Genomic DNA, 144,179 nt, shown 5'->3' on the forward strand with positions numbered 1-144,179 from the left:
GTGTTCTGTGGCGTCAGACACACAAGTTGAATTTCTAACATCTGTAAAACCTGAGGAAAGTGTTCATATTTTCATGTATTATTTAATTTTGTACATTTATCTGGAGAAAAATTCCTCTGTGATTCAGAGGATTCTTGAGTCATTTCTCTTCAGCATTTATACACATAGATGGTATAACTTTGAGTTGAAAAAAATCAAGTCCTCTAAGCCAATGATGTATCCTTAAATAAAAAAATAAATTAAAATAAACTTTTTGTTATTTTTCCATATAGGCAAAGGCTTAACTTAGAATTTCAAAGCAATGACATATTGATATTAAAAGAAAATGGGCTCCAAAGATAATAGCAGAATAACAGCATGTAGCTAATAAAAATGCACAGAAGTTATAAGAAAAAATGGAATTTATCTCTGAAAATGCATATATTTATACTTTAAGCCTGCTATCCTTAGAAGATTCTAGAAACACAAGAGTACACAAGCACACACCCCATTAGATCAGCAGAAAAGCTCATTACAAGCCATGTGGCCTCTAGAAGATTCCACCACATATCTGAGAGAGAAACAATGAAAAAGGCAAAGAAATTTCTGAGTATTACTTTAAAAATAGCCTTGACCTCATGGACCTTACAAAGGTCTCAGGGAACCTCAGGGTTACCCCAGATTACACTTGAGAATAACTGTTCTAGAGTAAGACTTGCTTTGGCAAGATAGTTATCAAACTTACAAATGGAAACCATCAAAGATGACTGGGGATCAGAAGAAAGTCCACAGACTTTCTCCCCTAAGCACTTTGCTTACTTTAATTCCAAAGGATGAAAGAGAAACAGGCCAACAGACTTTCCTCCTTAAATAACTGAGCATCTCCCCAGTGCAAGCCTTGCTGGGGTGGTTGTTATACAAACCTTGCCATCTCTAGGCATCTACCCTTCTGCCCCAACCATAGCAGAGCTCAAGAAAGTAGTGGCATCATGAAGAGAGAGAGAGAGACACAGGCTCTGAGCCCAGCTGGCTGTGACTGTTGGGACATGGAGCAACTGGCGAGGAATGGAGAAGAATAACACGGACCTCCAACTTGTGCATGAGCTTCCTGGAGGAGCAGATCAGGTAAGAAGACAAAAGAGCTTGGTTTTGGACATGTTGGTTTTACGTGCCAGGGGCCAGTAAGGCTGCCTCTCCCAGGGAGCTGTGAGTCCCAGTGAACCGTTCTTACAGCATGTAAGAATTCAAACTCCATGTCAAACAGGCAGGCAGGAAAGAGAAGTATCAGGGGTTTGTCTACACCACAATAAACAGAATGTCCTCTGTTTTCAGAGAACATTACTTCCATTTCTTGGGGAAAAAAAAAAAAAACTGTAATTCAATTGTAATTTCTCTGGAGACAGCTAATTCTATTTCAAAAATATTAAAAGAAACTCTAATTTGGAATATTGAAAACCAAGAAAATAGACCTTTTTTCTGAGGATGCATCATTGGTTTCCCTTAAGCTTGTGATCCTCCCAGATCTCTAGCTCACATCATTCTCAGCCACAGAGATGGTAAATAAAAATGTATTAGGTCATGTCTCCAGCACATCCATATGAAGCTACAAGCATCCAGCTCCCAACAGATGAATGGATAAGGAAAATGTGGTATGTCCATGTGATGGAATATTATTTAGCCTCGAAAAAGGGGATCCTGTCAAATGTTACAACACAGATGAACCTGGAGGACATTACGCTGACTGAAAGAAGCTGGCCACAGAGGGCCAAATACAGTATGATCCCATCTATATGAGTGACATGAGTTATCTAGTCAAAAAGCATAGAAACAGGAAGTAGAAATTTAGTTGCCATGGGAGAAATGCAGAGGGGATACCAGTGCTTAATTAACAGGCACAGCTTTCATTTTGTAGGATAAAAAAAGTTTTAGAGATCCATTGTACAACACTGTGAATATACCTGACAGTACCGGATTGTACTCTTAAAAATGCTAAAAGGGTAAATTTTATGTAATATGATTAAAAACCATAATTTACCAAATTTTTAAAAATCCAGCCCCAAGAAATGGTCAGTGCATACATATATTACTGAGGAGCTAGAAACTTCACCCAGTGTAGATCAATGTTGCCTCAGAGACCCACGAAACCCCCAGCCAGTTCAAACACCCAAGCCCTTTTTCCCACCAATCTCCTTAAATGGTTCTTTGCTCTCTGCTTATAAACCTGCTGAAACCTAGCATTCTCATCCAGCCTTCAACCTTTCCTTCCAGTCTCAGGGGTCTCCAGAGTATTTATATTGCCCCAAACCCACATCCCCTGCCCCACCTAGCAGGCCTTCTTGATCCACACTCAGTGAAACTACTTTCACCAAAGGTCAGTCATTGCCCAGTTGACAATTTCCTGGCCCCAGGACCCTTTCCCAGGGCTGACCATGCCCATCTTCATCTCCCCTGAGTTCTCCCACCTCTCACTCTGATTTAAGGATCAATAATGCCTGGAAAATCCCATGGACGGAGGAGCCTGGTGGGCTGCAGTCCATGGGGTCGCTAAGAGTCAGACACAACTGAGCGACTTCACTTTCACTTTTCATTTTCATGCATTGGAGAAGGAAATGGCAACCCACTCCAGTGTTCTTGCCTGGAGAATCCCAGGGACGGGGGAGCCTGGTGGGCTGCCGTTTCTGGGGTCGCACAGAGTTGGACACGATTGAAGCGACTTAGCAGCAGCAGCAGCAGCAATGCTTATAACTGCTTATTTGCAAGGCAGTCTTGGCTTTATATCCTCCCATTCATGAAATCATAAAAAATTCAGATAAATAAATGTGTCTTTTTTTTTTTTTTGGCTGCACCTTGTGGCATTCTGGATCTTAGTTCTCCCATCAAGGACTGAACCCGTGCCCTCGGCAGTGGAAACGGGGATGCTTACCAACTGGACCACCAGAGAAGTCCCCAAACGTGTACTCTTCACAGTAATGATCCAACGGGAAAATCTGGCACCTCAGCTACTGAGCGCTGAGGAAGTATCTGCTCTCCTGAACTCTTATTTAAGCCTCACAGGAACTCTGAAGCTGGGATCTTTCCTCCATTTTGCAGAATGAATTGACCCGCCCAAGGTCAGGCACATAATTAATTACCAAAGGGAAAGGGGATGTAAACCAGGTCCGCTGAGTTTCAAACAAACCCTCCTGCCAGCACCCCCACTCTTCCCTGCCAAGAGAAAACATCGGGTACCTAAGAGAGGGGACAAGGAGGACGCATCCTCGTGGTGGCGAAGGGGCCACCTTCCCCGCTGCTCCCCTCCCCTGCAGCTCGGCTTCTCCTCCTCCCCGCTCCCCAGGAGAAGAGTACCTACCAGCACCCGGGGTTCAAGGCCAGACACAGCCCTCCCTCCGGCGTGAGCCGGCATACACTACCTCGCCAACCTCAAGTTTCCCCATCCTTAGAAAGGGGACACCACATGCTGACAGGATTTAATAGAAGCAATTTATAAAAGCACTTAGCGAACTGCTAAAGACTCCATCAACCAGCTGGTAAAGTCTGGACTTAACGTCGGGATGATCTGAAAGCCAGGAAGGGTCGGGAAAAAATCCTGGTGCTCTCAGCGTGAGCCATAGAGGGTCTCAGAGACAGGCTTGGCCCTGCGGAGCGGGCGCCCCGCACCTTCCCCTCAGTGCACACTGGCCTAGGAGAGGGAACCCCAAAAGACGAGGAGACAAGGGCCGCTCGCGGATCTCCAGCCTTAGCCTCCCATTTTCCTATGGAAAAGTTGTGGGGGAGGAGGGGGCTCAACCTCCAGGGAAGACTGGATAAACCAGTTTTATGAGAAAAACCGCTCCTGGCAGAGGGTGCCCTTCCGAAACTTAGGAAGGGCCAGTAGCCGCGCCAGCCGATCCCAGCAGTACCCCGACCCTCCCTTGGCCTCCCAGTTCCGCAGCGACTGCTGGGGACGCGCGATCGCCCCGGGGAGCTCTGAGTCTGCGGCGCCCGGCCTTGTCACACCTATCGAACTAGTGGGGGGCAGGGGGGTCAGGCAATCCCGCGGCGTCAGCCTCCGTTTCAAAGAGGCTCAGTTCTCAGGATCAGCCGCGAGGGAACATCCCGTCCCACCGCACTGACCTTCCGAGGCAGCCGCCCAAAGATGCTGCGCCGCTGCGGCCCTGGAGACGCACGCGGCACGGAGACAGCGCGCAGAGCAGAAAGCCCGGCCGGCCTTGGGCGCACCGCGCCTTTATCCTCTCTGCGCGCAAACCCGCCCCCAAACGCACCAATCTCCTTCTTCGGTCCTGGCAGCCTTACGTCAGCGTAGGGTCACCGCGAGGGCGGGCGCCGGTTGCCATGGTAACCGACTTCGCTGCGTGAGCCCCTCTCGCGGGTTCCGCCTCCCACCCTTCTTTGGAAGTCGCGCACTGCCAGCGGAGCTTTCGAATCCAGCGAGCGGCGTCCCGGTTGCGGCAGAGCTAGACCGCAGGTCTTCGCGTCGGACTGTGCAGGTGAGGGTAGCTCAAGAGCTTCCCACCGCAAGGAACCTCGACCCTCTGGAGCCCCCGGGCACAAGCTCATTCCGGCGATTAGCGGAGGACTAAGGCAACGCACTCCAGTGGAGAATCCCAGGGATGGGGGAGCCTGGTGGGCTGCCGTCTCTAGGGTCGCACAGAGTCGGACACGACTGGAGCGACTTAGCAGCAGCAGCAGGGCAAGAATACGGGACGCAGAAAGGACTGGCGGAGTATATACCTGGGGACCAAAGTCAGGAGATACGGAAGGAAGGACCTCGAGCGACTCATTTCATCTTGGTTTTCCACGTGGGAAACATGCGAAATTGTATGACCTCCAAGGCCGCGGGACCAGCAGACTCAGCATCACCTAGGACCTTGTTCAGTTCAGTGTGCGCATGCGCTGCTCTTCCTGCTCACGGGGTGGGAAAAGCCTTCCTGCGAAGTATGTCACTCTCTACCTCTCTCTTTTCGGATTGATCAAAGGGATTGTAACCTCACATGAGACACTTAAGTCGTCATTTATAATGTAAGCTGTACCTTTGGGATCATGTCTATCTTTTATCTCTAGTGGCACAATGCCTAGCTCAATATAATATTTGTTGAAAAAAGAAATAGTTTTCCTTTTAGAATTTGGATTAGACTTTTGCTGTTTGGGGGCTTCCCTGGTGGGTCAGTGGTAAAGATTCTGCCTGAAGTGCAGGTGACCCGGGTTCCATCCCTGGGTTGGGAAGATTCCCTGGAAAAGGAAATGACAACCCACTCTGGTATTCTTGCCTGGAGAATCCCATGGACGGAAGCCTGGCAGGCTATAGTCCATGGGGTTGCAAAGAGTCAGACACGACTGAAGCAACCTAGCACAACAACTTTGCTGTTTAGTATCTTACCTCTGATAATTTTTATTTTTAATTCAGTTTATGGACTGATACTTAGCAGCATCCACTGTGTATCATGGACTGTGCTTGTTGTTGAAGACGCAGGAGTCCTGTATAGGTTGCTGCCTAAATAGCAGGAGAACATTTCAGTTCAATGGCTCAGTCATGTCCAGCTCTTTGTGACCCCATGGACTGTAGCATGCCAGGCCTCCTTGTCCATCACCAGTTCCCAGAGTTTGCTTAAACTCATGTGCATTGAGTCAGTGATACTATCCAACCATCTCATCCTCTGTCATCCCTTCAGTCTTTCCCAGCATCAAGGTCTTTTCAAATGAGTCAATTCTTCGCATCAGGTGGCCAAAGTATTAGAGTTTCAGCTTCAGCATCAGTCCTTCCAATGAATATTCAGAACTGATTTCCTTTAGTATTAACTGGTTGGATCTCCTTGCTGCCCAGGGGACTCTCAAGAGTCTTCTCCAACACCACACTTCAAAAACATCCTTTCTTCAGCGCTCAGCTTTCTTTATGGTCCAACTCTCACATCCACACATGACTACTGGAAAAACCATAGCTTTAACTAGACGGATCTTTGTTGGCAAAATAATATCTCTGATTTTTAAAATGCTGTCTAAGCTGGTCATAACTTTTCATCCAAGGAGCAAGCGTCTTTTAATTTCATGGCTGCAATCACCATCTGCAGTGATTTTGGAGCTCAAAATAATAAAGTCTGTCACTGTTTCCACTGCTTCCCCATCTATTTGCCATGAAGTGATGGGACCAGATGCCATGATCTTAGTTTTCTGAATGTTGAGCTTTAAGCCAACTTTTTTACTGTCCTCTTTCACTTTCATCAAGAGGCTCTTTAGTTCTTCTTTGCTTTCTGCCGTAAGGGTGGTGTCATCTGCATATCTGAGGTTATTGATATTTCTCCCGGCAATGTTGATTCCAAATTGTGATTCATCCAGCCTGACATTTCTTATGATGTACTCTGCATATAGGTGGGGAAACAGTGGAAACAGTGTCAGACTTTATTTTCTGGGGCTCCAAAATCACTGCAGATGGTGACTGCAGCCATGAAATTAAAAGACACTTACTCCTTGGAAGAAAGGTTATGACCAACCTAGATAGCATGTTGAAAAGCAGAGACATTACTTTGCCAACAAAGGTCCATCTAGCCAAGGCTATGGTTTTTCCAGTGGTCATGTATGGATGTGAGAGTTGGACTGTGAAGAAAGCTGAGCACTGAAGAATTGATGCTTTTGAGCTGTGGTGCTGGAGAAGACTCTTGAGAGTCCCTTGGACTGCAAGGAGATCCAACCAGTCCATTCTAAAGAAATCCCAGCCCTGGGATTTCTTTGGAAGGAATGATGCTAAAGCTGAAACTCCAGTACTTTGGCCACTTCATGAGAAGAGTTGACTCATTGGAAAAGACTCTGATGCTGGGAGGGATTGAGGGTAGGAGGAGAAGGGGATGACAGAGGATGAGATGGCTGGATGGCATCACTGACTCGATGGACGTGAATCTGAGTGAACTCCGGGAGTTGGTGATGGACAGGGAGGCCTGGCATGCTGCGATTCATGGGGTCACAAAGAGTCGGACACGACTGAGCGACTGAACTAAACTGACTGACTCTGCATATAAGTTAAATAAGCAGGGTGACAATATACAGCCTTGATGTAGCCTTTTCCTGATTTGGAACCAGTCTGCTGTTCCATGTCCAGTTCTAACTGTTGCTTCCTGACCTTGTTAGAAATGCACATTTGAGGCTGCCTCTCAGATTTGCTGAGTCAGAACCTCTGCGTTGGGGCTCTTGGGAGAACTGTGGTTTCACAAGCTCTGTAGATGATGATGATATGTTGTAAAGTTGAGAAGCACTGATCTGGGGCACCAGTTCTCACTTTGCTGCAGATTAGAATCAGGGGGGAGTGATTGAAATAAATCAGTTACATTGTTGTGCGGAGGGGGAGGGGCGCAGGATGTCCAGGCAGGAGTGTTTTTTAAAGCTTCCTGAGTAATCCCCACGTGCTGTCAAGGTGATAACCTTGGGTGTACCCTAGAGGTATACCTCCCAGTGTGGCCCTTGGAGAAGGCAGCCCCTAGCCAGACCTACTGAATCTCAGTTTGCATTTGTAAGGGGCTTTCCGAGTAGTTTTATGCATGTGAGGGTTTTGGAAAAACATCTGTAAGGCCTCCTCCAACATTAAGAATCTGTGATTTTGTGAAGTATGTCTTTCTGTTTTACAGACTCTTAGAAGGCCCCATTTCTTCACCCTTTCCTCTTTGACATGATCTTCATTATGGGTCTTTAGTGCACTTGAATTTTGAAATTTTAATTAGACTTTGGCCTCTCAAGAGACCTAGGAGATAATCAAGGCCACTGTGCTTGTCTGTCAGAGGTGCTGCTGCTACTGCTGCTAAGTCACTTCAGTCGTGTCCGACACTGTGCGACCTCATGGACTGCAGCCTACCAGGCTCCTCCGTCCATGGGATTTTCCAGGCAAGAGTACTGGAGTGGGGTGCCATTGCCTTCTCCATGTCAGAGGTGCAGCCCCACCTAAACCGGTGAAGAAATTCCCAAGAGACCAGGGGGACCCTAAAAACTGACTCAGCCACTGGGTCACTGCCCTTTCTAATACACCGAATCATATCTTGAGGAGTTACTTTTGGTTTTCCACAAATGGTGTGGCGAGGTTGGAGATAATACTGAGCTTGCTTTGAGGGGGCTGGAGACAGGGATGTTTCAGAGTGGAGCAGCCCACTGAAGATGCTGCCAGTTTGGGAGGGGAAAGTGAGGAAGCGTACAATGAACCTTTGCTCCTGAGGACAGGACAAGAAGAAAGGGTGATTCCCAAGGGACTGAAAGGTGAGTGGTTTCTGGGGTGGATGAAAAATGTTGTCTGCCATATCAGTCAATGAAGGGTGTTGCAGTCACCAAGCCAGCAGCCACGGGCAGTTCACCCTAAGGGGACCCAAGACAGCGAAAAGCAGGATGCTGGCCCCAGATAGCTGAGGTGCAAATCAAAGGAATGATTTCAATGAACCCAGACTCTCGGATCTTCCCATACTTAGAATAGCACTAAATTCTTTAATTTGATGTTTGGCTTTTTTTTTTTTTTTTTTAAATAAACAGTAGTCTTTTGATGTTCTGACTACTGAACTTCTGTATACCCTGGCTTCTTTCTCCCGTACCTCTTTGGAGCAGCCCCTCTGAGCAATCCGAGGCTGCCTTCTGGGCTTAAGTCCTCAAAAATTCGCCAGATCAAACACGATTCTCAACTCTTAGGCTGTGCATTTCTTTTAGTCCACAGTTCTGATGACTATGAAAGGACCCAAACAGACTTCTCTCCTTCGCCTGAACTTGATAAGGACCTGGAGCTCGGTGCCAGCAGAGGCCTCTTGGGCCCATCCACCTCTTCAGAGACTCCAGAGGCATCTGGGTGAGTGTCTCCTGGTTCTTGAATCCCTTGTTATTGGCTGATGATCCTAAGTTTTATTCAGTGGTATTTAAATTCTCTGGAGGAGTCAGTTACCCTTGAAACTTAGATTCAAGAAGAGGTACCTGGGTTGTCCTCAGAGAAAGACGCTGGGAAGATTTCTGCTCAGCTTAGACACCGAGAGGCTCATCCTCAGTCGAGAGACAGGGACGGCTGCTCAACTGGAAGTCACTGGGCAGGGCTGGGCCAGGGAATGAAGTGGAAGACTGGCACCATTTGTCCTTGAATTGGTAGTTGGAATAGTTTGAATAGAGTTTGTTGAAATAAAAGTGATCTCAACAAACCAACCCTGGTATGGGAAACAAAGCTTCAAAAGAAAAAGGAACGGTAGATTCAGTTCAGTTCAGTCGCTCAGGCGTGTCTGACTCTTTGCAACCCCATGAACCGCAGCACGCCAGGCCTCCCTGTCCATCGCCAAGTCCCTGAGTTCACTCAAACTCATGTCCGTTGAGTCAGTGATACCGTCCAACCATCTCATCCTCTGTCATGCCCTTCTCCTCCTGCCTTCAATCTTTCCCAACATCAGGGTCTTTTCCAATGAGTCAGTTCTTTGCATCAGGTGGCCAAAGTATTGGAGTTTCAGCTTCAGCATCAGTCCTTCCAATGACTATTCAGGACTGATTTTGTTTAGGATGGACTGGTTGGATCTCCTTGCTGTCCAAGGGACTATCAAGAGTCTTCTCCAACACCACAGTTCAAAAGCATCCATTCTTTGGCACTCAGCTTTCTTTATAGTCCAACTCTCACATCCACACATAGAGTATCCAATCATAGAGTAGTCATCGATTATTGGGAATCCCTTTTGGGATTATCTGAGTTTTTCCCTCCACTCATTTTAGAAAATAGAATTGTTCAAGGTCATAACTAAGATTAGAACTCTGTTCCTTTCCCTCCTAATCCAGTATTCTTTCTCTTGTACTATTTGTCATATATCAAAATTTTGTACTGATATGAGTGTTGGTGTGATACTTTCATTTATTAAAACGAGTAAGATGAAAGGGCAATAGTGAAACCATGTCAGAACTTCATTCATCAGTGTTGTGACTTCTTTGCTGAATTAGGTAACAGTTTCTAAATACTGGAAAAATGATTCCTTAATTTTTTTGTGTGTGCTATTTATGGTGTAATGACTCAGACACGCATTCTTTTATTAAGAATAAGACTCTTATTAAGTCTGATTCTCTTATTAATGCAATCTCTGTCAACATCTTAACCAGAAATTGGCACACTTTTTCTGTGAAGGGCAAGAGAGTAATATGTTAGGCATGATGGGTCTCATATAGTGTGTCACGTTTTCTTCATTCGTTTCTATAACCCTTTTAAAATGTAACAACTCTTGATTTGCAGCATTGGCCCATTTCCATGGTGTAAGTATTTAAACCACGACTGATTTCAGCCTACCAGCATGATGTCCCGCTGCATTTGGGTTTGGCGAGAGATGTACTGTGCCACACGGCAATATTTCCTTAGGTAACATTTCCACCATAAAGATAAGACTACAGTAACTAATCTCAAGAGCATACACAGTAAAATAAAACATAGTAAAATACATAGGAGGTGTGAATTTGGTTATTAACTACCTTTGTGATTTCATTTATTTAATTGTTAAGTTCATGTAATTTGATTTTTAATAATGCCTGTATTTAAGAAGCAGCTGACAAAATTCCTGGAAAGTTAACAGTCAGCTTCAGCCCTGGTAAGTTGGTTCAGACTGGCTTCAGCAATGGCAGCTGATGATGTTATTCCAAGGGAGGCTTCTAGCAGATGGGTTCACACCATCATTGCTCTGTATTATAATACTCAAAATTAAGTAGATTATAATACTCAAAATGGATTAGAGTTCTGAAATGTCAAGGTAGGACAGGTTTCATGTGTTTTCTGCTTTTTTTCAAAAAAATTTAACTTGAAAGGAATTTCCAGTGTTAGAAAAATACTTTGTTGGACAGCTTCCTGGAGTTCTGAGAAAGGGCATGTTACTCTGGATCTTGAACTTAAACACAGAAGAGAGCTTTCTCATATTGCTCTAATGACTATGTAGTGATTCTATTTTGAGGTTTATTTTAAAAGAAATCTGAACAGCCTGGTTACACAATCAGCCACTTGGTGTGGTAAAGATTAATTATATGAATCCTGGCAATTTTTTTTAAACTTGTGGTGAAATATGTAAACCATAAAATTCATCATTTTAAGCATTTTAAATGTACTCATAAAATATATTCTCGCTGTTGTGCAAACATTGCCACCATCTGTCTCCAGAAGTTTATTGTCCCAAACTGAGACTCTGTACCCATTAAACAGTAAGTTCTCATCACGCACCCCCCCCCCCCCAGCACCCTGGCAACTATCATTCAGCAACTTTCCGTCTCTCTGAATTTGACCACTTTAGGTGCCTGCTCTAAGTGGAATCATACATTATTTGTCCTTTTGTGACTTACTTCGCTTAGCATGTTTTTAAGGTTTATCTGTGTGTGGCACGTCAGAATTTCCTTCCTTTCTTTAAGAATGAGTAATATTCCATTATATGTGTCTGTCATATTTTATTTATCCATTTATTGATGGAAATTACGGCTGTTTCCACCTTTTAGCTCTTGGGAATAATGCTGTATTGTGAGAAGCCCCGAGTTTAGTTAGAAAAACCCACCCGTGAACATGGATTCTGTATGGCGCCAGACAAAAATTCACTTATTGAAAGAACGTACATGGATATTTTTAGCTTAGTGAGAGCCAGTTAGATATTCTAGTAAGGCTTGGTTTGCAAACACTGTGGCATTCTTCCATGTTTGAAAATGGAGCTATTTATCTTTTTTTGTAAGATTTAAATACAATATGATCAATATTATAATGGCAGTCTAATCTCTGCCATGAGCTTCCCCAGTGGCTCAGCGATAAATAATCCACCTGCCAATGCAGGAGACACAGACATCTGTTTGGTCCCTGGGTCAGGGAGATCCCCTGAAGAAGGAAATGGTAACCCACTTCAGTATTCCTGCCTGGGAAATCTCATGGACAGAGGAGCCTGGCAGGCTACAGTCCATGGAGGCACAAAGAGTCGGACCCAACTTAGCTATTAAACAATGTTTTGGTTATGTCTTTCTAAAATAGTTTCTCCAGATGTTTGGTTACTTGAGTTTTGCTAAGGTAAATTAAATGATGGGAATTCACTGAATTATCCAAGTCAGTTCAAGTAAGATAAAATACCTGAATGTTAATCGCTGCTGCTGCTGCTGAGTCACTTCAGTCGTGTCCGACTCTGTGCGACCCCATAGACGGCAGCCCACCAGGCTCCCCCATCCCTGGGATTCTCCAGGCAAGAACACTGGAGTGGGTTGCCATTTCCTTCTCCAATGCATGAAAGTAAAAAGTAAAAGTGAAGTCGCTTAGTCGTGTCCGACTCTTAGCGACCCCATGGACTGCAGCCTACCAGGCTCCTCCATCCATGGGATTTTCCAGGCAAGAGTACTGGAAAACTTGCTGCTGCTGCTGCTGCTAAGCCGCGTCAGCCATGTCCAACTCTGTGCGACCCCATAGACGGAAGCCCACCAGGCTCCTCTGTCCCTGGGATTCTCCAGGCAAGAACACTGGAGTGGGTTGCCATTTCCTTCTCCAATGCATGAAAGTAAAAAGTAAAAGTGAAGTCGCTCAGTCGTGTCCGACTCTGAGCGACCCCATGGACTGCAGCCTACCAGGCTCCTCCGTCCATGGGATTTCCCAGGCAAGAGTACTGCAGTGGGGTGCCATTGCCTTCTCCGGGAAGACTTGCTAAACAAGTCTAAATATACTTACCTTGTCTCCTTATGAGTGTGTGTGCTAAGTTGCTTCAGTTGTGTCTGACTCTTTGCAACGCTATGGACATTAGCTTCTTAGGAAGGGGAAACTAAAGATGTGGGGGTTTATTAGACACACATCTGGTACCACACTGAAGAAAGAAATTGTTGTTGTTTCTAGAGGTTGTGGAATATTCCAATCAGGAAATGCTGGCATGGAGAAGGCTACAATTACTTGGTGCTTGGCAGTTTTTGCTAGAGATTAAGATTTTTAAGGATTAGAATTGTATATGTAATTGAAGCTACTAAAGATATTAATGGAAATATTTCTTTATGGAAAGAAAATAGAATGGCATTTTCAGCAAAATAAGGTATGAAGAATGGAAAAACATTTTGTTAAGGGTAAACAATGATTGTGCCCTAGACTTAGGTGTGTGTTTGTTTTGGAGGTGGAAAAACAAACTCATAAGGATACAGAAAGTTGTGACTGGTTCGTAGAAAGAGAGTCCTATAAAGAAGTTTTGTAAACGGTCCAGCTGAGACTAGAGTAAATTTAGTTAGATAAGTGGATTTTGTTACAAAAGTAGGCTGATACAAGACTAGATTTTTGTCCCTAAGAGAACAAAGGTTTCTTGGAATATAGCTTTTGGTAACAGATCATGAGTTTCTTTGCTTTTAAGACATTTGTATTTGCTTTTTGAAATCTTTTGTCACTTTAAGTGACTAAGTTGCTTCACAGTGACCTATGATCCTATTGGACCAAGTGTTTGAAAGCTATTTGATATTTTTTGACAAACTGCCTGCCTGAATAGCAAACTGTAACTAAAGTTCTTCTGACCTCCAGCTCACTCTGGGATGCTTCAGAGGAACCCCGAACCCCGGGGGCAACTCAGAGAGGAAAATTAAAATAATTAGGCTTATTTGATATGTTAAATTACTTGAGAAGAATTGTCAATTGATTAGAGATAAACCTTATATTGTATGGATAAATAACATTAATAGAGATATTCTAAAATTTATATGGAATTCCTAAAAATGTGATATGTACTGGTATAATGTTATCAGTCATATTCTAGTTATCTTAAAATGTTGTATGTCACAGAAATATCCAAGTTTCTTGTCAATTGGCTTGTAATCAGATCTTTCACCATGCTATTTAAGTCTTTTGTGGTCTATAGACAGTCACTGTTTTACTTTTTTTTATAAAATGAAGATCTTCAAGAAAATTCAAAGAAGACTTCTTGATAAATGTTTCTGATAACTTATGACCATACTGCTAAGCTGTGTGAGAAATTACAAAACTCTGATAGAAAACTTGACAGCTTCATCCAGATCAACAGGAATGAATTACATGGAACTGAATGAATTGATAAATATGATTTTTAATTCTACGATTTTTTTCTGAAATATACCAGCTTTTAATCTTTATTTTCCAGAAAAACCGTTACTCTTATGCTATGACTTTCTACAAGTTGATAAATTGCCCCTTGGTAAACAAAGATGAAACGTATTTTTTTTCTCTTTACCTGCTCCTTCCAGAATTTGGCTTCTGCATCTGACTTGATGGATTCTTGCAATCAGATTAGTTCTTATACTACCCATTGTTTTAATTGGCTCTTTATTTTCAGTGTGTTTATGGTTTGTCTCTCTCTCTCTACTGGCATATGACTTTATTAATGTTACCCATCTGTATTACTTACATCCTGTCTGTTTTATAAGATTGTTGTCTCTTGCATTGCCCAGTGTGTATCCAGGGCTCCAACAAAAGAGAGGTCATGATAGAGTTCATCATATATATAGCTGTACATAGAATCATTGTAATTGTGAAACTCTAGGTATGAGAAGAAGCAACAAGGGAGAACATTTCCTGAATCACAACAGACTAATAAGACAGGCAATCTAGAGAATTTTAGATTATCAGTAAGGGCTGATCCAGAAAAGATCAGCACACCAGATGGCCTAGCAATAGAGTCTTCACCTGATTAGGAATAAAACTTCTTGGCACCACAGGACAAGATTGGTCATGAAATGCCTCTCAAACGTTAGTTGAATTAATGACCAATGTGAGGCGCTGTGGGTGAAAAGTATTGCCTTCCTCATCAGTAAACAAAGGATGTTGGCAGCCACCAGCCCAGCAGCCGCAGCAGCCGCCTGGACTGTTCACCCTGCGGGGATTCAGGCTGCAGACAAGCAGGATGCTGGCCGCAGATGCTTAAGGGCCTAAGGAAGGAAAGATTTCAGAGAGGCCAGACTCTGGCACCTTATCAAACACAGCAAGCCTCTACATTCATTAACTTGAGATGTTTCCTTTTCTTTAACAGTAATCTTTGATGTTCTGACTACCTAGTTTTGGGCTTCCCTTGTGGCTCAGCTGGTAAAGAATCTGCCTGCACTGTGGGAGACCTGGGTTCAATCCCTGGCTTGGATCCCCTGGAGAAGGGAACGGCTACCCACTCCAGTATTCTGGCCTGGAGAATTCCATGGGCCGGATAGTCCATGGGGTCACAAAGAGTTGGAAATGACTGAGTGACTTTCACTTTCACTTTTAGGCTTCCCTGATAGCTCAGTTGGTACAGAATCTGCCTGCAATGCAGGAGCCCCTGGTTCAATTCCTGGGTCGGGAAGATCTGCTGGAGAAGGGATAGGCTACCCACTCCAGTATTCTTGGGCTTCTCTGGTGGCTCAGCTAGGAAAGAATCCGCCTGCAGTGTGAGAGGATTTGATCCCTGGATTAGGAAGATCCCCTGGAGAAGGGAAAGGCTACCCACTCCAGTATTCTGGCTTGGAAAATTCCTTGGAGTATATAGTTCCGAGGGGTTGCAAAGAGTCAGACATGACTGAGTGACTTTCAGTTTGCTTCACCTAGTTATTGTTGCAAACCCCCTGTATCCTGGCTCTTCCTTTAACTCTTCAGCATAGTCCTGCATACCAGTTTCCCGCTTTTAATTCTTTCCCATGACTGGCCCCTTTAAATTGTTGGAGGACAGGTACAACTTCAAGCCCAGGAGTCCTTGTGAATATGCTGCTGCCCAGAAGGCACAGTGTCAGGTCATTGTTGGGCCTATGGCTAGAAGATGCAAGGATTTCTTGATGCCCAACTCCGATTTCTTCTGCAGCCAGAGCTTTAGTGGAAGTCCTGTTTAGGGGTTGTAAATGAGGGTGGAGCCGTAAGAAACACCAAATGCCTGGGTCTCGTTTGGTCTGTTTCATCAGTGACTTTTTATCTGGAATGGGAGGGGCCTTGGTACAATATTGTGCGTCCAGAATCCTTATCTGTTTCACATATAGAGACAGCAACTTATCTTTCGATTCTGTTCTCATGGGGGTCATTACAGAGTGTTGAGAGAACTGGCCAGACGTGCTTGTCTATTAGCTGCTGTACATGTGACAGTTTGATGCTGTTCATCTCAACGTCCTAATTGATTCCTGGCCCGCTTCATTCTCCGCTGGGAATCAGAAGCTTGTTCTTCCGTTGCTCAGTCTATTGGTTCTCTCCTGAACCAATGGACGGTGTGCACTTTTAGATACACAGGATTGCTTCTGACAGTGTTCTTTCTGATTCTGACTGACTTCTCTCAGGGGGATTCTCTCTGGATTTAGTGATGTTCCTGTAGAGGGCATGCTCTCCCTCTTCTGTGCGGCTGTCACCCTCCGTCGTCTTCCTAGACGGCTTCTTTCTGCATTCATCTGTCCCTGGACGTTCCATGTGCTGCCGTGTCCTCTGTGTCGTATAGGTGGTGCTGCGTGGCCCACGTGGGTCATTTGTCTCTTTGAAAGCTGGGTTTCTGCAAATAAAGCCCTAGAGGTGGGTCTGCCTCCCAGGACCGTGTGTCTCATTTTTTCAAGTGGAGCACACAGTTCTTGTGATGGGACGACGTCTGTTTCCAGTGCCCTGCCGGTTGCAGGTGTACAGCATCTTCCCCCATCTCCACCTACCTGTCTCCCCCTCTCAGCTTTTTTTTGCTTGTGTACGTTATTCCAGAGTGCCTGGTTCACCACCCTCGCTCTGCAGGAGGTCCCTGTTGAATCCCTGATTTCTCTGTGTTAGTGCGTATGAGTTTCTCCCAGCTGTCTCCTCTATGCCTGCAGCCCCCCTTTTTCCATTGTTGACAACCATCCGTTTTGTGTTCTAAATCTGTCACTTTCACTTTTGGAACGGTCGTTGGTGGGTGTGGATGCCTCTCCATCTCACCCATCAGTGATAGTGTGCTATGTTAGCGTTCGTCTTTCTGACCTCCCTGAGGTCACTGTTGGGTGCAGGAGTTCCTGTGGGTAGCATTATGTCCTTCCTTTCCCCGCCGCAAGAGTCCCTCTTGTGTGTGCCTCACTTCTGGCTCCATTCATCTGGCCATGCCCTTCTGGTTTGCTTCCAATTTCGGGATATTATAAATACTGCTGTGGTGCCTGCTGCGGTGCACGGGTCCTCTGGAATTCTTGTTTTCAAACCATACACTCTGAAGAGGGGGACTGCCCGATCATACAGCAGCTTTTTGTCTGAATTTCTTCTAAAGGCCCCTGCATCCCGTTGTCTTCCCCACTACAACCTGGGAGGGTGCCCCCTCCCTTCACCTCTCTTAGCTTTTCTCGTCTGTTGATGTTCTGATGATGCTGTTTCAGTGGGGCCTGGTGACTCCTCCTCCCAGTTTGCTTTGAATGTCTCTAATAAGTCGCCGTCCTGAACATCATTTTAGGTGTTTTTTTTTTTTTTTTGGTTTGTTTCTTTAAATGGTGGGAGTGGCAGTTGCCTGGTGATCATTTCTTCTTCCTACTTTCCCCTGTTTGTAATTTTTTCCATGACTAATCCCTTGAAATGTTGGGAGGACAGGTATTATTTCAAGCTCAGTAGCCCCCATGAATATTAAGTTCTGAGAATCAGTAGTGTTCAGGTTGTTGTTGGGCCATGGGGCTAGAAGGCAGAAGGATTTCTTCATCCCTAGCTCTGGTTTCTAAAGCAGTCAGAGCCTCTGGAAGTCATGTTTTGGGACTGTGAAGGATGGTGTAATGTGCCAGACTGAACGCCAAATGCCTGGGTCTGGTTCCTCTGTTTTATGCCTTTTTTACCCCCCAGAGTTGGAATAACATTGGTATACAGTACTGTGGGACTCGAGTCTTTCTCAGTGTCACAGTTCAATGAGACAGCTACTCAACTACTCACCGACTCTTTTCTCATGTATGTTATTCCTGAGTGTTGTCAGAATTGGCTTCGTGTCCGTAGGTCCTGGTTGATTATCTATAGTATATGTCATAGTCCGTTTCTTCATCTCAACCAGCATAGTGGATCCCTCGGCCCCTTCATTCTCCTCTGTTAATCAGAAGTTTTTCTGTTTCTGTGTCTGTTTGTCATTTCCTGCATGTATTCACGATGTGCATTTCAGATTCATGGGATAGCTTATGATATTGTTCTTTGATTTTGACTGACTTCACTGGAAAAGGTCAGTTTTCATTCCAATCCCAAAGGCAATGCCAAAGAATGCTCAAACTACCGCACAATTGCACTCATCTCACACACTAGTAAAGTAATGCTCAAAATTCTCCAAGCCAGGCTTCAGCAATACGTGAACCATGAACTTCCAGATGTTCAGGCTGGTTTTAGAAAAGGCAGAGGAACCAGAGATCAAATTGCCAACATCCACTGGATGATCAAAAAAGCAAGAGAGTTCCAGAAAAACATCGACTTTTGCTTTATTGACTAATGCCAAAGCCTTTGACTGTGTGGATCACAACAAACTGGAAAATTCTGAAAGAGATGGGAATACCAGACCACCTGAGCTACCTCTTGAGAAATCTGTATGCAGGTCAGGAAGCAACAGTTAGAACTGGACATGGAACAACAGACTGGTTCCAAATAGAGAAAGGAGTACGTTAAGGCTGTCACCCTGCTTATTTAACTTATATGCAGAGTACATCATGAGAAATGCCAGGCTGGATGAAACACAAGCTGGAATCAAGATTGCCAGGAGAAATATCAATAACCTCAGATATGTAGATGATACCATTCTTATAGCAAAAAGTGAAGAACTAAAGAGCCTCTTGATGAAAGTGAAAGAGGAGAGTGAAAAAGTTGGCTTAAAACTCAACATTCAGAAAACTAAGATCATTTGGGTCCCATCATTTCATGGCAAATAGATGGGGAAACAGTGGAAAAAGTGGCAGACTACTTTCTTGGGCTCCAAAATCACTGCAGATGGTGACTGGAGCCATGAAATAAAAAGATGCTTACTCCTTGGAAGTAAAGTTATGACCAATGTAGATAGCATATTCAAAAGCAGGGACATTACTTTGCCAACAAAGATCCATCTAGTCAAAGCTATGGTTTTTCCAGTGGTCATGTATGGATGTGAGAGTTGGACGATAAAGAAAGCTGAGCACTGAAGAACTGATGCTTTTGAACTGTGGTGTTGGAGAAGACTCTTGAGAGTCTCTTGCACTGCAAGGAGATCCAACCAGTCCATTCTAAAGGAAGTCAGGCCTGAATATTCATTGGAAGGACTGGTGCTGAAGCTGAAAACTCCAATACTTTGGCCACCTGATGCAAAGAGCTGACTCATTTGAAAAGACCCTGATTGAAGATTGAAGGCGGGAGGAGAAGGGGCCAGCAGAGGATGAGGTGGCTGGATGGCATCACCGACTCAGTGGACATGAGTCTGGGTGAACTCCGGGAGTTGGTGATGGACGGGGAGGCCTGGCGTGCTGCAGTCCATGGGGTCGCAGAGTCGGACACGACTGAGCGACTGGACTGACTGACTGCACTCCGCATGATTAGCTGTGGGTATAGCGGTGTTCCTGCTAGCGGCATTCTCTCGTTCTTCCTCATGGCTGCGTGGTCTTCCATTGTTCACAGATCACTTCCTGCCTCTGGACTCGCCTGTCCGTGGACACTCTGAGTGCTGCCACATGCTGTTGTAAACGGTGCTGTCTGGGTTTCTCCGAGGACACTCTTTAAGAGGTGCACCTGCCCAATCACCCTGTGGCTGAAAGCTTTCACCTTTTCAGGGCCCTTCTCTACTGTTCTTCATAGTAGTTGTTACATCCCACTGCACCATAAATTAGTTCCCTTTTTCTCCACAGCCTCTCCACCATTTATTCTTTCCTGTTTTTTTTTGTATTGACTTTTTGATGATGGCTTTTCATATGGAACCAGTTTATTCCTTTTCAAATGAAATTATCCTGTGTATGGATTCATGATATTGAGCATGTTTCATGGACGTTTTAAACTGTTAAGGAAACTAGCATTTACCAGTTGTAATTAGTTTCCAAGTCTTTTCCTTTTGCAAGAAATTATTTTTGATTAGTTGTATGAAAATTGACAGCAGGTATCATTTACAGTCTAGTAGTCCTTTTCGGACACGACTGAGCGACTTCGCTTTCACTTTTCACTTTCATGCATTGGAGAAGGGGATGGCAGTCCACTCCAGTGTTCTTGCCTGGAGAATCCCAGGGACGGGGGAGCCTGGTGGGCTGCCGTCTATGGGGTCGCACAGAGTCGGACACGACTGAGGCGACTTAGCAGCAGCAGTCCTTTTGAATCAAAAGGAATAGGTTTCAGGTTCCTGTTGTTGGAAATGGCCACAAGATGGCAACATTTCTTCATGCACAACTCTGGTACTATGCTAACGAAAGCCTTAGGGTCAGTTTGACTATCTGATTCTACCTTAGGTTGAATATACCATCAGATGATGGAACCACCATCAGCTTATGTCTTATTACTACTTTTTTTTTTTTAGATTTTTCATTTATTGTAGTACATTTGATTTACTGTTGTGGAGGTTGTAGGTAAACAGGGTCTCGTTTAGTTATACACATATACATATCTGTTCAACTTTTGCCTTCTTTTCACATATAAGTTATTACATGGTATTAGGGTTACCTGCTTTCCTATATAGCTGTTGGTTCCTTGTTGACAGTGTTGTTTATCAGTGTGATACATTACTCCCAACCTCCGAATGTATCCCATCCTGCCTTTCCCTTTGGTAACCATGTCTTTCACTTTCATAGATTAGTGGATTGGAATCAATTTTTCCATTTCACATACAATTGATATATGATGTTTGTCTTTTTCTGACTTACCTCACTTAGTGCTGTATACCATATTGTTTCCCAATTCATAGGTTACTACAAATGGCATTCTTGCTTTCTTTCTCATGGCGGAACTCTGCTGTACTGTGGCAATGCGTCACTTCCTTATCCATTCATTTGTCGATGGACATTTGGTTTGCTGTGTGTTTGGGTATTGCCAGTAGTGCTATAGTGCATGCTTGGGTGCACTTGTTTTTGAATTCTTTTTTTCTCCTCTTATTCTCTTAGGAATGTGCCTGTCTGATCATATGGGAGCTCTGTTTTCACCATTTAGACACTCTTTCATAATGTTCTCTATAATGTTTGTTACCAATCACATCCCACCAGCATTATAGGAGGCTCCCCTTTTCCTAAGCTCCCCACTATACCATTCACTGTCAGTAGCCTTTTTATGGAGAAGGCACTGGCACCCCCTCCAGTGCTCTTGCCTGGAAAATCCCATGGACAGAGGAGCCTGGTGGGCTGCAGTCCATGGGGTCGCGAATAATAGGACACAACTGAGCGACTTCACTTTCACTTTTCACTTTCATGCATTGGAGAAGGAAATGGCACCCCACTCCAGTGCTCTTGCCTGGAAAATCCCATGGACGGAGGAGCCTGGTGGGCTGCAGTCCATGGGGTCGAGAATAGGACACAACTGAGCGACTTCACTTTCACTTTTCACTTTCATGCATTGGAGAAGGAAATGGCAACGCAATCCAGTGTTCTTACCTGGAGAATCCCAGGGACAGGCTGACGTCTATGGGGTCGCACAGAGTCGGACACGACTGATGCGACTTAGCAGCAGCAGCAGCCTTTTTTATAATCGCTATTTTGACTGGTGTGAGGTGATATGTGTAATTTTCATTTTGCATGTCTCTAATAATTCACCATAACTGAGTGCCTTTCATGGAATTTCTTTTCACTACATACTGAATAAATGTATTTTCAATATCTACTCCTACTTCTTAGGAGATACCTGTGAAGTTTAGGTGGAAAGGTCATGATGTCTACACATACCTGCAGATGTTTCACCAAAACAACAGTGATGGTACATACACTCTCTCACACACACACACACTCAAGGGTGTTCAAGCCTATGCTGATTTATAAAGTATTCCACCTGGGTGAACAGTATGTGGGAGATCACTGCACTATTTGCAACTTTTCTACTGATGTGAATTTTTTTCAAAACATAAAGTCCAAAAATATATGAACTGTCAAGTGTTAGTCGCTCCGTCGTGACCAACTCTTTGCGACCTCATGGACTGTAGGCCATCAGGTTCCTCTGTCTTTGGGATTCTCCAGGCAAGAATACTGGAGTGGGTTGCCATTCCCTTCTCCAGGTGATGTTCCTGACCCAGGAATCGAACCCAGGTCTCCCGCATTTCAGGCAGATTCTTTACCATCTGAGCTACCCATGTATATAGCAATTTTAATGCAGACACTGCAAAAACCTTTATAAATATTTGGGGAAAAAGTCAGCCTTTGAATGTATTCAAATTTTATTACCACTGTCTATAGATATTTAACACTAGCATTTGTGCAACAGTCCTCTTCGGCAGAGGAGGATCTTAACACACAAATCTTATACACTAAAAATAACTGTACCATGTTCAACAAGACTGTTTTTTGATTCAGTAAACCAAGCTTGACAGAGCAGCCAATTCAAGAGAAATGATTCCAGGACATAAGTGAACTTACCACTTAAAGGAACATTACAGATTATACTAAAATGTTACACAGACTTAACGAAAGTTCGTCATTTTCTCCTCGACGCAGACAGGTTCCCCATGTAGAAACCTGTACATCACAGCACTCGGAGGTTTTTGCAAAGCACACATTATAGATACGTTTTCCATACAGTGCAATTTTATTGTGTAAGACATGAGTAATAGTGCACTTAAATCCAACAGTCACATTCAAATATATCAAGAGTAAACTTCAAGTACCTGGTTATTGAAGAAATACATACTGTTATTATTTTTTTAAATGACTTGTGCAAGTACAAGATTTTCAGTGTAGATGGTAATAATGTATCTATAAGGATTCTACACAAGAGAACGCGAGGAGTATTTGTCTAGAATAATCCACCTCTCTAAAAATATGTGCATTTGGAAAACTGAAGCAAACGTCTTGGGCTGACAGACACAGGCAGTGTTACACAGCTTTTTACAATATGTATACTCACAGATGGTTAAAGAGAACTGCTCTACACGACAGTGAACTCTCATCAGGAACCATTTTCCAGGACAATGTAGCGGACTTACTGTTATCTTTCATTAATTAAACACAGACGACAGTTCTGCACTGTGGTTCAATTATAGGACATTAGTTTTTCTTTTCTTTTTTTTGAGGGGACTTAGATAACAAGTTCAGACCTTCTAAAACCCAGCGCAGAGTTTCAGAAGGTCTCCTGGGCCTCTAGTAGAAAGAAAGAAACTGCTGTGGATGGTAGACTGTCAGGACTGAGTGAGAACAGAAGTCGTTTTTATTTCAGAAACCCAAAATTGGAAAATAACCCTTCCCTATGACCTGAGCGTAAATATGAGTGCAGCAACCAGTCTTTTACAGTTTTTTGTTGAGATGGCGAATTACACAAAAATACTACTTATAATAACTTAGTGTACATGCTCTGGGGGTGGGGGTGGGTGGGTGGAGTCTGCGTCATGTTTAAGAATAAGAAATGACTCATCTATGTTGTCCTGAGGTATAGGATAACCTGGATCAGATGGACTGAATGACTTCATTCTCTGGAAAACTTCAAAGCTTCCAGAATAGAGGATTAACTATTCCAAATATTGCCCATTTGTTTTGGTCCAGGAGATACCTCTCTGATAAAGGGTGCTCGTAATAGACGTGTGTCGTTTTAATTCATAAAACCTGGACATTGGTAGGTACCAAAACTGTGTCTCAGGTGAAGGTCTGATAGTAAGTGGACCTGATGCCCTAGCTAGGACTGACCACTAAAGCAGCTACTCCTGAAACCAGAGAACTACAAGAGCTACGTCTTTAAGTGGTTTTCTCTGTAACGCAGCACAATATTCCTCTTGTTTTTCACTTCGAGTGACAATTACTGGTCAGATCTTTTCCACGATACGGATTGTTTTTCTTCTTTAACTTAAGAAGGACTAAATCAAAGACTAATATCTCACTTAATTTCATCCTTTAAAATGAAAAGCAGTGACTTGTGTATCACCTCTACAAAATCAGGCTGTGGAGTTCAAAGAAAAGTTTTAAAATAAGATACATAGGAAAGTATGTATGTATCTTAAATGATTATTGTCTTCCAAAGTTGTCCCCAAGATCACTTTAAAATCTTGCTTCAAAGGCCTAATTTTTCTTAGGTTTAAAACAAGCTATAAAATTATCTTATTTCTATCAGGTTTTATAATTTCTGCTTATTTTCTTCCCATTTAATAAAATCAAAACAAAAAAATGGAAACAATTACTGACAAGTCTTAAACCACCCAAAAAGTTTCAGCATTTTGATATAACCAAACTGTTTCTTCTGATTAAAAAAAAATTATGAATTTAAATCTAAAGATCCCTGTACTGCAGCAGTCCTTTGTATTAAAATATTCTTTGTGGGGGGCTTACTGTTTTGCACTCCAGAAATGGGAACCAGCCTTCACAGTGAATAAATACAGAAGCTCCACAATGCACATGAACTTGATTATACGTCACTTAACGCCTGTATGGGGCAGTCTGCATTCTCACTAACTGAGCCACTCTTCTCTTCATTATGAAAGTTTTTAAAGCCGCCTTTATCAAAGACAGTTCTCCAAACTTAACCTTCAGTAAGTATCTTATTAATATATCCACTGTAATTCTTTTCACCCAAGGGATGAGTAATTTAATAGTATTACTAAAAACCCTCTTCAAAGTTATATTGATAAAACACTTGTCTTTGTCAGAATTCTCAAGTTTGGGAAAACCTTAGTATTTACATTAATAGATGACCCCTTTGAAAGTGCATTGATACAAAAGTTTGCTTTTACTCCCTGTAAACAGAACTATAGTTTGGACAATCCCTAATTATAAATTAACACTAAAACACAAACTTGTCCAAACTGCGTATGATTGCTGTCTCAGTAAGAGAAAGAAAAAGAAATGGAAACACTATGTTATCATCATACTCTGGCTCACATGTGAAATGTTCATCAGGAAGACAGGTATACGCTGATGGCATACAGGTTCTCCATGACCAAGCCTAAAAAAACAAACGCCCTCTAATGTTTCCACCCACAGAAACCTCATGGCCAACGCCAACCAACATTACTACTGAGAGTGGCTTCTTTAAAAAAAAAAAAAATCACTAAAAAGTCTCTCGTTTTCCTTAGGGGTCAGTTAACTGAGAAGAAAAAGGCTCCTTCTTCAATTTTGAGATCTATTAAAAAAGCTAGAGTGTTTCCTTTTTAAAAAAAGTAACAGAGACATTTCACTCAGCACACAAATACCTATAGCAAAAAAGTACATCTTCCTTCCTTCATCAGCCTTTCTTTGAATGCCCCAAGATTCTTCACTATAATCAAGAAAACAGGCCAGGAGTAAAACTGAGCTTAGAGAAGAAAGACAAATTTACCAAAAAGAAAGCTCCAACTGTAGATTAGTTGTCTAGCCTTTTGCTCCCAGTCTGAGGAAATGGGGGAAAAGACGTCTTGGCAACTCTTTTGGAGACAGAAAGTATTTGCTGCTTTCTGCAGCTTCTGAATGTGGCCATAGATTTTGTTAGAGTTGATTTTGAAGAACTAAAATTTTAATTTGATACATAACTCTAAAGCTGGGTTCAGTTTTGGTGTGTTTTACAATGAAATGGTTATATATAGATGGGGTTGAAATGATATTAAAGATTACCCTTCAGCTGTCCTTTTAAGGGAAAACTACAATTCAAAGTATTTGTTAAAACGAGCAGTGCCACAAAGTAGAAATGTACATGGAAAGCACCTAATCACGAACTGTTAGAGTCGCAGGCAAAAACCAGCCTATGGCATAAAGTCGTCACTGCTTCTATAACACTGAAAACATTTCAAATTCGCTTCTGAAGTTTAAAGCATACCTGCATCATGTTCATAAACTTCCACTTAAATTATATTTGCCTAATGGACAAACCAGCAGAGTCGAGATAAATTTTCAAAAGGCTCAAGGGAGTAAGAAAATCTTAACCTTAGTATTAGTAAACTTAGAATATTTAAAAAGAAAACAATCAAGCACACTTCTGTACATAAACCAGTGCAGTAAGAACTTCAGACAAGGGCAGTGCATCTCTGGTTTAAGGTAACCTTATTTGTAGCTTAATTGTAACAAATGAACATCTATTTTAAAATGATGGTTTAATGTTACATCCAGCATTTGACACATTTAAAATGTATGACCAAAACCCTGAAGAACCAGTTGGACACTACTGACACCTTATCAGTAACAAATTTCTCCTTTATTTCTAAATTGCACATACTTTTAGTGTCTACGGTTAAAATAAACTTAGTTCTTCTTAATGTAAATACCAGAGAACTTTAGCTGTTGCCCTTGTAAAAATAATTTACCTTGAATAAATATTCAGCTTTTGTTTTCTTGACAAACCAGAACGAGGACACGAATTCAGCTCTTGTCAGTCCAAAACTGTTTTAAAAGAAGAAGGGCTATTTTATGTGGCAAAGATATTGTAAATAGCATGTTAAACACAAACGTCTGGGTTTACCAGCAATTTCAGGTTTGAAAAACATTTCTATATTTGGAGTGCTTAAAAAGTCTGATCCTTTTTTAAACTAACAAATGTTCTCTAAAGAGAATAGTCATATCCTTGACTGGTCTGGAGCTCTGTTTACAAAGTAGATGCAGAGAAAAGCTTACAATGAAATGGTGTATAACACAAATGGCATTAAATATATGGGTCACCTGTTTCACATAAAATGACTAGCACCTCCTTCCTGCTCCCAAAGTGAAGAGCCCCAACAGGCCACGTGTAACATGAGTAATTATAGTAAGTTTCATTCATAAAGTATTGAGGAGTCCATTACATTAGAAGGTTCTCACTTCTAAAGCCTTACGTTCAAGGCTGAACGTGTGACGGTGAACTGAGGGCAGTGGAGACAGAGGTGGGCTACCACTCTGCACGGTCCTGCAAGGGCTGCGGTGGGTAGGGTTCAGGGGCTCTCCTGCACCCCATCCTCAGTCTCCAGTTCTGCCAACTGCCTCCTAAGGAGATTTACTTTCGCTTGCAATTCCTTGTTGTATTCTATGATGTTAACCATTTCTTCATATGCTTCATCCAAATACTTGGAGGATCTGTTCCAGCGTAAAAAAATACCTATTGAATCCACGAACAGAGGGAGAAAGATGCACACCATGGGTTAGCACTATACTTGCTGTGGTTAATACATAATCCCATGTCTTATGACCCTTTTCTTTTTTCACAGTTCACATCTGTGTTTTATTATACTCTAAAATGTACAGCAATCTGAGGTACTGAAAGAGTACAGTTGAATAGTGTACAAGAAGTCACCATGTACGTGCCTGTTATTCAAAAAAATCCCATAACATTATGAAATAGATCAAAATGCAGTTCTGGTTATATTCAGGAATACAAACTAATCATTTACAATGCCATAAACGTCACAGTTTCACAATACGAATATTCTTTTTTTAAACAATTACAGAACTTTATCCAGACCTGTAAGACCTCCTATAGGTGTGAAATCATTTTCAGTGGGAAAGTGGCAGTTAGAGCAAAAGCAGGGCCACACAAATTGTTTAAAAAGCGGGAACTCCAGCACTGTCTCCCCCTCTGTTTCTTAACAGACCGTCTTCCAGTTCTGTAGGCAATTGCTTTTTCCCCCAGATAACATTAATTATCCTTTTATTATGGATAAAAAGACATTTTCTCCTGTACATACATATATGTTATTGATACCAGCTCAAAGTGATGGCTCAAACACATTCAAGTCAGGAGGTACAAATACTTCCAGACTGCAGCATGCATGTACCAGTGGCAACTAACTTACCAGTAGCTGGTACGTTCACAAAGATTTTATGAGTTATCAGAACACTTTCCATAAACCAAACTGCCATGCACCCTAGAGAGTCCCTCTGTATGTGTCCGGATACTACTTACATTCTTATCAAAGAAGGGAGATAGAAACAGAGACTAAAGGCCGACCTTGTTGACTTTTCTATTGCATGTATTTTAAAAATCCTGTTCAATACAGGAGTTACTTACTGTTAATGGTTAACTTCGGTGCAGATATAAACAGCAGAGAGACATTTAAGGCCACAGTGGTGGTGTTCTACAATCCATGTACTTACCATGAGAATATTTTTATCCAACTTAGCACTTCATCCAGTTCTAAGCTGAGGCACTAAACATACAGGGAAACCTTGTCCTTAATGGGGCAGCAGGAGCACATCCATATAAGAAATCTTCTTTTATCATTGAATCCCTGAACTTTCAATGAGGTTTTGTAAAAACCAGTTAAACTGTCCTTCAGGAGCCATCTGGCTCTCAAGTTTGCCTTTCCTCCCAAATAACTAGCTTCTCATTTCTGTTATTAAACATGACAGTGGCTTTTAGGTGAACTGTCTCAGAGTTCCTGAACAAGAAGTAGAGCTGCTGTCTCTCATTTAAGTGGTCACTCCTCCTGCACCTGTGACTGACTGCATGAGTAAGGAGAAACAGTGAGCGGAGGCTCAGAGCCCCGGGAGGCTCTAAGGTGGAGGCCACTTTCCCACAGGGCCAAACCTGGGACGCCTCGACCGGTAAGATGAGAAGCATAGGCTGAGCGGGAAGCAGGCAGCTAATGGCAGATATCCCATGCAGAACAAGCCAGGAGAGCTGACGGCCGGAGAGGTGACAGAGACAGGCTCCGTGTCAACCCCAGAAAGGAAGGCAACCCGAGCGCCCTCACACACAAAGTGGGCAGACAGTTCCCCCAAAAGACTTGCCCTTGGGAGTCTCACACAGGAGAACAAGTAAAATAACGGCTGTGGACGGTACTTGAGTTTACCAAACAGCTGCCATTCCTGTGTGAATGCCCTTGTTTAACATAAAGATGACTAAAAATGTACTTGCTGCTGCTGCTGCTAAGTCGCTTCAGTCGTGTCCGACTCTGTGCAACCCCAGAGATGGCAGCCCACCAGGCTCCCTCATCCCTGGGATTCTCCAGGCAAGAACACTGGAGTGGGTTGCCATTTCCTTCTCCAATGCATGAAAGTGAAAGTGAAGCCGCTCAGTCGTGTCCAACTCTTCGAGACCCCATGGACTGCAGCCCACCAGGCTCCTCTGTCCATGGGATTTTCCAGGCAAGAGTACTAGAGTCGGGGTGCCATTGCCTTCTCCAAAACCACCTTCAAATTGATTAAAAAGAAATTAAATGGTATGTTATACCCTTTGTGTAACGAATAGATAATACATTTTAGATAGGTTTTGGTAATTTTTTAAAAAACAAGCTTTAGTATTTAAGGTATGCGAAGAACTGACTCATCGGAAAAGACTGACGCTGGGAAAGATTGAAGGCAGGAGGAGAAGGGGCAACAGAGTTGGATGAGATGGCTGGGTGGCATCACCAACTCAATGCACATGAGTTTGAGCAAGCTCCAGGAGTTGGTGATGGACAGGGAAGCCTGGCATGCTGCAGTCCATGGGGTTGCAATGAGTCAGACACTACTGAGCGACTGAACTGACTGCATTGAGTATTTAAGGAGATAAGCTTCAGAATCTGAAAGCAAGGCAGGTAAAAACTCTTCTTTAGACATGAAAATCAGGTCGGGATTATTCCACTTAAACAAGACATCTGCATCACCACCTTGATGGATGGCATTATGTACATTTTATGGAATCTTACTAAAATGGACTAGCTCATTAACCCTTCAACAGCGTCTAACAGAAGAATCTGTCCTGAAGACTAGCTGATAGAGAGAACAGAAAGCATCTCCTCAGAGCTTACAGTTTATTCCTGTCCCAACTATCCATCACTTCCTTACACAGAAAGTAATGTACTTTCCCTTACCCCCATTAGGATGACCTATCAAAGATGGGGGGAGAAACAGGAAATAAGTATCGACGAAGATGTGAAGAAACTGTAACCCTCGTCCACTGCTGATGGGGTTGTAAAATGGTAAGAGTGTTACGGAAAACAGTATGGCTGTTCTTCAAGACATTGAACATAGAATTACTGTATGATCCAGCAATTCCAGCATCAAAAGCGGGGTCCTGAAGAGATATTTGCATGCCTGTGGGCCAAAAGGTAGAGGCAACCCAGGTGTCCTTTGACATATGAGTGAATAAGCCAAATGTATACACACAATGAAAAATTACTCAGCCTTAAAAAGGAAATCCCATCACACGCTACTACATGGATAAGCCTTGAGCACAATAATTACGTTCAGTGAAATAATGCAGTCACAAAAGGACAAATACTGTATGGATCCACTTAAATGAGGTAGCAGGAGTAAGCAGAGTGGTGGTTGCCTGGGGCTGGACAGGAACTCTGAGAAGCGGCTGTTCAATGGGTACAGAGTCGCCAAGTTACAGGAAGAAAAGTTCTGGAGACCTGTTTCACAACAACGTGATATACTTGACCATCTCTGTGTACAATTAAGTATTACATTGGTAAATTTTCTGTTTTTATCACAATAAAAAGAAGTAATGTACCTTCTTATCTTGAGAAAATATCTGATATAAACAGCAGTATCCATTTACGCTTGTACCCACAGGCAGTCAAGAGAACATCCTGGACTATCAATAAAGGGTTTGCAAAGGATGCATGACTTACCCTCCCACAGCTGAAGACTCTGTGGAGCAACAGAGGGCCAGATGACAAGGTTGTTGGCTTCAAAGAGAGGGTTGGTGAACTTACTCAGTTCACTGGGCCGGTTGACCCAGGACCACAGAGACATTGTTTTCTGCTGCAGCTTCAACTTACATCTGATCAAGAAAGAAAACTGCTGTTAAACCAATTAATGTATGACAACCACTATTAAATGCTGCTTCTATTAGGACCATTTCTTTTCTCCGTACATTGGAAGGCAGAACACAAGATTTTTTAGCAGAGGAACAAAATGCTGTCAAATTGAAATATTTGTCAGCATTTTTAACTGTCAACAATTAGCTAAATGGAAGAAACAGAAAATCTCAACAGACCTATAACGAGTAAATAAATCTGGCTCCGTATTGGATCTGTTTCTTTTACTTTAATTTTTGTATTTGATTCCTTTTGCCACAAGTTAATCACTAAAAGGATGCTGCTTATAGCTTGAGGCATACATAATGGCCCACCTCTGGGAACCCTGCCTCCATGTCTGAATGCTCAGCTAAAATATATTCGTTTTGCTCCCAGGAAACATCCTTACCAGGCTCACCAGTGAATGGCTGCAGAAAAGAAGTTAACACATCCCCTCCCAAATCTGGCTGGAACCAGGAAACATTTCAAACAAGTCACTTTTTCCAACTTTGCCTCCTTAGCTGACCCCCTTTGTTTTATAAAAGTTCCCAGCATCCACACCCAGGCAAGACACTTCTTTGGGACACTAATACACCATCTTCCTGCTCTGTTGGCTTTCCTAATAAAGTTGCTAGTCTTTGCCCTGACAACTTGTCTCAGTTTATTGGCCTGTGGTGTGACAAGCAGTATAGTAAGAGATTTCAACTTGAACAAGTTAATCCTATCTCAGCTCCATACTATCATCAAAGAAAACACTCAGAGCAAATACCCTGGGGATACAGAGCAGTATAAAATATAAACATACCAATTAGTCAAACTGATCAGGTGAATCGTGTGGCTTCAGTTAACTATCGCCAAAACACAATGAGAAAACTATGGTGACAGAATTTTCTAGAGCAAATAGTTCTAAATTTTCCCCCACAAGAATCTATAAGAAAATCTAGTATTGAAAATTTGCCAATTCAGCTTTAAAGTAAACAAGAAAGAAAAATGTATTGCTTGAATTTTAAACTGGTAAAGACTCAGTGATTCTATTCTTTTGTGAAGACCGTTAATTGTTTACATTTATTATTCAGCTACACGATGCCAGCTACCAGTCAAGAGACCAATCCTGTCTCTCACGCAGAGGAAGCCCTTAGATTGAACCCAAATGAGAAGATGACCAGTTAAGCATCTTTTAATGATCATTCTGATATGAATCTTCTAATTAAACCTATACACTTGATGGCGTCTGGGTTATGAAGCGAGACTTGCACTCTGGGCCTGAGGACAGTTTCTTGGTATGAGAGATACAATTGAGAACAGGAGCAGGAAGACCTGTACTGTGGCCATACTTCTGGTGGCCAAATGGCTGGGTGTCCCTGGACGATCATTAACTTCTCTGGATATTACCTTTTTACTCTATGAAACTGCATGGAAGGTAGAATCAGATTACATATTTAAGCTTCTTACAGGTGTCACATACTATGTTCTTATAAAAGGAAAGTAACATCTTAATGGTTGCTTAGTTTACTCCAAGCTTTTTAATCAGTGTGTGGACTTATTTTAATCTAACGGAACAAAATCTAGGATATGCCCCCATCTAGCATGTGACAGGCTCGTAATAAGCATGCAGCATCCGGACTCATACAGAAGGACTCTAAGCCATGCTGACGGTGACCACCACCATCTTTTAAATATCGATAACGGTAACGCAGAAGCGAATCCTCGTCTCTTTTAGGAAATAACCAAAACGACTGAAAATGGCCCCCACGTGAACAGTGTACCCACCTTTCACTTTCATTGTTGCCCAGAAATGTTCCAAACTGTGAGGCGTAGGCATGCTCAAAGAGCATGATGAGGAAATTCTCGTTGAATTCGAAAGAACAAGGGAACTGACGAAGTATCTGCCACACACAGTCCAAGAAGAGGAGAAACACAGGTGCCTCCCACTTCTGCTTGCTGTTGCAGTAGGCTGACTGTGCGCAGCGCTGCTGGAATGGGTGACCAGCCTACGAGGGAAGGTGGAAAGGTGGCCGTCATATCCCAGTGAGGCCACATTACGGCATGTTATTATCAGTTTCACACAGCTGCAACAAAACTGTTACACAGAACATCCTATGATTTGGGTGACAGACAGACAACCTTCAACTGAGGGGAAAGACACGATTTCCAAATACCAGGCTGACCAAAAAGTTTGGAAAAACTCGAAATTTTTGGCCATCCCAGAACTTAACAAGGCTACACAGTTAGCCATAAGAGCTGTGGTTGTTCTTGGAATATCAAACAGAATAATGGACTTCTGTAATAATAAACATAATATAAATCTTACTAGGTTGGTGAAATCTGGAGCAAAGTCAAAGAACGTTAAGTTCTGCAGGTACAAAACAAAGGTCAGCTCTCCCCTTCTATCCAGCCAGAGTGCTGTAGCCTGGAGTAAGCTCCATAAACCTCACCACTACATAAAGATAAATACGGGTTTCTCATAGACAGATTTCATCAGGTCACTCCTGATATTAAGTCGTCTTCAGAAAACTAAGATCACGGCATCTGGTCCCATCACTTCATGGCAAATAGATGGGGAAACAGTGGAAACCGTGACAGACTTTATTTTGGGGGGCTCCAAAATTACTGCAGATGGTGACTGCAGCCATGAAATTAAAAGATGCTTGCTCCTTGGAAGAAAAGTTATGACCAACCTAGACAGCATGACAAAAAGCAGAGACATTACTTTGCCAACAGAGGTCCATCTAGTCAAGGCTATGGTTTTCTCAGTAGTCACGTACGTCGAAGAATTGATGCTTCTGAACTGTGGTCTTGGAGAAGACCCTTGAGAGTCCCTTGCACTGCAAGGAGATCCAACCAATCCATCCTAAAGGAAATCAGTCCTAAATATTCATTGGAAGGACTGATGCTGAAGCTGAAACTCCAATTATTTGGCCACCTGATGTGAAGAACTGACTCATTTGAAAAGACCCTGATGCTGGGAAAGATTAAAGGCAGGAGGAGAAGGGGCCAACAGAGGATGAGATGATTGGATGGCATCACTGACTCAATGGACATGAGTTTGAGTAAACTCTGGCAGTTGGCGATGGATAGGGAGGCCTGGCATACTGCAGTCCATGGGGTCACAAAGAGTCAGACACGACTGAGTGACTGAACTGAACTGAACATATGAAAAGAAGTTACTGTCATGAAGACATCTGTAGGAATACTTTTACATTAGAGACAAAGCTCTCCTTAGTTTCCCTCTTCTCAACAGAAGAACTGAAGAGTCTGCCATCTACTGACCAAAGGGAATTTTCAAATCATTTGGCTCTCTGGCCTACCCAGAACCTGAGTACTGATGTTATCCCCGCAATCACACCCTTCTAGGTATTTCACAGACTTGTTTTATCTTTGGATCTTTAATGGCAGCCCACTCCAATATTCTTTCCTGGGAAATCCCGTAGACAGAGAAGCCTGGCAAGTGGCCTCAGTCCATGGGATCACAGAGAGTCGGACACGGATGAGCACACACAGAAATCATGCGAATTTGTCTGCTATGCTCACAAGGAATGTAGCTGTGTAAGATCACCAAATACTTAGGATGGTCTGACTTAAAGGACCGCTGTCAGGGTGGGTGGATGTGGTAAACACAACAGCATTACCACATAACAAACATGGATTGTAACTGGAAGGGCTAGAAGAGAGAGAATTCTCCTTCCAAGTTATATCTAAACATTTGCTTTCAATCACAGATATATACTAAGTGACACAGTGCACAAACATCTGAATTAATCTCTAGCTTGGAGGATTTCCATCTATTTTACAAGACCTTTATTTTAGCTGCCCTTCAGCATCTCATAGGCCAGCACTGTGCTGTGTCCAAGGAGTAAAAGCTACACTTGGCAAGGCTCTCTGAACTCAAAGACGTTACTGTACTTGAGTCTAGTTCGGGAAACAAAGCGTGACAAGAATGGATGAACTTTATCTGTGGAGGAAGTTAGGGTCCCGAAGACTCCATGAAGCGACAGTGAGCTGGGTCTCACAGGGTGAGAAGGGCTTCTGCCTGGCTGGGGGAGAAGGCAGGATGGGGCCAGGTGAGAAGACAGAAGGGATGAACTTTATCTGTGGAGGAAGTTAGGGTCCCGAAGACTCCATGAAGCGACAGTGAGCTGGGTCTCACAGGGTGAGAAGGGCTTCTGCCTGGCTGGGGGAGAAGGCAGGATGGGGCCAGACGAGAAGACAGAAGGGATCAGCTTTATCTGTGGAGGAAGTTAGGGTCCCGAAGGCTCCATGAAGCGACAGCGAGCTGGGTCTCACAGGGTGAGAAGGGCTTCTGCCTGGCTCAGGGAGAAGGTAGGATGGAGCCAGGTGAGAAGACAGAAGGGATGAAGCACACGCTTCCTGCTTACAAGTCCCCACTCCTCCTCACACGCTGGTTTGTGTCTTTTACTTCTAAATAGACTAGGCTCTGTGAGACAAGACCATGCTTTACACTCTTTGTGTTTCCCTGTAGGTAACAACAGACAACTAACAAGCGTTTGTTCGGGGAATAAAGTGCCAAACGAACAATACGAGCAAAGAGGGAGACAAAAATGGAGAGGCAGTAAAGATCCCAGACATTTACTAAGAGGGAGACAGAGGAGCTGTCCCCCAGAAGAGTGAACGTCTGAATCCATCAAAGTTTCACGTATCCATTCCCACAAACCAGGATCAAACATCATTACGAGTAGCTCCTCTGTGCACAGAACAGCTTTTCTCACCTGCAGCCACTCTCTTTCTATTAAGGCCTCAAAGCCGCGGATGGTCCTGCTTCTTGGTTCCAAGATGATCTGGGCCAGGGAGGTAACCTGAAGTGTGGAATCAGTTCCTTCCGTTCCATGGACCAGTATGGATGCTCCTTCCCTGTAAGGAAAATCCAGAGAACTAATGGGACACTCCTGTCAACTGACTGCTAATAATAAACAGTTCTTGAGAGTAACAGTTGAAAGCCTTTTGCATTCTGCTCTGTCTGGTAGGTTCAGATCCCAGTGAGGTACATGAAGAGAGCTTCCCTTGGGGAAACTATGAAAGCACGGTAAGTCCCAAATTTCACAGGGCAAGAGCTCTCTGAAACTTCTTTCCATTATTTTTCAGTTTAAGAAAATAGACACTGTTAGATTCACAACTTAAGGATTTGTATAGAAAAAAATAGGTCCCTGAGTACTTAAAAAATCTGCGTCATGGATGACATGTGTATGTACATGAACAATTAAATGCCAGACTCGTCACATAAATGTCACAGATACTGAATGGCACTGACTATCTTATAAAATAATGTGAACATAAGATGGACTTCCCTGGTGGCTCAGTGGTAAAGAATCTGCCTGCCAAGGCAGGAGATGCAGGTTCAACCCTTGGGTCGGGAAGATCCCCTGGAGAAGGAAATGGCAACCCACCCCAGTATTCTTGCCTGGGAAATCCCACGAACAGAGGACTCTGGCACGCTCCAGTCCATGGGGTTGCAAAGGATTGGACGTGACTTTAGCAGCTAAACAACTACGAACGTAAGTCACAGAACAGACACACATGGTAACCCGATACATAAACACAGGTCTGGACGGAAGCAAGCCTAGTTGGCAGGAGCTCCCCACACCAGAACCCTAATACTTACCTGTCAAGACACTGCGCAGCCAGGCAGGCAGTTGTCAGAATCTCTTTGATGTGAGTCAGCCAGTTGGAGGCCTCCAATTTACTGAGCCATCGGTCCATGTTCTGTGTTTGGTCATTACAAGATTCCACGAGTTTGATTAAGCTCTCCTGAAGAATGTGATACCTTTGAGAAATAAGAAAAAGTAAATAAGAAGAAAAAAAGATAACAGAAGACAGAACAATGAAGGAAGAAACCAAATAAAAAACTCAGCCTCCAATATATCCAAGAGCAAGAGCAGCTCAAAATACTCTAAAAATATTTACCTTGCTATGTAATAATTTATAGGGTTTAGGATTATGAAACTAGTATTTAAAATTATCTGACTGGGGAGAGCGTCAGAGCCGTGCACTTTGTGACTGGTCAGAGACAGCGCCCCTGACGTCAGCACCCCACTCCCATGGGCTCACTCTGGACACCTATCCTGTCAGCAGAGAACCCAAGGCCAGCTCAGATTGCATTATTTCACTAGTTCCAACTCCCACCCCTTCACCCTCCCAGAAGCAATGTTAAACCATTAACTGCAAGCGTAAATGAGATGATACAGGTGGAGGAAACAAGATGTGGAAGTTAAGGGGGTATGGGGAAATTAAATGTCTAAGTATTTTTGACTTAGGAAAATGTAGTTGGTCTGTAGCATCTCTTTGCAGGAGGTTTGGTGACCACTGATCTAAAGCAGAGATCTCATGTGATGAAATTTCAGAGCCAAGAGAGGAAAAAATGCTGTTCGACTAAAACTCACTTGTGAGCATCTACCACGAGTTTTCTGCTTATCTCACAGAACACAAGGGCAAGATACCCAGCCAGTTTTTGACTCAAGCTAATATGAAGGCTCCTTTGAAAACTTGTGATCTTCCAACAGCTAAGAGCTCACCCACTCTGATTAGCTTCAAATAAGAGTCCATCCTGTCTCCTGAATCTTTTACCTCTCAATGGACTTGTGAATCCGCCTCCACTGGGGATAATGAGCTTCTTGCTCAAAGCCGCCTCCTTTGGCTCTAGCCTGCTGAGCTACATTCAGAGGCCGAGTATCAATGATGTAGCCACGCTTCCCTGCCCTGAGGGTGGCATTTATCAGCTTCTCATCCTCTTTGCAGCGCCTCCCATTTGTGCCAGTGAGTGGCTGGCCGCTTCGCATAATAACCTGCAAGGATAACAGAGTCTAAAATTTAGTAGTAGCTGCTTTCAAAGTTTCTGAAAACAGAAATGAATTAAGCTAGATTAAGAATGTCTCAAAAAACAGCTGTGTGTCATTTCAGAGATGAATTTGATCCTGAAACAAAGAAATATTTCTATGTATTAACAACAGTTTAAAAACAGTAAAACAAAAATAAGACTTGGCATTCTTTTTTTTTTAAATTTATTTAATTGGAGGCTAATTACTTTACAATATTGTATTGGTTTTGCCATACACCAATACTAACGCATATATATGGAATTTAGAAAGACTTGGCATTCTTACATGATTTTTCTTCCCACTGTCTCAAAATACTTTCACATAATATAGTTCCTCTTTAAGATCAAATATTATAGTTCATTTAGTCAGTGAATTAGTCATCCAGTAGATCCAGGCCTGTAATTAAGACAATAATAATGGCCTAGACACCAGGAAACTTTTGCTTCAGCTACGTAAACTTAGGGTTGGCAGATTTTATCAAGAATTATAAAGAGAAAAGGAACCAGTGGTAAAATTAAAAAGGTTATACACTGTTAAGCTTGCTTTGGGAATCATTTTCAATGTCTTGAAAGCTACTTGTTATCTATTCTTTATTCTCCAGTGGCTCTCTTTCAATATTCCAGGACTTAACCACTCATCTCCAAAGACCAACAACTATATACTAGGTTGGTCAGAAAGCTCCTTTGGGTTTTTCCATAAGATCTTACTTATTTGATACTTTTCTCAAAAAGCAACATCTATTATACTGATCTCTTCCCTGGTGACTGGTCTGGAATTATTTTAATCTCACCCCATAATATATACTGTTATCTTAACTACTTTGAAATTTAACATAAGGAAGGTCGTCCAGAATGGCAAACTCTCTGACTGCATTTACCATGTAACTGAACAGTAAGATATTTTGAGTTGTTAAAATGCTTTATGGTGAACCCTAGTTGAAGAGAAATACTGCTCAGCAAACAAGATAGGTGACCTAATTTTAAAAAAATCTCTTTATCCTAAATATCACAATTCAGAGGAAAAAGGAAAACAGCTATAACTTATTCACTAATTTACTACTGGATGCAAAATGAGAAGCAGAGTTTACTGACTGAGAGAAAACACGAGGAGAAAAATGAATTCAGAAAATATTCAGGAAACAATTACACAATGAACACCTGCCTATTCAATGGCCGACTCCTGTATTTACTTAAGTTGTGGTTAATGATAATGTGTCGCTCGTCCCCCTTTTGAAAATAAAAATGTCTGCAGTCTGGTGAGAATAATTAAAGTATCATAGGGCCTCCCTGGTAGTCCAGTGGCTAGCACTCGGAGCGTCCACTGCACAGGGAGCAGGTTCAGTCCCTGGTTGGGAGAATGGAGACCCCACGTGCCGCAAGGCACAGCCAGGGGTGTGGAAAAAACGTGTCAGACCATTATTCCAGTCAGAGAAGTTTATTTTCTACCAGTCATTTTCAGTATCAGATAACATTAGTTCCCTTTGTCCTGAGTCCTGAAGATAAGCGTTCCTGGGCTTTTCTAAGGCTAAGCAGCATTATGGAAAGAATTCAAAGTCATATCCTGATCACAGAAAACATTCTACTCCTGATTCCCGAAAGTTTAAACAGAAGTAAAATTCCTGGCAGGAGAGACTACTCACTTCAGTGAACAGGCACACAGAAAAGGTGAACAGTTCTAAGAACCTCAAACCAAATCTTCCAGTTGACCACGGAGCAGCATTTACTGTTCACTTACCATTCCATTCTTTTTATGGTAATAGCTGAGAACTGGGAAGCGGCCTCCATGGCGGAACGTGGCTACCTTCCGAAGTGCCTCATCGTCGACGGCTTTGGGGACTATGACAGCTGGCGGGTAAGAGGGGCACACAGCAAACTCCTTATTGACATAGCTTAACCTCCATTCACTGATCTGAAAGACACAAAATACTTTAAAGCTAAGCAGGTACCTCAATCTCACAAAATAATCTAAAAACTTCTATTAAAGGAGCTTAGAGATTCATTTTCATACAATGAAGACACCATCTCACAGGAGTTTAATAGGAGGACACCTAGCCCTTCCTTAAACACTTTCAGAAAACACGAGCTCCATTCTTCAGAGCCAGCTTCTTACAGGGCTAAGTATCACTAGCTCCTAAAAAGTTCTTCCTCCTATTGAGCAACATTTATTGCTCTGTAACTTCCTCAATTTTTTTTTAACCATGATTTCCCTATTTCACAAGGCAGCCAATGGAATATATGAAAGATAGCTGATTCTGCTTTAGTTTTCTATTATCCAGATTAAATATATTAATTATATTCATGAACATCATCTCATTCATTCTTGTCTGGGTACCAATGGTACCCTTAAAGTACAGCAACAGGAACTACAGCAACTATAGCAGCAACTCCAGATAATGCTTGACCAGAGCAGAATAGTGCTACTATCTACATCAAATCCCTTGTTCATTTCTGCTGTTTAACAAAGGAGGAAAAATGAGGAAAGACTGTTAACATCATTCTTCAAGCAATAACAGCTTACTACTAAGAAAGATTATACTTATGAGTCAGTGAAATAATTTCAAACTCAGCAAGCTAAGGATCAAAAGTACACAATATAAAACGATCAAACGACAACTTATTTCTAACATGAAAAATGAAAGCCACTTAAAGACTGTAAAAAGCTTTTTGCATGAAAATTTGATCTTTTCCTGGAAGTCAGAGTCAGCCTAACATACTGGCCACGGGCCGTAGTATCAGGAGGATAAGCCAAAGCGTGTCTAATACACTGTGCTCGTGGTCCTGCTCGGTTGTGTCTGACTCTCTGCAACCCTATGGACTACTGCCCGCCAACCTCCTCTGTCCATGGAAGAGAGGAACCTGTCAAGAGTGGGGACTTCCTATTCCAGGGGCTCTTTCCAACCCTGGGATTGAACTTGAGTCTTCTATGTCTCCCGCACTGCAGGTGGATTCTTTACCGCTGAGCCACTGAGGAAGCCCCTTGATATACTGTAAATGTATTTGAAAAAACCTTTTAGAAGATGCAGTAACATTTTTAATTAAATGTTTTCACTGTTCAAACTTATGCACATTATTAATTTAAAAGATACTTTCTAAAAGAGTCAATAATTTTTCAAAAAAAAGAAATATCCCTAGTTTCTGGAAAGTTGTTCCTCATATTGAGGAAAATTTATTGCTCAGTAACTTCCTGTATTTTATTTTTTAACCATGATTTCAGTACAAGTTCCCTATTTCACACAGCAGCCTATGGAATATATGAAAGATAGCTGATTCTCCTTTAGTTTTCTATTATCCGAATTAAATATATTAATTATTCTCATTCATTCTTATCTGGGTACCATTTACTTTATTAATGGTACTCTTAAAGTATAGCAATAAGAAGACTGCAACTCCAGATAATACTTAACCAGAACAGAATAAGTCTATATAGTCTTACCTCCATCAAATCCCTTGCTCATTTCTGTTATTTAAAAAAGGAGAAAAAATGAGGAAAGCCTGTTAACAGCATTCTTAAAGCAATAACCGCTTAATACCAAGAAAGTATTCTGCTAATCTATCATCTAATTCTCCTTCCCCAGAGGAACCATTTTCAACTGGTAGATTTTTATTGATTTTGAGTGTTTTTACTGTTAGGCATTCCTTACTGGTTTCCTGCTCTAGAGAACGCCATGGTTCTTCACTGACCTGCAATACCACTTGGGTCAAACCTCCTAGTAACTTTCCACACACGGTGGGGCCTGCATCCGTCCCACTGGTCTAGCTGCAGTGAGTCTCCGGCTTTTAGAATAAGCTTGGCATTTAGTAGCCCAAGTCTCCTATATCCTCTTCCCTCCTTCTTGTTCTTCAAGAGACTCTTGGTTTCCCTTGATCCTTTGCCCCTTTAATGTAACTTTCAGAATATCAAATTCCATGTAAAATCCCACTGGGGTTTTAGTAAGATGGCACTGACTATATAGACTGATTTGGAAACAATGACATCTTTATAGTATCTAATTTCCTTGTCTATGGGCATAGTATCCTTCCACTTTTAAATCTTAATTTTTTTCAATAAAGTTATAAAATTCTCTCAATAAACATCCTGCATATCTTTTCCTAGGAATCTTATTTTTTAATGCATTTTAATTGTATGTCTTCAAATTTGTGTCTGGTGTAGAGAAACGCATACAGTTTCAAGATTCTTTCATTTTCCTATGTACAGAAACATAATCAACAACTAATAGCAATTTATTTCTTCATTTCAATCCTTATACCTTTTATTTTCCCTTCTTGACTTTCTCAGCTAGGTGTATGATGGTGAGCAAATCTTTGTCTCACTCTTGAACTTACAGGGAATAATGAAAGATTTGCTTTTTGTATGTTTTTACTTCTGTAGTTACCCTTTATTAGATTAAATAAATTCCCTTCAAATTCAACTCTGCTAAGAGCTTTTATCATGAACAAATGCTTAATTTATTCAAACTGTTTTTTCTCTTCTAATTTTGTCTCACCATATATGTGATTTGTCTTTTCTCTTTGGTTAATTTTGTGACATCTCTTTGCCTTACTGTCCAACAGCAGAAATCAGCATGTCTAAGACTTCGTTTTCATTCTCCCATGTGGTGTTTGCTGGGATGCTTTGGCCTAAGGCTTTGTGGCTTGCTGACTTTGAAGACGGCCATCTCCACTACCATCTACTTTAGTGCTGCCTTTCTTACAACTTCTCTATTATCCTCCTGAATTTCCATTTGCTAAACAGTGAGCCGCCTTCTTTTACCATCCATGCACGCATCTGCCTTCTCCATCATTTCTTCCCTCTTCCGTCTTTCTCTGGCCTGTTTGAGTATCTATATTCCAGATCACTAGATTCTCATTTCTAGTTACCTCTAATCAGCTACTTAACCTTTACATCAAGTTATTCTTTTCTCTTCTTTTAAGTCAACTTTACTGAGATTTTACTATTTTATATGAAAAATAAACTAGATCCATTTAGAGGACACGATTTTATGACTCTTGACGGCTGTACCTACCCATAAAACACCACCACAATCAAGATAAACATTTCAATCATCTTTCGCAAAAATTCCTAGTACATTTTTACAGTCTATACCTCTCCATCCACACCCAATAGTAGGAATCACCATCTGCTTTCATTCACTTTTAGTGTTATACCTAAGAAATCTTTGCCTAGTCAGGGGTCATAAAGATTTTCTCCTGTTCTTTCTTCAAGAAGTTTTAACACCTTTAGCTCTTATGTTTTGGTCTATATTTTCAGTTATTTTTTGTGAAATAAAAGTTTAGATCTATCTTTTTTACATCCAATTGTTCCAATGCCATTAGTTGAAAAAACTATCCTTTATCTAGAGAATTGTCTAAGCACCTTTGGCAAAAACTGATCGCAGAGGCAAGAGTTCTTTTTTAACCTTCTGTTCTGTTCCATGTATCACTCTATTTATCCTTATGCAATATATCACATTTTCTTGATGACTGCAGCCTGAGAGTAAGTTTTGTAAATCGTTCAGATTTCTTTTTCCCCAAAGCTGTTGTGGCCATTCTAGTAACTTTGCAGTTTCATAAAAATTTTAGGATAATTTTGACAATTTCCACAAAGACACCTACTGGAATTTTGATAGGAAGCTGCACTGAATCAATAAACCAGCTTGGAGAGAATTAGCAAACTACACTCCACAACCCAAATCCAGTCCCCTACTTGTTTTGTAAATGCAGGCATACCTTGAAGACAGTGCTCACTTGGAAGACCACTGCAATGAAATGAATAGTTCCCTAAAGCGAGTCACACATTTTTTGCTTTCCCAATGCCTGTACAAGTTATGTTTACACTATACTATAGTTTATTATGTTTGCAACAGCATTATGTCTTTAAAATTTAAAAAGTACCTATCTTAATTTTAAATATTTTATTGTTAAAAAATGCTAACCATCATCTGAGCCTTTAGTGAGTTGTAATCTTTCTGCTAGTGAAGGATTCAAAATACTGAGAATTACCAAAACACAAGAGCGATATGAAGTGACCAAAAGCTGTTGGAAAAAATGGCACTTAAAGACTTGCTCGACACAGGATTGCCACAAGCATTCAATCTGTGAACAAAATGCTATGTCTAGGAAATACAGTAAGATGAAACACAATAATTCAGGTGTTCCTATAAAACACCTTTGGAACACAGCACCACTCACTCACTGATGTATTATGTTTTCATGATACAACAGAGTGGAGTAACTGCAACAAAGACTGCATGCCCCACAAAGCCTAATATGTTCACTGCTGGGTCCCTTACATAACTCCGTCCACTATTAACCATATGGTCTCCCAGTCCATGAACATATATCCCCATTTATTTAGATATCCTTTAACTTCTCTCAGCAATGTTTTGTATTTCTCAGTGTACAGATCCTGCCCTTTTCTTAATTTTCTTACTAAGTATTCTGTAGGTTTTAAGACTGTGCTGTGCAGTGCTGAGTCGCTCAGTCATGTCACTAATTCGTTTCTGAACACTTATACCAAGAAATCTTGCTAAACTTACTAGTTCTAGTTATTTTATTGATTTCTGCTCTTATTTTTTTTATTTTTTCATTCTTTGCTCATTTTTTCCCCTAGTTTCTTAAGATGGAGCTTAAGTTGGCGAACTTATTAGACCTTTTTTCCTATTTCACGTAAGTGCTTTAACATCGTGTCTCTCTAAACACTGCTTTAGCTGTAGTCTACACATTTTGATATTATCATTCAGCTGAAAATATTTCCTAATTTCCATTCGGATTTACAGACTATTTATAAGTATTTCCTTTAATCTAGAAATACTCTGGGTATTCCTCAATACCTTGTGTGCTAGTCACTCAGTCGTGTCCGACTCTGTGACCCCATGGACTGTAGCTCGCCAGGTTTCTCAGTCCACGGACTTCTCCAGGCAAGAATACTGGAGTGGGTTGCCATTCCCTTCTCCAGGAGATCTTCCCAACCCAGGATCAAACCCGGGTCTCCTGCATTGCAGGCAGACTCTTTTATCATCTGAGCCACCAGGACTACCTGATTTCTAATATAATTCCTCTGTGGTCAGAGATTCTATTCTGTATGGTTTCAAGCCTCTGAAATTCATTTAACAGCCCAGCGTATGTTCTCTCTCGGATAACGCCATGTGCTCTCGCACACCGTGTATTCTGCAGAAGTCGGGAGCAGTACTCAGTGAACATCAGATGGTGCTGTTCAGACTCTCTTTCTGCTCATTTTGTTGTTTTATCTAGTCTAGTTGTTCTGTCACTTGCTGAGAAGGCAGTTTAAACAATCTACTGTGACCACAGAACTTCCTTTATTTTCATCAGTTTAGACTATAAAAATATATATCATTATAGTGTCCTGATCAATTTTATCATTATGGAATGATCTCTTCATTTCATCATATTCTGTGTCTTGAAGTTTTTCATTTTAGTCTGAAATTAATAAAGCAACTTCTTTTTTATACTCATTATTTTCATGGCAAGTTTTCTCCACCCATTTATTTTCAATCTGTCTCTTTATATTCTAAATGCATCTCTTCTAAAAAACTGCAGAGGGAGGAACACTCCCAGATTCATTCTACAAGGCCATCTGATACCAAAACCAGACGAAAAGAAAAAATTACAGACCAAAATCACTGATGAACAGAGATGCAAAAATCTTCAACAAAATACTAGCAAACCAAACGCAACAACACATTAAAAGGATTATACACCATGATTAAGTGGGATTTATCCTAGGGATGCAAGGATTCTTCAATATATGCCAGTCAAACAATGTGAACAGAAGAATAAAAACCACACGGTCATCCCAACAGATGCAGAAAAGTCTTTCAACAAAATTCAACACCCATTTATGATAAAAAAAAAAAAACAACTCTTCAGAAAGTGGGCATAGAGAGACCTACGTCAACATGATAAGGCCATATATGACAAACCCACAACAGATATTATCCTCAGTGGTGCGCACTGAAGGCACCTCCTCTGAGATCAGGAGCAAGACGAGAGTGTCCACTCTCGCCACTGTTTTCAACACAGTCTTGAAGTCCCAGCCACAGCAATCAGAGAAGACAAATAAAGGAATAAAAACTGGAAAAGAACAAGTAAACTGTCACTGTTTGCAGGAGACATGACACTATACATAGAAAACCCTAAAGAGGCCACCAGAAAACTACTAGAGCTAAGCAATGAGTTTAGTAAAGTTGCAGGATATAAAATTAATGCACAAAAAGCTCTTGCATTCCTATACACTAACAATAAAAGATCAGAAAGAGAAATTAAGGAAATAATCCCATTTAACATTGCAACAAAAAGAATAAAATACCTAGCAATAACCTACCTAAGGAGGCAAAACACCCATATGCAGAAAACTATAAGATATTAATGAAAGAAATCAAAGATGATACAGAGAGATATATACCATGTTCCTAGACTTCAAGAATCAATATTTTTAAAATGACTGTACTACCCAAAGCAATCTAAAGATTCATTGCAATTCCTATCAAATTACCAATAGCATTTTTCATAGAACTACAAAAAGTTTTACAATTTGTATGGAAAGACAAAAGACCCCGAACAGCCAAAGCAATCTTGAGAAAGAAAAACGGAGCTGGAGGAATCAGGCTTCCTGACATCAGTCTATACTACAAAGTTACAGTAATCAACAGGGTATGGTCCGGCACAAAACCAGAAACATAAACCAGTGGAACTCCAGGGACAGAAAGCCCAGAGATAAACCTATGTGCATCTGGTCACCTGATTTACGACAAAGGAGGCAAGAATATACAATGGGGAAAAAACAGCCTCTCAAAAAAGTGGTGCTGGGAAAACTGGACAACTATGTGAAAAGAATGAAATTAGAACACTACCTAATACCATTCCCAAAAATAAACTCAAAATGGATCAAAGACCTTAATGTAAGGCCAGACACTATAAAATTCTTCAAGGAAAATACAGGCACAACACTCTCTGACATAATTTGTAGTAGTATCTCTTTGGATTCATCTCTTACGGTAATGAAAATAAAAGTAAACAAACGGCACCTAGTGAAACTTGGAAGTTTTTGCACAGCAAAGGAAACCATGAACAAGATGAAAAGACAGCCCTCAGAGTAGGAGAAAATATTTGCAAATGCAGCTCAGTATAAAAAACAAACAAACAAACAAAAAAAACAACCCAATCAAAAAATGGGCACAAGACCTAAATAGCTCTTTCTCCAAAGAAGACATACAGATGGCCAACCAACACATGAAAAGATACTCAACATCACTAGTTATCAGAGAAATACAAATCCAAACTACAGTGAGCTATTACCTCTTACCTATCAGGATGGCCATCACCTATAAACGATGAGGAAGACGTGGAGAAAAGGAAACCCTCCCGCACTGTTGCTGGAAATAGAAACTAGTGCAGCTGCTATGGAGAACAACGTGACGGTTCCTTAAAAAACTGAAATAGACTACCATATGACCCAGAAATCCCACTGACTTCTTTCTCAGGTACTTATCCAGAGAAAACCATAATTCAAAAAGACACATGTAGGACTTCCCTGGTAGTCCAGTGGTGAAGAATCTGCTTACCAATGCAGGGGGCACAGATGTGACCCCTAGTCTGGGAAGACTCCATGTGCCACAGGGCAACTAAAGCCACGCGCCACATCTACTGAAGCCCCTGTGTCCTGGAGCCTGTGGGCCACAGCAAGAGAAGCCGCTGCAACGAGAAACCCACACGCTGCAACCAAGGAGTAGCCTCCACTCTCCACAACTAGAGAAAGCCCACATGCAGCAACAAAGACCCAGCACAGCCAGGAATAATTGATTTTTTAAAAAGACATGTGTACTTTCACTGAAGCACTATTTACAATAGCCAGGACATGGAAGCAACCTAAATGGTCATCCACAAAGGAAAGGATAAAGATGTGATATGACCCATTCCCTAGAGTAAAGGAAATAAAAATAAGCATATGGGACCTAATTAAATTTAAAAGCTTCTGCACAGCAAAAGAAACTGTAAACAATGTAAAGAGACAACCCTCAGAATGGGAGAAAGTAACTGCAAACAAAGCCACCAAAGGACATCCACCTCTAAAATATACATGCAGCTCAGTGTCAGAAAACCAACCACCCAGTCAAAAAGCAGGCCGAAGATCCAAACAAACATTCCTCTAAAGAAGACGTACAGATGGCCAACAAGCATGAAAAGATGCTCAACACTGCTCATTATTAGAGAAATGCAAATCAAAACTACAGTGAGGTTACCAACCTTGCACCAGTCAGAGTGGCCATCATCAAAAAAATCCACAAACTACAAATGCTGGAGAAGATGTGGAGAAAAGGGAACCCTCTGGCACTCTCAGTGGGAATGTCAACTGATACAACCACTACAGAGAACAGTATGGAAATTCCTTTAAAAACTAGGAGTAAAAACTACCATATGACCCAGCAATCCCACTACTGGGCATATACCCTGAGAAAACCATAATTCAGGACACGTACCCCAGTGTTCACTGCACACATTTACAGTCACCAGCCACTTAGATGTCCACTGACAGTTGAAAGGATAAAGACGCTGTGATGCATACATATATACATGTACACAATGGAATATCAGTCGTTAAAAGGAATGAATTTGAGTCAGCTGAAACAAGGTGGATGAACCGTGAGCCTGTTACATGGAAAGAGAAAACAACTGTAGTATGTTAGTGTGTATAAATGGCATCTAGAAAAATGGCACTGATGAACTAACTTGCAGGGCAGGAATAGACGGTCTTGTGGATACAGAGGAGGGAACGAGTCGAGAGAGCAGCCCTGACACATACGCACCACCACGCGCCAGAACAGCTGCTGGGGAGCTGCTCCGTAGCGCAGGGAGCCAAGCCCGGCGCTCTGTGGCACCCGCTCTGACAGCCTAGAGGGGTGGGAGGCAGGGGGAGAGAGCCTCAAGAGGGAGTGGGGGCATACCCACACTCACGCCTGATTGCTGCTGCTGTACAGCAGAAACCAACACAATAATGTAAAGCAATTATCCTCCAATTAAAAAAAAATTAAGTTTTAAAAAAAGAATGAATGTGCAAATAAATAAAACTACCAACCCAATGTGGGTTGTCTTTATAACAACAGGCTCTCTAGAGTTTATAACTCATGCAAAAGTTATCTAGTTAGGCCCTTCTGAATACAGCCTCCAAATAAAAATAGGACGAGCTAAAGAAAGAAAAACAGCGGTACATATAGACAGTGGAATATTACTCAGCTGTAAAAAGGAATGGAACTGGGTCACTGGACACCAAGAGGAGAGTGGGGGTAGGATGAACTGGGGGATTGGGGTCGACGTATACACACTACTGCTACTATGCAGAAAACATGACGAATGAGAACCTACTGTACAGCCCAGGGACCTTCCTCAGTGCTCTGCGGTGACGTAAGTGGGAAGGCTATCCAGAAAAGGGGACACGTACAAGAATGGCTGATGCACTTCGCGGTACAGCAGAGACTAACACAACATTGTAGAGAACCTATACTCCAACACAAACTATTCAAAAATAAGAACACAAACTGCATCTCCGTACACAGCATATATTTCAGTCTTACTTTTTCTTTTTTTAGCTGCATCAACGGCTTGCAGAATCTCAGTCCTCTGATCAGGGATTGAACCCAGGCCCTCAGCAGTGAAAGCCTGGAATCTTAACTACTAGGCTACCAGGCAACTCCCTTGCTTTTCCCCTTTAATTCACTCTGACAATCTCTGTGTTTTAATTGGCGTGTTAAGCTCAGTAATACTAACTATTGATATTGCTGAATTTTAGTAGAGCCTTTATTTTGTTTGCCCCTTCATTTTTTTATTGCTATTTCTTCTTTCCCACTTTCTTTTGAATTACTTTTTAGAACAGCATTTTAATATATTAACTTTAAATCATATCTCTTAACATTTTTAAGTGATTGCTCAGACCACCTTTCCTGCCTCCTGAGAAACCTATATACAGGTCAAGAAGCAACAGTTAGAACTGGACATGGAACAACAGAGTGGTTCCAAACTGGGAAAGGAATATGTCAAGGCTGTATATTGTCACCCTGTTTATTTAACTTATATGCAGAATACGCTATGCAAAACGCCAGGCTGGATGAAGCACAAGCTGGCATCAAGACTGCCGGGAGAAATATCAATAACCTCAGATATGCAGATGACACCACCCTCATGACATAAAGCAAAGAACTAAAGTGCCTCTTGATGAAAGTGAAAAGAGGAGAGTGAAAAAGCTGGCTTAAAAAACTCAACATTCAAAAAGCAAAGATCATGGCATCCAGTCCCATCACTTCATGGCAAACTGGTGGGGAAACAATGGAAAGAGTGTCAGACTTTATTTTCCTGGGCTCCAAAATCACTGCAGATGGTGACTGCCACCATGAAATTAAACGACGCTTGATCCTTGGAAGAAAAGCTATGATCAACCTAGAAAGCATATTCAAAAGCAGAGACATTACTTTGCCAACAAAGGTCCGTCTAGTCAAAGCTTTGGTTTTTCCTGTAGTCATGTATGGATGTGAGAGTTGGACCATAAAGAAAGCTGAGAACCAAAATTGATGCTCTTGAACTGTGAGAAGACTCTTGAGAGTTCATTGGACTGCAAAGAGATCGAACCGGTCAACCCTAAAGGAAACAAACCCTGAATGTTCACCGGAAGGACTGATGCTGAAGCTGAAACTCCAATACTTTGGCCACCTGATGTGAAGAGCCGACTCACTAGAAAAGACCCTGATGCTGGGAAAGACTGAAGGTAGGAGGAGAAGGGGGCGACAGAGGATGAGATGGTTGGATGGCATCACACACTTGATGGACACGAGTTTGAGCAAGCTCCAGGAGTTGGTGATGGACAGGGAAGCCTGGTGCGCTGCAGTCCATACGGTCGCATGGAGTTGGACACAACTGAGCCAATGAACTGAACTGACTCTGATTACTTTTACTGAACTGAAGTGACAAGGACAATGGTTCTCAACTAGGGGTGATTTTGCCTCGAGGGAACATTTATTAATGAGTGGAGACAATTGGGGGTTGGAGAAGACCACTGCTGACCTCTAGTGGTAGACCAGGGATACTGCCAAACACCCTACAATGCACAGGACAGCTTCTCACAACAAAGAATTATACAGCCCAAAGGTCAACAGTGCCAAGTTTGAGAAACTCTGCTCCAGGGGTTATAATATATACTGTTAACTTAAACATTAGCCCATGTTACATAGTATGTAAAAACCCTGAAACTGTATAGGTCTATATATCCATTCAGAGAGAGAAGCATACCAGATCACCTGACTTGCCTCTTGAGAAACCTATATGCAGGTCAGGAAGCAACAGTTAGAACTGGACATGGAACAACAGACTGGTTCCAAACAGGAAAAGGAGTACGTCAAGGCTGTATATTGTCACCCTGCTTATTTAACTTATATGCAGAGTACATCATGAGAAACGCTGGGCTGGAGGAAGCACAAGCTGGAATCAAGATTGCCAGGAGAAAAATATCAATAACCTCAGATATGCAGATGACACCACCCTTATGGCAGAAAATGAAGAACTAAAGAGCCTCTTAATGAAAGTGAAAGGGGAGAGTGAAAAAGTTAGCTTAAGACTGAACACTCAAAAAACTAAGATCACGGCATCCGGTCCCATCACTTCATGGGAAATAGATGGGCAAACAGTGGAAACAGTGGCTGACTTTATTTTTCTGGGCTCCAAAATCACTGCAGATGGTGATTGCAGCCATGAAATTAAAAGACATTTACTCCTTGGAAGGAAAGTTATGACCAACCTAGACAGCATATTAAAAAGCAGATACACTATTTTGCCAACAAAGGTCCGTCTAGTCCAGGCTATGGTTTTTCCAGTGATACGGATTTGAGAACTGGACTATAAATAAAGCTGAGCACCAAAGAATTGATGCTTTTGAACTGTGGTGTTGGAGAAGACTCTTGAGAGTCCTTTGGTCTGCAAGGAGATCCAACCAGTCCATCCTGGGGGAGATCAGTCCTGGGTGTTCACTGGAAGGACTGATGTTGAAGCTGAAACTCCAATACTTTGGCTACCTGATGCGAAGTGCTGACTCACTGGAAAAGACCCTGATGCTGGGAAAGAATGAGGGCAGGAGGAGAAGGGGATGACAGAGGATGAGATGGCTGGATGGCATCATCGACTTGATGGACATGAGTTTGGGTGGACTCTGGGAGTTGGCGATGGTCAGGGAGGCCTGGCGTGCTGTGGTTCATGGGGTCGCAAAGAGTCGAACACGACTGAACAACTGAACTGAACTGATCCATTCAGCCACCCCACACCCTTTTTTAATGACATAGTTTCTGTGTAACATTTCTACACACACCATAAACACCACAAAGGCAGTGCTATAGTTTTTGTTTTAAATAATCATACATATTTTAAAGACATTAAAAAGAAAAAATAGCTTGTTTATTTAATTATACCATTTCCAATATTCTTCCATTATTTTGAATATTCAGGTTTCCCTCTGGTATTATTTCCCTTTAGTCTGAATAACTTCTTTTAACATTTCTTATAGTGAAGGTCTCTTAGTGACAAGTTCTTGGTTTCTTTTTATCTGAAAATGTTGTCTCACCTTCTTCCTTGTGAGATATCTTCACCAGATACAGAATTCAGGGTTGACAGGCTTTTCACCTTTCAGCACTTTTTAATAAAAGTTTTGTTGGGACTTCCCTGGCAGTCCAGTGGTTAAGAATCTGCCCTGTGATGACGCAGGGGTCAAGGGTTTGATCCCTGGTCAGGGAAGAAGCTGCAGAGCAACTAAGCTGGACCACTGCAAGTACTTAGCCCACATGCCTTGGAGCCCACGCGCCACACCTAGAGAGCCCGTGGCCCGCAGCAAAAGGCTGCACACGACGCAATAAAGGCCCCGTGTGCCGCAGCTAACACGCGACACAGCTAAATAAACTCTTTAAAAATAAATAAAGTTTAAAACATAAAAGTTCTATCAAGTAGTCTCCATAAATTCCGATGAACAGTCCACGGTCGTCTGAATTATCTCCGTATGTATGCGTTGTTATTAACTGGCAGCTTTCAAGATCTTCATTTGACCATTGTTCTTTGACAATTTGACTACCATGTGCCTAGCGTGATTTTTCTCATACTCATCCTGTTTGGGGTTTGCTGAACTTTTTCGACTTATAAAATTGACCAAATTCTTAGCTTCTGAACATGATTTCTTAAAATATTTTTCCTACCTATTGTCTATTCTCTCCTGGATCTGTAATTACACACACGCTAGCCACACACACATTTTGCTCCACAGGTTTCTGAGGCTCTTTTTTCCATAATTTCTCATCTCCTTTATTTCACCAAATAATTTCTATTGCTCTAGCTTCAATTTCACTGATTCTGTCCTATCATCTCCTATCTGCTATTCAACCAAGTGAATATTTTATTTCAGATATATATTTTCAAAAAATGCTGAGAGGTTCATTTGACTCTTTTTAGCATTTCTATTTCTCTGTTAAGATTTCCTGTCTTGTCCCGCATTTGAAATATATTTACCTCTATGGAAAATCGAGCAATTTAAACAGCTGCTCTAAAGACCTTGAATGATCAAGCATTTCAGCATCTGGGGCGTCTTGGGACTGGTACTTGTTGACTGTCTTTCTTTCTTTTCTTGACAGTCTCTTTTTTGTGAGAATGGGTCATAATATCCTGACTCAACTTTGGATTATATCCTATATTCACTGTGAATTTTATGTTGCAGAAAATCTGCATTCCATTAAACACCTTTGAAGAGTGTTTTATGCTGGGAGCCAGCGTTGAGGAACCCCACCCGTGACAAGGTCATGCGGCAGACATCTGACAGGCAAGGCGAGTCAGATCTCAGGGTGTCCCCCTGGTATTTCCTGAGCATGTACCTACCCGCCAAACGAAAAATCTGCCAGCCTTTGTACTCAGCTTTTCCACTCTTCTGACACACTCTGGAAAAAGTCAACTCAGGGCTTTAGTCTTCTTCATTTGAAAGGGATGTTTCAGTTAAACCCCCTCTGATAACTCTCTAGCTTGCCTAACAGGTTCCCCGGACCTCTTACAGCTTGTGAATTGCTTACAGCCCCCCAACCATGAGAGGCACAAAGCTTAAAGCATCTTAAAGACACAGAGCCTCTTCTAAAGAGCTAAAAATCATAATGGTGATGGTTTTCACTGCTGACTCAATGACTGCTGCCAGGCCTCCATATTCCTTATCTTTTAGGCACCTGGGAGGATGTTAATCAATGTAAACGGGATATGGAAAAAGATATATAATAGCTTTTGATGTTAGCAACACTAGACTTTTGAGTTAATTACTTTTCTTTTGTTATAAATCACTGTACTCCTTTTACTTGTTATAAATTGCTGTATCTTTGCTATGTAAGAATGTAACTTTATTTAGTATTTTCTGAGAGTGGCACCAGACTTTGGGAAGATCAACACAAGTAAGTCTTCTGGTTGACAAACCCTTATCAGAAGAAAAGGCTGTAAAATGTTAACTGGCCCTTTTGGCCGGAAGATGATGTAAATCACCTAAAGACTTGTGTATACAACTAGGTATGCAGAGAGAAAAGCCTGGTTTTGATAAGAGTCTGGGCTGCTAACGCTGCATAATTTTGTATTACCCATTGATCTCTATGTACAATCAAAAAGGTATAAAAGGCCTTTCTAGACAATAGAGGCCGGGCCAGTCGCTGGACTGGTTTCCCCCTTGTCTCCTCTTTACTCTAATTTCAGGCTGAATTCCCATCTGGGGCGTGGAGGCTCGCCATGTCTACTTACTTGCCCTGGCTTCTATGATCTGTATGAGAGGGAGCCCAAGGTGGGGCACCCTCTGATATTCAAACGGACGCCGGTGGCCTAACGTAGATGGTGCAAACTTCTTGTTTCAAGGTTTTATTGGCTTTCCACGTAAACCAAGTTATTCAGCCTCTTTTCTCCACTTAATTTTCCTACTACACTATTTCTTCCTAATCTAATCTTATATTAATAAATAAATAAGTTTTTCCTCACCCACACCATCCCCGCTTCGAATTACCCTGGATCCACTGGGGCTGGACCCTGGCGGTTTTACAAAGAATTAGCTTGTTCAGACAAACCACAAACTTCATAACATCTGAGATGCATGGCAACTCAGATCTTAGTTCTGACTGTCCCCGGTCTGCGCCAAGCAATGGTTCAAGAGTCAGCCAGAGATTCAGGATTCCATACAGAATCAAAGTTCCCCTCATGTGGCTCTCTGGTTCCTCCCACCAGAGAGAAAGTGGGCTTTCCATTAGATTGTTAGCTGTCCGGCACCATCAATGCCATTAACTGTGCGGACTTCAGGACAAAGCCCCAAAAAAGGAGATTTACTCTGCCATTCACTTCCTCTAAGTTTCTCCTCTCCTCCCTCTAAAATACGCTGCTTTCTGTTCACTCACCAGAGCTTCAAGTTTTTCTGCTTTATTCATAGTTTGTCACTGATATCTGCAGGAGATCTTGTCAGACAGGGGCTACTCAACCATTACCTTATCATCGTCTTTTTTGTATATAATTTCTAAAGTGGTCGACTGGGGAAGTACAGATATACTGTATATGTGCGTTATATGTGCGTTTCAGCAAAGTATCTGAAATAATATTTTGTTATATCCTAGAATAAAAGTATGTTAAAAGGGGAGGAACTCTTACCGATCATTTGTCCAACACTTTGATCTTATAGACATGGAAACAAAGTCCCAGAAAGCCAAGCAGTCAACATTAATATCTGGGATGCAATGTAAATAATTTGAGAGAGAGTTTGAGTACCCTGTCTTCTCAATACCACATATCTCTTTCGGATATAACAAAGAAGTAGGGACTGGCTAATACTATTCAGGAAGTTTTTCAAATGATCAGAAAACCTTCCTTGAGGAATACTGATGGCGTGATATACGTCTACCTGATGGAGGCTTTAAGTGATACAAAGACTCATCATACCTTTGTCCTGTCCTGCACAAATGCACACACTCCTATATTTACTGACTTGACAATACCTACTGCTTGCAAACCATGTACTAAGAATGCAGCAGGGAACAAGAATGGCCTGGCTCCCAGCCTCCTAACGTTTGTATTCTAGCTCAGGAGACAATAAACAATGACAAGAAGCTTTCACACTGGTGACCCCTCCTACTTGAAACTTGCTCTTCCCTTGGCTTTTTCCTCCACTTGCCCTCACATGGTTAGTCCTTGGCCCCTACGGACAGATGTTTTCCCTCAGTAATCTCAACTTCTGCCTGCGATTCTCACAATGTACACAACGTATACACTGATGACTCTCAAATTTTTAACAGATCTCTCAAGCTCTAAACTATCTCTTATACGTATTCAATGATGTGCACCACACAGGCCCTTCGAATTTGCCATCTTCAAAACTGAACTCAACTCACTCCCTGTCATGCCCATTTCTCTTTCTGTCTTTCCCATCTCAGCAGTAAAACCTAGACGCCACTGCCTCTTGTACCTCTCACATCCAATGAGTGGGTTACCAACTCCTTTTAATTCCACTTCCTGAAACTTTCTGCACTATAACCCCTCTGTTATTGATCCAATCATTATTTCAGTAGCCTCCTAAGCAGTTTCCCAGTATTTTGCATCAGAATTGCTTTGTTCTAACATAAATCTAATAATGTCATTTCCTCTGTGCCTTCGTTAGTAATTTAATTCTGAAAGAGGCCAGTGCAACTTTGGGCTACCTTAAAGTATCAGCAATAGTTCCAATCTACACTAAATGTTATGAGGACTATCTTTTATGAGAATCAGTGACAAACTGAAGGGCTTGCCGAGAAAAGCAATCAAGACAGGGTGTGGCCCTGAGTTCAATGGTATGAGAAAAGGCTGAAGTAAATACTCATATTTAATCTATAGAAAAGAAAACTTAGTGGGGACATAACACTTCTTAATTTGAAGAACAATTCACCGTAGAGGAATAAGGCAACCTGAGTACCACAGGCCACATCAGAAACATGGGGCCTGAGTGCAGGGACGTCAGCTCAGCATCAGGAAGGTAACCACCTGGGACACTGTGTGACGCTGCAAATCCTCTTGCAGTAGAGACTGCAAGCAGAAGCTGGACAGTCACGTCATGGCTGCTGTCGGCACACAGGACTTCTGAACAGAACAGGAGACTGAGCTGAACGCTGGCTTGCTGAATGTAGACCTAGAGTGATTCGCCTATGGCACCTAACTACAAGATGAATGATTCACACTGATACTTTTTGGATAACCAGGAAAATCACCCAGACATCTCCCTTCCTGATCAAATTCGGACTGCTGTTTTCCAGCTAGGAAGTAACTACGGATTCCTCTAAGGTAGCCATCAGGTAGTAGTCAGCTGATATGAAAGAAAAGCATCGTGCATTTGAGAATGTTTACTATGTAGTTTTTAATGCTATAAAAACCTTGAAAATAAATGTAAACACGGGTAGCACAAGCTATATAAAAATACTCTATACGAAAGAATATAAAATTCCCCTTCTTTTTTCACTTTGCTGCTATGGACGTCTTTGTTCTTTAAATTTTATGGCACCTGGTCCCTACTTCTCAATCCTCTCAGGACACATTTACAGAGGTATAGTAGAAAAAGTAAAAAAAAAATTTTTTTTTTTTGTTGCAGACCTAAAGCATCTACTTATTGGACAACTCCAGGTTCTTTCTTAATGAGATACAGCCCATTTCTTTTTTGAGGTATCTGTATATTCTGGCCAGCCAAGAGTAAAGGGGAAGGCACACTCAATGCAAGACACAAATGTTTCTCTTTTGGTTCAATCAAAAAACCTTTGTAAGTAGAATCCCACTCAGGGATTGGTTCAAGATGGGACAGTAAGAGGGCACACACTCAGCTCCTCCTGAGAGAGCACTGAAATCACAATTACTGAACAACCGTCAAGAGGAGAACGCTGGAATCCACCAAAACAGATGCCCCATGTCCAAAGACAAAGAAGTACACCGGTCTTAGTAATCCAAATCATGAAATCACCGAAACTACCCCACAGAGAGAAGTCGATATACATGGTTTTCTGATGCTCTCTGGGGTACACAGTGAGTTCAACAGACTTCCGGTGGGATGGCTCAGAACCTAATTACTATATATAAAACTGCTTCTACGGAACACTTTTAAAACACCCCCAAATTAAAACAGGTCAGGACTATCTTTATGAAGATCTTAATGCTTTACCAGCAAATCTACTAGACGGAAAATTACTTAAGCTGTAGCACTGGGAACAATTATGCAAATCTTTGAATGGCAGAGGCTGCAGCGCTAATAGCTAATAGCTACTTCTTTTACCTGTCAAAGGAAGCGATCATTTTCACCAGTAAAGTGCTGCGTTATTTCTCATTACCCATTAATTCTCTCAAAAGTTACTCACAGCTGAAGAGTAGAGTTCAAACTCTTGCTCAGGGAGGAAGGAATGCCAGCCATCTTCTATCACTTCAAACATGGGCCGGTAAAAGAAAGGGTACATCAGAGTGATGGAGTCCAGGGTAGATAATGCCTAGGGGAAAAAAGAAGTAAAGAGAGAAAAAAGGAACGTGTCACAATTCCAAACATTTTCTAATTGCCAAGTTGATATTCATCAAACATGGCCTAAAATGATGGACACCTAGTGCATTTCTCTAATATTATATTTATCACTGATACAATTATACCTTATTTTCAGCCTCTAACACGGTGTCTGGCACATAACACTCAATTAGCACTTGCTGAATGAGCAAAAGAACAAAACAATGTGCACACCTATCCTAGAAGAGAAATGAAAAACACTTCTTCTTGAGTCCATGTGATAAGGCCTAATGAAAAGGTCCAAATATTTCTGGGGATTAGAGAACACGCTGCAGTTAATCAGTAAGGCCTTGGCTCAAAATCCAGTTATTAACTACATATGTAAATTACTTAAAATCAGAGTTTCTGAGCAATTGTAAAAAAAGCTTAGTAGCCAAAGAATTTGTTGGACTCAAATTCCGGATGCCAGCGCCAACAGTGGTATTACGTAACGCGGCCACTCCAAGCCTCAGCTGTCAACGGAGGAGATAAGTTCACAGGGCAACGCCTAGGGCTGCTGAGGCATTAAGAGAACGTGTGCAGCGGGGCTAGAACAGCACGTGACACGGGGCAAACTCCAATTTCAGCTACTGTGTGCTGCACGTAGCCTCCATCAGTGTGAAACTCCTCCATCCCTAGAGTGACCAGATGCCCTCACACCTTCATGCTACGCTAGCCACTCTCAAACCCGGGCAGTAACTCCGTGGTCCCACAGTGAGCCTACAGGTCATCTGAAGTACAACGCCAAGGAATCCTGACCAGATGAGGAACTGAGAGATGGAACGTCCTGTCACCTGGCAGTTTCACCCTTCTGACAGGGGAGTTTTAGAAAGCATTTCTATGGCTAGCAAAACAGAGGCACCAAAATCAATCAGCACAATTCAAACTGCTGTAATTTTGGAGACACTCAGCTGGAGGGGCGCGAGGGGCCCAACATCATGCTAACACTCCCAAGCTCTCAGAGTAAAGCTACCTCCTTCTAAGTCACAGAAAGACCAGGTCAGCAGAACCTTTATTTAATTTTTAAATTTTATTGTTCTACTACTTAAAAAATATTCTTTGCAATATTAAAAAATTTTTTTCAGCATTACTGCAGTATAAATTGATAAATAAAATGTAAAATATTTCTAACGTACAATGTGATGACTTGATACACAAACACACTGTAAAAGAGTTACCCCCTTGAGTTAATTAACACATCCATCACCTCACATATTTACCCTCTGTTGTTGCTTTCGAGAACATTTAAGTTCTACTCTCTTGGGAAATTTCAGTTACATAATATAGTGTTATCAGCTATAGTCTATGTTATACATTAGATTCTCAGGTCTTATAACTGAACATCTGTAGCTTTTACCAGCCTCTCCCTATTTCACCCACCCCTAGTCCCAGGAAACCACTTTTCTACTCCCTGTTTCTATGTGTTTCCCTCTTTTATTTTTGAGATTCCACATGTAAGTGATACCATGCAGTATCTGTCTTTCTCTGTCTGGCCTATTTCACTTAGCACAACGCACTCTAGTTTCACCCACTGTTTGTTCACACCATTGTTCATGCAGCTGTTTCAACTGGCAGGACTGCTTTCCTTTTGACGGCTGAATAATATTCCATTGTATGTGTGTACATGTGTGCACGCATTGTGTGTATAATTTTCTTTATTCATCCATCCATCAACCGACACTTAGGTTTTTATATTCTTTGAATATTATGAATAATGCTGCAATGAACATGGGAGCAGATATCTCTTTAAAACAATCATTTTGTTTCCTTCAGATATACACCGAGAAGTGGGATTGCTGGATCAATGACAGATCCTTTTTTAATTTCTTGAGGAACCTCCATACTATATCAATAGTGATTGGTACAATCATTGTTTTAAATCCATGTTCACAAACATTCCAGCAGGCAATAAGCACTCAGACTTGTCATGATTACATTTCATGTAGCTAGAGACAGAACTTTTCCTTTAAACACATTAATGCTCAAAGAAATAAAGTCATTTCAACCCTAAAAGACAACCGAAACTACACAGAAAAAATGGTTCATCAGACTTCCCACTATAATTTAGAAAACTGAGCACTTGCCAGTTATTCTTCCAGTGGGATTCTACTTAGGGTAGCAGATTTTGAGTATATGAATTTTGATAACAAAGAATAGCTCAACTATGCTTTATAAGAATTCACTTATTACTACCAAATTATAACAAGCTGTATGGAGGGACAGAGGAAAACTGGATGCCAGGAAAAGGCTAGAGGCCAAGGGCACGGTGTGCATGTCCCATGCTGGGAAAACAATCAATGGAGCATTCATTTTCTAAGGCCACGTTACAAGAGTGGCTCAGAATTCGCGGCTGCTTCTCAGCCATAAGGGCTTCTCCATAGTCAGTCAGTTTCTACAGAGTTTTACATAATATTTAATATGTATAGCCAAATAAGCAACTGATCAGTGTCAAATGCTAACGAAGCTAAGTAAATGCCATCAGAGTAGGGTAATAGGCTTTTTTGCCCTGTTTCTTCACCACAGGCCATTTCACTGACATCCACCGGCTATCTTCCAAGTTATAAAAGGGATAAGGAAAAAAAATGTGCATGGGTCAGTGAAAACCCAACCGCACAGCTGAGAAAAAAGATGACATGCTCAGCTGAAGTGGGTGAGCGGCATTACCTGGCCCAAAGAGCGAGACAGCATTTCCCTTCAACAGCCTAGAAGGTACAGTGCGATTCTCACTCATGTCAACAAATTCAGCCAAGGCGACATTCCTATGTTATTTCCAATGATGAATATGTAACACAAAGTGTTCAGCTCATCTTCTTGTTTTCATAAGAAAAATTTAGCAAAAAAGCAGAAAGAAAAATACTACATGCCATTTTCTCAGCACCATAACAGCTCCTCTATTTCTGGTCTTTTGTTTAGAAGCCAAAGGAAATCCTAGTTACAGGTTTGAGCCTTTCTGCCTCCCTTTAATAGTTAAGCCAAAGGCAGTTACTCTGCACACAAAGCCCATATTAGGCACTAAAAGACAGAAGGAAAAACACCTCAATGTGTCTCTATAATTATCCAGAAAATACTATAAAGTTAACTGCTATAATTTAGTGGTAATGATTTAAAATAAAGCAATTTTAAAAATGAGTGTATACCAAAATAGCTGGTTAAAGTGGGAAAGAAAATAGTGTGTCCCTTGGACTGCAAGGAGATCCAACCAGTCCATCCTAAAGGAGACCAGTCCTGGGTGTTCACTGGAAGGACTGATGTTAAAGCTGAAACTCTAATACTTTGGCCACCTCATGCGAAGAGCTGACTTATTTGAAAAGACACTGATGCTGGGAAAGATTGAGGGCAGGAGGAGAAAGGGACGACAGAGGATGAGATGGCTGGATGGCATCACTGACTCAATGGACATGGGTTTACGTGGACTCCGGGAGTTGGCGATGGACAGGGAGGCCTGGAGTGCTGTGGTTCCTGGGGTCACAAAGAGTCGGACACGACTGAGTGACTGAACTGAACTGATTCAATTTAAACACTAAATTATCCAAGTAAAATTTCTATTATTTGTAATCTGGACGTATGTTCACTATCATTTCTATAAATATAAAATGAACACATCCTATCTCAAGCAAACATGATATATGGAAATTCAAATTTACTAAAAACAAACAAAAGACTACAATCATTGGTGATAATTACTTGCTTTACAAAAGAAGTAAGATTTTCAAAAAGTCTCAACATTTATAAACACACAATGGAATATTATTCAGCCTTAAAAGGGAAGGAAATCCTGTCACATGCTACAACATAGATGAACCCAGAAGAATAAGTAACATTAATAACTGCTCTAAGTCAATAAAATCTTTTTACATTCCTGTAACAATGATTCAGGGTAAGGCTTTGCATCCAGTCTTCCAGATTTGAGTCACAGAACATGACTCAAATGATATTTATCTAAAAAAGAAACATAAGAGCTACAGTGAATCGGAAAATAAAGTTCCTTCTTTTATCACATTTCCAAAACACTTACCTCAATGGAACTGGCTATATTCAAACATTCTTCCATTCCAGGAATATCCAACTGAATAATTCGAAAATCCTTACATTTTATGATGATGGTACCCAGTGGTCCCACAAATCTATAAAAAAAAATCATAAATTATGCTTAAGGACATATATACTCCCAACTCAAAGTACATGATTACTTCTTCAAAAAGAGGTGGTTAGTCGTAATTACCAGCTATACAGGCAGATCTCCTTTTGTTGCACTCACTCCATTGAGCTTCCCAGATAGTGTGTGTTCCAAAGATTCAATGTTTGTTGCAACTCTGTGTCCAGCAAGTCTGTTGGCACCATTTTTCTAATAGCATTTGCTCACTTCTTCTGTGTGCATCACATTTTGGTAATTGTTACAATATTCCAAGCCTTATTATTATTGTTGCTATTTTGTTATACTTGTCACGGTGCTTTGTCATCAGTGAACTTTGATATTACTACTGTAGCTGTTTTGCGGCACCAGTAACCATGCCCATGTATGAAAGCAAATGTAACTGATAAATAAGTGCCTTCTGACTGCTTCACCAACTGGCTGTTTCCCCATCTCTCTCCCTCTCCTCAGGCCTCCCTATTTCCTTAAACACAACAATATTGAAATTAAGCCAGTTAATAACTCTATAATGCCCTCTAAGAGCTCAAATGAAAGGAAGAGTCACACATCTCACTTTTATACCAAAAGCTAAAAAAGATTAAGCTTAGTAAGGAAGCCATGTCAGTTGAAATAGGCCAAAAGTTAAGCCACTTATGCCAAATAGTTAGCAAGTTGTAAATGCAAAGGAAAGTCCTCGAAGGAAATTAAAACTGCTACTCCAGTGAAAATAAGAATGATAAGAAAACAAGAAAAGCCTAAATGCTGATAGAAAGTTTTAAGATCAATCAGCCGTAACATTCCCTTAAGTCAAAGCCTAATCCAGAGCAAGGCCCTGATTCTAATTCTCTAAAGATGGAGACAGGAAAGAAACCTATGAAAGAAAAGTCTGAAGCAAGCAGAGGCTTGTTTATGAGATTTAAGGAAAGAAGCTGTCTCCGTCACGTGAAAGGAAAGCAGCAAGTGCTGATGTAGAAGCAGCAGCAAGTTATCCAGATACAGTTAAGGTAATTCATGAAGGTGGCTGCATCAAACAACAGATTTTCAATGTAGACAAAAGAGCCTAGCGCTTTCCTAGTGGCTCAGTGGTAAAGAATCCAGCTGCCAATGCAGGACACACAGGTTCGATGCCTGGTCCAGGAAGAGCCCACATGCTGTGAAGCAGCTAAGCCTATGCACCGCAACTGCTGACCCCGTGCCCCAGAGCCCGGGAGCCACGAGTGCTGAGCTCCCGCGCCGCAACCACTGCGGCTCGTGCGCCCTAGAGCGACTACTGAAGCTCGTGCACCCACAACTGCTGACCCCGCGCCCCAGAGCCCGGGAGCCACGAGTGCTGAGCTCCCGCGCCGCAACCACTGCAGCTCGTGCGCCCTAGAGCCTGTGCCCCACAGCAAGAGAAGTCGGCGCGATGAGAAGCCCGTGCACCGCAATGAAGAGAAGCCCCTGCTCGCCGCAACCAGAGAAAAGCGCAGCCCAGCAAGGAAGACCCAGCACAGCCAAAAATAAAACTTTTTTAAAAAGCAGCCTTATACTGGAAAAAGATGGCGTCTAGGACTTCAACAGCTAGAAAGAAGTCAATGCCGGGCTTCCAAGATTTTAAGGGCAGATACACTCTCTTCTGAGGGGATAATGTGGGTGGTGAATTATAGCTGATGCCAATGCTCATCTACCATTTCCAAAGTCCAAGGGCCCTGAAAAACTGAATCTACTCTGCCTGTGCTCTATAAACGGGACGACAAAGCCTGGATGCCAGCACATCTGTTTACAACAGAGTTTACTGAATACGTTAAGCTCTCTGTTGAGATCCACTGTTCAGAAAGAAAGATTCTTTTCAAAACACTGCCACTCACTGACAAGGCACTTGCATACAATGACATACACGTTGTTTTCATGCCAGTTAACCCAGTGCCCCTTCTGGAGACTGTGGATCTGACTTGATTTTCAAATCTTATTACTTACGAAATACATTTCATTAGACTATAGCTGCCATACATAGCGATTCTTCCAATGGAACTGGGCAAAGTAAATTGAAAACCTCTGGAAAGGATTCACCATTCTAGATGCCATTAAGAATATTCGTGCTTCACGGGAAGAGATCAAAAGATTAACATTAACAGGAGTTTGGAAGGAGTTGATTCTAACCCGTGGACAGTGTTGTCAGGACTTCAGTGGAGGAAGTCACTGCAGATGCGGTGGAAACATTAAGAGAAACAGAAGCCGCCCGTGAGGATGTGAGTGAGCTGCTGTGGCCTCATGCTAAAACTCTAATGGGTAAGGAGCTGAACCAAGTGTTTTCCTGAAACAGAGTCTACCCCCGGTAAAGACTGTTGAGATGACCACAAGGAAGTCTGAATATTACATAAGCTTAGCTGATAAAGCAGCAAGAAGGTTTGAGAAGACTGATTCTAATTTTGAGGAAAGTTCTACTGTGGGGAAAAATGCTATCAAACAGCACTGCACACTTCAAAGAGATTGTTCATGAAAGGAGAGAGTCAATCAATGTGGCAAATTTCTCTCGTCTTATTTTAAGAAAGTGTCAGGGCCACCTCTACCTGCAGCACCCACCACTCTGATGAGTCAGGGTTCATCAGCATTAAGGCAAGACCCGCCACTAGCAAAAAGGTTACAACTCACTGAAGGCTCAGATGATCACTGGCATTTTGTTTAGCAATAAAGTATTTTTAAATTAAAATATAATTTTTTCAGATATAATGCTATTGCACAGTTAACAGACTACAGTACAGTGTATCACAACTTTTATATGCATTTGGAAACCAAAAAATTCACGTGATTTATTGAAGTAGTCTCCAGACCACCAAACACGCAACACCTCTGCTGCGTGGCTGCATTCAACTTTCTTCTCCCTTATTAGTTTAATGAAGGAAGAACCTCATGCCTCCATCATTAAAATTTGAGCCATGAATTACTTAAAATACATATATTAAAAAATTTTAATATATAAAGCCATTCACACTAGGCCAATTCATTTAGTGGAGATTATTAGGAGTCTTACTTCAAAGAATAAGAAAAATAAATCTGTAGTTGATGTATTGTTTGTATAGAGATATTTCTGAAGCATAGGAAAACTATTCATTTCAGATTTTACTTCCTTCCAAATTTGCAACAGTTGATTTCAAAAATAAATATTTTTTTTTCCAGTCTTTAAAACCTATTAACTTGCAATATCTATTCTAAGTCAAGGAAAACTTCAGAGTAAATGCCATGTCTAATCATTTTGTTATCAGTAAGTTTTGAACAAATTTATTTTACCTTTGCTGGGATTTTTGTCTTCCTTTTCCTGCTGTTTTCTTTTGTCTACACTTTTTGATAGTTCTGATTTTCCTTTTGCTTTGCCACCAATTGCCCCAATTCTTCCACATTAAAACTTGTGAATATTCCCTAACTATGATTTCTTATACTGATCCAGAACTGGTAATTTTATTTATACTGCGCCTAATTTAGGAAGAAAACTACAGCTACTCTTCCTGAATTCTGTAAAAACCCCCATGCCCAACATCACTGCACTGTGAATTTGGATAAGTGAAAGTTATCAACATGGGTCAAATCCTTGCAAAGAAAATTCCATCAGATACCCACAACTGATCAACACAGTGGAATGCCTCTTATAAAGTATATTTTGAAAATTCATATTCTTGTCACTTCCACTTCTGGCAAAGTTTGAATTTCAGGGACCATATTTACCGTAGTACCTGAAACAACCAAAACAAGGAGGCAAAATATAAGGAAGAACTGTTTTCAAGACGCTGAACATCAAACAACAATTTTTAAGACATCAAAGAAAGGTCTCTGGGAGATGAGAAACAAGATGAGTCTGATGATTGCCCCAATGTACTGTTTTGAGATTTTCCAAGTTATAGTGTCGGGAGAGAAGATTTGGGTGGGGCTGATAGTCTGAGAAGACCATCTATGTTAGGAAAGAAGGAAATTAATGAAGAAAATTTGGGTCTCAAATTAGTGACCTCAGATTCCACTATACTAGAAATATACCAGCAAGTTGAATCCAAAGCAGAAAATATTAAATAACAAAGACAAGAGTGGAAAAAATTGATGAAAGAGACGAGGGAAGATTGCAGGGAAAAACAAAGCAAAAATGACTGCTTCAAAAGATCATTTAAGAGTGATAATCTTCTAGCCAGGCTGATCAGGAAAAAAGAAAGTCACAATCTAACAATGTCAGAAATGAGAGAGGCTACAATCACATAGACGCCACAGACACTAAAAAATACTAAGGGACTATTAGGAACAATTTTATGCCAATAAATTCACAACGTGAATGATATGGACAAATTCCAAAGAAGACACAAACTACTTAGGATCATTCAAGAACAAATAACCTAGTTAATTCTTTATCTGATAAATAAACTGAAATTTTCATTAAACTGTTTTCCACAAAGAAAACTCCAGTCCTGGGTGGCTTCACTGATGAATTCCATAAAATATTTAAGGAAAAAATACTATCAAGTCAAGAGAAATTCTTCCAGAAAACTGAAGAAGAGACATTTACTTCTCAATTCACACCTAAACTCTGGCATTTTCCTAACACAAAAACCAAAGACACGACGAGACAACTACAGACCGACAGCCCTCATAAACTAGATGCAAAATTTGTAAACAAAACATTAGCAAGGTAAATCCAATAATACATAAAAGGATAATCATGAGTAACTGAGGTTTATTCCAGAAATGCATGGCAGTTTTAACAAAGTAAGTTACTGTATTAAACTGAAAAAGAAAAACCATATGCTCATCTCAACAGATACAGAGAATGCATGGCAAAATCCAACAGCCATTCAAGATTTTAAAATGAAACAAAACAACCCAACTCTCAGCCAACTAAGAACAGCAGTGAACTTCTTCAACCTGAAAAACAGCATTTACCAAAAGCAACTCTACCGCTAAGAGTATACTTAATGGTAAAAGGCTGAATGCTTTCTCACTAACACTGGGAATGATACTAAGATTTCACTCTCACCACTTGTATTCAACACTGTGGAACCAGGGGCTTTCATGGTGGTCCAGTGGTTAAGAGTCTTCCTGGCAATGCAGGGGACACTAGTTCAATCCCCGGTCCGGGAAGATTGCACGTGCTGTGGAACAACTAAGCCCGGGCACCACAACTAGTGAGCCACGCTCTACAGCCTGTGAGCCACGACGCGGAGCCCAAGTGTCACAGCGGCTGACGCCTGAGCGCTCCGGAGCCTCGTGCTCTGCAGCTTCGCGCACTGCAAAGAGAGAGGCCATCACGGTGAGGAGCCTGTGCACAGCACTGAAGAGTAGGCCCCTCTAGCTGCAACTAGAGAAAGCCCATGAGCAGCAACAAAGACCCAGGACAGCCAAATGTGTTTATAAGAAAAGATTTTTTAAAATAAAAACATTGTACTACCAGTTACACTCAGTGCTACAGGGCAAGAAAACAAGGTAAGTGGCATCGAGGTTGGAACGGAAGAAATAACACTGTTTTTAGTTGTAGGTAACAACTGCCTATTAGAAAATCTGAAGAAAATTATTTTTTAAAAAGCTATTCAAGTAAATGAATTTAGTAAAGCTGAAGGATACAAAAATATATAAAAATCAATAGCTTGCATATCAACAGCAGGCGAGTAAGCAAATTATTTGCTCTCTAGAATAAGCTGGCTTCCCAAGTGGCTCAGTAGTAAAGAATCGACCTGCCAAGGAGACTCAAGATCAACCTCTGGGTCAGGAAGATCCCTTGGAGAAGGAAATGGCAACTCACTGCAGTTCTCTTGCCTGGAGAATGTCATGGGCAGAGGAGCCTGGTGGGCCACAGTTCATGGGGTCGCAAGAGTGGGACACGACTAAACAACAACAAAAAACAACAACAAAAGAAATTAGCTGACCTGGAGAGTGGCAAGCCCAAGATGGCAATGCGCCGTAAAATACAGGAGGTTAGAAGCCTGACTGAGACAAATGAGGAATAGGGAGTTGGAACTGTAAAAACGCCACTTGAAATAGCATCAGAATATGAAAGACACAGGAGAATTCTAAGGAATGATGTAAAAGACCTAGAGTGAAAACTATAACACACTGCTGAAGAATATTTGAGACCTAAGCAAGACAAATGGAGTAACAGACTTGTTCATAAGTCAGAATACTCAATATGAAGATGTCAGATGTTAGTTCTCACCAAGTTCATTTGTCAACAGATTCACCACAATCTGGATCAAAATCCCAACTGGCTGGGACTTCCCTAGTGATCCAGGGGTTAAGACTCTGCCTGCCAGTGTGGGGGTGATGGGTTCAACCCTGGTCCAGGGAGATGCCTCCATGCCATGGAACAGCTAGGCCGGCGTGCCACAACTACTTAGGTGAACAGTAACTGCAGCCACGGAGCCAAAAGAGGCTTGCTTCTTGGAAGGAAAGCTATGACAGACCTAGTCAACACATCAAACAGCAGAGACATCACTTTGCTGACAAAGGAACGTATACTCAAAGCTATGGTTTTTCTGATAGTCACATACAGATGTGACAGCTAGACCATCAAGAAGGTGAGTACTAAAGAATTGGTGCTTTCAAGCTGTGGTGCTGGAGAAGACTCCTGAGAGTCCTCTGGTGAGCAAGATCAACCCAGTCAATCCTAGAGGAAACCAGTCCTGAAACTCACTGGAAGGCCTGATGCTGAAGCTGAAGCACCAATACTTTGGCCACCTGTGACGTGAACACCTGACTCATTGGAAAAGTCTCTGATGCTGGGAAAGAATGAAGGCAAAAGGAGAAGGGGGTGATAAAGGATGAGATGGTTAGATAGCATCATCGACTCGATGCACATGAATTTGAGCAAACTCTGGGAGATACTGAAGGACAGGGGAGTCTGGCATGCTGCAGTGCGTGGGGTCCCCAAGAGATGAACATGACTTAAGGACAGAACAACAGCAACACATTAAAGGATCATACACCATGCTCAAGTGAAGTTTATCCCAAGAATGCACGCATTCTTCAAAACACACCAACCAATCAACTTGACATACCATGTCAACAGATGAAAGAATAAAGATCACATGGTCGTTTCAACAGATCCAAAAAAAGCTTCTTGACAAAGTTTAACACCCATTTATGATAAAAAAAAAAACTCCACAAAATGGGCACAGAGGGAACCGACCTCAACATAACAAAGACCATATATGACAAACCCACAGCAAACACCATTCTCAATGGTGAAAAACAGGAATGAAAGCATTTTCCCTAAGATCAGGAGCAAGACAAGGATGTCCGCTCTCACCACTTATTCAACCCAGTCTTGGAAGTCCTGGCTCCAGCAATCAGAGAAGAAAAAGAAATAGAAGGAACACAAATTGGAAAAGAAGAAGTAAAACTGTCACTGTTTGCAAATGACATGTTACTATCCACAGAAAATTCTAAAGATTCCACCAGAAAACTACTGGACCTCATCAATGAGTTTGACAGTTTCAAGATACAGAAGTAATGCACAGGGCTTCTCACAGACAGATGATGAACGCACGGCAAGTGAGAGTAAGGAAGCAATCCCATTTACCATCACAACAAAGGAGTGCAATACCCACGAATAAATCTGCCTAAGGAAAGAAAAGACCGGTACTCAGAAAACCACAGAATACTGATGAAAGAAATGAAAGCGGACACAAACGGGTGAAAAAATATACCATGACTGATGCCGAAGAATTGATGCTTCTGAACTGTGATGTTGAAGACTCTGGCGAGTTCCTGCACTGCAAGGAGATCGAACCTGTCAATTCTGAAGGAAATCAGTCCTGAATATTCATTGGAAGGACTGACTGATGCTGAAGCTCCAATACTTTGGCCACCTGATGCCAAGAACTGACCCATTATAAAAGACCCTGATGCTGGGAAAGATGGAGGGCAGAGGAGAAGGGGACGACAGAAGATGAGATGGCTGGATGGCATCACCGACTCAATGGACACGAGTTTGAGCAAGCTCTGGGAGTTGGTGATGGACAGGGAAGTCTGGCGTGCTGCAGTCCATGGGGTGGCAAAGAGTTGGACTCAACTGAGCGACTGAACTGAACTGCTACTACCCAAAGCCATCTACAGATTCAATGCAATTTCTATCAAAATTAATGGCAGTCTTCAGAGAATTAGAACAAAAAAAATTTACAATTTGTAAGGAAACACAAAAGACCCCGAATAGCCAAAGCAAAGTTGAGAAAGGAAAACAAGAGGTGGAGGAATCAGGCTCTGCAATTTCAAACTACGTTACAAAGCTACAGTGATCAACAGTACAGTCCTGGCACAAAAACAGAAATATAGACCAATGGAACAAGATAGAAAGCCCAGCCAAGCTCGTGTGATCACCTGATCTATAACAAAGGAGGCAAGAATATACAATGGAGAAAAAACAGCCTCTTCAACAAGTGGTGCTGGGAAATCTGGACAGCGGGAATGATATTAGACCACTCCCTAACACCATACACAAAAATAAACTTAAAATGGATTAAAGACCTGAATGTAAGATCAGAGACTACAAAACTCTTAGATGAAAACAGAAAAAAAATCACTCTTTGACATAAATCATAGCAAGATCTTTTTTGACCCACCTTCTAGAATAATGAAAATAAAAACAAAAAATAAATAATTGAGACCTAATTAAACTTAAAAGCTTTGGCACAACAAAAGAAACCATAAACAAGAAGACAACCCTCAAAATGCGAGAAAGCTTTGCAAACAAAGCACTGACAAAGGATTAATCTCCTAATATACAAACAGCTAATGGAGCGCTCTCTCTCTATATATATATATATAAAATAATCCAATAAAAATGGGCAGAAGACCTAAACAGACATCTCTCCAAAGAAGACATACTGATAGCTAACAAACACAAGAAAAGATGCTCAACATCACTAATTATTAGAGAAATAGAAATCAAAACTACAATAAGGCATAACACCTCACGTCAGCCAAAACGGCCATCTTCAAAAAAATCTACAAACAATAAATAATGCTGGAGAAGGTGTGGAGAAAAGGAATGCCCTTACAGTGTTGGTGGGAATTGGCACAGCCACTGTGGAGAACAGTATGGAGGCTCCTTAAGAAACTAAATACAGACCTACCATATGACCCAAGAATCCCACTATTAGGCATATACCCTAAGAAGAACATAACCCAAGAAAACATGAAGTATCCCAAGGTTCGTGCAGGTGCAGCCCTGTTCACAACAGCCAGGACATGGAAGCAAACAGGATGGCCATCGAGAGATAAACGTATACAGATGGCGTGGCGCAAATAAACAAGGGAGTGTTACTCAGCCAGAAGGTGGAATGGAACTGAGTCAGTTCTGTTAAGGTGGAGGAACCTAGAGCCTGTCGCACAGAGTGACCCGAGTCAGAAACAGGAAAACACACCCTGAATATTAAAGCACATACAGGGAATCTGGAAAAATGGTACTGCTGGACTATTTGCAGGGCAGGAACAGAGGCGCAGACGGAGAATGGCCTTGTAGACACAGCCGGGCGGGGCAAAGGGGGACAAATTGAGAGAGCAGCACTGATGTATACATGCTCTCGTGTGTAAAACTAGCCAGCAGGAAGCTGCCCTGAAGCCCAGGGAGCGCAGCTCAGTGCTGCTCTGCGATGACCCTGGGCAGGCTGGGGGTGGGAGGGGACGGTAGAGGGGATAGGTGGGGTGGGGGGGAGGGGAGGGGGGAGGGAGGGTCCAACGGTGAGGGGGCACAGGTATACATATGGCTGACTCACGCTGTACAGCAGTAACTAACACAACATTGTAAAGCAATTATATTCCAGTAAACAAAAAATAAATACAAAACAAACGAGAAATAAAATTCACGTGGAGGAAGCCTCTGGTGGCCCAAGGTTAGGGTGTCGTGCTTTCACTGCAGCAAGTGCAGGCTGAAGCCCCGGCTGGGGAACTGAGATCCTACCAGCTGCACTGCGCACCCAAAAATAAGTAAGTAAATTAAAACAGATTCACGAGGAAATGCACAGGACTTCAAATAACCAAAGCAACTATGAGTAAGAACGAAACTGGATATCTAACACTGCCTAATCCAAAGATCCTTTAACATCGTGGCAGCAATGGCATCAAACAGACCAACACAACAGAGAAGAAAGTCTAGAAATATATTCACTTACATACGGACAAAGGAGTGCGAAACAATTCACTGAAGAAAGGGCAGGCTTTCCAAGAAATGGTGCCACAACACTGAGATAGCAATACGGAAAAAAGACTTTGGATCTTTATAAGAACCATACACAAAGCCAACTAAAAATGAACCATATATCCAAAACCCTAAAACTATAAAGCTTCTAAAAGAAAACATGGGAGAAAACCTTTGTGACCTTTGGTTAGGCAAAGCTTTCTTAGATTAGATATTATGAGCCCAGTCTACAAAAGAACTATAAATTGTATGTCTTTAGATGTTTGCTCTCTGAAAGACAAAGTTAAAGAGAATAAAAAGACAAACCACGGATTGAGAGAAAACATTTGTGAATCTTATATTTGATAAAGGACTTGTACCACAATACACTTAAAAACAAACAAAAACCTCATAACTCAGGAAAAGCAAAGGACTCTGGAAGACAGTGGAACCAGAAGAAGAAAGAAATCTCTCTTCCCACCTGGATAACAACTGCACTGCTGGAATCCCTCTGTGTAACTACTCTGGAACCCTCATGTCTGTTAAGCTTCCAGGGAGAGACTTGGATAATAAACTGCAGTTAGTTTTGGGTAAATTCAGCTCTTAGTAGAAGAGCAGCTACCCATTCCCCAGCCCTAGCCCAGTGGCAGGCAGCCGTGCACGTGTTCCTAGAGCAACACTTTATAGGAGCCAAGACGGGAAGAGAGGGCCCTGTTCTTCAAACACCAGAGACCTGTGCTGTGGTCGCTGACTGCTGATTCTGATCACAGAGGTGCAGAGAGGCAGGCAGCCACTGTTGTTGCGATTTCTGCCGCTGTCCTAAGCTGCCCCCACCTCCAGTCGATAACTTCCGGTGGATTTAGACAGTCGGCTCGCTCCTCACTTCTCTTCATTCTTCACTTCTCCTCTTTCAGGAACCAGACATTAAAGATCAGGACATTTGAAAACAACTGTACATTTAGGGAAAATTAAGAAGTAACTGTGACTGAACAAACCCAGGCTCAGCAAAGACCTGAGAAAATCTTAACTTTATACCTCAGGCTGATCCTTGGCATAGAGACATCCCATAACAGTCAAAAAAACAAAAACAAAAGAAACCCCCCAAAACAAAAAACATCAAATCCCAAGGAAGAGGGAAAATCTGATTTCCAGAGGCACCACATTATTAGGTTCAAATGTCCAGTGTTGAGCAGAGGAAAAAAAATCACAACGCAGAGAAATAAGCAGAAGAGCACAGCCTGTTCAAAAGGTGACTATAAATCAACAGAAACTGTCTCTGAAAAAGACTTGATGGGAGATGATGTATTAGACAAAGACTAAAATAACAGTCTTAAAGATGCTCAAAAAGCTTAAGGAAAATGTGGGTAAAGTCAAGAATATAATGTGTGAACAAAACGGAAACATTGATAAAAGAGATAGAAAACCTAAAAGGAAACCAAAAAATTCTGGAGCTTAAAAGTTTTAAGAACTGAAATGAAAAGTTCACAAGAGGGATTCAAAAGCAGATTCCCAAGAGGCAGGTGACAAAAATTAGCAAACTTGAACATTAGAAGATAAGACAATGGAAATCATCAAGTGTGAAGAACAGAAAGAAAAAAGATTCAAGAAAAATGAACAGAACCTAAGAGACCTATCAGATACCAACAGGCCAACCAACACACAGAGTGGGCGTTACAGAGAGAAAAGACAGAGAAAAGGCAGAGAGAACATCTGCGAAAACAATGGCTGAAAGTTTCTCAGATCTGCTGAAAGCTGTGAATATGAACAAGAAGCTCAGTGCAGTCCAAGTGAGACTGACTCAAAGAGACCCACAACAAGAGCTCAAGAACACTGGACCCAGAAGACAGGTGGCTGATATATTCATAAAGGAAAAACTATCAACTACATATCTGATAGCCTGCAAAACTGTCCTTCAAAAGTGAGGGAGAAATTAAGGCATTCCCAGATAAACAAAAGCTGAGGGAGTCTCTGACCACTAGACCTGCTCTACAAGAAACGCTCATGGGAGTCCGGCAAAGGGAAATGAAAGGGCACTAGACAGTAGCTTGAAGCTGTATGAAGAAATAAGATTTCAAAAAGGTAAATACATGGGCCACTATAAAGGTAGTATTACTATAACCATGGCCTGTAACTGCATGTTTTATTTTATACACGATTTAAGAGACTAATAACTTTTTAAAGAAATAGATTATGCCCTCAGGCTCAAAGCATAAAGACATAATTTTATGACCTTCATGGAAAGGGATGGGGACAGAGCTATAAAGGAGTGGACTTTTTGTATTTTTTGAAGTGGTTGGTATAAATTCAAATTAAGAGTATTTTAACTGTAGGATGTTAAATTTAATCCCCATGGTAACCAAAAAGAAAACAGCTACAGAATAAACACAGAAGTAAGTGAAAAAATTTTAAACATTTCATTGCCATAAAATCAACTACACACCATAAAAGACATTAACGCAGGAGATGAGGGGCCAAAAAAGCTCTAAGGCACATACAGAACAAACAGCGCAATGACAAAAATTAACCGAAATGCAAGAGGGTGAGACTCTTCAATTAAAGGACAGATATTGACAGAGTGGATAGAAACATATGATCCAACTATATGCTCTCATAAGAGACACACTTGTGATCCAAAGACACAGACAAGCTGAAATTGAAGGGATGGTGGAAAAAGATATTCCAAGCAAACAACAACCAAAAGACAGCAAGGAAAGACTTTACTAATGTTAGAAAAAATAGTTTATAAATCGAAGATGGTTATAAGAGACGAGGGACATTATGTACCAATAAAAGGTTCAGCACAACAGGAAAGTATAACAGTTATAAACATTCACACATCTGATGAAGAGCAAACGTATGAAGCAGAATCTCATAGAAGTAAATGGAGTAGTTCTACAGTAATAGGCACCTTAATGCCTCACTCACAATAATGGACAGAACAGACATATATATAAGGAAACAGCGGACTTAATACAATAAGCTAACTTTAAACTAACTAGACCTAGCAGATATACACACGCTACCCAACAGGACACACACACACACACACAGAAAATTTTCCAGGACAGACTGTATATGAGGCCACAGAGCAAGTCTCAAGATATTTACAAAGACAGATATGGCGGCTTTCCTGGCAGTCCAGTGGGTAAGACTTTGCCCTTCCATTGCAGGGGGCGTGGGTTCAGTCCCTGGTCGGGGGAGCTAAGATCCTGCATGCCACAGAATGTGGTCAAAAAAAAGATAGACTTTATACAAAGTGTCTTCTCTGACCATATGGGATGAAGTCAGAAATCAGTAACAAAACCCAAGCCTCAGTAAATTTCAGAAAACTGAAATCATATCAAGCATCTTTCCTAACCACAATCCTATGAGATTAGGTATCAACTACAGAAAAGAAAAAAAAAAAAAACTGTTAAAATAAAAAAAGACATATGGAGGCTAAATAATATCCCTGTAAATTACCAAGAGATCGCTGATGAAATCAAAGAGGAAATAAAGAAGTACTAAGAAACAAATGACAACAAAAACACAATGATCCAAAACCTATGGACTGCAGAAAAAGCAGTTTTAAGAGGGAATTTTATAGAATACAACCCTACCTCAATAAAAATATCAAATAAACATCCTAGCCTTACACCTAAAGCAATTAGAAAAGGAAGTACCCTTCTCAAAAAAAAAGTTAGTAGAAGGAAAGAAATCATGAAGATCATGGCAGAAATAAATGGAAAAGAAATGAAGAAAACAACAGCAAAGATCAATGAAACTGAAAGCTGTTTTTCTGAGAAGATAAACAAACTAGATAAACCATCAGCTAGACTCCCTAAGGAAAACAGGAGCGACTCCAATCAGTAAGCTCAGAAATGTGAAAAAGGGGATTACAACCAACACTGCAAAATACAAGGAACCCTAAGAGACTGCTTTGAGCAATTATGTGCCAATACGGACAACTTGGAAGAAATGTATAAATTCTTAGAAAAGTACAACCTTCTCAGACTGAACCAGAAAGAGAAAACACGAACAGATCAGTCATAAGCACTGAAATCAACACTATGGTCAGGACTTCTCTGGTGGTCCAGGGGTTAAGACTCGCACTCCCAATGCAGGCAGCCAGGGGTTCGAACCCTTATCAAGAACTAGATCCCACATGCTGCAACCAAGACCCAATTGAGACAAATGAATAATTTTAAAAAAAAGCTATGATCAAAAATCTTCCAACAAACAAAAGCACAAGCCCAGATTGCTTCCCAGGAGAATTCTCTTAATATCAAACATTCAAAGAAGAGCTAACACCTATTCTTAAACTCTTCCCAAAAACTGCAGACAAAAGAAAACTTCCAAACTCGTTCTAGTAGGCCACCATTCCCCTGATACAGAAACCAAAGATATCACACACAAAAAAGAAAATTACAGGCCAATATCACTGATGAACATAGATGCAAAAATCCTCAAACAGAATCCAACCAGCAAACAGAATCCAACATCACATTAAAAAGGATCATCCACCATAATTAAGTGGGGTTTATCTCAGGGTTGCAAGGATTCTTCAATATACATGAATCAATCCACGTGACATACTGTATTAACAAACTGAAAGATAAAAACCGTATGATAATATTTTGATAGATGCAGGGAAAGACAAAATTGAACACCCAGTTATGATTAAAACTGTCTAGAAAGTGGGCATGGAGGGAGTCTACCTCAACATAAGCAAGGCCATACACAACAAACCCACAGCAAACAACTTGCTCGATGGTGAAAACCTGAAAGCATTTCCCCTAAGATGAGGAAGACACAAGAGTGCGGCTTCTTGCCACTGTTATAACATGGTCTTGGAAGTCCTAGCCATGGCAATCAAAGAGAAAGAAATAAAAAGAACACAAACTGAAAAAGAAGAAGTAAAACTGTCACTGTTTGCAAATGACATGATACTATACATAGAAAATCCTAAAGATGCCACCAGAAAACTATCAGAGCTAATCAATGAATTTAATGCAGTCACAGGATGCAAAATTAATACACAGAAATCCCTTGCATTCTTATGCACTAACAATGAAAGCTCACAAAGAGAAATTAAGGAAACAATCCCATTTATTATTGCAACAAAAAGAATAAAATATCCAGGAATAAACCTACCTAGGGAGACAAAAGCCTGTACACAAAAAAGTATAACACAATCGTGACCGAAATCAAAGACAACACACACAGATGGAGACACAGCCCGTGTTCTTGGACTAGGAGAATACTGTGAAAACAGCTATACTACCCAAGGCAATCTACACATCCAACTCCGTCACTATCAAACTACCAATGGCATTCGTCACAGATCCAGAACAGAAAACTTTACAGTTTGTATGGAAACCCTGAAGAGCCAAAGCGATCTTGAGAGAGAAGAACAGAGCTGCGGTAATCAAGCTTCCTGGCTTCAGACTATACTACAAAGCTATAGTAATCAACAGAGTACAGTAATAGCACAAAAACAGAAATATCAACGTAGAGAAATAAGCCCAGAGATAAACCCATGCACCTATGGGCACCTTATCTCTGACAAAGGAGGCAAAAATATACAACGGAGGAAAGAGCTTCTCTTCAATAAATGGTGTTGGGAAAACTGGACAGCTACATGTAAAAGAATGAAATGAAAACACTTTCTAAAACTCTACTCAAAAATAAAATCTAAATGGATTAAAGAACTAAATATAAGGCCAGATACTATAAAACTCTTAGAGGGGAAAAAAAAAAAAAAGACAGAACACTCTTTGACATAAATCACAGCAAGATCCCCTTGACACACACCTTCTAGAGTAATGAAAGCAAAAACAATAAACAAATAGGATCTAATTAAACTTAAAAGCTTTTGCACAGCTAACTGCTAAGTCACTTCAGTCGTGTCCGATTCTGTGCGACCCCATAGACGGCAGCCCACCAGGCTCCCCCCGTCCCTGCAATAGCCGGGACACAGAAGCAACCTAGATGTCCACCAACAGGTCAATGCACAAAGAAGATGTGTACACATACGCGATGGAGCACTACTCAGCCGTAAAAAGGAATGGAATTGGGTCACCGTAGTGATGCGGATGAGCCTAGAGTCTGTCATACTGAGCGGAGTAGGCCAGGAAAGAGAAAAACGAATACCGCATATTAATGCATATATGCAGAATCTAGAAAAACGGTACCTGTTCGCAGGGCAGGAACAGAGATGCTGATGTAGAGACTGAATTTTTGCACACAGCAGGGGGAAAGAAAGGGTGGGACAAACTGAGAGTACAACCGATACACGTGCACTGCCAGTGTAAAACAGACAGCTAGCAGAAAGCTGCCAATAACACAAGGGGCTCAGCTCGGTGCGCTGCCAAGACCTAGAGGCGTAGGGTGGGGGCGGAGGAAGACTCTAGAGGGAGGGGGACACACAGATACTTAGAGCTGATTTATGTTGTTGTTCAGCAGTAATTAAGACAATATTGTAAAGCAATTATACTCCAAATAAAAACTCTCAAATTGTGAAAATTAATACATTTTTAAATAACCAACAGAGCAAAGAACAAATCACAAGGGAAATTATAAAGTACAGACAGAAATGTGAAAACAAAAACACAATATTATAAAACTTATGGGATGCAGCCAAAGCTTTATATATTACATATACATATATGCATAAAGCCCCTTGATGTATGAGAAAATCAGTCAAGGGTAGGCTGTTAGACGATGGTTTTAGGAAAACTGGCTTGCTGGATGCAGGAAAAAAACAAAGTTGGATTCTTATCACACTTGAAATGAATGTAGAATCAAAATGGATTAAAGATCTAAAAATGAAGGGTAAAACTATAAAGCTAATATGGAGGAAAATCTAGGAGAATATCCTAGTATGAGGAAGGACTTAAGTAACACTTAAAAAGCACAAACCACAAAATATTGAAAGATTTTGCATTAAAATCAAAGACTTCTCTTTAACAAAGGGCACCAACCAAGAGTCAACAAATGGGTGAGACATATGGAGAAGATATTTGTAATGTCTAAGTGAAAAATTAATATCTACAGAATAGATAAGGAACTGGCCAGAAAAGAAAAAAAAAAAACAACAACCCAGTTTCTAAAAGTGGGCCAAGGAAATTCACAGGCAGTTCACAGAAAGGAGAAAAAAAATTAATGATTTGCTAACAAATCATTGCCCTTCTATAATCTATTTTCTGCCAGCAACCAGAATCATCTTCTAGAAGTCTATCAAATGCTACACTTTCAAGGTTTCAGCTCTCCAAGGCTCCCCATGAAAACCACCCCAGGGGGCACATCAGGCCCTACCCAGCCTGGCCACTGCTGCAGTGCCTGCCGGCTCCCTGCGCGCACTGCCCCCCTGCCCCACTGGCCTCTCTCCTTCCTCCGGCGCGCCAGCCATGGCCCTGTCTCAAGTCTCCGCATGCACACTCCACTGAGAAACACTTACTCACTGGCAACGAGAGAAGCACACATAAAGCAAGAGACACCATTTCCCAGTCATCACACTGGCACAAAGCTGAAGGAGAACAATGCCGAGCGTTGGCAGGAACACGGTAGAAATAAGAATCATGGTGGCAGGGGGCAAAGTGGAACAGGCCTTTTGGAGAGTCATCCGGCGTGCTCTGTGAGGTGGCCCGCGCATTGGCTTTCTGGCTGAGCCCACCCTAGGCACGGTCTCAGAGAAACTCAGCTGAAGACTAAAGGGACCTGAGTGAGGACGTTTACCAGAGCTGCTAGATTGTAGGGAGCTGGAGATTATCTAGAGGGTGCGATAAGTGAACCACTGGAGGCACTTTGCATGGTGGGCTACGTTCATGGGGTCACAAACAGTCAGACACAACTGAGCGACTAAGCCCAGCACAGCACAGGCCCTCTGGAATCTAACACCGGGATCAGAAGCAGTGAGACAGACGTACATGCAGCAACACGAAGAGAACTCGGAAAAAGAGTACTGAGTTAAAACGCTGACAAACAGAACAAGGTCTAGGACATAATCCTACTTCAGTAAATCAAACTCCCACGTGCACACGTGTGCACACCCACACACCAGTGCTCTATAGTCTACAGTGATAGACACCTATCTGAGGGCAAGCTGCAGCACTGGACATGGTTGCCTGTAGTGCTTGAGGACAAAGTGGAAAGAGAGAAAATCAGGGCTGCAGAAGACCAACAAAAGCAAAAAAGACTTTGCAATGAGCCAGTCGTGAAAACGGTGAGCCATCAACCGACGAGGAGTAACCCAACTTTCTACCATAAAAACAAAAGACATACTATAATTGTGAACCTTGTGTACAACCTTGGCTGCGGAAGGGATTAAATAAAATTCTGTGAGCGCTGTACACGAACATATTCTACCAGCACGTCAAACATTCAAATATACTGGATCTGAGAGGGGCTTTCTTCCTCACGGGAAAACACTGAGGTTCGGGGAGGTTAAGCGGTTCGCCCAAGGACACCTAACTAATGAGAGGCAGGGCGGAAGGAGTCCGTTTCACTCCCGCTCTTCCTCTCACATCCCATTTACAAACTCACAGCAGCTAAAGCTTCGAAATACATCCAGGACTTCCCTGGTGGTTCAGTGGTTAAGAAGCGGCCTTCCACTGCAGGGGACACGGCTTCCATACCTGGTCTGGGAGGATTCCAAGCGCCACGGAGCAGCTAACCCTAAGCGCTGCAGCTGCTGAAGCCCCTGTGCCCGAGAGCCCACGCTCCACAGCAGGAGGAGCCACGGGGCGGAGGAGCCAGGGCTCCGCAACCAAGAGGAGCCCGTGGGCAACAGTGAAGACCCAGTACGGCCCAACATTAACAAATCAATTAAAATACCCCTCAAACCTGACCACGGTTGATCACACTACTTCTGCTTCCACTTATATGTCAGCATCATCTTTCACCTGAACTACCCAACCGTCTACCTGGGCCTTCTGCTTCCACTCTTGCCCTTCTGCCATCCGTTTTCTGCCAATGACCAGAATCATCTTCTAGAAATCTATCAGCTGCTACACTTTCATGCTTTCAGCTCTGCAAGGCTTCCCATGAAAACCATCACAGTGGCATCTCAGCCCCCGCGTGATCTGGCCACTGCTGATCCCTGCAACCACAGTTTCTCTGGGTGCCCAGTGCCCTATCCCGTGCTCACTGCCCTCCTGCCACACTGGCCTCTTTGTTCTCCCTCCCACAGGCCAGCCGCGCTCCTGTCTCAGGCCTCTGTATTTGCATTCCCTTTGACTGGAGCTTGGCTGGAACGCACCTTCCTCGGATACTCAGTGCAGGCTTCCTCCCTTCATTAATTCAAAAGTCGCTAGTCCTCTCGAACATTCCTTCTAAACACACTGCCTCCAGGCACTCTCCATCCTCACATCTGACTTTTTTTCCTTCCTGGCACTTACTACCTGACACTGTTACATATTTATTTGTTGATTTATTTGAATGCCCATCTCCTCCCCAGTATACAGGCTCCTCCTCTGTCTCAGCCACTACTGCATGTCCACAGCCCAGGCAGTGCTCACCATACAGAAGACACAAGGAAGTAACTCTTCTCTGAAAGCAACAACTCAACAAAGGCGGATCTTACCACCTAGCTCACGCGCTTTCCATTACATCATGCTGCTGCCCAGGTAAACGTGTGTGCAATCTGTCATTTCTCGAAGGAGTAAAAGGTCCTTATCGTAAACACTCATTTAAGCCCAACCAGGCCCAGCATGTGGTAAATGCTAGGTAAATATCAGATGACAAAACAGAAAACAAACCACAGGAAGAGATAAAACAGAAAGAGAAGAGCTGACAGCAGGGAGAAACTCCGATTTGTATTCTGTGTCACCACTCTCCACTCAGGGGTTAAGCCTTTTATTTCCTAAGTGCCTATCTGCCCATGCCACAGATAGGAGCTTTGATGGAGATAAAAATTAACCAAATTCCTGCCCTGGCTTCAAGGAGCTAACACATACGTAACTACCAAAACACAGATTTTTCCAAATATTTATGAGAGAGGTATAAAGAGCTATAGGGTTTCAAGGGGAGGAGGGTTACTTTTAGCTGTGGGAAGCGAGCGGCAGACTGAAACGGTTACACTGAGTACGGATGGGTGAACAACGGCTGGATGATAGCCTATAAACCTCCTGCAAGGCAAGAGCTATATTTTATTCATCGCGCTGTCTGTAATGTTTCACAAAATGTCGGAAACATAAGGCATTCAATGAACGTTTAACAAATTTGGGAGGTGCAAGCATTCAAGGCAGAAGGAAGCGCGTCAGTAAAATACAGACGTGAGAGAATGCAGGACACGGATGAACCAAAATGAAAAGTGTGGACTGACTGGTCAAACGGGTTCAGGAAAAAGAATGGCAAGAACTGAACAGGGAAAAGTAGATTAGGGCTAGAACGAGGACTGCCATACACGACAGACTAAGGGGTCTGCCCTGGGGGCTCGGCTACAAAGAATCTGCCTGCCATGCAGGAGATGAGGGCTCCATCCCTGGGTCTTCAAGATCCCAGGAGAAGGAAACGGCAATCCACTCCAGTATTCTTGCCTGAGAAATCTCATGGACAGAAGAGCCTGGTGGGCTACAGTCCACGGGGTTGTAAGAGTCGGACTTGACTGAGTGACTGACCACCACCACCATAAAGGCAAAAAAGGAACACTGAAAACTTTTACACAGGAGGTGATCTCAGGAGTCAAACAGGAGTCTGCTGCTTGAAAATAAATCTATCATCATTTTACTCATATTGTTTAACTTTTCCTATCAGAAATAATTTTCTTTTAAGGCATAACCACTTTGGGAATCTCCTCCACCTCCAAATTCTGCTGCTGCTGCTAAGTCGCTTCAGTCGTGTCCGACTCTGTGAGACCCCATAGATGGCAGCCCACCAGGCTCCCCCATCCCTGGGATTCTCCAGGCAAGAACACTGGAGTGGGTTGCCATTGCCTTCTCCAATGCATGAAAGTGAAAAGTGAAAGTGAAGTTGCTCAGTCGTTTCTGACTCTTTGCAACCCCATGGACTGCAGCCCACCAGGCTCCTCCGCCCATGAGATTTTCTAGGCAAGAGTACTGGAGTGGGGTGCCATTGCCTTCTCCAAAATTCTCCTGAGAACTAACCAAAAAAACTATTGTCATTCATTTATACTTTAGTCTAAGTTGAATGACCAAATTATCTTCTGGCTAAAGTACACAAAACCATTGGGGAAATGGTAATTTTGACTACAGATGAACTATAACTTTTAGCCTCTTGAGACACTACCCTGGAAAGAGAGCCTGGGGTGCAAAAAAAAAAAAAAAAAAAAATCAATTAATCAATACCTTTGTTTAAGAGCCTATTCTGTTCTTTGCAAAAGCACAGAGAGTAAAGAAAATAAAACACATTCTAATCTTCCAAAAGACGCTTACTCCTTGGAAGAAAAGTTATGACCAACCTAGATAGCATATTAAAAAGCAGATATGTTACTTTGCCAACAAAGGTCCATCTAGTCAAGGCTATGGTTTTTCCAGTGGTCATATATGGAGGTGAGAGTTGGACTGTGAAGAAAGCTGAGCACCGAAGAATTGATACTTTTGAACTGTGGTGCTGAAGAAGGCTCCTGAGAGTCCCTTGGACTGCAAGGAGATCCAATGAGTCTATCCTAAAGGAGATCAGTCCTGGGTGTTCATTGGAAGGACTGATGTTGAAGCTGAAACTCCAATACTTTGGCCACCTCATGCAAAGAGTTGACTCATTGGAAAAGACCCTGATGCTGGGAGGGATTGGGGGCAGGAGGAGAAGGGGACGACAGAGTATGAGATGGCTGGATGGCATCACCGACTCGATGGCCATGAGTTTGAGTGAACTTCGGGAGTTGGTGACGGACAGGGAGGCCTGGCATGCTGTGATTCATGGGGTTGCAAAGAGTCGGACACGACTGGGCGACCAAACTGAACTGAACTGAACTGAATCTTCCAAAATGAGAAGTCTTAAGTTGATGATCCAGAAGATAAGAAAGAAGGAGAAATATGATAAACTGAACATTTCCGAGAGGAGGGGAGAAGGGTTTGTGGAATTTAGACACTATATACTGAATTCTTTCAGTTTTCCTCAAAAGTTGCAAGTAAAGACTTTGTAATCACATTCACTCACTTCATGAACTATGATGGGCAATTAACATTCAAGGCATATGATGGTGCAAGGAAAAGAAATTTAAAATGAAAACGTTGCAAATCCACCCAAATGGTGTTATGTACCAAAAATGATAATCACGGTAACAGCCATACGGTAACCCAATCAGAATGAATGGAAACCCGGTATCTCAACTGGATGGTTTCAGCTTTCTAAAACTCAAACCCTCAGTCCAGGCCAGAGCGAGGGTCGTTCTGCTGACTGGTTGGGCGAGGGGACACCAGGAAAACGCTAGGACGGGTTTCCGCAGACAAGCATCTGAGCTGCGCGCAGAACAGGGGATGGACGGGACCAGCACTCACCGCTTGTCGATGGCGTCGATGTTTGAATGGAGAAGCCACAGCTCCTCTGTGTTGTCCTGCCGGGAGGAGAGGATCAGGTGGTGGCCAGTCAGACACAAGGTCCCCTCGACGGGCGGATAGAAAGGGCGATGCAGCACCACATTGTCCACCCGAGGGGTCTTGATCAGCTCAGCAAATTCCATGTTGTCCAGCGGCCGGAGCCAGAGGACTGCGGAGTCCCAGAGGCGCAAAACGGTTCCACCGCTCCTGGGCTGGAGGCACTGATCCCGCGCCCAGCTGGCAGCAGGGGCGGGACCCGGGCTCGGAGGCCGCGCCCCGCCCCAGGCTGGGGTGGGCGCGGCGAGGCCTCTGGCCACTGTCACTGGCCCGGGGAAGGCCCGGGCTGGGCCAGGCTGGGCGCCTCTCCAGCACCTCTAAGTAACCTCAGGCCCAGGACTTGGGCAAAAAGAACGCTCTGCGACAGGCCCAGCCGCTGCCGCCTCCACCTTGAGATCTGGCTTCGGGTAGCCAGGCTGAGAGAAGGAGAAGGCCGCCCAGGGCCACTTTCCAAGTCCAAGACGCTAAGCACTCCTGGCGGAAGTAGCTACTCACAGCGGGAACTTAAAGCAACTCCGGGCGGAAGCGACGGACTGAAAACAGGAAAGACGGGACAGTCCGACGCAGAAATTGGTCCCCACCTAGGTGCGAAGAGAATGTCTCCGGAAGTAAAGCAGGAGTCGAATATTTGTGTTCCTAGCAGAAAAAGCTCTGCCTGTATGCCCTCTGCTTCGCCCGCTACTCTTACAAATATTCCATAAGAGAAAATGCAGGAGAAAAAGGAACGACGAGAGGAGGTTCCTGACCTGCCTGCCTGCACTTGAGTAGTTGTCCCTATTCAGCGAGTGGGATTGCCGTAAATTTGGCGATTTTCATCCCTTCGCCTTGAAGAGATAACATTTGGGATCGAGGCGGTGACTGTGACCGCAAAGAAGTGACCAGATGGAAGGGAGGAGCCGGCTGGACTCGCACAATCACAGAGGGCGAGTGTAAACGTGCTGTGACCTTGAACAAGAAAGAGGAGAAGCATACAAACGCTAGAAAACCTAGATAACCTAGATAGAAATATACACAATCCTCAGAAAAGGGAGTAATCAATCCTCAATTCAGTTCAGTGGCTCATTCGCGACTGAACTGAACTGAACTGAGGTCAAGGATAAAGAAATACCATGGGGCTCACATTCAGGACGCCAGTTTCCAACCTACACTTTCAGTTCAGTTCAGTCATTCAATCGTGTCTGACTCTTTGTGACCCCATGGACTGCAGCACACCAGGCTTCCCTGTCCATCACCAACTCATGGAGCTTACTCAAACTCATGTGCATTGAGTCCGTGATGCCATCCAACCATTTCATCCTCTGTCATCCCCTTCTTCTCCTGCCTTCAATCCTTCCTAGCATCAGGGTCTTTACAAATGACTCAGTTCTTTGCATTAGGTGGCCAAAGTATTGGAGTTTCAGCTTCAACATCAGTCCTCCCAATGAATATTCAGGACTGATATCCTTTAGGATGGACTGGTTGGATCTCCTTGCAGTCCAAGGGGCTCTCAAGAGTCTTCTCTAACACCACAGTTCAAAAGCATCAATTCTTTGGCGTTCAGCTTTCTTCACAGTCCAACTCTCACCTCCATATATGACCACTGGAAAAACCATAGCCTTGACTAAATGCACCTTTGCTGGCAAGGTAACATCTCTGCTTTTTAACATGCTGTCTAGGTTGGTCATAACTTTTCTTCCAAGGAGCAAGCATCTTTTAATTTCATGGTTGCAGTCACTATCTGCAGTGATTTTGGAGCCCCCCCAAAATAAAATCTGTCACTGTTTCTATTGTCTCCCCATCTATTTGCCATGAAGTGATGGGACTGGATGCCATGATCTTTGTGTAGTAAACTTACACTTTACTCATACTCTTTTCAACCAAAGCACAGGAAGACAAGTTCTTCATCCCTCATGATTGCTGCTGTTGCTAAGCTGCTTCAGTCGTGTCCAACTCTGTGTGACCCCATAGATGGCAGCCCACCAGGCTCTCCCATCCCTCAGAACAGCAAATCAAAACTCCAATGAGGTTGCCCCTGACAGCAGTCAGAAGGGTCATCATGAACAAGTCTCCAAGGAGAAAATGCTGGACACAGCCTGGAGTGAAGGGGACGCTCCTACGCCGTAGAGGGAAAAGTAAATTGGTAGAGCTGGATAGAGGGGAGTACAGAGGCTGGTTAATAAACCAAAAAGAATGCCATCAGACCATCTAGAGATACCACTGCTGAGCACAGGTCCTGCAGAAACCCAAACTGGAAAACATGCTTGCACAACAATGTTCATAGCACCACTGTTTACAAATGGCACACTGGGAAACCAACCAAATGTCTGGCAACAGACGAAAGGGTAAACTCCAGGTATCAGTATACAATGGAATTATCATTCAGCTATGGAAGTGAATGCCAAAGAAGCTAAAGTTGAATGGTTCTATGAAAACCTACAAGATCTTCTAGAATTAACACCAAAAATAGATGTCCTTTTCATCTTAGGGGACTGGAATGCAAAAGTAGGAAATCAAGAGATGAGTAACAGGCAACATTGGCCTTGGAGTACAAAATGAAACAGGGCAAAGGCTAACAGTTTTACCAGGAAAACTCGCTGGTCATAGCAAACACCCTCTTCCAACAATACAAGGGACAACTCTACACATGGACATCAGCAGATGGTCAATACTGAAATCAGACTGATTATATTCTTTGCAGCTGAAGATGGAGAAGCTCCATACAGTCAGCAGAAGAAAGACCAGGAGCTGACTGTGGCTCAGATCATGAACTCACTGCAAAATTCAGGCTTAAATTGAAGAAAGTAGAAAAAACCACTAGGCCATTCAGGTATGACTTAAATAAAATCCCTTATGATTATACAGAGGAAGTGACAGATAGATTCAGGGGATTCGATCTGACAGAGTGCCTGATGAAATACAGACAGAGGTTCAAAACATTGTATAGGAGTCAGTAATCAAAACCATCTCCATGAAAAATAAAAGCAGAAAGGCAAAATGACTGTCTAAATGGGCCTTACAAATAGCTGAGAAGAGAGACTCAAAATGCAAAGGAGAAAAGGAAAGATATATCCATTTGAATGCAGAGCTCCAGAGTATAGCCAGAAGAGATAAGAAAGCCTTCTTAAATGAACAGTGCAAAGAAACAGAGGAAAAAAATATAGAATGGCAAAGACTAGAGATCTCTTCAAGAAAATGAGAGATACCAAGGGAACATTTAAAGCAAAAATGGGCATAATAAAGGACAGAAATTGTATGAACCTAACAGAAGCAGAAGATATTAAGAAGATGTGGCAAGAAGACACAGAAGGACTATACAAGAAAGGTCTTAATGCCCCAGATAACCACAATGGTGTGATCACTCACCTAGAGCCAGACATCCTGGAGTGTGACTACAAGTATGCCATAGGAAGCATCACTATGAACAAAGCTAGTGGAGGTGATGGAATTCTAGCTGAGCTATGTCAAATCCTAAAAGATGATACTGTGGAAGTGCTGCACTCAATATGCCAGCAAATTTGGAAAACTCAGCAGTGGCCACAGAACTGGAAAAATGTCAGTTTTCATTCCAATCTCAAAGAAGGGCAATGCCAAAGAATGTTCAAACTATCGCACAATTGCACTCATCTCACATGCCAGCAAAGTAATGCTCAAAATCCTTCAAGTTAGGCTTCAACAGTATGTGAACCAAGAATTTCCAGATATATAAGCTGGATTTACAAAAGGCAGAGGAATCAGAGATTAAATCATGAACATCTGTTAGATCATAGGAAAAGCAAGAGAATTCCAGAGAAATACCTACTTCTGCTTTACTGACTATGTCAAAGCCTTTGACTGTGTAGATCACAACAAACTGTGGAAAATTCTTAAAGAGATGGCAATACCAGACCACTTTATCTGCCTCCTGTGAAACCTGTATGCAGGTCAAGAAGCAACAGTTAGAACTGGACAAAGAACAATGAACTGGTTCAGAATTGAAAAGGAGTACATCAGAGCTGTATATTGACAACCTGCTTCTTTAATTTACACGCAGACTATATCACGCAAAATGACAGTTGGGAGAAGCTAAAGCTGGAATCAAGATTGCTGGGAGAAATATCCATAATCTTAGATGACAACACTGTAGTGGCAGGAAGCTAAGAGGAAATAAAGAACCTTTCAATGAGGTCAAAAAGGAGAGTGAAAAAGCTGGCTTAAAATTCAACATTCAAAAAAATAAGATCATGGCATCAGGTCCCATCACTTCATGGCAAATTGATGGGGGAAAAAAATGGAAACACAGACTGACTTTATTTTCTTGGGCTCCAAAATCACTGTGTGCTGTGGCTGCAGCCATCAAGTTGAAAGATGATTGCTCCTTGGAGAAAAAAAAAGCAGTGGCAAACCTAGACAGCATATTAGAAAGCAGAGACATCACTTTATTGACAAAGGTCTGTAGAGTCAAAGCTATGTGTAGTCATGTATGGATGTAAGGATGTACATGTACAGTAGTCATGTATGGATGTGAGAGTTGGACCATAAAGAAGGTTAAGCTTAGAAGAATTCATGTGTTGGAACTGTGGTGCAAGAGAAGACTCTTGAGAGGTCCTTGGACAAAGGAGATCAAACCAGTCAATCCTAAAGGAAATCATCCCTGAATATTCATTGGAAGTACTGATGCTGAAGCTGAAGCTCCAAGATTTCAGCCATCTAATGCAAAGAGCCAACTCACTGGAAAAGACCCTCGTGGTGGGAGAGACTGTGGGCAGGAGGAGAAGGGGGTGAAAGAGGATGAAATGGTTCGATGGAATCACCGACTCAGTGGACATGAGTTTGAGCAAACTGCAGAAGATAGTGAAGGAAGCCTGGCATGCTGCAGTCCAAGGGATTGCAAAGAGTCAGACAGGGCTGAACAAATACAACTGGCACAATTCCGTTTTTGTACAACCCTCAAGCAGAGCTTCCACTAAACCTCTGACTGCAGAACATACCAGAACTGGGTAGGAAGAAATCCTTCCTCCTTCTAGACATATGGCCGGACAGCAACCTGAAAAGTATTGCTCTGGGAACATCATATTCACAAGGACTGCTGGGTTGGAAGTCATACCTGCCAAAAAAGCACCAATAAGGATGCTCACCAAGGCGAATATTACAGATGTGCGAATCAAACTCTGACCAAAGGTCACCTGGACCACTCAAATGGCCATGAGCAGAATACTGACAGGAAAGAAAAGCTAAGAGTGAGGTCAAGGAAAGGGGCCCCTTCCCGGGGAGCTGGTGCAGAACAGGCATCTGCTATCAGGTGCCTTGGAAAATCAGAAAGCCAGCCACCCCACGCTCAGGCAGTCCTCCTCCACAGAGGACACAGTTTGAAAACCAGAGTTCCAAAAGATACAGGCACACAAACGGGCACAGCAGCCCTGAGTACACTAACCAGGACAAGGAAGCATACCAAATGGCATGGACAGATGAATGGAGAAAGAGGTACTGCCCCCAAAATATGGAATATGCCAGGGCCAGACAAAGGAAGGACCTGATCACATCCCTAGTAACCTATGTATGCAGAGATGACCTTAGTGTGTAAGTGAGAAAGACAAACCCTAACATCCTGTGATATCAATTAGATGTGGCAAGGAGACACTGATACATAGTAACTTCTGGGTTCCAAAGGATGTCTACTCTCAAAGAATTTACATCCCAAGACATCGAAAACACAGTTTCGCCAGACACCAGCAAGGCAAAAGACAAGTTCAACCAGTAAATCTTACTCCCACCTTTGAGAGTTTTAAAAGGCCTGTGATAACCTGCTCAAACTCATGAATTTTAAGACACAATCCAAATGAACAGTACAATGAGAGGGATCAACTTGCTCCAGTGTGAAGGCCCTCGTCAAAAAGTCTAGGGAGAGAAAATTAAAAAAAAAAAAAAAAGGCAGGAAAGAAGAAACGGTGGAGAGGCTGATTAGAAGAGGGGAAGCCTTTTATGTTGCATCTGGCACGTAAATGGTAGCAGCCACGGAAAGAAGAGGAGAGGAGTGCCCTGAAAAGGTGAAAACTCAGCAAGCAGGTGATGTGGCCCACCCAGCTCCAGGGGACGTCCACAGACACACGAGTCCAGAAGGAAGAGATCCGTGAGCATGACGGAAAGTGGCTCAGCCGCGAAGCAGGAAAGAACGCCCTTTGCAGGAACATCGTTCTATCCGGGGGTAATCCTACTAAGTGAAGTCAGTCAGAATCACAAAAAACACTATCAAAGTCACCACAAATATCTAAAAGTGCACATCACAAACTGATTCAGGAGAAGCATTCAGACTGAGCAACGGAGAAACAAACTTCTGATTGCCAGAGGAGAATGAAGGAGGCCTGGGAGAAATTAGGATGTTGAGATGAACAAAATCAAACTGTCACATACACAGGAGATACTCAACCAACACTTAGGCACGTCTGGCCAGTTCTCTCAACTCTCTGTAATGACCTCCATGAGAACAGAATCCAAAGATGAGTAGCTATCTCTCCACGGAAAACTCCTAAGAACTCTGGAATCCCACAGGACACGCGATATTGTACCAAAGCTCCTCCCATTCTGTATAAAAAGTAATCAAATGAAACAGACCAAATGAGACCCAGGCATTTGGTGTTTCTTATGGCACACTCCATCCTCACTTACAGCCCCTAAACGGGACTTCCTCTAAAGCTCTGGCTGCAGAAGAAACCAGAGCTGGACATCAAGAAACCCTTGCACCTTCTAGCCACATGGCCCAACAACGACCTGACACTGTGGCTTCTGGGCAGCAGCACATTCACCCAGACTCCTGGGCTTGAAATTGTTACCTGTCCTCCAACAATTTAAAGGGGCAGGTCATGGAAAAGAATATCAAACAGGGCAAACTCTGAAGGATCATGAGGCAAACACTACGACTTCAATAATGAAACAAAAAAGCACGTGAAATGATGCTCAGCGAGGCGAATATTAGACGTTTGCAAATCAGACTCTGCCCAGGGATCAACTGGCCCCACTCAAAATGGCCATGAGCACAACTTCGACAGACAAGAAAAGCTAAGAGTGAGGTCAAGGAAAGGGGACCCTCCCAGGGCACTGGTGGGGAACAGCCACTAAGGACACTGGTGTCAAGTGCCTTGACAAGTCCGAAAGCCAGCCGCCGTAGGAAGGGGCAGTCCCCCACCACATGGTATACAGTTTGAAAACCCGAATTCCAAAAGACACGTGCACCCAGATGGACATCGCCACCTTAGGTACATTAGCTGGGACATGGAAGCATATCAAATGGGCATGGACAGATGAATGGAGAGAGAGGTGAGGTACACAGAAGATGGAATACGGCCCAGCCAGGTAAAAGGAGGACCTGACCACATCCCCAGTAACCTATGCACTGAGAGATGGCCTTAGGGAGGGAGCAAGAAAGACAGGCCCTAACATCATGTGCTATCTCTTAGATGTGGCGAGGAGACATTGATGCCCATGAAAGACTGCTTCACAGCAGTGAAATCCACATATGGATTGAGAACACAAACTGATGGTTGTCAGTGAAGGGAAAATGTAGCAGGAAGGGTCTATTAACTGATACCCACTAACACATACAAACTAGCCATTCAACCAGAACCTCTTGGAGAGCAAGACTGATGAACTCCACACTGTGTAATAACGTACACGAGAAAAGAACCAAAGATGAACAGACTTAGGTAGGTGGAGAACGGACGATGCTATACACCTGCCACAAACACGGCTCTATAAACACACGGTACTCCAATAAAAAGCTGCATGTTCCATTTGGAGAAAATACAAAAATTAAGGAGACACACGTTCCTGGAGCCGCCTTCTGACACAGGGCGTCCTAATTCACAAGGAGAGAACAGCAATGTGTCCAAGTTTCTGCTTATCTTAGAAACAGGAGCGGGAATGGAAAGTGCTGCAGCCTAGCAGACATGCCCCCCAGTAGCAACCTTCAACCTATTGCTAAGTCTGTGCCCCAAGCACTTATGCTGAAGAAGCTGAAGTTGACTGGTTCTATGAAGACCTACAAGACCTTCTAGAACTGATACCAAAAAATAGATGTCCTTTTCATCATAGGGGATTGGAATGCAAAAGTAGGAAGTCAAGAGATACCTGGAGTAACAGGCAAGTTTGGCCTTGGAATACAAAATGAAGCAAGACAAAGGCTAACAGAGTTTTGCCAAGAGAATACACTGGTCATAGCAAACACCCTCTTCCAACAAGAGTTGACTCTACACATGGATGTCACCAGGTGGTCAATACTGAAGACAGACTGATTATACTCTTTGCAGCCGAAATGGAGAAGCTCTATACAGTCTGCAAAAACAAGAACAGGAGCTGTCTGTGGCTTAGTTCATGAACTCCTTATTGCAAAATTCAAACCTAAATTGAAGAATGTAGGGAAAACCATTAGGCCATTCAGGTATGACCTAAATCAAATCCCTTTACGATTATACAATGGAAGATTAGATTCAAGTGATTAGATTCAAGGGATTAGATCTAATAGAGAGTCTGAAGAACTGTGGATGGACATTTGTAACATTGTATAGGAGGTGGTGATCAAAACCATCCCCAAGAAAAGGAAATGCAAAAAGGCAAAATGGTTGTCTGAGGAGGCCTTACAAAAAGCTGAGAAAATGAGAGAACTGAAAGACAAAGGAGAAAAGGAAAGAGATAACCATCTGAATGCAGAGTTCCAGAAAATAGCATGGAGAGATTAGAAAGCCTTCTTAAGTGAACAAGGTAAAGAAACAGAGGAAAGCAATAGAGTGGGAAAGACTAGAGATCTCTTCAAGAAAATCAGAGATACCAAGGGAACATTTCATGCACAGTTCAGTTCAGTTCAGTCGCTCAGTCGTGTCCGACTATTTGTGACCCCATGAATCGCAGCACGCCAGGCCTCCCTGTCCATCACCTACCCCCGAGTTCATTCAGACTCACATCCATCGAGTCAGTGATGCCATCCAGCCATCTCATCCTCTGTCGTCCCCTTCTCCTCCTGCCCCCAATCCCTCCCAGCATCAGAGTCTTTTCCAATGAGTCAACTCTTCACATGAGGTGGCCAAAGTACTGGAGTTTCAGCTTTAGCATCATTCCTTCCAAAGAAATCCCAGGGTTGATCTCCTTCAGAATGGACTGGTTGGATCTCCTTGCAGACCAAGGGACTCTCAGGAGTCTTCTCCAACACCACAGTTCAAAAGCATCTATTCTTTGGCGCTCTGCCTTCTTCACAGTTCAACTCTCACGTCCATACATGACCACAGGAAAAACCATAGCCTTGACTAGACGGACCTTAGTTGGCAAAGTAATGTCTCTGCTTTTGAATATGCTATCTAGGTTGGTCATAACTTTTCTTCCAAGGAGTAAGCGTCTTTTAATTTCATGGCTGCAATCACCATCTGCAGTGATTTTGGAGCCCCCCAAAATAAAGTCTGACACTGTTTCCACTGTTTCCCCATCTATTTCCCATGAAGTGATGGGACCAGATGCCATGATCTTCGTTTTCTGAATGTTGAGCTTTAAGCCAACTTTTTCACTCTCCTCTTTCACTTTCATCAAGAGGCTTTTTAGTTCCTCTTCACTTTCTGCCATAAGGGTGGTGTCATCTGCATATCTGAGGTTATTGATATTTCTCCCAGCAATCTTGATTCTAGCTTGTGTTTCTTCCAGTCCAGCATTTCTCATGATGTACTCTGCATAGAAGTTAAATAAGCAGGGTGACAATATACAGCCTTGACGTACTCCTTTTCCTATTTGGAACCAGTCTGTTCTTCCATGTCCAGTTCTAACTGTTGCTTCCTGGCCTGAATACAGATTTCTCAAGAGGCAGGTCAGGTGGTCTGGTATGCTCATCTCTTGCAGAATTTTCCATAGTTTATTGTGATCCACACAGTCAAAGGCTTTGGCATAGTCAATAAAGCAGAAATAGATGTTTTTCTGGAACTCTCTTACTTTTTCCATGATCCAGGGGATGTTGGCAATTTGATCTCCGGTTCCTCTGCCTTTTCTAAAACCAGCTTGAACATCTGGAAGTTCACAGTTCACATATTGCTGAAGCCTAGCTTGGAGAATTTTGAGCATTACTTTACTAGCATGTGAGATGAATGCAATTGTGCAGTAGTTTGAGCATTCTTTGGCATTGCCTTTCTTTGGAATTGGAATGAAAACTGATCTTTTCCAGTCCTGTGGCCACTGCTGAGTTTTCCACATTTGCTGGCATATTGAGTGCAGCACTTTCACAGCATCATCTTTCAGGATTTGAAACAGCTCCACTGGAATTCCATCACCTCCACTAGCTTTGTTTGTAGGGATGCTTTCTAACGCCCACTTGACTTCACATTCCAGGATGTCTGGCTCTAGATGAGTGATCACACCATCGTGATTATCCGGGTCGTGAAGATCCTTTTTGTACAGTTCTTCTGTGTATTCTTGCCACCTCTTCTTAATGTCTTCTGCTTCTGTTAGGTCCATACCACTTCTGTCCTTTATCGAGCCCATCTTTGCATGAAATGTTCCTTTGATATCTCTAATTTTCTTGAAGAGATCTCTAGTCTTTCCCATTCTGTTGTTTTCCTCTATTTCTTTGCATTGATCGCTAAAGAAGGCTTTCTTATCTCTTCTTGTTATTCTTTGGAACTCTGCATTCAGATGCTTATATCTTTCCTTTTCTCCTTGGCTTTTCACTTCTCTTCTTTTCACAGCTATTTGTAAGTCTTCCCCAGACAGCCATTTTGCTTTTTTGCATTTCTTTTCCATGGGGATGGTCTTCATCCCTGTCTCCTGTACAATGTCATGAACCTCAGTCCATAGTTCATCAGGCACTCTATCTATCAGATCTAGGCCCTTAAATCTATTTCTCACTTCTACTGTATTATCATAAGGGATTTGATTTAGGTCATACCTGAATGGTCTAGCGGATTTCCCTACTTTCCACAATTTAAGTCTGAATTTAGTAATAAGGAGTTCATGATCTGAGCCACAGTCAGCTCCTGGTCTTGTTTTTGTTGACTGTATAGAGCTTCTCCATCTTTGGCTGCAGAGAATATAATCAATCTGATTTTGGTGTTGACCATCTGGTGATGTCCATGTGTAGAGTCTTCTCTTGTGTTGGAAGAGGGTGTTTGCTATGACCAGTGCATTATCTTGGCAAAACTCTATTAGTCTTTGCCCTGCTTCATTCCGTATTCCAAGGCCAAATTTGCCTGTTACTCCAGGTGTTTCTTGACTTCCTACTTTTGCATTCCAGTCCCCTGAAATGAAAAGGACATCTTTTTTGGGTGTTAGTTCTAAAAGTGTGGCCATTATTATATAATAAATTTAAATGGAGTCACCTATAAAAATATTGTGTCTGAAACAAGTATAATAATAGGCTGGCTTAAACTAAGGGGTTTTGCGTGTATGGGAACAGCAGTCAAGATGGGAAAGGGGATGCCTGACCTCTACACAGACAGGCATGATGAATCGGTGTGCAGGGGCTGGGCAATTGCAAAGAGCAGGACAAGGGTGAGTGAGATAAGCTCCAGTTCCTAGCATTGTGAGTCCCCACTTTCTGAGCTACGTGACCTACATGATCCAGACCTTGCAAGGAGCAAGCTGAGTGACAGAGGCAGAACGAGCAGGAGGTTATGTGAAGTTCTAACTTTTCCTCTTCAGCAGTGGGGGATGGTAATGACTCTGACACCCCCTCCCCAATCTCAGTGATTAACTGAGATGACTTCCCAGTTTCCCTTTAGCAGCTTTCATGGCTGAGCAGAATCTAGTGAGGTTTGGGGGAAACATCAAGTTCACCATCTCCCCAGACGGCCAGCCTTCTGATTAAAGGCACCTCTCCTTTCTACCAACATCTGTGAGTATTGATTTTTAAGCAGCAAGCAGCAGGACCTGATCTGATAACAAAATGTCCAGAACAGAGAAATCTAGAGAGACAAAAAATGATTTTGGTGATTGCTTGGAGCTGGAGGCATAAGAGGACATGAAGACAATAGCTAAAGGATGTGGAATTTCTTTTTTCAAAGAAAAGGTTTTTTTTTAATGTAGATCATTCTTTTAAGTCTTTATTCAACTTGTTACAGTATTACTTTTATGTTCTGGTTTCTTTGCCCTGAGACATGTGGAATCTTGGCTTCCTGACAGGGGATCGAACTTGCACCCCCCAGCACTGGAAAGCAAAGTCTTAACCAATGAACTGCCAGGAAGTCCCTGCTGCTGCTGCCAAGTCGCTCAGTTGTGTCCGACTCTGTGCGACCCCATAAACAGCACCCCACCAGGCTCCTCTGTCTCTGGGATTCTCCAGGCAAGAATACTGGAGTGGGTTGCCATTTCCGTCTCCAAGGGAAGTTCCAGGTGGTAAAAATATTCCAAAATTGAGCATGGTGATGTTTGTAGAGCCCTTTAATATGCTAAAACCTAGTGGTTTGTACAGTTTAAATGAGTGAACTGTATGGTATGTGAACTACATCTCAACAAAACTCTTACAAGGAGACAGAGAGAGAGGGAGAAGCTGTTGGTAAAGGCAGAGATACAAATTAATGTAGGGTTAATGCATTAAGCCATGTTTCAGAGAATATGGTCTAAACCTGCATGTCCAGCAGAAATTTTAGGGATAATGGAAATAATCTGTGCTGTCCAATAGGGTAACCACTAACCACATGTGACTGCTGAGCAATGGAAACGTGGCTAGAGAGACTAAAGAATTAAATTTTCCAGATCTGTTGGTGTTTGCATTATGGATTGTCCTGTTCTAAGGAAACAAACCATAATCCATAATTTGATGGAATTCCAGTTGAGCTATTTCAAATCCTGAAAGATGATGCTGTGAAAGTGCTGCACTCAATATGCCAGCAAATGTGGAAAACTCAGCAGTGGCCACAGAACTGGAAAAGGTCAGTTTTCATTCCAATCCCTAAGAAAGGCAATGCCAAAGAATGCTCAAACTACTGCACAATTGCACTCATCTCACACGCTAGTACAGCGACGCTTAAAATTCTCCAAGCCAGGCTTCCGCAATACATGAACCGTGAACTTCCAGATGTTCAAGCTGGTTTTAGAAAAGGCAGAGGAACCGGAGATCAAATTGCCAACATCCGTTGGATCATGGAAAAAGGAAGGGAGTTTCAGAAAAACATCGATTTCTGCTTTACTGACCATGCCAAAGCCTTTGACTGTGTGGATCACAATAAACTGTGGAAAATTCTGAAAGAGATGGGCATACCAGACCACCTGACCTGCCTCTTGAGAAATCTGTATGCAAGTCAGGAAGCAACAGTTAGAACTGGACATGGAAGAACAGACTGGTTCCAAATAGGAAAAGGAGTACGTCAAGGCTGTATATTGTCACCCTGCTTATTTAACTTATATGCAGAGTACATCATAAGAAACACTGGGTTGGAAGAAGCACAAGCTGGAATCAAGATTGCCAGGAGAAATTATCAATAACCTCAGATATGAAGATGACACCACCCTTATGGTAGAAAGTGAAGAAGAACTAAAGAGCCTCTTGATGAAAGTGAAAGAGGAGAGTGAAAAAGTTGGCTTAAAGCTCAACATTCAGAAAACGAAGATCATGGCATCTGGTCCCATCACTTCATGGGAAATAGATGGGGAAACAATGGAAACTGTGGCTGACTTTATTTTTCTGGGCTCCAAAATCACTGCAGATGGTGATTGCAGCCATGAAATTAAAAGACGCTTACTCCTCGGAAGGAAAGTTATGACCTAGACAGCATATTCAAAAGCAGAGACATTACTTTGCCGACTAAGGTCCATCTAGTCAAGGCTATGGTTTTCCCAGTGGTCGTGTATGGATGTGAGAGTTGGACTATAAAGAAAGCTTAGTGCCTAAGAATGGATGCTTTTGAATTATGGTGTTGGAGAAGACTCTTGAGAGTCCCTTGGACTGCAAGGAGATCCAACCAGTCCATTCTAAAGGAGATCAGCCCTGGGATTTCTTTGGAAGGAATGATGCCAAAGCTGAAACTCCAGTACTTTGGCCACCTCATGCGAAGAGTTGACTCGTTGGAAAAGATTCTGATGCTGGGAGGGATTGGGGGCAGGGGATGACAGAGGATGAGGTGGCTGGATGGCATCACCAACTCGATGGACATGGGTTTGGGTGGACTCCTGGAGTTGGTGATGGACAGAGAGACCTGGCGTGCTGCAGCCCATGGGGTCACAAAGAGTCGGACTTGACTGAGTGACTGAACTGAACTGAAGGAAACAAATCTCTTACCAAAAAACAGAACAATACTCATGATTTTTACTCATTCATACACTATAGGAAAGATCTTACAACTAACCAGAAAAATGGAATCAGTGTATCAGTTGTCGAGGTCTTCTGAGGGATAACTTGGTAATTCATCTTCAAGAAGCTCTTAAATTTAAAGATGTGATGACTCCTAAAGTCCAGAAGTTGCCTTAAGTCCAGCAGGAACTGACAGCTACTCCCATTCTGCTTTCCGTGCCTCCTGCTATAGACTGAATGTGTCCCCCATATGTCCATGCTGTGTTCTAAGGCCCATTTTGATGGTGTTAGAAGATGGGCCTTTCGAAGGTGATTAGGTTGTGAGGGTGAAGCCCTCAGAAATGGAATTAGTGCTCTTACAAGAGAGGCCCAGAGAGCTTCCAAGTTTCTTCCATCACATGAGGTCACAGCAAAAATGAACCTGAAGGTGGGCCCTCCCATGACCAGACTACTACCCTGATCTTGGGCTTCCAGGACTGCGGGCAATAAACAAACCGTCTGCTGTTTATAAGCCACCAAGTCTGTGGTATTTTGTTATAGCAGCCTGAAAGGACTAAGATACCCTGAGAAGGCAATTCCCCTCACCAACCACTCACTGTAACTGTGACAGGAAAATCAGGTTCTCATCCAGCCACACCCTTTCTCAAACAGGTCTTACACAGAAGGGTCTCTGTTGTCAACCAACACATACCCATTGGAAGCAGACCCTGAATGGAAGATCAGGTGGTAACAGATAAACCTTTGTCATGAGTTAGGTGCTATTTTTAAACCTAATTAAGAGCCCTTAAATTTAAAAAAAATCTCCATTAATTTATGAAACCTATAATACTAGCCAATCCATGTTGCACCAGATGTGAGAACAAATCACATCTCAATGCAGCTTCCAGAATGGTTCAAAACAGCACATAGGAATCACCAGGATAGCCTGTCTGCCCAGGGAGTTAGCAAATGCAGTTGGAAAGTCGAATTCAATACAGTTCCTACTTTGATGATTTTTGGCAGTTAAAAAGGACATAAATAAACAGTGCTGCGATGAACATTGGGGTACACGTGTCTCTTTCAACTCTGGTTTCCTCGGTGTGTATGCCCAGCAGTGGGATTGCTGGGTCGTATGGCAGTTCTATTTCCAGTTTTTTAAGGAATCTCCGCACTGTTCTCCATAGTGGCTGTACTCGTTTGCATTCCCACCCACAGTGTAAGAGGGTTCCCTTTTCTCCACACCCTCTCCAGCATTTATTGCTTGTAGACTTTTGGATAGCAGCCATTCTGACTGGTGTGAAATGGTACCTTATTGTGGTTTTGATTTGCATTTCTCTGATAATGAGTGATGTTGAGCATCTTGTACCCCAGCGTTCATTGCAGCACTGTTTATAACAGCCAGGACATGGAAGCAACCTAGATGTCCATTGGCAGACGAATGGATAAGAAAGCTGTGGTACATATACACAATGGAATATTACTCAGCCATTAAAAAGAATACATTTGAATCAGTTCTAATGAGGTGGATGAAACTGGAGCCTATTATACAAAGTAAGCCAGAAAGAAAAACACCAATACAGTATACTAACGCATATATAAGGAATTTAGAAAGATGGTAACGATAACCCTGTATGTGAGACAGCAAAAGAGACACAGATGTATAGAACAGTCTTTTGGACTCTGTGGGAGAGGGCGAGGGTGGGATGATTTGGGAGAATGGCACTGAAACATGTGTAATATCATATGTGAAACGAATTGCCAGTCCAGGTTCGATGCATGATACACGATGCTCGGGACTGGTGCACTGGGATGACCCAGACGGATGGGATGGGGAGGGAGGTGGGAGGGGGGTTCAGGATGGGGAACACGTGTGCACCCATGGCGGATTCACGTTGATGTATGGCAAACCCAATACAATATTGTAAAGTAAAAAAAAAATCAGAACATAAATAAGCAAGATAAAGAATCTTGAAGACTCCCCAAAGAGTAAAAAAGTTTAAAAATGATGCCAAAATACTTAATGCTTTAAACATGCTGGCCCTTTAAGAAAAACTCTTCAGCCATGGGAAATAAAATTTGTTTAATTAAAATAAAATAAAATTAAATAATTAATTAAATAAAATTACAATTTGTTGGAGAGAGTCAAGTTGCAAATTATGTACTGTAACCACCTATATATACATGTATTTCAAATAGTTTAAAAGAAATCAGTCTTCTAGAAACTGAAGCATCCAACTAACTCCCTTTTTGGAAAGGGACATTTCCAATACGAAGACTTAAATTTAACACAGTTATTAAAACATGGATTAAAAGGTATATTTTTGCAAACCAATGTGCATATACTTAACATCTATAGCTATAAACTTAAAAATGATTAACATGATTTAGAAAAAAAAACATGTATTACCCTAATAGTAAAAAAAGGTATATATTATCCTAATTAGTAAAAAATTAAAACAATGTCTAAATAAATCCTTAATAAAAATATAAAAAGTACTTCTGCTTTCTAATACTAAACCAATTCTCTCTAAAAAGCTTTTGGATCAGAAAAGAAAAAAAATGTAAGAGTTTAATAACAGCAGTTCCTTTTGATAAATTACAAGGAATAAATAAACGCAATTCAGCATTTGGTCAACAACTACTCAGATAATGGTTCCACAAACCCCGTATTCACATTTTAAGTTTTAAGAGTTTTAATTATTTAGTACAAGAAGGTTATATAAAAATCTATATTTCAAATTCACCTAATACTACTAATAAATTATGAATTTTGGTTTTTAAAAGTTATACATCTGATTTTATCATAATGTGCAATATAATTTAAATATAACATCTTAGTTATGCGATTTTTATCCTATCACGAGCTTGACTGAATAGGATGTCCTAAACTTCTTATACTTGCCAGGTTATCATTACTTACATGGTGTATTTAAGACGGTAAATACAAGCCAGAGTATTTCATGAGTTACAAATAATGGCTTCATGTAAAACCCTGCAAGTTATGCGAACCAATGGACTCACCCCACCTCTTGTGCCTGGATAAGGTTTACAGTGTCGCATTTCCCATAAGTTTTTAATAATAACCATGATATGTATTTTTTAATGTCAACAGATCCCTAATTGACCTGAGACCTTAAGTTCCAATTGAGGACACTGGGGAGTAATCTCTATGTATCTGGAAAATTCCCAAAGAAAAAAATTTTAATTTATAAGGAAAAAAAAAAAAAGAAACTAAGTTCATGTTCAGATGGTTTTGGCCTATGTATTCCTGCCATATAAACACATACATCTTTATGACACGCCCAAAGAAAGTAAAAATTATAAACATTGCTTAATAATGTTCTTGGTAAGAGTTTCAAAGGGTTAAATAACTCTGGCCTTTAATCACTGTTTGGGTATAAGGCTGTTAGGAGCGAGGCATGGAGACACTCTGGGAGGAAGCTGTGATGGGCCCTGAAAGCCTGCAGACAGAGGTCTCTGCCATAGTGGGACAGCCCCTGTCCTGGACCAGTCCTGGGCCATCACAGGGGAGGGCGGTGCCCATGAGGAGTAAGGTGTCCACCTGGAGCGTGGTACCCCACTCTTTGCATGAATAATGAACAATGCCTGGCTGATCCAATGGTGGACTATGAGCTGCCAGCCTCGCTGTGGTCCCCTGTGCTCCTCGGTGACAGGTGATGGCTGTGTGCTGTGCCTGCTGCATCCCCTGGGGTGTGCTCTGGCCTCTCCTAAGGTCTGCTGATGTTTGTACAGACTCAGTTTAGGTCTTGGATACTCCTCACTTTATGCAAATTCTTAATAGTAGTAATATTACCTTCAGGACTAGTTACTATAAAATATATTAGGTCAAGACAATGGACACTTCCTGTTTTTTGATACCTTTGCTTTTATCTTAATAAACTGATCATTTCTGTTTTTAAATTAATAGACTCTTTATCTCCCTCCTAACCCTTTTACCCTACCCTCACTGACTCTGAAGTTTCCCCTATTATTTACATCTTTCATTAGTGGGGTACATTTGTTGATTACCAATACTGAAGCATTGTTAACAAATAAATCCACAGTTTACATTAGTGTTCACTCTTAAGTCAGCTCAGTTCAGTCACTCTGTCGTGTCTGATTCTTTGTGACCCCACGGACTCCAGCACGCCAGACTTCCCTGTCCATCACCAACACCAAGCTTGCTCAAACTCATGTCCATGGAGTCAGTGATGCCATCCAACAATGTCATCCTCTGTCGTCCCCTTCTCCTCCTGCCTTCAATCTTTCCCAGCAGCAGGGTCTTTTCCAATGAGTCAGCTCTTCACATCTGGTGGACAAAGTTTTAGAGCTTCAGCTTCAGCATCAGTCCTTCCAGTAAGTATTCAAGACTGATTTCCTTTAGGATGGACTAGTTGGATCTCCTTGCAGTTTCAAGGGACTCTCAAGAGTCTTCTCCAACATCACTTTTCAAAAGCATCAATTCTTTGGTGCTCAGCCTTCTTTATAGTCCAAATTTCACATCCATACATGACCACTGGAAAAACCATAGCTTTGACTAGATGGACCTTTGCTGACAAAGTAATGTCTCTGCTTTTTAATATGCTGCCTAGGTTGGTCACAGGCTTTCTTCCAAGGAGCAAGCTTCTTTTAATTCCGTGGCTGCAGTCACCATCTGCAGTGATTTTGCAGCCCAAGAAAATAAAGCCTGTCACTGTTTCCACTGTTACCCCATCTATTTGCCATGAAGTGTGGGACTGGATGCCACAGTCTTAGTTTTTTGGATCTTAGGTTTTAAGCCAACTTTTTCCACTCTCCTCTTTCACTTTCATCAAGAGGCTCTTTAGTTCTTCACTTTCTGCCATAAGGGTGGTGTCATCTGCATATCTGAGGTTATTGATATTTCTCCCGGCAATCTTGATTCCAGTTTGTGCTTCATCCAGCCTGGCGTTTCGCATGATGTACTCTGCATAGAAGTTAAATCAGCAGGGTGACAACATACAGCCTTCACATACTCCTTTTCCTATTTGGAACCAGTCTGTTGTTCCATGTCCAGCTCTAACTGTTGCTTCCTGACCTGCATACAGATTTCTCAAGAGGCAAGTCAGGTGGTCTGGTATTCACATCTCTTGAAGAATTTTCCACAGTTTGTTGTGATCTACACAGTCAAAGGCTTTGACATAATCAATAAAGCAGAAATAGATGTTTTTCTGGAACTCTCTTGCTTTTCATATGTTGGCAATTTGATCTCTGGTTCTTCTGCCTTTTCTAAATCAAGCTTGAACATCTGGAAGTTCTTGGTTCATGTACTGTTGAAGAAAATTTGGAGAATTTTGAGTATTACTTTGCTACCATGTGAGATGAGTACAATTGTGTGATAGTTTGAACATTCTTTGGCATTGCTTTTCTTAGGGATTGGAATGAAAACTGACCTTTTCCAGTCCTGTGCCCACTGCTGAGTTTCCCAGATTTGCTGGCATATTGAGTGCAGCACTTTCACAGCATCATCTTTTAGGATCTGAAATAGCTCAACTGAAATTCCATTACCTCCACTAGCTTTGTTTGTAGTGACGCTTCCTAAGGCCCACTTAACTTCGCATTCCAGGATGTCTGGCTCTCGGTGAGTGATCATACCATCGTGGTTATCTGGGTCATGAAGATCTTTTTTGTATAGTTCTTCTGTGTATTTTTGCCGCCTCTTCTTAATATCTTCTGCTTCTGTTAGGTCCCTACCATTTCTGTCCTTTACTGGACATATGTCCATCATTATTGTATTATACAGAATAGTTTCAGTGCCCTAGAAACTCCATTCCTCTACTTTTTAGTTTAGTTTTAATCGCAGTTGAGAACTCTTTTTTTTTTGGAACTCCCACTATTTTTGGTTTTTCCCCAAATGGTTACTAGGTGGTGCCTAGACAACTGGTACACAGACCCTGACTCTAGGAACATACACAGGTCAGGAAGGCAAGAATTAACACCTGGGGGCTTCCCTAGTGACTTAGTAAAGTATCTACCTTACAATGCAGGTTCGATCCCTGGATTGGAAAGATTCCCTTGGAGAAGGGACTAGCCACCCACTCCAGTATTCTCGCCTGGGAAATCCCATGGACAGAGGAAGCTGGCAGGTTACTCTGCATCCATGGGGTCACAGAGTATCTGACACGATTGAGCAACTAACACTTTCACAAAAAATCGGTGTGGAAATCATAGTAAATGTTCATTTATATAAATACTGTCTCACCTCAACCAGCATAACCCTAGAATAAGGTGTGGCAAAGGCATCGAGCAGGGCTGCTGAGGCCATGTTAGTTAGGTTCCGTCTACTTATGGAATATGTCTTTTCAAGTCAGGGCATTTCACTGGGTGAAAGCACCCCCTTGTCGCAGGGCACCCCTTTATCCTGTTGCAAACACATTAGTACAGTATATTGTTCCTTCCATCCCGGAGAACACCTTCAGTGCAACCCACTGACATGCTTCTCTTTATGGAACAAGTTCTTTCCGCTGTCAGGCAGGCTGCAGGGCCAGTTTATAGCAGCAGTATTCACGACAGCTAAAGGGCAGAAGCAACCCAGTGCTTCTGATATAAACAAAAATATGCTCAAAATGGCTTTAAGCCTTAAGCATAAGACAGAACACCGTAGAACACCTAGAACATAGACAAAACATCCTCTGACAAATCACGGCAATGTTTTCTTAGGTCAGTCTCCCAAGGCAACAGAAACAAAAGCGAAAATGAACAAATGAGACTAATCAAACTTATAAGTTTTTCCACAAAGGAGATTATAAACAAAACGAAAAGACTATTTACAGATTCAGAGGAATTATCAATATTTGCAAATGATGTGGCCAACAGGGCTTAATTTCTAAAATATACCAACAGTTCGTACAACTCGATAACAAAAGACAAACAGCCCAGCCAAACAATGAGCATAAGATCTAAACAGACATTTCTCCAAAGACGACATACAGATGGCCAAGAGGCATGTGAAAAGATGCTCATGGCCGGTAGTTACTAGAGAAATGCAAATCAAAGCTACAATAGGGTACCACCTGCCACTGGTCAGAATGGCTGGTGAGCTCGGTTTTCTTCTCTGTGAAGCTGGAACTGGGGGGGTAGCAGTATCCGCCCTGTAAGACTTGGGGAGGAGGGGAGGAAAGGACGGGGAGTTACATGGCGACAGGGCTTCAGTTTTGCACGCTCAGAGTTCTGGAGATGGATGGTGATGATGGATGCGCAAAAACTTGGATACACTTAATGCCAAAGACAGTTCATTTGGCAAACTCTATGTTATAAGTATTTTACAATTTAAAATCATTTATAAAAACAAAAAAGTGGGGGGATAAGGAGCTCATTTCTACACGGTGCCTGGAAACATACCCCTAGGCTGTCTGCCGTCCAGGGGGAGGTGGGGACTGGTGTTCATTTCACAGCATTAGCTGGTGAGGGTCAAACGCTGGGCTTGCCCTCTGGGCTTCAGTTTCCTCACCCCAAAACTGAAGTCACTGTGAGAAGTAGAAATAGAGCAGGTACAACTGTTAGAAATGGAGGCCCAGCCTTAACCGGCTTCCCTAGCGGCTCAGTGGTAAAGAATCCGCCTGCCAAGGCAGGAGACAGAGATTCGATCCCATTGGGAAGATTCCCTGGAGGGGGAAATGACAGCCCTTGCCTGGAGAACCCCCATGGACAGAGGAGCCTGGTGGGCTATAGTCCACGGGGTCACAAAGAGTCAGACATGGCTTAGCAACTAAACAAGAAACAACCACCACCCAGCCTTAGTAAACAGTGACAGTTGCTGCTAGCCTGGAAGCTACCAGGGAGCGGGCTTGACTCAGCAGCCAGGGACTGGCACCCTAGACTCAGTAGGGTGGTATCCAGATGCCCCCTCATTTTGGGGGCTGGAACTCAGCTTCCAGGGCAAGCCAGAGGGGCAGCAATTTTGCAGCAATGCCAACAAGAAGGGACAGAATTGTGGTCAGTTTCTCTGGAGGGGTTAAAAACTCACCAAGTTCCAGTGGAGGGCAGGGCATGACATCTTGACTTGTTTTGGAAGCACATATTTAGATTTCACAAGAGGCATGGGGTCGCAGCCAGAACGCACTCACCGTGGGACTTTCAACTCGTCTCCCCGCCGCCCGATCCTTCCAGCTCCAGGCCTAAACTGCTGTTTGTCAGTTGCTCCGAGTTCTTCCCAAATAGGGCTGCCCTAAATGAAGGGGGGCAGGATTAGGCCAGGGGAACGTGGTCTCCATGGGCTTGAGGGTGGTCAGGGGCCAGAGGAGCATGCATCAGTGGCTGGCACAGCCCTCACCCTTCTCTCCTTCTCTGAAACACTTTCCCAGCCCAGCACTGCTCCCTGCTTCTCTAAAGCAGTGTCCAGTTTCCTGATAGAAAAGCCTTCCTTCAATTTTTGAATGACTGTCAGCAGCTGGCCACCTCCCACAAAAGGAAAGTGAAAGTTGCTCAGTCATGTTTGACTCTTTGTGACCCCATGGACTATATTGTCCATGGAATTCTCCAGGCCAGAATACTGAAGTGGGTAGGCTTTCCCTTCTCCAGCGGATCTTCCCGACCCAGGAATCAAACCTGGGTCTCGTCCATTGGAGGCAGATTCTTTACCAGCTGAGCTACCAGAGAATCCCCTCGACAGAGGGAGGTGGACAGCAAATTGTTTGAGATTTAAGACCCAGGTGGACCTATTATAATTAACACCTGGGATGGATTATTTTTTAACACGTCCCTGTCCATATACAACAGAATTACTTTTAGTAACAATCATATAATGTTTCATTATTCAAATTTGGAACAGAGTTCAGGTATGAACTAAATTTTCACTTGCCAATAGAAAATATTAGATCTCACAGTTCCATATTATATTGTGTAAAAATTTTTGTTGTTGTTGAGATACAATTGAATATAACTTTGTAGTCTGCACTTCTCGGGTGGCGCAGTGGTAAAGAATCCTCCTGCTAACGCAGGAGACATAAGAGACTGGGGTTGGATCCCTGGTTCAGGAAGATTCCCTGGAGAAGGAAATGGCAACCTGTTCCCACATTCTTTCCTGGGAAATCCCATGGACAGAGGAGCCCGGCAGGCTGTAGGCCGTGGGGTCACAAAGAGTCGGGCAGCACACACCTGTACTATGAGACAATCACCAGGATGAATTTGGTTACCATCCATTACCACGCATGGTTACCATTTTTTCTCTTGTGAGGAGAACTTTTAAGATCTACTCTCTCAGCCACCTTCAAGCATACAAAACAGTGTTGTTAACTATTGTCACCATGTTGGACCTTACAGAACTTGCTTATCTTACAGCTGGAACTGTTTTAAATTTTACACACAATCGAAACCTCCAAGTTTACGGTATCACGTGGAATGACAAACGTGAAGTAACTCAAGGCCATGCCTTTGTGCAATGCCTGTTATCCCTATGTTATCATGGGTTATTCTGAATTGGCTATTAAAACAGGTGTTGGAGACAGTTGCTGCTGCTGCTACTAAGTTGCTTCAGTCGTGCCTGACTCTGTGCGACCCCATAGACGGCAGCCCACCAGGCTCCCCCGTCCCTGGGATTCTCTAGGCAAGAACACAGGAGTGGGTTGCCATTTCCTTCACTGGAGACAGTTACTGCCCAATATTAAACCCCAAGCTCCAGAGGACATCCAATGCTTAAGACTCTGTCCTACTTTAGAGGGACCAAGTACCATCCCTGATCACCCAGGCGCAAGGTGTGGCCAAAAAACAAAAGTAAAAGCCCGTCCGCCCTCCCTTCCCCTCCGCCACAAGCTTTCAACCTTTCTGTATCAAACGGAACTTACCCTGGACTGAAAATGCATGAAGTTGAACCCACCGAGCAGGAACTTCGGCACAACAGGGAGTTCTCTGGATAAACTTTCAGATAGAATACAATCATTAACGGATAAATAAGGAAATGTATCATGTTGAAGCTTATGTATGTACTAATAAAACACCATCTCACCTGCCAGAGTAGTTTAGAACTTGAAACAATGAGAGGTTTTTTGTTTTTTGCTTTTTTTGTGGAAGGGGGAGGATTTTATCACTGACATTATTTGGAATTACTGGCACAGGGTGATCTAAAAAAAATGAAGTGACTTTAGTCTGTATTATTGTGTTGAATTCTTCACAAACAGAGCATCCCTTGCTGCTTGTACCAGAAAAAGGCTGCTCCCCAGCTCTTCCCTTTGCAGCTGATTTAAAAGGGGGCCTCAGGGCTGTGAGATTGCACATCTGACTTCAATTAAATGAATAGTTTCCAGTTGAGCGCTTTTATTTTAGGTATAGGACCTCCCAGTGAGGCAGGGGAAATGAATGGAAAGTCACCACATCCCATTTCTCAGATATCAGTGCTGAGGATTTTTAGAGTATGTTTTATAAATTGAGAACTTGGGAACAAGACAGGACAGCAGTTTTTTCAAGCTGCAGGACGGTGTTTGGCACGCCCTCTGGTGGAAAGATTGAAAATAGAAAGATCAGATCCTGTACAAAATTTAAAGCTAAGCTTAAACCTGCTGCGAAAAGTAGACTCACTGGAAAAGACTCTGATGCTGGGAAAGATTGAAGGCAAAAGGAGAAGTGGGGTGCAGAGGATGAGATGGTTAGATAGCATCACCGACTCTATGAACATGAATTTGTGCAAACTCCAGGAGATAGTGGAGGACAGAAGAGCCTGTGGCAAAGAATCCAACATGACTTAGCAACTGAACAGTAGTATCTTTACATTGGTTATTAAGTGCCCTGCTCTGGCTAAAGCTTTTACCTATATTATCTCCTCCTTACAACTGATTGTAAATTAGGCATCTGATTCCAATTTTACCAATTATAGAACTAATTCAGAGAGGCCACGCAAATTAACCAGCACTAAGGCAATGGCACCCCACTCCAGTACTCTTGCCTGGAAAATCCCATGGACAGAGGAGCCTGGTAGGCTGCAGTCCATTGGGTCGCTGAGAGTTGGGCGCGACTCAGTGACTTCACTTTCACTTTTCACTTTCATGCATTGGAGAAGGAAACGGCAACCCACTCCAGTGTTCTTGCTTGGAGAATCCCAGGGACGGCGGACCCTGGTGGGCTCCCGTCTATGGGGTCGCGCAGAGTCGGACACGACTGAAGCAGCTTAGCAACACAGCTAACACGGAGAAGGTGATGGCGCCCCACTCCAGTACTCCTGCCTGGAAAATCTCATGGACGGAGGAGCCTGGTAGGCTGCAGTCCATGGGGTCGCAAAGAGTCGGACACAACTGAGCAACTTCACTTTCACTTTTCACTTCATGCATTGGAGAAGGAAATGGCAACCCACTCCAGTGCTCTTGCCTGGAGAATCCCAGGGATGGGGGAGCCTGGTGGGCTGCCGTCTATGGGGTCGCACAGAGTCGGACATGACTGAAGCGACTTAGCAGCAGCAGCAACACAGCTAACAAGTGGTAAAAGTATGGTTGAAACTAGTTTTGTCTCATTCCAGAGCCTGAGCCCTTACCCACCACTGACTGACTTGCTACCACCTACACAACTGAGAGCCTGGGGTCTTGAAGAGTGCCTACCCCAAACCATGCTTCTAAAACTGTATGCTTGCACAATTGTGGTCGTTTTGACGTTCGCTTAAAGGTCGTGACTTGCTCCCAAAGAGTCACTGTGGCTTGGTTTGTCACTCTTCTATTTTCGTTGCTTTTGTCTTAACGTGTTCTGGCCGGTTCGTGGTAATGGCCTTTTGTCCAGCAATAGTAACTCTCAGACTTCAAAGAACATTAGCAACATACCTCATCTCTGACGCCCTGGCCATCTCGGAGCCACAGAACTGAAGCAAGCTGGTTCTGGGGGTCGCTCGGGGTTATCCAATTTAGTGGATTCACAAGGTGGGCATCTTGAAAGTCCACGGAGGAAGTTTTGGCTGTCACATGATCGGAGGTGCTGGAAGTTCAGGACACTCGATGTTTACCATGCCCAGGACAGGCCACCCAGGAAGAGTTTACCCAGGCCCCATGAGACTTTCCAGCCTCCTGCCAGACATTGTGAGTCAGAACATCTGCTCCAGCCAGTGATGGGGCTTCAAGATTCGGGAGGCCTTTTCTGTGACATTCACCCCTTCCACATCCCATGTCGCCACGAGGAGCTATTTGGATGCTGTGCTTACACATAGGCCTGGTTGATTCGCAAAGTCCTCCTTTCTCATTTTCCTCTGCAATTTATAATCTAGCTCAACATCTTATCCCTACTTAAGATATCTTCCTCTTTCTCCAGCCGTGTTCAAATAAGTCAGCTCTGTTAATACTTAGCACTAACTTTTATCCCTTTGTCTAACTGTTCTTCAGCTTTCTCATTCTCTGTCTTTCTAGGAAATGGCTCCTAATCTTTGATTTTTGTTTTTTTTACCACTCTGTGAGGCCTGTGGGATCTTAGTTCTCTGACTAGAGATTGAACCCAAGCCCTGGCAGTAAGAACAGTAAAAGCAAAAGTGAAGTCGCTCAGTCGTGTCCGACTCTTTGCGACCCCATGGACGGCAGCCCACCAGGCTCCTCAGTCCATGGGATTCTCCAAGCAAGAATACTGGAGTGGGGTGCCATTTCCTTCTCCAGGGGATCTTCCTGACCCAGAGATCGAACCCGGGTCTCCCGCATTGGAGGCAGATGCTTTAACCTCTGAGCCACCAGGGAAGCCCAAGTCCTAATCTCTGAACTGCCTGGGAATTATCATCTTTGACTTTTCTTAAATCTAAGCTTAGTCATTGTAAGCCAGGGCAATAAACCATTTCTTAATGTCTCACAACATAGTACTGTTTTGAAAATAGAGTGTATTAATACAAACTTTGAGGTATAGGAAGGCCAACAGGCCCAGAGATGAGTGCCATTGAATTGATTGTTACTCACAGTTCCCAAGAGGAGGGGTACCACACGGCATGGGGGAGGGGCACACAGGGAAGCATCAGTGTGGGCTAGGAGGCAGAGGAGCAAGGAGAAAATGAGGGCTAGTCTTCATCGTGGTTTCCATGGCAAAGCAACAAGTGAGTTAGGGGAAGCGGGCTTAGGAGCTGGCCAGTGTTCACAGTTTCAGTGGCTCTGGGCACAGGGCTGTCCCTAGGGCTCTGGTTCTGATGTGACTGGGAGAAGGGACCTGTGGTCTATCGGGAATGTGAGAGCCTGATAAAGGTGGCTGGATGGTGGGCTCTGGACTGGTTGGTGTGAATTTTAAAATCCTGCTCTTAGGACTTCCTTGGCAGTCCAGTGATTAGGGCTCTGAGCTTCCACTGCAGCAGACACGGGTTTGATCCCTGGTCAGGGAACTAACATCCTGCATGACTGTGGCATGGCCAAAAAAGAAAAAAAAAAAACAGAAAATCCTGATCTTGGGCCAGTTGCTTACTATCTCTAGGAATAATATCTCCAGCAGCCCTGGGAGGTCCATTCTCTCCAGGTGCAAGAATGCCCCAGATGCCAAAGCATCAGAATACAGACAACAAAAGATACATTTAGTACACTGCCCAAACTTTTACTGATTAAAATGCATATAATTTTGTTACAACCTATTCACTTGAATTTCCCACTTAGGTTACAGTTGGGCATCAGAGTGGTTTTTAAACATTATGTCTGTAGGTGGTTATAGCTGTGATTTTCATTTTAGAACCACAAAGATGTTACCAAAGTTTATTTCAAATCAGGAGGTAGGATCAAATGAGACTGGGAGCCACAGATGTTTTACAGATGAGGAAGCCGAGGCCTGGGGACCCCAGGTGACTCTCCCACAGTGGGTTGTAAGAAGTGCTGGCTTCAGGCTCAATCTCCAGGATTCCCAGGACTTTCTTTGGCATTAAACAGCCTTGACTGGGGCTTCCCTGGCGGCTCAGATGGTAAGCAATCCACCTGCAGTGTGGGAGACCTAGGTTTGATCCCTGAGTTGGGAAGATCCCCTAGAGGAAGGCAAGGCGACCCACTCCAGTATTCTTGCCTGGAAAATTCCCATGGACAGAGGAGCCTGGCGGGCTGCAGCCCATGGGGTCACAGAATCGGACACGACTAAGCGACTAACACAGCACAGCCTCAACGAAAAGCTCTAAATAGGCGGTGTGAACGTGCTCTGCAGATGCCCTCAGTGAACACTGAGGATAACTCTCTAGTGTGAAGGCCAGCTCTAAAAGTTACAGCAAAAATGTGCCAAAATAAAGTCGGTATTTCATTTCTTATAATCCTGGGGAGACAGAGCACCTGTGTTCCATCGGCTGTATCCTCTCTGCCTTTCTCTCACTTCCTCTTCTTCTGTGTTGGTCGAAGAGAAGCAGGGGTCCGCTCTGCCTTTCTGACCATCTTAACAGCGGGACTTCTCCATAGTCTTTCCTGACCAGCCAACAATGGGACCATCATGGTCTCCCAGAGACTTCCCAGGTCTGTTGAAACCCTACGCCAGCGCTTCTCACATTTTCCTGCCAATTGTCTGGGGAGCCATGGAAAATGCAGAGCTGCTGTTTCTAGCCTGTTCCTGGGCGAGGCTGAGGCCCCTCCCACAGGGTACACATTCAGTAGAACAAGTCAGTAAGACTCTCACATGAGATCTGAGGGTAGTCCTCAAAGGCATCTGAAAAACTTGAAAAATACGGCTTTCCAGTCCCATTGGAGAGCTGTGCCGTCGTAATCTCTAAAGGCAGAGCCTGCAGTAAGACTTTTGATTTTTACTTTTACTTTCTGTTTTTTGGCCACGCCAGGCAGCATGCATGAACTTGCTTCCTCAACTAGGGATCAAACCCGTGCCCTCTGCAGTGGAAACACAGTACCCCAACCACTGAACCACCAGGGAAGTCCAAGGAATAAAAATTTTTAGAAACTCTCCAGATCACTCTGATAACTAACCAGGTTTGGTAACCCTCTCCCCTCAACCACCACCCTAAAATGTTGACCCAACATTTATGGATACTATGCAGACATTGTAACAATCTGAAATTGGCTTTGGAAGTAAGCACCTTGCAGGCTGCTGCAAACCTAGAGAGACTGTGATGTATTTCAGGTCAAATTTCAAGAACTATTCCTTCCCACGCAATTACAGGACCAAACCAGATGGGAAAATGGTCTAAAACAATCTTGTGATGTTAATACCTTTATTTGCATGTATTTATACATCTCTTGAGATGATCAAAGTTGTTGCCAGAACCCAAATCGAAACATTCACTTCATTAGAATTTAAAAATTAGGGCACTGACATGTATCTCACCTGAGACTCATATTTGTATAATTATGAGTGGCCTGCATTTTCTTGGCTCCATCTCTGTCTTAAAGGCTGGACATCATCCTGCCCTCTGCCCACTGTTACAGAGGGCAATTCTTTTTTTTTTTTCATTCAGCAAACATTTATCGGGTTCTTACTTATCTGACCACTATTGTAGTAGTCCTGGAGATGAATGATAAACGAGGCACAGCCCTGGCTATGTGACTCTTGCAGCCTAGTGCAGGGCTCAACAAACTACAGCCCAAGGGACACATCCAGCCTGATTTTGTAAATAAAGTTTCATTGGAACAAAGTCATACCCACTTATCTACATGTTTTTTATGGCTGTTTAAAAAAAAAAAAACTAGCTTTGCTGAGATATAGTTCTCATACCACAAGATTCACCCTTTTAAACTTTACAATTCAGCGATTTTTTGTATGTTCACAGAGTTGTGCGACCGTCAGAATTATTTAATTTTAGATCATTTTCAGCACCCTCAAAAGAAACTCTATGCTCTTCAGCAATCACCTACTCCTTCTCTTTCCCACCAGCCCCTGGAAACCACTCATAAACTTTATGCCTCTATTGATTTGCTTATTCTGGACATTTCATGTAAACTGAACCGTAGAATATGCAGGCTTTTGTGCCTGGCTCTTTTTCACTCAGCATCATTTTCAAGGTTCTTCCATGTCGGTCCAGTCAGTTCCTGTTTATATGGCTCTCTGGCCGCTTCTGCACTGTATATTAGCAGAGTTACATAGCTGGAACTGAGACTGTGTGGCCAGCAAAGCCTAAAATATTGGCCAACATTGATTACATTTTATCAAAGAGTTTGTGACCCACGGTCTAAGGTGAGGGGGGAAAGGCATTTTAGAATCTTAGAGTTGGAGAAAAGTTTATCAGCCAGCAAGTGCCATGCCTCCCTGACTCTGGAAACTCTTTATTAGCACCCATGCTGGCTATCTTAGCGTGTGGAAAGAGCATCTGACAGTCTTTTCTTTTAATTTATTTTTTATAGAGGGGATGTTGGTTTATAACATTCTATAAGCTTTATGCGGAAAACATCATGCTTTACTTCTGTGTACTCTGCAGCTTGCTGCTGCTGCTGCTAAGTCGCTTCAGTCGTGTCCAACTCTGTGCGACCCCATAGATGGCAGCCCATCAGGCTCCCCTGTCCCTGGGATTCTCAAAGCAAGAACACTGGAGTGGGTTGCCATTTCTTTCTCCAATGCATGAAAGTGAAAAGTGAAAGTGAAGTCGCTCAGTCGTGTCCGACTCTTTGCGACCCCATGGACTGCAGCCCACCAGGCTCCTCTGTCCATGGGATTTTCCAGGCAAGAGTACTGGAGTGGGACTCTACAGCTTGCTCACCAGTAAATATCTAGTTTCTGTCCATCATGGAAGCAAATTCTTTTTTTAAAAAAAAAGTTACTTATCTATTTGGCTGCACTGGGTCTTAGTTGCTGCATGTGGGATCTAGTTCCCTGACCAGGGGTTGAATCGTGCCCCTGCATTTGGAGCCCGACGTCAGCCATTGGACCACCAGGGCAGTTCCATGGAGGGAAATTCTTAAAATAGTCTCTTCCCCCATCTCCAGAGAAGGAGGAAGAGGGAAGAAAGGAGACAAGCAGTGGAGGATCCCCCCAAATGAGAATGCAGCTACAGACTGAATGTTTGTGCTCCCCTAAAATTCATATGTTGCCAGGCTAACTCCCAATGTACAGGCGATGGGGGCCTCTGGGGTTGATTAGATCAGGAAGGGTTGAGCCATTTTCCCTTCCTCAGCTTGAGAGATAATGTGGCTGTCTATGAGCCAGAAAGAGGTCCCTCACATCGAATTTGCTGGCACCGTGATCTTGGAATTCCCAGCCTCCACAACTGTAAGAAATAGACTTCTGCAGTTTATAAGCCACCCGATCTCTGGTATTTTATTGCAGCAGCCTGAATGGACTAAGACAAATGCCCTTCTGAGCTACAGAAACCCTTAAAAAATTGTTTTTTTTCCAAAAGAGCACAGCAGAGAACCACAGTGATGGCCTGTGCCCGCTACAGACAGAATTTACCCAAAATCCGACAAAGGAATAATGCTGCGACCCAAACGGGTGGGTTCAGACAGGTTTCAGGCTGCTGAGAAAACTTTGGAAATGCCTCTGTGGTGGAGACAAGTCACTTCAAGAGCAGGGTCTTCCTTCCTGCCCAGCACGCCACGTAGTCGCAAGTGTATGATGTCTTCAGGCCCAAGCTGCCCCAGAGAGATGCCCCTCCAATTTCAGATGATAAATGAGTGTTCTCAGGGTGGGGGGTGGGGGGTTGTTCCACGCTCCAGGCAGCAGCTGCTCAGGACTTCCAGTAGCCAGTCCTGCAAGAGCTTGATCCCAGGCTGCACCCAGTGGGACGGGGTCGGCTTCATCCACCCCGCCTCCCCAGCACCCAGCATGGCACCTGGCTCGTGGCAGCTACTCAATGAGCACGTGACTGATGGACTCACTTGAAGGTGAAATGCTCTTTTAGATCTTGAAGTGCCTGTTGGGGGTCTGTGTGTGTTGGAAAAGAATCTCCAGACACGAGGCAGAATGAGAGAAGAATAAAGTTTATTAGAGAGGGAGACACGGTCAGAACAGCGGACTGGCTCAAGGTAGAGCTGGCTCCTTTTGTGGGCTAGTAGCCGATTTTTAGAGGCTCAAGACAGAGAATATTCCTACTGGAAGGGTGGCATTATGTGACGGGTTAGGATGTTACAGAGTGGGTAATAGGGTGGGCATTTTACTGAATATGGGGTCAGGGAACTGGCTGGTTTAGATGCCAAGGCTCACGGCAACAGTTGCTGTAGGGCTTGGTTAATTCTGAAGGTTTTATCCTGTGGTATAAGGTGGCACATTTTCTACATTTTTTCCTGAACTTTGATTCGGGCATCCTTTAAACAGAGAAGGAAATGGCAACCCACTCCAGTATTCTTGCCTGGAGAATCCCAGGGACGGGGGAGCCTGGTGGGGGCTGCCATCTATGGGGTTGCACAGAGTCAGACACGACTGAAGTGACTTAGCAGCAGCAGCAGCTGAAGGCTTTGCCTCTCAGTGTCTGAGAGTCAACTGTTTGGAAAAGACCCTCATGCTGGGAAAGACTGAAGGCAAAAGGGAAAGGAGGCGGCGGCAGAGGATGAAATGGTTCGACAGCATCACCGACTCAGTGGACATGAGCAAACTCCGGGAGATAGTGGGGGACAGAGGAGGCTGGCATGCCGCAGTCCACGGGGTCGCAAAGAGGCAGATGCCACTTCGTGACCTAAGAACAACAAATCTGAGATCAGCTCCCACTGGCTGAGAGCCGCCCCAGGCAGTCTGGTCTGAAAATTCAGCACTGAGGTCGGTGCTCCATATCTCATATCCAAGAAGGTGAGGGGTGTTGAGGGGATTGGAGACACAGTTTTGAAGGACAACAGCGTCCCAGGGCAGTGTTTACTGCAGATTCTGGGGCCTCCCTTCCTCGAAACTTCTTTCTATGCCCATTGAGAGCCTCACTGTTTCTATGCCCATTGAGAGCCTCACTGTGCCTGGGAAGTGGGGATGGGCAGGGGAGGTGCTCCTCTTCCTGATGGTGCCACGGCGTTTGTGTGCTCCCAGGTGTGGCGTCTATCCAGGGAGCTGCTGGTATGTGGGTCTGCCCCCCTCAGGAAGTCACTCAGGGAGGAATGTGGTTATTTGAGTGAATGTTTCCCTCCCCGACTCCCCACCAGACAGAAACCTCTTCCCAGCATGGAGAGTGCCAGGGGGCCAAGGCGGTGGCCGAAGCTCCACTCTCTGAGGTCCAGTAGCCAACGTGCTGCAGGGGGGACCCAGGCCACGTGGGTCTCCTCTCCACTCCCCCCAGCCTGGGGCAGGGAGGATGAGAAAAGCCGCTCCCAGAGCCGGGGTGAGCGCTCCCTCCCTGTGGCCCTGAAGGTCTTTCAGGGACCACGAGTCAAATCCACGGACAGAAACCTGGGGGCAGAGCTGATCAGACCAGACCCAGACCAGAGAAGAAGCTCAAGACAGAGCAGGGACCCTGACTCACCTCCGGAGAAGTCCTCCTCTGATGAGCTCTCTTTACGGGTTAAGGCGAGGCTTGAGTCCCAGGGACCTGGGCCTGAGGGGGGGTGCCCCTGAAGGGCAGGTATAGTGTTACCAATTTAAAACGTTGGGAGGAGTCAGGGGAGGGAGTGGAGAGAGTGGGGGCGTGGAGGCTCTGTCTCTCCGTCCTCGACACACCCCCACTTGATGGAACCTCTCTCCCTCCCTCGGAGGAGTTCCACGTGGGGCCACACTTCTGTGGGGAAGAGGGGCTGATGGATTCCCTTCCAGCCATGTTCCTTTCTCCCCCCAGATGACACAGTTAAAAAGCGGAACATGTCCGAACAAGCAGACATGAGTAGAGATGAACGTTGTCATGAGGCTGGTGGAATAACCCGTTGGTCAAATCTGCTTGGAACAGTTAAATCCAGACAAGCCCCTGGATGCCACTGCGTGGGATGCGCCCCCCTCTCAGCCCAGGTTCTGCCTCTTCCCTTCCACCTACCCTCATCCTCCAGGAAAGAGCCCAGGATGAGGACTGCTGTGTCAGAGACTGCCCTGATCCTAGGACAACTATGAGAACTTGTCATGGGACTTCTCTGGTGGTCCCTTCCACGGCAGGGGGCACAGGTTCGATCCCTTGTCTTAGAACTAAGATCCTGCATGCCAGGCAGCGAAGCCAAAAAGTAAATAAAAATAAATTTACGTAAGCAACTTTAAAAGATACAGAAATAAATTAAAAAATTTTAAAAAGCATGTGCCCTAATGGAACAATGAGAAACCTTTTCGTCGGTTGTCAGTGGGTTTCTGATGAAGGCAGCTTGTCCCAGGGATTCACTGGCAGAATTTCTAGCATAAAGTATTAGGGGGAAAAGTGTTGTCTTTGGAAAATACAACCTAGAACTTTTCTGTCTCTCCCTGCCCTCATCCCCAATTTCTAAAATATTCATTTATTTATTTGGCCCACTTGGGTCATAGTGTGGCATATGGGATCTAGCTCCCTGACCACCAGGGATTGAACTCAGACCCCTGTGCTAGGAGAGCCAAGTAGAAGCTACTGGACCACCGTGGAGGTCCCACCCACCATCCCCAATTTTTAACACTGAGTTTTCTCTCTAGCTTCTGCTCCTTGCATCTACCTGGGATTTTTCCCTACATGGCCCCTATCCTAACCTTTGGTGGCCAGCCTCCATTCAGATTCCAAGAGTCAGTAGTTTGGGGTCCAGGGTTTTTTTTCCTACCTGAGTGGTATTGCGCGAGTCGGGGTGGTGGTGTCAGGAGGCAGTGATGCCCAGAGGGCCCACCCACTTACCTCCTTAATTCCCCTGCCACCTCTCTTTCTCTTCTGGGGGCGGGGGTCACCAGCTGCTGCTGAGAAGCCTTTGGTCCAGTCAGAGGCCACTGAGGCCCACAGGGCTGCTAATAAGCACCCAGGATTTTCCACTCTGTGCTCCTCTGCCCCTCCCCCACCATGAATGAAGGAAAAGGCACGCGTACACACATGTTATTAAAATGAACTGTTTATATTATCTCAGTTGAGTCAATACATTATAATGTATTAAAATGGAAAGGTACAAAATTGAAATAAATACTTTCTGATTCATGTATAAATCTTTTTTTTTTGTCAAGATGATTTTTATCATCAGTACATGTCACAAGAAAACATTTAAAATGACACTGAAACAATCATTTGAATCATGGTGCATGGAGGAAAAAGGTAAAGAAAACAACTTTTGGCTTGTTTTGGCATGAGACTTTGATACAATTTGGGTTCCCCAAGACCATGTGAAGGGTGATAAAATAGAAATGCTCAAAACCGACTTAAAAAAATAAACAGGCTTTACAAAAACCGTCTTTTTTTTTTTTTTTTTTTTTTTTTGATGAACCCAGCCACTTCTCTACATGGTCTGCACTTACAGAAGATACATTCAGTATTGTCCACGGGAAGACAGCAACTGCCTTTCGTTTTAAAGAGCTCGGTGGGGGGGCTGAAGGGATGTGCTGCTGCTGAAGGCGGGGAAGGTGTGCAGGAGAACGGAGAGGAACGGCTCTGAGAATGAGCAGGGGGTGGAGGGTCTCTGGAACAAGAGTTGGCGCAGAGAGAGGTGAGTTGTCCAGATCTGAAGCAGAGCAAATGTGCAGGGTGGAGACAGCGGTCAGTAGGGTACGTTTGGGCGGGGGCTGGGGTTTCGGGGTTCGGGGGGGTGGGGTCTTCCTGCCTGAGCAGTACTGGGTTTCCCCTCAGCCTGGGAACATTTCTATCTCAGCAAGAGGCTCACCCAGTGCTTTGGGGACAAGGCTGGGGACTCTTCAGGCACAGCAGCGTGGGGGAGACCAGGACAGGTGTGGGCTCAAAAATGAACACCACGCAAGGGGCTTTCTCCTCTGGTTCTAATTGCTTGGTAGGTGGTTGTTAAGGCAATAAGGACTTTAGCAAACTAGAAATTAAGGGCAGCTAAATTCAGCCAGATGAAAGGTAAATAAAAGGTAAGAAAGTGTTAGTCACTCAGTCGTGTCCAACTCTTTGGGACCCCATGGACTGTAGCCCACCAGGCTCCTCTGTCCATAGAATTCTCCAGGCAGAATACTGGAGTGGGTTGCCATATCCTTCTCCAGGGGATCCTCCCAACCTGGAGATTGAACCCAGGTCTCCTGCATTGCAGGCAGATTCTTTAACGTCTGAGCCACAAGGGAAGCCCTAAGCAAAAGGCAAGGAGTCTCTTTCTCCTCAGCTACCTCCCTGCCCCAAGCACAGGAGGCCTCAGCTCCCAAAGCTCCGAGCGTCCAGTGTGTGAAAGCCCAAGGTTTGCCCTTTGGAAGGCTCTGTGGACCAGGAGGCTCAGCCCTGGCTGGAGGCAACTTCTCTCCAGACTCTCCTTCCTGAGGTCCTTCCGGGAGGGCAGGCCTTCCGTGGTCACCCAGCCGGGGAGTGGAAAGTGGAAGCACCAAGGTTCGTGCAGAGTTAGGGCAAGTCCTTTGCTGTAGACTACCTGGCCGATCCCAATGGCCTTGAACTCTGCGTGTCCTGGAAAGCAAGGCCTGATGCTCAAATACCCCAGTGAGACCCATGCTCTGCTAGAGGGCAGGACTAGCCCTTCAGGGTTCAGGAATGTTCCCCCTACATCAGATGGAATGACAATTATGAAGTCCATGGGAGTTTGAGGTCCCAACAAGGGCTGTAAACTCATGGCTGGCTCCTCGGGGGTTTGAAGGAAGCTCCTTTGATCTGAACGCACTCCCAGAGAAACATACAGAAGACTGAACAAAGCAGATGGAAGAACCTATTCCTTTGTCCTTATTCTGGAGGGAAGGAACCAGACCTTGAAACACGATGCAAAACATAAACCTTAAGAGTCGCCTCCATTCTGGGCAGGCTGGCTGGCAAGATGCAGGATAATCTGACTGCGGAGGCTTAGAACTGAAGAACTGGCTCTCAGACAGTTTCTCAAAGGTACAGCAACTCACTCCAGCAAATGCAAGCTCAGTAAGGAAGCTAACATTCCCTCCATCCTATAGCACCAGGTTGCAGCCTAATGCCAGAGCTCTCCATGAGATGCCTGGGGCCTGAAGACACAATGGCATGGACATGGTGGCAGTGATCTAATTACTCAGCCTCACCTCAAAAGGGGGCATTCATGGGGAAATGACGCACAGGAGGAGAAATGCCAATGGCAATGGTCAGCTCTCTGGGGACCAGTGTCCTGCCTGACTTTTCTCTGGTGGAAGTCACACTATTCTGGTTCTAAGAAAAATGGGTGACATTTCTTCCAGGAATCCAAGGATTATAATGACAAATTCACAATAAAACCAATGTGATCTCGAGATGTGGGGTGCCAGATGAAACAAGATTGGTCAAGAGTTGATTGCTGTTGAAGCCTACCGCTAGGTCTGAGGGACTTCATCGAACAATTTGATTTTCGTTTGTATTTAAATATATGTTTTGATTTTATTCACAGTATAAAGCAAGGCCCCTTGGATGTTCTCTAACTTAACCTCTCATTTTACAGAGAGAACCCAGTGTCCAGAAACACAGGGGGTGTTCACGCAGCATTAAGATACATTGGTTGGACGTTTAGATTGTTTCCATGTCTTGGGTATTGTAAATAGTGTTGCAGTGAACGCTGGGGTGCATGGATCTTCTTGAATGATGGTTTTCTCCGGGTGTATGCGCAGGAGTAGGATTGTTGGGTATATGGCAACTCTGTTTTTAGTTTGTTAAGATACTGTTGTACTGTTCTCCATAGTGGCTTTGCACCAACAGTTTAAAGAAATCCAAAAATGTGGGGATATATGTATCTGCATGGCTGATTAAGATATATTGATTGGATTTACATCCTTAAACCAATGTCCCGTTCTTCAGCTCTGCTGTTACCATGTTGAAAAGCAGGTGGCTGTGTTTTTTTAATTTAAATCCTGCCTAATAGCCTAAGAGCTGTAACTGCCAGGTACCCTTCTCCCATAAAGCTGTTAGGGGGTGCATTCTCTGAAGGCTCTCTTCAGGCCCAGCATTTCTAAGGCACTCGCTCTCCCCTAAGGTTCCAAGTGGCCACTTGAACATTTACAAGCAGCTGCTGTAGCTGCTGCAGCTGCTGCTTCTCGGAGGAGCCACCACCAGGAAGGACATGGAATGTCCTTCCTGAACCCCTGGCCATGTGCAGTTTTCTCTGGAGCTTGATAGAGGGTCTGGTGGGGGAAGGGGGTATCACATTTCTGACCAGGGTAGGGATATCAAAGGCTGGCATGGCAGCCTCTGAAAGGAATGCTGCTACTGCTGCTAAGTCGCTTCAGTCGTGTCCGACTCTGTGCAACCCCACAAATGGCAGCCCACCAGGCTCCCCCATCCCTGGGATTCTCTAGGCAAGAACACTGGAGTGGGTTGCCATTTCCTTCTCCAATGCATGAAAGTAGAAAGTCAAAGTGAAGCCGCTCAGTTGTGTCCAATTCTTGGCGACCCCATGGACTGCAGCCTACCAGGCTCTTCCATCCATGGAATTTTCCAGGCAAGAGTACTGGAGTGGGATGCCATTGCCTTCTCTACTGAAAGGAATAAATCCATTCAAAAATCTTCAGTTCAGGTTCCTTGATCTCTTTAGAGAAACGGCACTGTAATCTAATTGGAATTAAAGATATGAATCCATTTGATAAGAAAAAGACTTTTAAGAACTAGAGGCTAAGACAAGGGAGGCTGAACATTGGACTTTCCTCACAGTGATGACATGAGTAGGGAATCAAGGGGCCTTGGTAGCAAGTCATAGACTAGTTTGAAAATTAAAATAAAAATGTCCTATGGACTTCCTTGTAAGCTTATGAGGACACACCACAAGGAGTATTTTCCCAAAGGAGAATAAGCCAAGTAAAACAGGCAACTCCAAGGTCCCAAAAGGAGGAAGGTGAGGTGGGAAGTCCTGTACTGTGTTTACAAGAGTGACGCCCAGGGACGTTCTGGGTCCACCATTTTACACAAGGGAACCACGCTTTGGATTCTTGGGGTTCAGCTGAGAAAAAAGTTAGCAGAGAGGTGCACAATGGAAAGAAGAAAACAAGAAATCTATAGTAAGAATTATGAATGCTTGCCTGGATTAAAAAGTGTGGCTTCCTGAAACAGCTAAAAGAGACAATGGTATGTTCTAGGGAGATGAGATGCTATGGGTGTGGAAGACCTCCAGGAAAGCTGACATGGCTGAAGGAAAGATGGGGTGACGGGGTGGACGGACAAACCACTCCCATTATTTAGAAAAATCTGTTCTGGCAAGAAACTTAGTACAGTTATAGATTTCAATCCTGCTATTTCTTACTCTCATTGTTCCTCCTTGTCCTTCAAAATATAGGTAAACAAGACATCAGCTCATTTTTTATTCAAAACCCTACCCTCTTAACTTGGTTTACAGACAGCCCGGTTGGGAGAGGGGCTGTGTGTTCATATTGACTGCTGCTGCTGCTGCTGCTGCTGCTGCTAAGTCGCCTCAGTCATGTCCGACTCTGTGCGACCCCATAGACGGCAGCCCACCAGGCTTCCCAATCCCTGGGATTCTCCAGGCAAGAACACTGGAGTGGGCTGCAGTAACTGAGAAAACGGACTTCTTTTTTCTCTTCCCCAGAAACTTACATAAAACATGGTGGTTTGGGAAGTATCATCCGAATTTCACAAATTAAAAGAAGGTCTCTGAACTGCCGGTTACAGTCAGGAGGGGGGAAAGGAGCATGGTGGTTGGGGACCTGATGCAAATTTACAGCTGTGTTTCTTTGGGAAAATTACTTCCTCTCTCCAGATTTGAGTTTTCTCATTTGCCGTTACGTAGTCTACCTTGACTCTGAGGAAATATAGCAAGTGCCCCTCAAACCTAATTTTAAAAAGTCAATATATTTTGAAAAACCTCCACGGCAATGGTCAGTAATGAGCTTCAGTGCCCACGGTCACAAATGTCCAGCAGGATGAACAAGACGAGAGGTTGAGCTCTTAGGTCTGCTCTCTGCAGAGCGGGAACAGCAGCAAGGACCCGTGTCCACCTCACCGGCTGTCAGAGCTGACATTTCACTGCAAAGCCAAGAAGCCTGAAGACCTCAGAGGACCAGCTGTGTCTCTGGGTTTGAGGAGGAAGGAAAAGCCCATCTGGAGACAGGTCCGCGAAACCAAACGTGCTGGAAATACTGGTGCTTCTAATTGCAATGTCGGTGGCACAACAGTGCTGCGCATGTTGGTTCCTAGCAGCGGGCGTGAGGAGATAGAGCAAAGGAAAGTCCTTGTGTTCCCTGGGGAAAAGCAAGCCCGTGATTCTGACTCGAGCAGAGGAAACATAGGATTCCAGGGAAGAGAAAGTCAGTTCCATTTGCCAGAGACATTTCCTCCCAGTCCCACCTCCTTCCAAGCGGGGGAGGAGCCCCTTCAAGGAAGAGAAGATTCTAGAAGCCAGGGTAATGTCAGACCAGGGGCTCGTGCCCTTTAAGACATGACACGCCTTTCTCTTGAGCAAGACCTGGTGTCCTGAGAAGGGCAGGGAGGCTGCCAGCATGGCCGCCAGACTCCCTGCGGCGCCGTCTCTTATGATCCACTCTTGCTCTGAGCGCACTGAAGATTCAGGAAGGTATAGTTGCCTCCCCCTCAAAAAGCATGTCCTCATCTTGCATCTGGGGAAACTGAGGCACAGGAAGGGCACACAGTTTTCCTACAGCTCTCCCCCTGAGCTAGTCACACACCTGGGAGGAAACCCCTGGGTCTCTCTCTCTGAGTCTTTTTGCTATCTCCCCTTGCCTTTCTGCTTAATTTGCATTTGAAGTCTATCTGCTTGTCTATCTATAATATATGTACTATTATGTATAAAATATAAATAATTTGTAGATTTCTGTCTAACTCCCTGTCCTTTTCTCCTCCTTTTTACATAACTAGGTTTAGCGGGGGAGGGTGGGAGGGCAGTGGAAATTGACGTTCCATGGCAAGGGAAAACCACAGTACTGCTCAGAGGAACAGCCTTCTAGAATGAGAGATGACAGCCTTTGTCTGTGGGGTGGGGGGTTGCTTCAGGTCTGGACGGTACAGCAAATCAAATGGAACACAACTCAGCAGAAATCAACAATGGAGACATCTGTGCCAGACGACATGAACTTCCACAACCTGGTTTTAAGGAACAGTAAATACAATAGAGATAGATAGATACACTATGCAGAATCTTGAGTCATAAAACAAGTTATAAATAGAATTATGCTAAATTAAAGATGGACATCGCAGGGAATAGTCTGGTCAACAACCAATCACCATTAGAATCAAAAAGTAAACCGGCCTTTTCACTGAGTACCTCCACGACATTTCTCAATGCACTAAGTACATTTTAACCATGCAAAAATACACAAACATCTTAACTAGGTTTTGTTTTTTTTTTTTTTGTAAAAAAAATCAAACACCAACATTATGCATTTTTTTTTTGTTAATTATATTGGTTAAAGTAACAGCCAGTGGCTGCCAAGTATCAGATACATCATATACATAGTTTTATACAGAATCTGGACAACACAACATTACACATCAGAGAGAGAAAGAGAGAAAAAGAGAAAGAGATTATTTGTTCCTTTGTGGGTTTGTTGTTGTTGTTCAGTAAAAAAAATAAAGTAAGATATGAGAAGCAATGCTAAGAAGGAAAACACTTCAACAAGTTAGGAATACATAGGGAGAATTGCTGATAGAAGTACAGGAGGAAAAGAGTTCATAGTTAGGTCTGTGTCTAGAATTTTCTTCACTAAGAAGCAAAAGAGCACAACAGGTGTATTGGTTTGGAAAAGCAGAAAGAGCAATTAACATCATGCTGTCTGGTTTCCAGCACGTTTCCAGCAAGGAGAAAAAAGAAAAAATCACAAATTAATTTCACAAGTTTTGTTTTCAAAAATGTCCTCCCTTACCCAGGAAGCTGGGTAGTACAGGGGTGGGGGGAGCTCAGTTTTGAGAGTCCTTGGCAAAGGTTTGGCCCAAACAGTTGGCCTTAGATTAGTTGGAGATATGAGCTGTCTGTGGGAATTCACGTGATGGAATGCGACGTCGGCTCACTGGGTCCCCAGGCTCCCTGTGCCAGCCGGTGATCTGGTGGAGGGAGCACTCAACCCCCAGACAGGTCTGCTAGCCAGGCCCCAGTCCTGCCCCTGAAACATCTGTCGTCAGCACAATCCTAAGAATTCAACCTGGAAAGAAACAAGACCTTGAACACAAACTATGGAAGCACTACCGTGGTCACGGTGAGATACAAAAACGTGAGAATTTAGATGCAATCAAAAATACAAAATCAGTTTCAAGAAGATTTGCTTTTAGTTGTGTTTCGAAACCATTACAGTGCAAGGGTTTTCAAATTACAGTAAAAGTTATGTGTCTGCTTACAGTAACCAGAGTAAGTAGCTGATTTTGCTCTGCTGGAATCAGAGGTCCCTGATAAGTGAGGATGCACCAGTCTGAAAGCAACCCAGGACGAGAAATAGATGTCTCAACAGAAACATAGGTCATGACGACGGTCTTCACCCCTTGGAACAGTAACAAAAGATGGTGTCCTTTGAACCACTCATTAGTATGAGTGTCTTCTTCCGTTGAAAATAATAATAATAAAAAATGGATGGTATTAAAATTCCAACCAGAAAAGGACTGGAAATCTGGGGCTGAAGGGTAGAGCATCTGAAGGGAGTTTCTCACGTCACTGAGCTTTCCCATCATACTTAAAAAGAATTGGTTTAGCACGAGCCTCTTTGGGCAGTGCTGCTTTGTGCTTTGGCCTTTCATCCCAGGCTACTGGAAGAGGAGGAAGCACCACCTCATGGGGTCAAAGGAAACTGTGATGGAGGTCACGCCCTTGTGCCATCGAGAATCGCCTCCTAGGAAAGGACCATGGAACTGCTAAGCAAGGGCTGGGGTGGGGGTGGGGCGGGCAGGGACCAAGGAGCCCTTGTCTGGCCAAAGGGGCGGCCTCTGTCAAGCTCAGTCTCAGAGCCTCAGGTTCTGGGAAGGATGCAGAGGAAAGAGTCGAGAACCATACATCACACCTGAAAGGAAGAGCCACCCGGGGGTGAAAGAGAGCCACTTCATGCGGCTCAATGAAGTGACAAGTGACAACCTTCATGTTCACGCTGAGGGATGGAGAAGAGGGGAGGGTGATGCGGAATCACGCGCTTCCATTCTAGAACTGACGGTCGGGATGGGTCAGGGGGAGGAAGGCGCCCTGGAGAGCCTCCAAGAGCCCTTATCTCTGTCCCAAGAGGCGGGGCAGGCCCTGGCAGCTGTGGGCACGGACCTCAGGCCAGAAGACTGCAGAGCCCCTCTCCCTCCCGCCCCTCTCAAGCCTCACCCTGAGTTCTTCTTAACTCAGTGGGGCAAACTCTCCCCAGGTCTGTTGAAATTAAAAGGGGATAATTATCGACAGCCATGGCGGGATCAGGGCCTGGGATCTGCCCGTCCTAGGTCGGGGGTTAGCAGCCCCGTCTCCCATCCTGGAGACGTGACTGGGTGGTGGGATCCACCTGCCTCCCGTGAATGACCTGTGTAGGTGAGTGACCCCTTTGCTCACACCTACACCTTGTGAAAAAGAAAAAACACACATTTCTCCATTCTGTTAGAAAGCTTCCTACCTTTGATATAGAATGTGAGGCGCCCAGGAAGAACACAATTATTGGTTGTAATCCGAGAGGAACTTTGGGCACAAATTCTGCTACATTCCTCGAGATGAAAAGACAGTTCTGTCAGACCCTGCAGGCTCAGCGCCCCCACACCACGCTGGCTGTGCTCCCCAGGGGGCGGTGGACCACCACGTTCAGCCAAAGCATGAGGCTTCCCCCAGCACGCGTCCCTGGCTTGTTCTGACCCCAGGGGCTGTGGCATTGGGCAGAGCCTGTGTGTGTGTCCCTTGCTTTTGGCACAAGGTGCTCACTGCTTTGCCTATAAAAGACCCTGCACTCCCTAGGCTCTCCAATCCCATTTCCTACCCAGCCTTCCCTGGGGGGTTTAGGGGCCCATCCTGACCTATTATCGCATAGCAGTTGCTTAGAGACATTCTCTGCGTTCTTCCCCCAGCTCTGAAAGGCCTGGCCCTCTGGGGCACAGAAGTGGTGGGACTCCAAACAAGCTGCCTGCTCATACCTCTGGGTGCCACTGAGGGGCTGGTCACGTCCAAGCCAACTTAGGTCTACAGGGACCGCGGACTGCAGGTCTCCCCTTCAAAGGAGGATTTTTAAAGGCGCAAGCTGCTTTGCCCAAATGGCCTCAGCCAATGCCCCTGTTCTTTTTGAGATGAACCCTGAAAGGCCTGCCTAGCTACATCTATTCTTGCCAAATGGTGTGTCTCTGATCTGGCAGTTGGTCATTAAAGTGTCATTTGAGGATCGTTGATCACAGGTGTACTTACACGAGTGAAGGGACAGGATAGAGTTAGGGAATGAGATGATAGATAGAGCGGCTTAAATGCTGAAGAAATGCTCCAAGATTCCTCTGGGCTGAGTTCCTGTGGGCAAACTCAGGCAAATGTGAAGCCTGGTGAAAATTTCCAGAACTGGGCTGCAATAACCCATTTTCAGTTCCTGAGACTGTTTAACACTGCTGACCATTAATTGTGGAGCTGCGCTGGCTGAAAGAGATTCCCAGGAATGCAGCCGCGGAGAACAGGCGCAGTCAGCCCAGGGAGAGTGGTGGGGGAAGTGGGTTTGGTCAATAAGCTGATTGACCTCAATACAGCTGATTCTCCTCTCGTGACCAGCAGACGCTCTGGTCTGGTCTTTCCCCCAATACACTTAACCTGCTTAACATCAACAAGAGAGAGATTAGGAGATGCAGAATGTTTTTACCTTCAAGATACATGTTCTGAGTATGTTTATAAAGATGGTGGAAATTTGGCTTCCTCTTCTGAGCAAGAGAAAAATAGGGCTGAATGATTCAGGAGATGTTTACCTTCCTTTTAAGGACGATCTCCCGGTTCTTATGCTCATAAACATGAGGATGAGTTTAAAAAGGAGAAGCTAAGATATTTTTTCTCCTGGGTGTTTTTTTTTTAAGAAGAAGTTCACAGTCTGGAGACAAGGAGCTTCATAGACATTTGTTGAATGAGTTTGTGTGTTGATAACAGAATTCTGGGTTGAGAAGGGCCCTTAGGAAGTGTTGCTTTCATTTTGCAGGAAAGAGATGGTACTTCAGCTGGTTCAGTGGATTGGTGATGATTCCAGCTGCCTTGCTACTGCAAATGGATTGTGGGGAGGTGGGACCCTGTTTGGAAGGAAGATGGGGCTGGAGGCAGCTCTCCTTGGCCCTGTGATGGAACGGCACAGCTTCCTAAACAATCTGTGTCTCCACCACGGAAGTCCCTCCCGCCTGCTCTCACTCAGCCATGCTTAGAGCAAAGCACTGGATATAACAACTGGCACACTTACAGTGGTCCAGTTTGCTGAACTGAACTAGGAGATTCAGAAATTAAAAATAATTTAAACCCACTATTCCTCATCACTGTTAAACAATGAGGACTTTAAAAAAAAACACAAACCACCACCTACTGAATAATCTGTAGCTTTGAAATGAACTTACTTGGAGGTTAACATGTAATAGTTTAGAGACGGGCATCTGGTTAGTGGTGACTGCAATAGATATGCTATACCTGGACTTCAAAACCTCTTTTGATGATGCACCTCAAGATAAATATCAGCATTCACCATGAGAACAGAACAGTGTACCCAAAAGAATCATTGTTAAAAGGAATGAAATACAAATTCATCACTGGCCTAAAGGGGCATCGTAAGAGTGAATGTCTTGCGGGGATCAGCCCAGGGTTCTGTATTTCACAGGAGACCTTGAAGGTCAGCTGACTGTGCCATGCCATTGTGCCTCCTTTTCCTCTTATCTCTTCCTGAGATGACAGCCTTCTGTCTTGTTCTCTGCAACCCGTGCACACATTCATAGCACACTGCTGAACCTATACTCTGTAAACCCAAAAACTCAGGATGGAGATATGTGTCCGTGGACATGAAGAAATGATGGCTAGGAATAATAGCTCAGGGGGATGGGGTAGATATGTTGAGTTTTTGGTCTTTCATCTCCTGGAGGTAAAGAGGTCCGCTATGGACTAAACATTTGTGTCCCCTGCCCCTGTCTCATGCCCAGATTCCATATGTTGAAACCCTAATTCCTGATGTGATGGTATTTGGAGGTAGAGCCCTTGACAGATAATTGGATTTAGATAAGGTCATGAGGATGGGGCCCCTATGAATGAGGTTAGTGCCTTTATAAGAAGAAGAATGGACCAGAGCTCTCTCTGCCACATGAGGACACGCCTATCCCTTCTCTAAGGGATCTTCCTGACCCAGGAATATAACCAGGGTCTCCTGCATTGCAGGCAGATTCTTTACCAACTGAGATATTAGGGAATCACAGCAAGGAAGCAGCCACCTGCAAACTAGGAGGAGATCTCTCACTGGACACCAAACCTATGACATCTTGATCCCAGACTTCCCAGCCTCCAGAACTAAGAGAAATAGATATGTGTTTTCAGGTCCCCTAGTTTATGTTACTTTGTTATAGAAGCCCAATCTAAGACAGTCCTTTCCTAAATTCCTTATCTGCATCCCATCTCAATCTCCAGATCAAGGCTAACATGACTGCAGGTGAAGCAACTTGTTTTCTTTCTAAAGCAATCTATCTTAGGGAAGGGGAGTCTTCTCATTACTCTTCTCGATTTTCCTCTTCTTTCTGCTCAAGCCATTTTCCCTAAGACAGCACTGCTTTAGAGGAAGACTCCTGCTGATCTTGCAAGAAGTATCTGCTAAAAGTGGCAGTCAAGGGATCCAATAGATTGGTGTCCACTGGGGGCTACTTTTTAGGGAAAGGAGAAGAAGAGTAGGGGACACATTGTGTTGAGGTCCTAAATCCAAGGTGTGCTACCCATAGGGGTGCTCTGCAATCTTTCAGAAAGACCAGTGGAGGCAAAGAGCTGACAACATCTTCTTCTCTCCCTTAGAGCTCAAAGAGCTGTATCTGGACCCATCACTTTAAGGCTTACCCTTCAGCACTTGACATATAGGTTCTAGTTCTCTGTCCAGACTATTAATTACTTGAGGACAAATTCTACTTCAGTGCCTCGGCTATTTTCTAGCTGAAGGATGAGTGAGTAAGTAAGGAGACTAAGTTATGAATGAACAGGCTGGTCTTGAGTCAAGAGTCCTGAGCCCTTGGTTCTCAGGGAGGAGCTCTCCTTCTTATCAGGAGAGACTACTTCAGTTTTGACAGCTGACCTGAGGCAAAGCAGAGTTAGAACCAGGGTTCTCCAAGGTCTGTGGGGCAGTCTGTCTGGAAACAGCAACTCTTGTTGAATACATAGGGTTTCTTTTCCATATGTTGACTCAAGCTGATAACTGAGGGCCCCCTGCTCTTAGTCCATTTCACTCTGAGTTGTTTATACACAAGTCAAGCCATTCAGTCTGCTGCAGGCTGAGATAAATGTCCCATCATAGGTGGACCCTCAGAGTTCTATTAGGCAGCAGGAAGAAAAGAAGAAAGGTAAGATAATCCCACCAATTTACATGAGGGGTGCATGGCCATTCAATCAAGACACCCGAGCCCACATCATGGCTTGTCTTTCATTAATCAAGGGAAGTTGGGCAAATGAGTCAAACCCCAATGTCTCTTTCCTCCTCTGTAAATTAAGGATCTACATTAAATTCCCCCAGATAATAAGATCACGATTAACATATCCTTAAAAATTATTTGTGCAAAACAGCAGCCCACCTTTTTCTGAAAGGATACTGGACTGATATGGTTAGGGACGCAGGTGGTCATCACCCTCCCCATTATCAAAAGATTCCAGGCCATGGACTAATGAACCAGACAGACCTATACTCTGTAAACCCATACAATCAGGGGATTCCAATGAGAGGACCAAGCCTGTTTATTCTATTATCAGGGTCTAATGTTCAGAACAGCCACCCATGCATGTCCACTTAGACATGCTGAGATTCTGAGGTCTGTACCAAAGGCCAGGCCACTCTGATGGGGAAATGTGAATTCCAGGAAGGCTGGGAAGGGTCTTGTGCTTGCCAAGCTTCTTTGTACCTTGTCTCATCTAATGTTTGAATGTGCTTTTTTCTTCTTCTCAGAACATAAAAGCATGCTAAACAAACTGTGGGGCAATCTGTGTGTAGGGCTGAAGAAATTGGAGGCCACTGGGGAAAGGGTCAGACAAACCCTAATTTTTCTTGGCCTCCTTTTCATCAGAACTCTTTTCATGGCCTCTGGAAAGACCCAGAGCCACTGCACGAACTATAGAAGCAGGCGGGCGTTTCCTCCGGTCCCAAAGACTCAGCCCCCTTTAGCATATGCTGAGCCCACAACGACCAGCTCCTAGCTGCCACAGGGCGCATCCAAAGCTGGCGGAGGTCTAGTCACTCTGGGAGGCTGCAGCGGTCTTAAAGTACCCTAGGATGTTGGACTGACCAGGGCTGAACCAAAACTTTTTAAGAAGCAGAGAGTGGGCTCTTTCGTGTCTCCTGGGCAGCTTTGAGCTTTCAGAAATCCCACGCAACTTTCAAGCCTTCCTGCCCTTTGGCTTTAAATCAGACTTGGAATGGTTGATGGACACCTTCTAATCCTCTGATTTGCCCTCACCTGCAGAGATGTGGGGCCCATAACCCTGTCACCACCACCTGATGACCTTATTCCTTCTGGCTTCCACTGCACTCAGAGGACCAGAGGAATGGGTTTTAGACACACCCAAGCTGCAGGGAACTAGGCTTTGAGCCAAGCCGTGCACATGAACACACATGCGCACCCCTTGAGCCCCGCTTTGGAAACTCTGGAAAGCCTTCAAGGAGGGAGAGGGTTTAGCCGCGAGGGGATGCCACTCTCTGAATCATATTACCAATTGAAGAGAAACTGGCTGCAGTTTGAAGGACTCTTCTTTCAACGAGGCTTGGTGAATGTGAGCAGACAGTGGCATTGCTGGAAACTGTCGTGCTTTCTTATCAGAAGGCAGCCAACATCTCGCATGAAGCAATGATGTCACCCGACTGTAAGCAGGGTCAACCCAACTTATCTATCTTTACATAGGAGCCTTTGAAACCCAACTCAAAGGCCAGTCTCTTTGCAGCTTCCTCTTCTCGTTCTGATTGGAAGCGTGGCCTCCTGTGCAGGATGCCCCTAGCACTCTGCACACCCTCAGGGCCCTGCCTGTCTCTCTACCATGATCATTTATGTACATTTCTTGCCTCTCATACTTAATTCCTTGAGGTGTGTTTTCTCTTTAGCGCCCCTACCATTCTAGCCCTGCTGTCGGCAGAGTAGCTGTTTGTTACATATTTGAGAGCCAGTTGACAAACCAAAACTGAAGCGGGAATACTGTCTGGCAGGAAAGCTGCAGCGAGGTGAAATAAGTTCATCATCCACCCACCTGGTCCTTGCAAGGGGCATAGCACATGGCAGACCTAATGGACCAAGATCAAGACGTCTCCACCACGGCCGCACCACACTTCAAACGCAGGGTGAGACATTCTTTTAGCCTTTGCCACATCCCATTGAGATACACTTTCCACCTCTAATTTCAAAGTGACTTCAAAGTACCTCAGGCAAACACAGAAGTCATGCTTGCCTCAAAACAGGCCACCAGAAAGCAGCTAGAGATTCGGAAGTGGAGTCCAGGTTGGAGACTTCCCCAGAGGTTCAACAGCAAGACACAACCGTGAGCGGGACTGAGAGCAACTCTATCTAGAATGGTCACATCCCGGGACAGTGCCCTCCCCCTTCTCCAGGACAGAGAAGCGTCCAGACTGGTAACCATGAAAGGGAATGCATAGCAGCCGCAGGTCAGTGCGCATGCTTCCCACGACAACCCAATAACAACGGTCAAGGCCAAAGACCAACCCGCCGTGCAGAAAACACCTTTTCACAACGAGGTGAAGCTTCACTCCCTTCTCTCCATCCTCGTGCTCACTCTGTCATGCTGGAAATTCCCTCTCTACTAAGGGAGCTTTGCTTGTGGGCCAGGGGTGGGTCACCACATGGACCATACTGGCTGGTCTGGCTCAGAGGTCGTGTCACACCCTCTCCCAGGGTTACCTTTAGAGCCTGGTGCATTTGGGTCCTTTCTCTATAAGAAACAGATTAAACCTGGTGCCTAGGACCATGAACGCGCCTACCTAAAATGCCTCTGCCCCAGCCACAGCAAGGAGTTCCTTCTGTTCACTCTGGAATCTCCTAGCTACCTGTATCCTGGTGGCGATTTGGAGGTGCAATGGGTCTGGTCATCCAGGAAAGGTGACACCAAGTGTGGAAATGCCCAGAACCTACATGGAGAGAGAAGTCAGCCCAGGATCCAGAGTTTGGAAGGGTCTCCAGCAAACAGGGTCTCCCCTATGGGAAAGTGGGGGGCTTGAGATGAGTGGAAAGATGGAGAGACAGAACAAAGACAGGAGGGGGTGCAAGGCTCCGTAGTTAAATTTCTTTCAGCACTGGGTGAGCCGGAAGGTGGCGGTGCAGGAAAGGACCCCATAGAAACTCACCTACAGGTGGGCTCCTCTGAATCTACACCAGTTATGTCCCCCAAGGGAACAGGGAATAATTAGAATTGTGCTTTCTAGTACCTAAAAAACAAAGCAAAACACTTCTTAGACAATTATTTCAAAAGAAATTTTGGAATCTTGGGAAGCTCAGTGAGGTGGCAGATTCCTCAGAACCTAAAACCAGCTTTGGAAGTCTATCGTCATTGTGCCTATGTGTGTGTTTTGTGTGTGGGTGTGTGGATATATCATAGACTTCCACTCACCTACTTAAGGTATATAGATAGATTGATAGATAGATAGATATTTATCATTAGATTTTTTTCCCCTTCAAGTCAACACCAGTGTGTTCCATCTTCAGTACACATTTTATCTGCATTTTGATTTATACACAGACCATTATACCGTAAAAAGAGAGAAATAGCTGAGAACAGGCAAGGTATAATCTAGCCAGAGCTGTTGAAATGCCGGTTCGGCATTGTTAAGGAGAAAGGCAAACCTCCCCAAACACAAGTGAAAATGTCTGTTCTTAATACACACAAGCAATTCCTTATAATCATCAGAAGGAAAAAAAAAAAAAAAAGGAGGAAAACAGGACATAATATGAAATTGAATTGTAAGCATTTTTCTTTTTTTGTAGTCATTGCATGTGTTTCAAGGGAAAACATGGCATTTGTAGAAATTATTCTCCCCTACTTCGATTACGACTTTTCCCTAGCTCCCTGGAGCTGGGGAATTAAAAAAAAAAAAACCAAAACATGTACAGAGTATCACTCAAGTATCATTTCAAAGGCTCTTTAACTTACAGACCTTTCTTTATCCCATTGAAAACATATTCAATGAAGTTGAGAAATGTCTTCCATATTTTGGCAAAAGATACAGAAAAATACGAAGTTTCTAGGACTCATAACCTGAATTGCTTAGTTGAAAGAAAGTCACTGTGTTCAAATTACAGAAAAAGGGAGTCGATTGCAGATAATCCACCTTGAAATTTCTATTCAAGTTCCCTTCACCCTGTACTGTAATTGGTACAGGGCATCTTTACGGCATCGCTGGCTTGTCGACTACAAACATTCCCAGGGTGCCATTCCTCTTAACACATGGTATGGAAGAGGATTTCACAAGGCTGGAGGAGATGTAAGGCTGGGCACAGGGTGGTTCACCACCAAACAGCACAATGCAAAGAAATCAACCTAGAGAAAACGGTGAAGTCGAAATGTCGAAAGCAACCAAGACGGATGAGAATGCTAGGGAGTTCGTGGGTACCGTATTCCATGCCAAGAGACTGAAATTAGAAACAGAAAGCTGGGACATAAACCAAAATTGAAAGCTTCAAAAAGTCAAAGCCAAACCAATGTTTCCTTTTTCCCCCTGCGCACAAACCTTTTGTTCTAAACCCAATGGCATTAAGACCCATCATTTTATCTGGAAGATTCAAGTCTACAGGGACACGTTTCTTCCATTTGATCACACGAGTCCACAGAAATAAAGCACCTTTGGAACCAAGAGTTGTTCAAGAATCCTAATGTCTTATTCAATGTGTCGAAAAAGCACAGTTAAAATAATTAGAAGAATTCATCAAATGACAAACGATAATATCGATTCCGGGTGAATCAGCAAAAGGGCTCCCAGGACAATTCACAACTAAGAGGACAGAGCACAATAAAAGGCTGTGACATTTCATGAATAGTCTGTTATAGCTTTGAACTTTATTGCAAAGCAAAAAATATATATTTATATATATATATATATTTTTATCTACATTTCACCTCTGACATCGTACACAACACGAAAGCACAGGAAACCAAAAAACTCATAATGAGGTAGATACATAACACTTACAGATGAAGGAGACTAAAGAGTTTAAATTTGGCTTAATACTGTGGTCACCAATGTATGCATTTTCAACACAGCAGCAAGCGTGGATTCACAGGGCAAGAAGCCCAGTGATCTCAAACCCCAAAATAAGCCCCATTAAAAAAATACCTGTTTCAGAATGAAAAAAAAAAATTTTTTTTTTTAAAAGTCAGGGAATCATGTGTGTTCAATTACAAGCCCTGGTATAATAAAGAAAGTTTGTATTTTTGCTTTTGTGCCCAGGAAAAAATATATAATTATATAATATATCTCTCTATATAATTTTCACCTATGTAATTAGGAGTAACCTGTCCCACAGGGCTCTGCTCTGGATCCCTGCAGGTGGGGGTGGGGCAGCCTCGGGGGTGGGGCAGCCTCCGGGTTTCAGCGCCTAGGGGTTGACAGTATATGCACCCTTGCCTCTGCAGCCATTGCGCCGGGGACCTCTCGTCTCTGAGGGCCCTCGACACATGCCTCAAATAGCTGGCAATCAATTCAGCTGCGATGTCTCTAGCATGACTTTACCTTCCAAGGATCCCCTGCTCTCCTAGTGGGTGAGGTCAAGAGCACCTACTGATTTGGGTTGCTGGGATCGTCCCTTTCCCTTCATCACCTCCCTTTACAGCCTTTCCAAAAGAGAGCTTAAAAGGCCACCGAGAAGGTCATCTTCAGCCTTGGTTTTTACTATACATGCATTTTGCACTGTAAAATGCACTGTCAGGCAGTGGTAGCTGATGAAAAAGCCAACTAGTCCTTGTCTGATGTCTTGGATGGGAGAAGGATGGAGTGAGGTAAGGGAACGGGAGAGAACACCTGGCTGGTGGAGGCAGACCGTGGGAGGACAGAGCCGTGAAACGACCAACCAAGAAAGGGTCGGCTCAGCCAAGTGCAGGCAGAGATCTCAGGGGCTCCAACCAGAAGGCGCGGGAGTAGCTCGGGCTCCTGGCTAGTAACTCTTAAGGCCCTGGAGATCCTAGAGGAAGCGCGGAGGAAGCAGGGCTCAGAGACGCCGACGGGGCAACAAGCGAGCTTGGATCAAGCTTCCAGGGACTACAGTAGGTATTTTGTCTCTGCTTGTGATCCTGCTTTGGATGGGATTTGTGTTGCTGGGAAATAGCTGGGAATGGGTCAGCTCAGGCAAGAGGGAAGACAGGGGGGTCCAAGAGGAATGCCTATTGAGTCTGGGAGACTCAGAATTGGGGGACGGAACAGGGTGGAAAGGGTGGTACCTGCACCACCGCGCTTCAGGGAAGCTTAGAGCCAGCCCGTGCTGGGCGGGACCCAGCCCTGCTCTCCAGGATGGGGGCGTTGCTGTGCTGTCCCATCTGTCTGTGGACCATCTTTCTCCTCTGCTGGACTGCAGATCCCCTAAGAGAGCACCTTTCCCCTCTGCCGCCCCAGTGCCTAGCACAGTGCCTGGCATGTGAACAGCATCACCCAGGCAGGCTTGCATTTTTAGAAGATGCAAGGAGAGCATAGTTTGGGGAAGAAGGGAAGGGGCCACAATGTTGTAAGAACTTTAAAGATCCTATATTTTCTCCGCCAAGACCATAACCAGGAACCTACTCCTGTCTTCTGAAGTACATCTCAAGGCAAGAGTCATGTTTGAATTTTGAACAAAAAAACATCGTCCCGAGAAGGAATAACACAGCGGCAGAACGCAGTGCCAGAGGAACTAAAAACAGCTCATCTGAGGACGTGCAGAAACCAAGTCACAGCAAAGTGAGCAGCCATCTCCAGACTGGAGCTGGGCTGTAGGGAGGGGACGAGGTCGATATATTTTAATTTTGCATCATTTCAGGAGACAAAGACAAGGTGAGCTTATGACCATCACTCTCAAGTGATTCCCAGTCTTGCCCCCCTAGGAGTTCCTGGGAAACGGTAGTCGACAGCTCACTAATCCAGGGACTAGGTCCTCCCTTCCCTCAGAGACGGGAAGCAGAAGAAATCAGCCTGCTGAGCAACAGACAGCTTCGGAGTCCTTACAGGAGGGGGCTGTCTGACTCCAGGCATTCAATAAGGAGTATTTTCCCTGGAGGGGAGGCCTTGAGGAAAGTCTGATACCATTTTGTCTATGACTGTGTGGACAAGCCATAATCAGGTGGCGTCTGAGTCCCCTCCAAACCCTGAGATTCCATTGTTCCTTTGTGCCCTGAAGAAGCCCCAGCTCTGCCCAAGGACTGGGGTTTTTTTTTCTCAGTAGGTAACTGCTCTGACTGCAGCAGGGTTAAGGTTGTGCGTGTGTGGTGTGTATATGTGCACACGTGCGCCCAGGAGGCATCAAGCTGACATAACTGTAAACAAACATGTAAGTTAGGAGGCTGACCTACGTTTGTGCGGAGACAGGACCTAGGGCTCTTCTCTCCCCTCCCCAGCTTTCCCTACTCCGCCCTTTCCTGCCCAGGTGCTCCTCCTCTCGCATTTATCTTGTTTCCTCCCTTAATCAGTTCACACAGTGAAAACCACTTTTTTCAGCCTAGTATTTCCACGCTGGTCATTTCATCCCTCAGCTTAGGAACTTACAGTGGCTCCCGACGCTCATCATCCCAAAAGCCAATGGATCGGTTTCAGTCGTCAAGACGTTCGTAAGTGCGTCTGCCTGTCTTGCTATTTTCGAACCTTTCTGGTTGGGACCCACAACGGTGGTCACCAGGCTCACTTCCATGTTTCAGAGACGAGGAAACCGAGGCTCGAGGAAGACAAGTGACTGGCCCAGGAAGCGGGGACAGGGAGACGATGTAGGTTCCCTGGCTGCCCACACCTACAAGCACCGCTTCTCTCCGAATGCCAGGCTCGCACGGGGACTTGCCTGTCGAGAATCCTCCTCCTCTCTGCCCTGTCACAGCCAGGATCTTCAACAGCCTTCTCAAAATTTACCCAGTGAAGGTTAAGTTTCTGATTCTGTCCTAATTCCTACTGGACCCTTAGAGAAATAACCCACTTGTCTGGAGATCACCTCTCTTTTCAAGATCGATCACACTAAACCAGCCACTACAAAACCCCACAAAGGAGACGCAGAAGTTCTCCGGACACCAAGGCAGACACCATCTCTCCAAGAACTCACATGGGAAACAGGCATCCTTTCCCACGGGGATACCCCATTTCATAAACTGTCGTTAAACTCTTAGTCCTCTAAAACTCACTCTTCTCCTAGCCTCTAGGGCCATCTACAAGGAAACAAAAGCGCCAAGACAGACTTGGTCCCAAGCTGTCCCTACCAGGCACTCTTGGCTAGCTGGCCTCTGTGAACCATTGGAAAGGGGCACAAAGAGAAGCCTGGAAGACCAAAGATCCAGGTCTGACCCCCAGCTGGACCCCTGGCTGGCCACAGGACCCTTGAGCTCCCCACGCCTCAGTTTCCTCATCTGTCAAATGGGGTGGGGTTTCTCATCTTGCCAAAGGTTTAGATGACATCACTGTTCGCAGGCACCAGGACACGGCCTTCCATACCATTGGCCTCAGTTAGGGTGAGCTGCATCTGACGCCTCCAGCCCTCCAGGAAGGTTGATGTCACCTGCCCACAGGTCACACTGATGGGACTTACTCTGACATCCTGAGACTCTGGGAATCCTAAATACTCTTTTCCTCTAAAGCAACTGTCCCCTTCCCCCACAAGAGGACACACAGCATCTCAGATGAGGCTCCTCCTCCACCACAGACAGGGCTTGGGGCTGCACCTGACTTCTCTGGCCAAGGCACCCAGAACTCTACATGTCTGGGGCCAGCATGGTCTCAGATACCAATCAGTGGCCACCATCCACCTGATGGAGGGTCAGCTCCTGCTGCACAGTGGGACTCATCCCCTGAGGGGGAAGACTCTCCTGGGCAAAGGTTCTGTTTGTGCTTCCAGTGAATCACTACCTCTGAACAGGCACAATCACCAGGTGTAGATCTGTGGTGGAAACTCAGTGATGCCGCAGCCCTGGGAGGTAAGCATGTCCCTTCCCAGAGAGGCTGCTTGTCACAGCCCCAAAAGAGGCACTAGACACTCTAACCAGGCCATGGTGGAGGAACCACGGATGGAGTCCACTTTCCCTTGGCCCTGGTTCATTTGCCCTCAGCTCTGAACATCACGGAAGACCCGGAGCCTCTGAGTCCTCCAGGCTGGCCCAGGGCCTGAGCTTAGATGAGCTGATGGGAGAGGAGTGGGGTCACAGGGTTCACAGGGTCCCACCAGCCCCTCAGTCACTTTTTAAGCAGGGCCAGGCGTTGAGAAATCTCCTGGTATCCTGGCCTCCTGGCACTGATTCCCTAGATGTTTTCTGAGCTGTAGAGACGAGCTGGCTTCTAGGAAAGACTCCTAGGTCTGCGTCAGATAGGTCTGAAGGGCTTCGGATTGGCACTTCCAAGGGTGAAAGAACTCCTCTTCAGGAGGAAAAGAGAACTAATGAGTGATGAATTCCAGGGAGGGGTCTTAGCAGGAATGAGCTATGGAACAGGACAGAATGCAAACGAGCAGCACTTGAGTGAGATCCCCTGAGTCGCTGAGAGTCTGTGCAGGATGGGAAGGCAGGGAATGAGGCCAACAGGGAAAACGCATTCTTGTCAGAGGACCGACCTTTCTCATTCCAGAGGGATTCCATTCAAGCTCCCACCAGGCACGGGGTGGAAGCAGGTTGTGCTGGAGCAGTTAGGCAGTGTCTGAATTTATCTTTTAAAAAGTGTCTCGGATGGCTCGGCCACCTTGTGCAGGATGTGTAAACTGTGTGCAAAACTCAGCCTTGTGCAGACAACCGGAGACGTTGAGAAGCTGCCTTCTGCGTGCAGGGTTGCCCCTGCCTACATTGTGCTTTGTCTAACCTCAGGGTTGCTCTTCTGCCCAGCAACTCCTCTGTTACAGCTTGTGAAGAAGGGCTCGGCCAAGATGGCTCCAGGGTGGTTTGTAAGTGAAACCTGGAACCGCTCATCTCCAGAGCTAAGGTTGTGTTGAAAATACCTCCAAGTGACATGCAACCAAGGGCTGACCTTTTCAGTGCTTCAGGGGTCAAGTTCTTGGAGACATCCTTTCTGTCTGACTTTCGGATTGAAAGCAGAGGCAGTAACCCCACTCAGTGGCTGCCAAGGGAGGAGAGGGCGAGCAGGAAGCAGCGCAAAGGCAGGGAACTGGGCTTTGGCACTGGGTGGAGTGCGTCAAGTCGGTGGGAAGGATGAGGCTGGCATAAAGCTGGGTAGGAAATACGAGTTCACCCTCTGGGGACAGGTTACTCCATATAGAGGCCCACAAATAAGGAAAGAAAAATCCCCGGATCAAATCCTTCCCAGAGTAGCTGGCTCCCTGCCGGGGTCTTTATTCAGGACCAGGGTGTAGGTGCTAATTTAGCTGCAGGTCCACAAACATCCCCACCCCTCCCCCACCCCCACCCCGAGGTCACATGCTCATTGTTCCACTTAAGCCAAATTTTTTTTCTTGCCTTAAGTCAACACATCCCCCAAACATCCTATAAAAGTTAGACTTTATCAAGAAAATAATTATTTTGAATAGATAAGAGGATGGAAAGCTTTTTTGTAAACATATAACCGAAATGTAAAAATACACATCAGTTCACTTACAGAACCAAACAGGGTTACATCGAATCATTGAAAAGGAAAGAAAAGGAAAGTGTTCTTGGGAGCTCTTAAATTTAGGAAAAGAATCACTGTAGCATGCTCACCTTGAACCAGAGGTTGGATATTGTGGTTCTGGTACAAAGAAAAATCTGTGCGGGAGATGGAGCGCGGAGGCGAAGGCGGGAGGGTTTGCATAGTTGTGAAAACAGTGGCTTCTCATCAAGGTGAACAAGTGCGTCGTCTGATAAAATAGCATTTGATTATTTTTTTTTCTGTTCATGTCTGTTTACGGTATTTTTCTCTGTTCATCAGACATTTCATCCATGGAAGCATATATACAGTACACACACACGCATGCGGACACTAAACTCTGGAATTACACAGCCGTACTTAAAAGGACCCCACACCACTTGTTCCAGGCAAAGTTTCTGTATTTACTCATCTGCTTGTGCTACAGTCTAACCCTATTTCTTGTCAAAACTCATCTTTCTCTCTTTAGCGAGGGAAGGGGCAGGTGAGAATGGGGGCATCAAGGAAAGCACCAGAAATGGTTCTAGTCTCTTACTGATCTGTGGAAATGCCTCATGTTTTGCTCAGGGGTTCACTACTTCCTAAGAGATAGGGGGAAACAACCGCCTCTTTCTTTGAGCTTTTTTGAGGTAAACATGATTTGTTAACATCTTAGGCAGCGGACGTTTACAGTGCTATCAAGAAACCTTAGAATAAGAGAAAACAACACCAAAATATAACATCAATGCTCCGAACAGTTAGAAAGCACGTCTGTGTTTTCATTGATTTCCCAGTCCTCACATTCAACCAAACTCCTTCTAATACCATATAGAACAGGACAGTAATAAGTCTTATTTCCTATATCATGCTAGGCATTCCTTATCCCATCCCACCAGAAACCTCTCTTGCTCACATACTAACAGTTGCGAACCAACTGAAAATGAAAAGAAAGATGAACATACTTTATGCTTTTTCATTCTTTCTATCTGCCTCAAGCATATATATATATATGTATATATATATATGATAGTTTACATTAATATAGGAAATAGTGAAGGTTTTTTAGTTACATTTTATACAGAATCACTGCATCTTATCTTTATTTTCTATTCTCTCTTTCTTTTTTTTTTTTTGGATAAACAATTGGCTATAACAATCTATAGTAAGGCTTCACAGAAAGAATTCTGCATGTTTTGTTTTTCTCTAAGAACCAAAGTTTATAAAATGAGGTTTGATTCTAGCACCTTATACAGTATTAGTGATGTTGTTCCCTTGGGAGAAATTAGCACTACCCAACCCTTTAGGTGAGGTCTATCAGTTACACGGTTTTCAAAGGTATTGCCGAAGGGAGGACGTACAATTCGGTGGAGATGGACGAGCAGGAGGGGAAGAAAGCAAAACTTCAAGATAGCAACGTACAAACTAAATCTTAAACACATGCCAAGTTGCTGTCTCCAAATTAATCATGATTTCATGTTTGAGGGCCACTGATGAATCCTCTGAAGGTACCCTTCCCCGTGAGGTAAGGAAATATGATGTCTATTTGAGATGGGGAGACTGAGTCTGGGAGCCATACCCAGAAAACGGTCTGGGTT

General features: G+C 43.5%; 2 protein-coding genes across 2 annotated transcripts in view; both read right to left on the reverse strand.

The window, feature by feature from the left end:
- LOC102174841 (L-threonine 3-dehydrogenase, mitochondrial) overlaps nucleotides 1-4,174 on the reverse strand; it is a 17,903-nt gene extending 13,729 nt beyond the window's left edge. The window contains exon 1 of the mRNA XM_005683531.3: nucleotides 4,093-4,174. The gene's annotated coding sequence lies outside the window, so the exon portion shown is untranslated. The remainder of the gene's footprint in view (nucleotides 1-4,092) is intronic.
- MTMR9 (myotubularin related protein 9) lies at nucleotides 22,143-85,283 on the reverse strand. Its single transcript, XM_018051842.1, has 10 exons — nucleotides 84,672-85,283; nucleotides 61,995-62,103; nucleotides 57,807-57,932; nucleotides 39,158-39,331; nucleotides 37,173-37,390; nucleotides 36,211-36,372; nucleotides 35,321-35,462; nucleotides 32,364-32,584; nucleotides 30,426-30,577; nucleotides 22,143-26,965 (listed from the first exon to the last, which is right to left on the reverse strand). The coding sequence occupies exons 1-10, from the start codon at nucleotides 84,851-84,853 to the stop codon at nucleotides 26,802-26,804; spliced, it is 1,650 nt and encodes a 549-aa protein (XP_017907331.1). The 5' UTR covers nucleotides 84,854-85,283; the 3' UTR covers nucleotides 22,143-26,801.

The sequence above is a fragment of the Capra hircus genome, chromosome 8 (assembly GCF_001704415.2).
Source record: "Capra hircus breed San Clemente chromosome 8, ASM170441v1, whole genome shotgun sequence".
NCBI lineage: Eukaryota > Metazoa > Chordata > Mammalia > Artiodactyla > Bovidae > Capra > Capra hircus.

Bases quoted from the DNA above. Each gene is read 5' to 3' on its own strand.
- MTMR9 (XM_018051842.1), bottom strand. From the start codon at position 84,853: ATGGAATTTGCTGAGCTGATCAAGACCCCTCGGGTGGACAATGTGGTG. The intron at 36,373-37,172 runs GTAAAAGATTCA...TATTTCTCAAAG, and splicing joins ATTCACAAGTCCATTGAGAG to GTATCACATTCTTCAGGAGA. The intron at 35,463-36,210 runs GTAAGTATTAGG...TTTTCCTTACAG, and splicing joins GCTGCGCAGTGTCTTGACAG to GGAAGGAGCATCCATACTGG.